Raw genomic sequence first — 141626 nt, 5'->3', positions numbered from 1 at the left:
CGGTCGACCTTCGTTCTGGTTATTGGCAGATAGGTGTTGACGCAATGGACTGGCAGAAAACAGTGTTTGCCACATCTGATGGAGCTTACCAATCCAAGCTCATGCCGTTTGGACTGTGCAGTGCCCCAGTCACATTAGAGCGAACGATGGACTCTATACTCCATGGCTTCAAATGGTCTACATGGCTGTGTCATATTGACACGTGTACTTGTTCCTCTTTATAGAGCAACATGTTTCACCGCCTAACAAATGTTATCCCACAGCGCAGGACGTGCCTGCATGTATCGGAAGTTTCTCGAATGTTATCGATGCTTCCATCCGCTGTCTGTGACCGAACCTTGTGTAATCTGATTGCATGTCTGCGCGACGCGAATAATGTAGATCTTTGTGGAAGGCACGCGGTTCCCAGCGATTACTCTGGAACATTCGACGACTGATGTATAAAAGCCGACGCGCCTGACCCGCTGATCAAATGTTCGACGATCGCCGAGTGTGTTCGCCGCGATCGTTGTTCTTTGAGTGTAGCCTGCTTTTATGGGCGCAAGTTCGCCCAATAAGACGCTAGCTTCTACAATCACAGTTTTGCTGCCTTCTTTACAGTCACTACTACGTGACAAAATTGTCGATGTCACTGTGTTCTCACGTACGTTCTACATACACCTTCATAGCCTTGCCGCTGTCCTTGTCCTTCGCCGGGCTGGATTGCAGTTTAATTCTTCCAAGTGTTTTTCTAGACACCGACAAATTACCATCCTTGGCATCTCGTGGACGCTACGGGAGTACATTCCGACCCGGAAAAAATTCGAGCTGTGACCGACTTCTTTTTCCCAAGGTCTTCCAAAGGTGTTCTGAGCTTCGTGGGACTCTGTTGAGCCCGCCGCTTTCTCCTAGCTCGCTACCCTCCAGACTATGTCGCCCATCCTGGCACACTTCAATCCATCAGGCCCTACAGAAGTCCGTACTGGTGCCAGTGGTTACGGCATAGGCGCGGTCTTGGTCCGATGTGAACGCGGATAGGACCATGTCATACTTTAGCCAACCGGCTCCTGTCTTCCTCGCACTTCTGTGGGTCGTTGCAGAATTTCACCCACATCTTTTCGGCGAACGTTCACCGTAGTCACTGACCTCCACGCCTATTTGGTTGCTCGCTTCATTAAATGACCCCACAGGCCGACTCACCCTCATGCGCCAGGGTCTGCGCCTACAAGAATAGCCGTACTCGACTATCTACAAGACAGGGCGTTTAAACCATAACCACGATTGTTTAGCTCGCTATCCTGTGGCCGACGCTGACAATTCAGACATGAAACGATCGCATGCATCTTTTCCGTCTCTAGGTTCCTACACATTGGGGACGGCAGCGTCGTCATGCCAACTTGAGTCAACTGACAGAGACGCCTCCGTGCCCGTGTTCACCCCCATGGAGGGCGTCCTATATTGGCGTAATTTCTGCCCTGATGGTCCTGACCTCCTGCTGGTCGCACCAACGCATCTGAGACCTTCAGTCATCCACGCGCTTCACGACGCTCCAACCGCCGGCCACCTTGGTGTGTCTCGCACATGCGACCACCGTTTAAAGACATACGACTGCGTGCGCCGCCGCTTCTATTGGTCTGGCCTTGCCCACTCGTCAGCTCCTGCAAGCTCTGCCAACGGCGTAAAAAACCGTCCATGCTCCCTGCGGCTTATTTGTGACCCATCGACGTTCAAGCTGAGCCCTTCTTCTGTGTCGGCTTGGTGCTTTTCTGTACTTTACCAGCGTTTGCTTCCGGAAACAAGTGGGTTGTTGTCGCCACAGATTACGCGACGCGCTGCGCAATGACACGAGCGCTTCCCACCAGCTCTGTTACAGACGTCGCAGACTTTCTACTCCGTGACGTCATTTTAGTGCATGGTGCCCCACACCAACTACTGACCAACCGAGGCCGTACCTTCCTTTCGAAAGCCATCAACGAAATCCTGCGCTGCTGCTCCAACCACCACAATCTAACGCCAGTCTGCAATCCGAAGACAAACGTGCTTACCGATAGCTTGAACTGGACACTCACCGACATACTTTTCAAGTACGTGTCCGCCAACCACCGTGATTGGGACCTTGCCTTACCATATGTTACATTCGCCTACAATTCTTCCCGGCACGATACTGCTGGTTACTCTCCCTTATATCTTTTGTTTGGATGGGACCCAACTTTGCCGTTAGATACGTTCATTCGTTCAGTTACAACCTCGACCAATGAAGATGCACGCGAAGCTATTGTCCTGGCTGACCATGCACGGCAGCTTGCTCGTAGTCGGATTTTAATTCACAAGAAAACTAAAAGTTCCGTTACGACCAGAGCCACTGCGACGCGCGCTTTGCTTCGGATACCCTCGTCCTTCTTTGGTACCAGCCCCGTCGCATAGGGCTTTACGAAAAGCTTCTGCCTCGATACACGGGATCATGCCGCGTCCTTCGACAAGTTACTGGCATCGCATAGAGACGGCGCTTCTGCCGCCTCGGGGGGTGGGGGGGTGAGGGGGGGGCAGGCGGTTGCTGCGAAACTCTAGACGAAGATAGCGGCCTCTGGATGAAGACAACGTGCCTTGTATTTTTACTTGGAATGGCTTTGATCTTGGTCAGCGCTTGTGATTTCTGTAATAATAGCGTGTTTATGGTCTCCGCGTATTTTATTTCCATGTAACAGTATACCGTGTAGAAGATCAGGTGCTCAGCACGCACACGCACATCCTTTGCTCCTTTCAGATTCAAGGAACGGAGATTCCTCGATCAGTCGCAAAACTCAAACTCTGCTACCACCAAGAAAACGTTGTTGAGGCCTTGATAGAACTTGCAAACTAAGCTGTGCACATGCATAAACATTGTGTGCCGTTTTAACTGCGCTTCTAGTTTTAACGCGACAGCGTTAAGGAGCTCGTGTCGCAGAAAAGCCGTTGGCGTTGGCGGCGTTGGCCGTGAGCGATAAATCCCAGCAGTCACTTCATGAATAAAGAACAACTTGCCAGATGAGCTGGGTGGGAATCGAACCATGGTCTTCGGAGTGTGAGACAGAGACGCTACCACTCAGCCACGATTTCTTTTATGCGAAGCATACTAGCCGCACAACCACACTCTTCCTTGCTGCGCCGCGCGCGGCCGCGTAGCTACCATATGACGTCATAACAGCTGCAAAGCGGACGTTTAAGCTTCGTCTTCAAGAGTGGAACGCGACAGCGTTCCCGTCGGCCCGCCAAGGGGTGTAAGACAATGGGCTACGGCGCAGCGACTACGCGCCCCGCATCGGACGCGGTGAGCGTCGAGCAACGCAGCATTCGGCGCGACAACGAAATGTGCGCCTGAGCAAGCGACGCACGCCTGAGCCTTAGAAACAGCTCGTTTGTAAGGCAACACCACGTTCACTAGAGGCGCTTTTGTACCGCTTTGAAGCATCGAACTCGTGGCTCAGTGGTAACGTCTCCGTCTCACACTCCGGAGACCCTGGTTCGATTCCCACCCAGCCCATCTTGCAAGTTGTTTTATGCGAAGCATATTACTAGAGCTCAACCCAGCTCCTCAGGCGCGGCGGTGTCGCCTTCAATACCACGTGACACCGTGACGTCACGACAGAGGAGAAACGAATATTCAACACCCTCTGAATATTCTTCAGGCCTCTCCTGACCCTCCTTTCCACACGCGCTACGTCACACCATGTGTCCGGCTGCTCGACCGGCATGGCCATTCCATATGGCCATTCCCGCAAGAGACAGCACAAACGCCAATGCCGACGCCATCCCTGTTCCCGCGTTCGCCACGAACGCGCGTGGAGCGCGCGCAAGTGAACTTGAGCGCAGCCGGCGTCTCATCCAGCGTCTAGTTCAGTTCAACGGTCCTAATGCAGTACAAGTGTTTTGTTATGTTAACTTGTGTTTATTTAGACAAATTCTGCAACGTCAGCAGTATCTTTTCCGTGTGGCTGTTCCTTTGTGGCCTGTATACGTGTACTATCGTAGGAATGGAAAGTTCACCCGGAGTTCATCGCTGAATGCCTGCCTTGTTGCGGCGAGTGTAACTTTGTGAAATATGGGCCGGTGCTGTGTTGCCGGGTGCCGTGGAAACTATGACAATGGCCCAAAAGTGCGTGTTTACTAGTTTCCAAGAGACGAAGCACTGAAGAAAGCATGGTTGCGAGCCATTCCACGGAAGGATTTCACACCTACAGCGCATTCGAGGGTAAGGCACTGAAGCTTTGCTTCAGGTAATTTTTTTTTAGTGATGAGCTTTTGCTATTGTATGGACTGTGACTCCAAGAATGGAAAGTACCCTTCGTAGGCAGTGAGAGCATTTTAAATAAAGTACGGATTGGACAGCAGGCATTTATTTCCGCGGATGAGCGCTAGACTGTGCGTACATCTGTACAGGAATAATAACATCTTTACGGACGCTCGAACGAACTTCATTATCACATATTAGCTCGTATACCTAGATTATCGCCCTTAGTATAAATTGCGTCACTTCTGCGCGCTACAATTTTTGTCTGTTTGCGTGGAAAATGTGGAAAATGTCCACGCTCTTAAGATGCTTTTTACTGAGCGTTTTATGCAATAGACAGTTCTGACGAATGGCCTTCCCTCATTTCATTTTCTCACGCAGGTATGTGAACTGCACTTCCACACAGATGACTTCATCATGACGTTGTCTCATCAAGATGAACAGACAGGAAGAACAATAGAGGTGAAGCGTGATAGACTGCAGTTGAAGAAGGATGTTGTGCCTTCTCTGTTCCCAAACTGTCCAAAATATTTTTCCTCAACGCCAGCACGCAGTGAATCGCCAGACACCAAAAAAGCAAGAAGCGAAAATGCTGCGCTGCAGGTGGCTATGAGAAGATCCCTTGAATCTAATGAACTAGAACACAAAAGAAACAAAATTTCATCATACGAAGAACTGAAAGCTAAGCTGTCTGGGATTTGCAACACCACGTTTTGGACTATTTCTGTCGATGAAAAGCGCGTTATGTTTCTTCTCATTGAGAACAATCCTTCACCTAATGTGAAATGCGCCTTGCTAGTTCTCCCAGATCTATCACTTTCCGTTTTCCTGAACGGAGTGAAGCTTCAGTCGCTTCCTTGGGGTAGCACAGTGCCAATTCAAGTATGTGACACCTCCAGTCTGTCCTTGTTGCTAGAGGAGATCGAGAAACACTTCCATGAGAAACACTTCCACTTCCATGGAGTGACGAAAGAGTCGAAGGAAACTAAAGTATTGCACTTAGTCAGTTCACTTCTTGCAGACGTCATTGAGGACAGTGATACGCCGAAAGAACACTCTGCTTTGTTGAAATTTCTGGGTGAGCAGATAACACTTCTTCTTGCGAAGCAGCGTGTGTATAGTCCAGAACTATTGGTATTCGCAAGTATTATGAATTCAATTTCTCCTCATGCTTATCACTTCACAAGAGCTGCATCAAGAATTATCTTGCCCCATCCTTCCACACTCCGGCGTGTTTGCTCAAATTACAAAGCTGACCCTCTTCTAGAGCAAAAGCAAACGCACTACCTTTCCTACATTCGAGAACGAGTGAAGTCAATGCAAGACCATGAAAAGACCGTCACCCTGATGATTGATGAGATCCACATAAAACCGTACTTTGACTACAAAGGGGGCACAATAGTAGGATCATCGGTTAATTCCACAGAACCCGCCACAACAGCTCATGTGTTCATGATACAGTCGCTCCTTTCTGCAAATAAGGATGTCATTCACATACTGCCTGTGAGCAAAATGAGCGCAGAAAGTTTGCACGAGCATGCCGAAAACATAATCTTAAATGTTGAGAAAATGGGCCTTAAAGTTATCGCTGTAGTAACAGACAACAATGCTCTGAACCGCAAGATGATGTCCTTATTTGCTGCAAGCCCTCAACTGAGCATTGTTTATCCCCATCCAGCAGACAACGCTCGTCCTCTCTTCTACGTTGTAGATCCTGTGCATCTGCTGAAGTGCGTCCGGAACAATTGGATCAACCAAAAAAATCACGGAACATGTCTCTATTTCCCTGAAATGGACTTAAATGGAACAATGCCTGAAGGGCCTCCTCGTATGAAAGCTGCTTCTTTTGCAGCTGTGCGGCAGCTTTATTCTGCAGAGAAATCATCGCTTGTGAAGGCTGGCTATAGATTGAACGCAAAAGCCGTGAATCCCACCTCTTTGGAGCGCCAAAATGTGAAACTCGTCCTGGATCTCATGAATGAGTTCGTGTCAAATGCACTTAGAACGCATGGTTCCGCATTGAAGATTGCTCAAGCTGAGTCGACCGCTCTTTTCATTGACATTATCCTCACATGGTGGCGAACAGTCAACGTTAAAGACCCTTGCAAAGGCCACAGGCTTAGGGACAGCATGCAATATCCTGTAACGTCTGTTGGCGACACACAGTTAACTTTCCTGAGTGCAGTTGTCGACTGGCTGGACGCTTGAATACGAATTGGCGCCAGCAGTGGCTCGCTGACGAAAGAGACGCACAGTGCTTTGCGACTGACGTGCTATTGCCTGGTTGAACTCTCGCGGTACTGTTTGGAGGAACTTCACTTTAAGTACGTCTTGTTGGGAAAGTTTCAGACGGACGCGCTAGAAGACCGGTTTGGCCGTTACCGCCAACTAGCAGGAGCACAGTACTATATTTCGGTGCGTCAACTCTACGAATGTGAGAAAAAGCTTCGTCTTCAAAAACTTTTGACATTTCCACGCGATGAAACAGAGTGTGAAGGTATCAGTGAAGAACTTGTAGGATGCAACTTTTCCGTGGCTGTCAGTGACGACGATATTGCACGTGCCCACTCCGATATGGATGCCATTGTTTACATTACAGGATACGCTGCTCATGCTGCTTTAAAGAAGCTTTCATGCTCCATTTGCTTCAGTACACTGGTTATTCAAAACCGTGAGATTGAAGCGGAAAACACAGCCATGATAGTTAACCTATCGAGAGGAGGGCTGAAATTTCCGCAGCCATGCACAGTGCATATGGTACTGATGACTAAATTAGTTGCAGAGAAATTGTCTTTCGGAGCCAACGCGAAAGATTTTCTGTCCTGTGGTAATCAGCGTGGTGTTGTGAGTTCGCAGACGATTTCTCTCCTGGAAGAACCAGACATTGAGACATGCGAGAATGGTCATAGTGCACAAACTCTCTTGCGTTTGGTAGTTCGTGTTGCAACCAATGTAGTTTTAAGCAACTTTTGCAAAGTAAGAAATGACACTATACAAGACAATGCGCAGCAGAAGGCGGCAGCCCGCAAAGCAGCAACGCTGAAGAAAAAGTGGATGCAATAAAAGTGGATGCAAGTTCTTTCTAACGCAATAAAAATACTTTTGCGAACACTTCACTGCTGGCGTCTCATGGTTTCTTATTACAGTGGTTTGACTAGCTACACAATGCTTCCCTTGTGCACGCGAAGACAACTTATATGGCGTGCCGTAATAGTATTTTGCCCCCATTAACACACATGGTTGAACTCTGACAGCTCAACGTTCCTTTGAGTGCACGCCATTATATCTGAATGTGAAATATTAACAGCGAAGCAGAAGACTTTTTATAAACTTCCAGAATGCTCAATATAGTATCGTCGCAGAGTATGTGAAAATGTTTAAAATAATAAGGGAAAAAGCTTGATTAGGAGCTCAAAGCGGGAATATTTTTCAGTATATAAGGTGTCCTGTAATAATGAAAGCAATTATAGATAAAGCAGATAAAAACCAGTATTAGGCATGCACAAACTACACCGCTTCATTTTTTTTTGCGCTAACCACGAAAGAAAAATGAACAAATCACTCTATCAGACAGTTTGGAACATCTTGGCAGCTAAGCGCGGCAGTACCCTAACTGCAGTGCAAACGGGCGCAACTCTGAGATAGCGAAGCGCAGCGCCGGCACGGTCACTTGGCGTGACGTCATGCGACCAGTGGAGAGGCCTTGAAGAATATTCAGAGGGTGTTGCTCCAACTCGCGCCGTCGCTCGCGGCGTCGCGGCGGTATATAAACATCTGCGCTTGCCTCTGCTAGACACTCACGAGGTGAGATGCCTCCTGAAGACAGAGCTGCTCGTTGGAATGAGAAGCGAAGGTTGCGGCGTGCTACAGAGACTGTTTCTAGGTGGCTTTGCTACGGCGCAGCGACTACGCGCCCCGCATCGGACGCGGTGAGCGTCGAGCAACGCAGCGTTCGGCGCGACAACGAAATGTGCGCCTGAGCAAGCGCCGCACGCCTGAGCCGACGCCGACGACACCGGCTTTTCTGCGACATGAACTCCTTAACACTGTCGCGTTAAAATAAAGGCTAGTATGCTTCGCATCCTGGGCTTAACCTTAGCTAAGCCACAGCCATTTTTTATTCATGAAGTGCCTGCTGGGATTTATCGCTCACGGCCGATGCCGCAGACGCCGACACCGACGCCGACGACACCGGCTTTTCTGCGACACGAGCTCCTTAACGCTGTCGCGTTAAAATAAAGGCTAGTATGCTTCGCATCCTGGCCTTAACCTTAGCTAAGCCACAGCCATTCTTTTCTTTATAAACTCAGCCGCGAATTCGATGCTTCAAAGCGGTACAAAAGCGCCATGCGGTGTTGCCTTAGAAACGAGCTGTTTCTAAGGCTCAGGCATGCGTCGCTTGCCCAGAGGCACATTTCGTTGCCGCGCCGAACGCGTCGTTGCTCGACGCTCACCGCGTCCGATGCGGGGCGCGTAGTCGCTGCGCCGTAGCCCATTGTCTTACACCCCTTGGCGGGTCGACGGGAACGCTGTCGCGTTCCACTCTTGAAGGCGAAGCTTAAGCGTCCTCCAATTTTTAACTGCTTTCTCTAGTTTTAATTTCTTTATGTGTTTAACCGCAGACACTACTGCATAGGCTTCTGCAGTAAAGATGCTTGTAGAGGGTTCAGTACACCTGCTTCAGAGAAAGAGGGACCAAGACATGCCAACATTCGATTTTGGTGCATCGGTGTAGAATTCGAAGCAGTACTTCGATTGGAGTTCATGAAAATGCATTCGAATTTCGAGCTCTGGTGAGTATTTTGTAACTCTTAGAAACGATATATCATCTCTATATCCCTATATATCACCATATATCAGCTGCTTCGCTGGAGGCATTCAGCGGAGTTCGAAGAGTGGGAAATCCATTTGCATGCTAAGCTTCCTCACATGGAGTGAAAAAGACTGTCTCACAGAGGGTCGATTATGGAAAAGTGCAGTGCATGTCCGAATCGTTAATAGTTTCACAACACGGATGTTCAAGATTAGAGTGAACTTTAAGGAAATATGTAAAGCTGATGTGTGATCGCTGCAGATGGAGGGACCACTCATTCGATTCTACATAAAAGCTTTCTATGGGGCTAGTTCTGAAGGCGCCTGTAGCCAGACGGATACCCAGATGGTGGACAGGATCCAGCACCTTTAGTGCGCTCGGGGCGGCAGAGTTGTATACTGCGGCACTATATATAGTATAACCGGGATTGAATGAGGTTCTTGTAAATATTCATTATACACTGCCTGTCGCTACCCCTTGTTGTATGAAATAGTATTTTCAATAAGTTCAATGTTTTTAAACATTTCTCTGTGATATTGTGTGTGGCATAAAGGTAAGCTTAGAGTCAAGTATTATATCTAGAAATTTTTCCTCTTTGTTGACAGGTATTTGTTCACATAGTTTTATACACGGGTCTGGATCCAGGCCTCTCTTTCTTGAAAAGAGAACACAAGAACTTTTGTGGAGGTTGACTGTAAAACCATTTTCGTCTGCCCACTTAGATATCTTGTTCAAACCCTGCTGTGTGTCTCGCGCACTGCAAGATTACAGGATTTGAAACCTATTTGTATTTCGTCTACGTATACGGAATAACATATAGCTGGTGGTAATGAAGCGCGGAGCATATCCAGCTTTTCTGGACACGTACCAACTAGCGCCCCAAGCGTCCCCGGCGCGAAGCTAGCTCGTTTTCAATGGAACGAGTGGGTTTTTCGCGAATAACAAAAGCTACAGGTCGATTATTGAGGTGACAGACATGTACTAGAAGACAATCCACACGAGCCTAATGCAGTTATCACTCTCTGGCAAGCTACAATTTTGTTCCCAGAGTGGTTAAACATTCAGCAATGGAAGTCTATGGAAACGACGAAAATGTGTACTCGGTTTTCGAGAGAAGGATGGTAGCTGTGATAAAACTACGACGTCTATCGTAAAAGTCGCTGCAGCGTATGTAGACAAGAGGCTCAGCTTTTGATTGATGCCTTTCTCGACTCTCTACACATGGCGTAACACTGTTGCCAGAAGCTATTTTTGACACAGTTGTGCAAGTTCACGTGGTATATATAAAAACCTGAGTGTACCACTTGTGCAAACGTTGGAAGCCGTGGTCGAATCGTTTAATCGATCGCACCTATCGTTCCGCGTCCTGCTGGCAGCGGTTCGATGTCCTTCTGCGTAATTCTTTTTTTTTTAACGCGACATAGGGCTGAGTTCGACAGCCTTCCACCAGATGGCCGAAACACAAAACTCAAGGTTTCGTTTCAGTTTTGGTTATTTAAGGAGGGCTCTTCAAAATTATATTTTCTATCTTTACTTTTTAAAACGTAGGAATGGGTTAGCTATTCGTTAAGTCATCGCTTTTGTTATCAGATTTGTTCCTTGGACAGCATAACTACAAGCATGCGCATATCTTTGTGTTGCGTTAAAGAATACTATCGTGCCTTGTAGCATGGATATACTCAAGAATTCTGGACATTGCACCTTCACCATTCTGTTGAACTTCACGGCAATGCACATGCGTAACTGAATGGGCAAAATTTTGAACAAATTTATTTCGATTTAATAGCCGAGTATCAACAAATTTCAACTGTCTGCGCCAAGAGGGTAGCTTTTTGTAACAACATATGCATTTATGGCACTTGGAACATTGGTGGTGCGTTAAAGCAATGTTTTGGTCTGGGATGGGTGATTATGTCACACGACAGGAGTAAATGGCCTTGCACCCTCTCAGAAGACGGCACATTGACTTGAAAATGCACAAAATTTAAACCGTAAAGTGATTTATTACATCTGGAGTTTTGAATAGTAATTGCAGAGCGAGTGTCATTCAGTCCGTTTGCACGCGTATGTTTTTGTGAGACAAAAGGGAAGGAGAGGGAGTGTATATGGACCCGCCGTGGTTGCTCAGTGGCTATGGTGTTGGGCTGCTGAGCGCGAGGTCGCGGGATCGAATCCCGGCCGCGGCGGCCGCATTTCGATGGGGGCGAAATGCGAGAACACCCGTGTACTTACATTTAGGTGCACGTTAAAGAACCCCAGGTGGTCAAAATATCCGGAGTCCTCCACTACGGCGTGCCTCATAATCAGAAAGTGGTTTTGGCACGTAAAACCCCATAATTTATAATATAGTGTATATGGCTGTGCACACCTTGAGCGTGGGTGCGTGTGTACTTGCGTGTGCGTGCGTGTTTGTGTCTTGGTATTTGAATATCTGTGCGTGTATGCGTGTGTGAGCATACGCGTGCTTGTGTGTGTGCACTTCCATGTGCGTGCGTGCGTGCGTACATTTTTGTGCGTGGGTGCATGCGTGGGTGCGTGTAAATGTTAATGCGGGCGAGCATGTGTCGTATCTCTCTGTGTGTGTATTTGTGTGAGTGTGTGCGAACGTGTGTGCGTGCGTACATTTTTCTGCGTGTGTGAATCCGTGGGCGCGTGTGAATGTGAATGCGGGCGAGCATCTGTCTTACCTCGGTGTGTGTGCACACATGCACAGAAAGGCTGCGTATGTGTGCCCCTTAATGGCGAACTGTACCTCCACCGCGGGTTGGCCCGCGGCATTGTAATATCTTCGGGATCGGCCCACGTATGGGAAGTTCTTGACGCCTGCGTCACCTCTGCCATGGGTCGGTCCGGCATCTTCGGGATTTTGTTCCACACGCGGACATGATAGTGGGGAAAGTAGCCCTTAATAGGACGCTTTAGCTCGGGCCCAACTCTGACGCGGCCTATTCAAATACACGCAAAACGCGAAAACGTAATCTGAGATAATCCCTTCACGGATTTTAATGACATTTGTTGCATTTTAGAGTGACAGTTAAATTGTAGTGGCTGTTGGCAGCGGAATTTCGATTTAGGGCCTGAATTTTATTATAAATATTTTCAAATATTCAAAAGTTCGAGAAAGATAGAAGCACGAAGTTTAGAAATTAATAATCCCGCATCAAGAAAGGTATCTCGGTTCTGTAAACGGCATCCATTAGATCGTTCAAAGCGGACAAATTTGACACTTCCGAATTTCTGAAAATTCTTTTACCAAAATTCAGGCCCTAAATAGAAATTCCGCTTCCAATAAAATAACTAGCATTTACCTTTCTTTCTCGAATCCAACAAATTTCACTAAGATCGGTCAAGGAGTTATGTCAGAAAATCGTTTCTGCGTTCTACATCTGTTTGAATAGGCCGCGTCGGAGTTGGGCCCGAGCTAAAACTTCCTCTTACCGGCTTCGCTGTATAAAAAAAAGAATAAAAAAAGTCTCAGCCGTCAGTATCGCCGCCCCAGATTTTGTCACGATGGCACCGTCACAATCGGCAAGGTTTCGTGAGCCGCTACCAAGCTTTTCCCCTTCGTTGTCTTCATTCCCTCGTCGGAAGCGCATTGCCTTGACGGCAGCGACGCGGTAAATCTGCACCATCATTGCGTCATGCATTGCTTCTGCTACCAAGCAAGCTTTCGGCGGCACACGTTCTCCGCTATATTGACACTAGAACTGCTAAAACTGTAAACTACTTGCCTTCGAAAAAACAGCGTGCATTACAATGGAAAGCGGACTGGCCACAAGGAACATGGTCACGGGGCCATACTATTGATGACAGCATCACAAAAGGCTAAGTGCGGTCAGGTTGACTTTACAGGTTTGTAAGGATTGACTGACGGGCTAGTTGCTTCATTATCACAAAAAGGACACGCTTCAAGTTGATAGCGCAGTGTGTGTGGTTCCTCCTTTGTGTGCCGTCTTTAAGTGCTGTTCTTTCTGTGACTTTACAGATGTTCTTTTTCTGCGTCAGTTATGCCTCCAAAGAGCGTTTACTTGGAAAATTTTTGTTCGCATGGCTCTTACAGAGGCATGTTTAAGCGAAATTTCTTCTCTCGGCTGGATAATCTCGAACATGGGCTCCAAACTCCTCATTTTATTTAGCCACATAAGATCAATTACTTAAAATCTAATTAACGTACCTTTGTTCATGACGCACACAACTTCTCAACTTACTCTGCATCCAGAGGTTACCACTCTGAACACTCGTATGATAAAATGGTGTCACCAATACTTGTATTGATTTAATAGTTTTGTTTGTTGCAGTTCAAAGCAGTCGGCATATTCGTGGTGCTGTAGGCTTCTTATCAAGTAAGTGTGAAAGCTTGGACAGGTTATCTGGCACAAATCAACTTCGTGAGCTTAAGCACATGTGCCCAACCGTGCACTTCTGCCTTTATAACCGATTCTCCTACATTATACAAGAAGCACTTGAGCGCTACCGTACATCGCACAAAGTGTGCGAAAGCATTGTGTGCGAATACTGGCGTACATTCTCCATCACATTTGAAGACCCGAGATTGCGCTGCAATGTACGGACATTACAATCACGGAAGAAGAACGCCTATAGCTGTGGTCTCTTCATTTTCCTGTGTCTCGGACGTTTTTCGACATCAGAGGCTGTGCAAAGGGCACAACGTCATCCTCGTGGATGGGGGATAGGAATCCCAACCAAGCGTTTGACCCTGGTCGTCCACCACTGGCTGCATCGAAAACAAGGGACCGCACTGGCCCTTCCACTATCGCCCTTGAATCTTCCGACAGCTCAATGGTTGAAGAAATGGAATCGGACAATAATTTCACACTTGCCGTCAGTCGCCGTTTGAAGAGAAAACTCAGGAGGACATCAACAGACAGTGAATCGTTGCCCGGGCTGGACAGTGGTAAGCAATCATTCACTGTTGCTTACGTCCCAACCACAGCTACCGATGATGTGAAGACCTTGAACGGGTAGAGCTTAACCGAGTGCTTTGAGCGAATTGCTCCAGGCCAAGTCAGCGAGATCAGAATTAACGCACAGAGGAACATCCTCTCGGTTCACGTGAACAACAAGTCAATTCTGGATACGCTAAAGGCTGCCACACTACCAGGAAACATCCCAGTGCGCTCCTTCTTTGCGTATGGAAAAGGAACCTCGACTGGCGTTATCTCTGACGTGGACAAAAAAATCACAGACACTGACCTCGAGAGGCTTTTGAATTCCACCGCACCAATAGTGCAGATTCACGACTTCGGTCAATCCCGGTGTATTAAAATAGTTTGGACTCTGAAACATTACCTGACTACGTAAAAGTTGGCTACGTAACACACCCTGTGCGCCCCTACGTGCCAGAACTGGTGCCAAAATTGGTGTCGGAAGTGTTCCAAAATAGGACACGCAAGCGTAGCTTGCAAGGGCGGCGTAACATGCCAACGGTGTGGAGGGGCCCATCAAAACGATAGCTGTGATGCTACCGCCTAAAATGTCCTAATTACGCTGGTCCACATGAAGCGACATCAAAAGACTGCCAGAAAATCAAGGACGAAATGTCAGTGCTTCGAAAGAAGGTGCGGGACAAAATGTCCTAATTGCGCCGGTCCACATGAAGCGACATCAAAAGACTGCCAGAAAATCAAGGATGAAATGTCAGTGCTTCGAAAGATGGTGCGGGACAACTCCACTCACAGACAGGCTGCTACATCGATAGGCCGCCGCAGACGCCGATCGCGACACAGACGACAGCAAGACAAGAGTATTTCCCGAACAGATGGACCATCAGCCACATGGCAAACTCCTCGCTTGACAAGTTTGCTGCTGTGATCAAGATGCGGGCCCGACGTACCTTCTTCGGCAGCAGCACGTGGAACTCATGCGCAGCATAAAACGACGCTTCCGCTGACCGACTTTGACATTGACTGGCCGTCGCTCCCATACAAACAAATAGGCTTGAATGCGTCGGGTGATGTTTCTGCAAAGGTGGTTGAGAATGATAAAACACCTGATAAGACCTGATAACTACGATGCGTTCACTTTTCTGCGGACTACAGACGCCGGTTGCTGAGACCGCGCTACAGGTTCTAGATGCTGTGGAACCGCTCCTCGCGGCTCTACAATAAGGCATCATGGCGCTATCTTTTGAAAACCAATTACGAATATCTGCAATAATGCAGTGGAATGCCAGAGGCCTATGAGGCCGCCTCGCAGACTTTCGGCCATGGATGTTAAAATCCCAGTTTTCCGTGGCTGTGATATGTGAACTAAACATGGCGTCTTTACTACGCGTATCTGGATATGTGCCACTGTGGTCAAGGAATGACCGTAATTTAAGCAAAGTGCTCACTTTTGTTCGTCGGAATTGTGCCTTCGTAAATACATTCCTGCACACGCTTCCAACGAGTACGTTTGAATAACGCTGAAGTACAAGCGGCGCACATTCTCTGTAATTGGAGGATATATACCCCCAACATCGACCATAGACTGTTCATATTTGCTGTCAATACTGAAAACATGTCCGGGTCCCCACATAGTCATAGGCGACTTTAATGCCCACCATCCCATGTGGGGCTCGAGCTGCTTCGACGAACGCACGCGGTAGAGACTTGGCTGACTTCATGCTTAGTCAAGGCTTGATGGTGATCAATGATGGCTCGCCAACATACCTTCGCGGCTCTTACTACAGCAGTTGTTTTGATATTGCGTTTCTTTCAAAAAGCCTGCTGTCTGCTACACGATGCTGTACTGATCTCGACACCCATGGAAGAGACCATCTACCAACATATATTCAGTTGAAATAGTTGCATCCCCCAGCTCCGCACACTGTGCGTTCTATCGATTGGCCAACATTTCGAGAATCTGTGAACACCGCATGTCAAGCCATCCAAGCACTATCCAATATTGAAGATGTCATCGCGACAACATTACGCGACACAACAAAACACCTCAGCGCACCTTCACCTAGATCACTATTGATGACCAGTACGAGCGACTTCGCGCGATACGGCGTCGAGCAGAACGGAAATACAGAAGGACTAAATCACCATTAGACATCACTGCATCACGCCGGGCTCAGCGTCATGTCCTGCGCCACCTTGACAAGCTTGACAAACAACGTTGGAGATCATTCTGTGGCTCTCTGGATGCGAGAAAACCTCCCTCTAGAATTTGGAAAATTGTACGAAGCCTTCGCTCACCTCCACAACAGCTTCACCCATTCGGCGCTGTGGCCATACGGCAAGGCCGGCGTGAAGTTGAGGTCGCCGATGACTTCTGCAAATGACTTGTGAGCTCCTCTAACGATCTACCAACGCAGTCATGACTGACTTTCCCACCATCTAGTGACCGCCGTCTGGATGCGCCTTTTACTATGCATGAGCTCGACGCTGCGATATCTACTTCCCGCCGGTCAACTTGTCCAGGACCAGACGGAATCGCATACTCCGCGATTTTTCATCTTGGAGTAGAAGCTCGAGAAATTCTCCTGACGCTCTACAACTCTACGTGGGACACAGCAACTGTGCCTAATCACTGGAAGTGCAGTCGTTTTGTGGCTTTGCTAAAACCTGGGAAATACTCACATGATCTCTCACATTATCGGCTAATAGCCTTGGCAACCTGTGTCGGTAAAGTGAATTAGCGGATGGTACTGAGCAGACTGGAATAGCTACTCGAGAAAAGTGGTGGACTTCTTGATTCTATCAATGGATTCAGAAGAGGCCGATCGTCCATTGACGGTGTAATCGACCTAGTATCTTCTGTTCAACAGGAAAAGAGACGCCGTCGTCTGGTATGCGCAATAATTCTGGATATCAAAGGTGCCTACGACGTCATCCACCATTCGATTCTTCGGGTGCTTGAGGATACTGGAGTTGGTGGCCGGATGTATGCGTGGCTGCAGAGTAACCTCAGTGGCCGCACCATTTCCATGTCCACTTTGGATGGCGAGACTGATAGACATGACGTTCGCAGGGGTGTTCCGCAGGGTGATGTCCTTAGCCCAATATTGTTCAATATCGTACTAGTGGGCCTTGCAGACGAGCTACCTCAAACTGCGCGTATCAGTACGTACGCGGATGATATCTGTATCTGGTCATCTGGGGTCACACGTCCACATGTGCGTGCAAGGCTTCAACGTGCGGCTACCATAACGGCGAAGTACTTGCGCCGTAGAGGCCTGCAACTCTCAGCAACTTAGTGTGCAGTCTTGGCGTTCACGCGCAAATCAATGTCACAATACCCAATCGTTGTCAACGGAACGGCGCTCCCTTTAGTCACCCACCACAAATATCCTGGCGTGATTATAGACCGCAGTCTTTCTTAGACCAAACATGTTACTGCGCTTACGGCTAAACTGACCAACTTCATACAGGTTCTTCGTGTAATATCAGGACTGAGATGGGGCCTCTCTGAGCGAAGTTTGCTACAAGTGTACCAGGCACTTTTTGTGGGCTACATACGCTACAGCATGCCTGTGCTATTCAACATGGGGTCATCTTGTATACACACGCTGGAGAGCCTTCAGGCACAAGCACTACGGATATGTCTTAGCTTGCCACGCTGCTCGTCAACTAAGGGCATAATACCGGAAGCACGGGCTTGTCCAATCGACATATACATGTCTTGTGAACCTGTGCGAACCTATCTTCGCTTGCTAACCAGATACTCACACCATCTACTGTCAACACTTCCAAGCACCAACCTTGAATGTGGTTTTTCTAAAGCTATTGCATGTCACGCAAACATTATGCCTGCAAGGTTCCAGGCCACCGACATCCCCGCGACACCTCCATGGACATTGCCAAGACCACTAGTGAAGCTTCAGATACCTGGAATTATGAAGAAATCTCACGTTTCCTCCATTGGCTTGAAACAGCTCACCCTGTCCCATTTATTTACATTATATAGTAGGACTGTACAAGTATATACCGATGGTTCGGTCACGCCATCTGCTACAACGGCCGCATTTGTCATCCCACAACTTGGAATTACTCGACGATTTCGATTGGACCACAAATCGACATCTACGGCTGCGGAACTTGCGGGAATACGGGAGGCTGTCCGTTTTATGAGAACGCAGACACCTCATAAATGGACAATATTGTGCGATGCCAAATCAGCGCTACACGCGCTAAAATGCTTTTTAAAGACAGGACCATACTACCTGCTCGTGCTGGAAATCGTCGAACTTCATCACAGTGTCGAGTTACGCGGCCATGTGATCACCTTTCAATGGATGCCTAGTCATTGTGGTGTTTTTGGCAATGAACTCGCTGACCGTGAGGCAAGATCGGCCTCCTCTTCCTCTGAAGAAGTACGGATTGCCTACTCGCGACCTGACACCAACTCCATGATCAAGGCATTCATGCAGGACCTTACAAAGGCTTACAGAGTCCACTATGACTTCAATACAGACGTCTACGTATGATTGACCCAGAGCGCAAATTCTGTTTGCCCCCGAAGCTTACACGGAGCAAAACATCATTGCTACACAGGATTAGGCTCGGCGTTGCTTTCACCCGTCGCTACGCGCACCTGATTGGCCAATCGAACAGCCCTGATTGTGAACACTGCTAGATGCCTGAAACACTGCAACACGTACTGTGCGACTGCCCAGCATATATGCTCGAGTGAAGGACGTTAGAAAGTTTCCTAGCCAGCGTTCGCAGACAACCACTGTCGGAGAAAGCTATCCTCGGCCCATGGCTTGACACTCCAATTTCAATGCGTGCAACTAAAGCGTTGTTGAAGTTTCTGTAGAACACCAAGCTCGACGAGCGGCTCTAGCAAGACAACTGTCTCATGTACATAAGCACTCACCACTTCTCTTATCATCATCATCCATCCCAATACTTTCACTCCACTTCCCTCTTCCCCAGTGCAAAGTAGCAGACTAGAGCGCACTAGCTCAGGTCGACCTTCTTTCCTCTCACTAAATTCTATTAAAAAAAATTATTGAGTTTTACGTGCCAAAACCACTTTCTGATTATTAGGCACGCCGTAGTTGAGGACTCCGGAGATTTCGACCACCTGGGATTCTTTATCGTGCACCTAAATCTAAGTACACGGGTGTTTTTCGCATTTCGCCTTCATCGAAATGCGGCCCGCCGTGGCCGGGATTCGATCCCGCGACCTCGTGCTCAGCAGCCCAACACCCTAGCCACTGAGCAACCACGGCGGGTTATTGTATTCTATATTCAATCTGATGAACCGATGCCTTGATCCGTAGATCAGATTTAGAGGAAGCATTACATAGCGCGCAGCCATCGTTGTGCTTTGAGTGTCTTTCAGCGTAACCACACCTGATAATGAGTTATATTCGTGACTAACTCTTTTGGAAGTGTTTTGTTCTTCACATCACTACTAGGTGACAGTATATAGGTGGTAGCGTAATGGTTAGCGTGCTCACATCTCACACAAAGCTGCTCAATGAGCAGCTTTGTCGGGGTAAATTTTTCCTTCAGGAAAATAAAACTGATTCTGACTCTGATTCTGAAGTAAAACACTGTCACTGGAAACATGATACAAACAAAATAACGTCATTGTATACATGATAAGAAGGAAGGTCATGTTGGCGCAGAGATGACGTTATTTTTTAGCTGGTTCCAGTCCGCTGTTGTACGCTGGAAGAATGTATACCTGAACGAGTTGCTACGTGAGGAGAAGGGAGGTAGAGTGAAATTCTGCCTTCGCCGCGTAGTGTATCCGGACGAGATGGATACGATTTCTGTTATGCCAATATTGCAATGGCCCTTTATCAGTAGATATAAGAATTTCAGTCACGAAGAACAATTTCTTTATGCCAGAGGAGAAAGATTAGCCCTTTTTAAAAGCTCAGTAACTGAAAGTCTCGTAAATGTGTTAAATAAAAACACATGGCTCTTGTTTGTAGCTGCACTAGTTTGGCTGTGTTAGTTGTTGTAAAATGCTCCCATATTGTTGCAGCGTAATCTAAAATGGGCAGCACAACGAATATGTAAGTCAAGGGGTGAACAGAAGGGGAGGAAAGCTTAAGTGCTCACCTGAGAAAAAAAGTTTAGGCTCGCACTTGCATTGACCGAATTAATATGAGCAGTCCAGTTGGGATCGTTCGAAATCCAAAGCCCTAAATATTTACAATTACTCACTTCAGAGAGAAAAGTGTTAATAATCCTGTAATCAAAGCGTAAATGTTTTAAAATGTTTTATTATCATCAAAACAGTTCTTTCAACGTATAATCAGCATCTTTGATTCTCGATACCAAGGAGCAATTTTCTGAAGGGCACTGTTCAGGAATACTTGGTTTGATTTGGCATTAATTTCGGAGTTTAATAACAGAAAGTTTAATATGAACTGCAATACCTCGTACAATATCAACGATGTATAGGAGGCTCAAAAGTGGCCCTAACACCGAGCATTGAGGTGCTCCAGAATCCACCGTTAAGCTGTTACCAAAGGAAACAAACTGTTTGCTGTGGGTTAGGCCACGCGCTGGTTTCACGGCGGCATCGTTTGTGCTAGATGCAGCCTTTGTGCTTGAATTTGGGCATTGAGCCTTATCGCACATTACCCAACCACAGAGCCTACGTTTATTTTGTTTTATTCTCTATTTTCAGCAAAGACTTTCATGCTCCCCAGTCGCGTCATAAAGTCGAGGAACTCAACGTACTTCGAATTCAGCGCCCGTGTTTCTCATGAGTACCTGAAATAAAAATGAGTACCTGAAATAAAAAAAATGAAAAAAGAAATGAAAAGAAATAATGAAAAGAACCCCCTAACTCGATAGTGGGTTCTAAGGTGCCGTGAACAGTTCCGGAATAATTTTGACCTGCTGGGGTTCGTGCGCTCGACTTCGACTCCCACCAAATTGCGTAGGTTAGAGTGCCTTAACTCTACGTTAATTAACTTCCCCTTATTGACCACCGTAGATCGTGGGTTCGACTCCTACCAAAGATCGTGGGTGCAAGTGCTTTAATTAACTTGACTTTAAAGAACTGTGCTTTAATTTTGAACAAGCGACGTAGGTTCGAGTTCCACCGAACGGTAAAAGGTTCTTTAACCGTGGCGCAGTCACGCCAACGCCGGATTATCCGTCTCAAGAGCCACGTAATGATCTCACATTAAAAAAAATGCGGTGCAAGCCATCCTGCGATGACACTCGTTGTTAATGCGTTTGTATCGAATTACTTCAGCGACAAAAGGCATTGCCACCGTTGGAACGAGTTCAGGCGCTTACTGCAGTGGGACTACTCTATCGCGTTTCCCTATAACAGCTGTTGCTATCTAGCACAAAGGCCGCCGCCCCCAAACCGGCGCGTGGCTTCCGAAGTGCACAAAACTGCTTGTTTTGTGCACTTCGTAACAAGCGTGCACACATGCATACATACCACCTGTAAAGTACATGAAGCAATGCTAACGCATTAAAACAAAAGGGTGCATTTGTTAGTTTGCTGAACCACTACAACAGGCTGCGCTCGAAACATTAGCGTATAAACTTGGCCTGTGTGTTGCTGGCGGGGCTTGGGAGAACCAGCGGTCCAAATTATTTGGTTGTTGCATGTTTCTTTCTCAACAGAGACGTTTGTCGTTTGCGCGGCACCAAACCCTTAACACCTTTTCCCACCCCAAGTCTCTCCTGCCCATATTGATACCACGCACGTTGTTCTGCCGAGATTCGACTCCGCAGCCGGAATCAAAGTGACACCGTGTCGAACAGCCTCCACATTTATCAACTACCTCCAAGGCTAGTTCACCATGCGCCTAATTATGCACTCCGCGCAGAGGCGCGAAGTACAGCGACACGTAATCACGGTTTCACCGGTAGTGGGTTCACAATATACACCGCAAGGTGTTTGAACCCGCCGCCTCCCATATTCGAAGGAAGAAGCGTTCATCGCATCTTGTCACGAAGCTGGTTATCACATCATAGTCCCTGGAGGTATATATATGTGCCTGTCGGTGGTGCCATTGCGTCGTAGGTCGCGACAACTCGGATGTAGTAGTAGAAGTGATCTGTGAGCTTTGCAGGACAACCACTAGAGTTGCGTCTGTACAGTGATTAGAGACATGGGAGCTCCGGAGACAACGTTTTCCAGTTTCAATGCGATTATAATTTTATTGTGATTAGCATCATTAGGGCACTTCAAGCACTTTCCATGTGCTGTCTGTATGTATGGCTGCCCACTTTTCTGTCTGCGTCTCAACCGTTTTCCCGCCAACTTGGATCACTGGATAGCCTATGATGTAGTGGTTCACAGCATCTCGCGGCTGTGTGATATCGGGGAACTGTATTCGATGGCGATCGTCGTTCCAACTTGGACCACGGGAATCTGACATTGCATATGTGCCATGTTTCTGCCAACTTAGGTTACTCAGCGTGTGCTACAACTTATGTGCCACCGTTCAATGAACCTCGTTCATACCAACTTGGATTACTGGGCAAGGGAAACTAGGCACCTGTCACACTTCGATGACCGTGTTGGATGTCACTTTGGGCCGGCGGGTATGTGCAACTGTGTGTGTGCCATGCTGTTAATTTTGGCATTTAGTCCTATCGCACATTACGCGTCCACAAAGACTGCATTTATTTTAGGCTTTATTTTTTTTGTTTTCAGCAGACACTTTCGTGCTCCCCCGTCACGTGATAAAGTCTAGGAACTCAACGCACTTCGAATTCAGCGCTCGTATTTGCTGCCCGAAATCCGCGCTGAGTAGTCACCCGTTTCCGCTATTTTAAAGGAGTATACTGCATAAAATTTCGAAGTCGAGTTAACGTGCGAGATCGATTTATGTGGGCGCACACACATCGTCTGTAAGATATTAACCGCGAATGCAGCTTAGAACATATTTAAAATCAATTTTAAATTTCGTCCTCGCAGCCAACCGCAAAACGCAGCACCTCGCGACATCGACATCAAGAAAGGAATCTAAACCACCGAGAAACCGCTACGTCACGAGTTTGCGCTGCCGTCGGTGCGAAGCATGCGAGCAAGTTGCTCGCCGCTCCGATCTAACAGGTGTCTTCATTGTTCTCCCTGGTCGCGACGCTGACCCTTTTCGCCCCTGAAGAAGACACAAAAATCGGTTTAAATTTGTTTCTGACACGAAATAACTCATCAAGTGACCTTGAAAGTGTGCATGTTTTAAAACGTTGCGCGATATAGTAAATCGTTGGTGTTATTTTTACTCGCAAGCAGTCGGCACCGCCGCCGATGCACTCGTCTCAGCAAAGCGGCTCGGCTGGCTAACGTGTCTTCTCATCGGTATCAGCGGCGTCGGGAAGACTAATTGTATTGTCACTTATGAGTGACATAAATGTGCAGCGTTGACTGTGTTGACGAATATAGATGCTTTATTACCAGCTGCGGACGGGTCGCAAGGGCCTTCGGCCTCGGATCCGACGGCCTGTAAGCTGGGCCTATATACCGTTTACCAGCGATCGCCAGTTCGCTTGGCTTACAATATACCACGGCTTACAACACCGAGCCGGAATCCACCATTGCTGATGCAGATAAGCTGTTACGTAAAGAAACAAACGGTTTTCTTGTGGGTTAGGCACGCCACGGTCCATTCGGTTAGCAGACTATTTCTGAAAAGATTATGCAATTCATCATCATCATCAGCAGCAGCAGCAGAAGCAAGCAAGCAAGCAGGCTGTTTTGTGTCCAGTGCAGTACGAAGGCGACCTCCAATTACCCCTGTCCTGCGCCAACCGATTCCAACTTGCGCCCGCGAATTCCGTAATTTCATCGCTGCACCTAGTTTTCTGTCGTCCTTGATTGCGTTTCTCTTCTCTTGGTACCCATTCTGTAACCCTACTGGTCCAACGATTATCTAACCTGCGCATTACATGACCTGCCCAGCCCCATTTTTCCCCCTTGATGTCAATTAGAATATCGTCTATGTCGTCAATGTCGTCAATGCATATCCCTTCCTGTTTGCTCTCTGATCCACACCGCTCTCTTTCCATATCTTAATGTTATGCCTAGCAATCTTTGTTCCATCGCTCTTTGCGCTGTCCTTAACTTGTTCTCAAGCTTCTTTGTCAGTATCCAAGTCTCTGCCCCATATGTCAGCACTGGTAAAATGCACTGATTGTACACTTTCCTTTTCAATGAGAATGATAAGCTTCTAGTCAGGAGATCGCAATGTCTGCTGTATGCGATCCAACCCATTTTTATTCTTCTGTGAGCTTTCTTCTCGTGATCAGGGTTCCCTGTGATTAATTACCTAGGTATATGTACTCCTTCACAGACACTAGAGGCTGACTGGCGATCCTGAACTCCTGTTCCTTTGCCCGGCTATTTATCATTTTCTTTGTCTTCTGCATATTAATCTTCAATCCCACTCTTACACTCTCTCTGTTGAGGTCCTCAATCACTTGTGGTAACTCCTCTGCATTGTTGCTGAATAGAACAATTTCATCGGCAAAGCGAAAATTGCTGAGATATTCGCCGTCGATCTTTACTCCTAAGCCTTCCCAGTTTAATAGTTTGAATACTCCTTCCAAGCACGCAATGAATAGCATTGGACAGATTGTGTCTCCCTGTGTGACCCCTCTCTTTATGGATGTCTTCCTGCTTTTCTTGTGTGTAATTAAGGTAGCTGTAGAATCTCTGTAGATATTTTCCAAGGTATTTACGTAGGCGCTCTGTACTCCTTGATTACGTAATGCCGCTATGACTGTTGGTATCTCTACTGAATCAAGTACCTTTTCGTATTCTATGAAAGCCATATAGAGAGGCTTATTATTCTCTGCGGATTTCTCGATAACCTGATTAATGACATGGATGGGATTGTAGAGTATCCCTTCCTGAAGCCAGCTTGTTCACTTGGTTGACTGAAGTCCAGTGTTGTCTTTATTCTATTGGAGATTATTTTGGTAAATATTTTATATAATACAGGGAGCAAGCTAATGAGCCGAAAATTTTGCAATTCTTTAACGTCTTCCTTTTTGTGGTTTAGTATAATATTTGCATTCTTCCAGTTTTCTGGGAATAAAGAGCTGCCAGTTTTCCAAGCATTATGTCCCCTCCATCTTTGATTAAATCGACTGTTATTCCATCTTCTTATTCCAACCACCATAGTTGCCAGTTGCTTGTTCCGCAGCCTGCTTCTTCGCCACTTTTGCATTGAAATCGCCCATTACTACAGTATACTGAGTTTGCACTTTTCTCCTCGCTACTTCAACATCTTCATAAAACATATGCAATTTATAGAGTAGTGTTTTGTGAGGAACTTTGCCAGATGATTGTGAAAAATCCACGAACCTAGCGTCAATTTGTGTAGCACTGTTGATTAACGTTGCAAAATCGCGGATTGTTTTTTACAGCTTTTTTACAGTTTGTACGCAAAGGTTCCAAACGCGGTCTGTTGTGGTGGTTCGGCATGTTAACGGCGCCCTTTTGTTTTAATTCGGCAGCATTCTTAGGGTGCTTCATGAACTGGTATGCATGTATGTGTGCACGCTTGTTACTTTGCTTGTTTTGTGCACTTCGGAGGCCACGCCCCGGTTTCGCGGCGGCGGCCTTTGTGCTAGATTCTAACAACTGTTACAGGGTAAGGCGATATAGTAGTCCCGCTGCAGTACCCGCCTGAACTCGTTCCGACGACGGCAACGCCTTTTGGCGCTGAAGTAATTCTATACAAACGCATTACCATCGACATGTTGTGTCGGCGATAGCGCGCCTGATAAGAACACTGCTGTCAGCGCGCATGTGCGCACAAGTGCTTATAATCTGCGCTAACCGCTCATTCCTGATGTGGGCTTATTCCTGATGAGCCCGCAAGCTTCGGGCAATAAACACCGTTTTCCCGTTGGAGCCCTTGCCTGATCCCTCACTGGCAAAGACATTACACATTGCAGGATGGGTTCTACTGCATTTTTTAATGCGAGGTCTTTACGCGGCTCTTGAGGCGGATAATCCGACGTTGGCGTGACTACGCCATGGTCCAAAAAAAGGCTACGAACCTTTTACCTTTCTGTGGATCTCGAACCTGCGTCGTTTGGTGATGATTGAAGCGCAGTTCTTTAAGGGCGAGTTAATTAAAGCACTCGCACCCAGGACCTTCGGTGTTCATAAGGCTAAGTTATTTGAGCCGCAGTTAATTAATGTAGAATTAACGCACTCTAACCCACGCCATTTGGTGGGAGTCGAAGTCGAGGGCAATAACCCCAGCAGGTCAAAATTATTCCCGAACTGTCACCTGTCCCTCATAACCAACTATCGAGTTTGGGGGAATTAACTCCACATTTATCCCTTTTTCCCATGCTGCAAAAAAAGTGCTTTAGTGGAGGTGCTTGGTATCAATCCCTGTACCTCTCGCATGCTAAGCGAGCGCTCTACCTCCTGATGTACACCCCTGATTTTTTAAATGGTTTTTACTTCAGGCACTCATGACTCCTGCGGGAAGCAAGCAGATAAACGAGCTAAGAAGTCTATTCTACATGCACTGCGACAAATACACAGAGCACCGTAGAGTTCCTCTTCATTCTTGAAATGCGCTGCTAATGTCGCGGTAAATCTTCACAAGCAGCACTAATATGGGGCTAACGATAAGTATTTTACCAATACATATCCATCTTGACGAAATTCGATTTATTTGTGTAGATGTTTCATTTGAGCGATGGTATGAATAGAATGAGTTGCTCATGAAATTATGGGTTCGGTATTTCGGTCCAACATGTTTGTCTTCCGCAGGCTATGCATTCCAATGATCATAAACCTATTAAATCGTACGACAGAGAACGCGTGGAATTGCAGAGGTATATTCATCGCTTTTTATTTTCATTTTATGAATACTGCAATCACCATGCGGTGATCTTAGTAGGGTGATGCAAGTCTAAGATATACAATGGTATGTACAGAAAATGCGCAGTTTAATAAGCTGTTATAGTTTCACGTGCCTCAAAAAATGACTGACAACGTTTGATAGGGACAGCTGGCTTCTGAAAAACAACGGCGACGGGACCAGGCAATCGAGCGGGTAGGGGTAGCACGCGGACTTCCTTCTCGGCCTTCCTGTCTCTTCCTTTGCACTGTCCCCATTACTACTGGTGGCATTTCCCCCCCTTCCTCAAAAAAAAAGAATTGGCTCGATGGTCAAGAAGCGGTGTAAAGGAAACAAAAACGTGGCCAAGGCAGATGCTGGCGCAAAGAACACGGTGACCGCCACAGGAAAGACACATATGCAACAGAGGTGAAGCTTGACCTGCAGAGTCTAAAAAAACAGAGGTAACCGCATTAGCTGCACATATGAGCGCAAATATAAAAAAATGCATAAATGAAGACAAAAATAATCGCGAACGCGTAACATATGGCTTCATGCGGACGACGTGAACGATGTGAGGACTAGATGTTCTACGCCGTGTGTGAGCTGCACTGTCCGGAACGACTTCGCAGTGCACGTCACTATTTAGGCGCCGCACTTTGTATGGGCCAAAATACCGGCTGAGCAACGTTTCACTAAAGCCACGGCGTCTAACAGTAGTCCACATCCACAATACCAGCTGAGAAACTATTCACTAAGGCCACAGCGTCGAACAGGAGTCCACATCCATACTTGGTTGCCGGGGTTATAGCATACTTGTTGGTGGCGGATGTTATAACGCCATGCATCTGCGTGCTGCTGATGACCGATGTGAAGCCGCGCAAGCTGGCGAGCTTCCTCATCGCGCTGGGCAAATTCTTCGGAGTCAGTAGTTAGGCGCTCGTCGTCTTGGCATGGCAGCATAGCGTCCAGCATCGTTTGAACTTCGCGGCCGTAAAGGAGACGAAATGGATGTAAAGCGCGCCGTTTCATGTACGGTGTTGTTATACGCGAAGGTCACGTAAGGCAAGATATGATCCCATGTTTTGTGCTGGACGTCGACGTACATTCAGATCATGGCCGTGGTGGTCTTATTTAGGCGTTCCGTAAGTCCGTTGGACTGCGGACGGTAAGCAGTAGTCTTTCGATGCCTAGTGCTGCTCAACTGAAAAGATTCGTCCATGAGCTGTGCTGGGAACGCCATTCTTCGGTCTGTGATTGCAGTGGACGGGGCACCATGATGCAAGACACTATGGTACACGAAGAGCTGCGCTACCTCAGAAGCCGCGGCTTGTGGGAGCGCCTCTGTCTCGGCATAGCGAGTGTAATAGTCAGTCGCGACAATCACCCACTTGTTGCAGTCGGTTGACAAAGGAAAAGGCCCAAGAATGTCCAAGCCGACTTGGTCGAATGGCTTATGAGGTGGTTCCTTGGGTTGCAATAACCCGACGGACTTCATGGGTGACGGCTTTCCCCGCCGACATTCGCGACAGCCTTTAGCGTGCTGGTTGAGGCTTGCCGAAAGCCCGTGCCAATAATACACCGCGCGTACTCTGGCAAGCGTTCGTGAGGAGCCTAAGCGACCAGATGTGGCCAAAATCATGGCAAGTAAAAAGAATGTCATCCCGCAATACTTTTGGAACAACAAGGAGGTAGGCTCGGTTATTTGATCGGGCGTTCTTCTTGTAAAGCACGTTGTCTCGCACACAGAAGGACGTCAGTACGCGACATAGATGGCGTGGGTTGGCTGTTGGTTGGCCCTCTAGGTGGTCGATGATAAGTCGAATTTCAGCGTCGTCAGGCTGCCGTCTTGTAAAATCCGACACAGTAATGGGGCGCAGGAAGCCGTCATCGTCCTCTGACTCTCGACTGACAGATTCGACGGGTGCACTCAGCAGTGTGTCAGCGTCTTCGTGCTTGCGGCCGGGCTTGTAAACGATGGGGATGTCAAATTCCTGTAGCCGTAAGCTCCACCTTGTCAGTCGTCCTGGAGTATCGCGGGTACTTGCCAACCAACGCAGGGCATGTTGGTCAGTCACCACTTTGAAAGAACGGGCGTGGAGATAAGGGCGAAACTTTGTGATCGCCCACACAACCGCGAGACACTCTTTTTCTGTGGTAGCGCCTCGGCATGGGACAGCGAGTGGCTAACGTGAGCTATTACTCTTTCATTGCCGTCTTAACGTTGGACGAGTATTCCGCCTAGACTGATGTTACGGGCGTCAGTATGTATCTCGGTGTCAGCGTCGTCGTCAAAATGTGCCAGCATGGGTGCTCACTGCGTACGTTGTCGTAGTTCAGCAAAAGCAGCCTGTAGCTTATTTCTCGAGGCAAATGGCATGTAACCCCTTGTAAGGCGAGTCAGGGGGTTCCGCTATCTGTGAGAAATATTAAATGAAGCGGCGATAATGCATACAAAAACCTAGGAAACGCCGCACGCCCTTCTTGTCGGCAGGAGGAGGAAAAGCGGTTACCGCGGCAAACTTGTCGGGATCGGGTTGGACTCCTCTAGCGCTTATGACGTGTCCGAAAAACGAGCTCTTCGAGCCAAAGTGGCAATTTTCTGGCTTAGGCGTAATATCATCCACTCAAGTCGCTTCTAGGACGTTCCGCAGGCGATGAAGATGTTGCTCAAATGTTTCAGAAAAGACTATTGCGTCATCGAGATACTCGAGACAAGTCTGCCTCTTCAGTCCAGCGATGACAGTATCCATCATTCGTTGGAACGCAGCTGGAGCTGAACACAAGCCGAAAGGGAGCACTCAAAATTCATAAACGCCGTCGGGAGTCAGAAAGGCAGTTTTCTCGCGGTCTCTTTCGTCTACCTCGATCTGCCAGTATCTGCTTTTCAAATCGAGTGACGAAAAATACTGGGCGCTCCGCAGTCTAACGAATCGTCAATACGTGGCAGTGGGTACACGTCCTTTTTAGTTTCGTTGTTGAGCTTCCGGTAGTTGAGGCATAAGCGTAGTGTTCCGTCTTTCCTTTTGACTAGAACGACCGGAGACGACCACGAGCTCTTGGAATGTTCGATAACGCCGCCTTTAAGCATCTCTTTTACTTGCATACGAATCGCATCGCGTTCTTTCGCCGACACGTGGTAGGGCTGCTGGCGTATCGGGCGTGCGTCGTCGCATGTGATGATGCTGTGCCTTGCTATTGAAGTCTGTCGAGCCTTAGATGAATTTGCAAAATATGCCCATAAGTTAAGCAAGAGCTCGTGCAGTGCTGCCTGGTCGTGTTCCGATAGCTCTGAATTAGCTTAGTTCCCCAGTGACTTCTCAACCATCCCCAGTGATTCTGAGGCAAAACATTCAGCCGCGTTCTCTATTTCGCCGGCAAACACAACCGAAGTAGCGAAGAAAAGGTGTCGATGCTCGTTACTGAAGTTCGTGACAAGCAACTAATAATGGCCATCACTAAGCTGGAGCACATTCCTAGACGCACAAATATCTTGCGTAAGTAAATGTGATAGGTTACTTTCTGCTATCACACGACCTTGATAATTCTGCTATCACTATCACCGCACATAACTTCGAGGAGGACATTGACTTGTGGAGGAAGCGTAACACTTTCGGCGGAAGCACGAAGGGCGTCGTTACGTCGTTGGTCGTTGTACCCTTCGATTGCTCCGTCGGCTGAGAAGGTGACTACACCTCCCCGTTGGTCAATAACAGCGCCGTATTCTTGCAGAAAGTCAACCCCGATAATGACGTCACGGGAGCATTCGCGCAGGACAAGGCAGCTGGCCACGAATTTCGATCCTCGAATCCGAACTCTACTCGTGCATGTTCCCAGTGGAGTAACGACGCGACCACCAGTCGTCCGAATCTGCGATCCATGCCAAGGAGTAATTACTTTCTTCAGAAACATCGCCATCCCGGCGGGGTCTTGGCGATCGTGCTTTCGAATATCGCTGGGGCGGTGGTGAAAACCGCCTTGGCAATGGCGAACGTGCCTGTCGTCCGATAGGTGGTGGCGTGCGCTGTTGAGCCAGATAATGTTCAATATCCTGGGGTCGTTGGTGAGGTCGGGGCGGCGGCGAGTAGGCGGTAAAGTCCCGCAACCCGAGAAGTCAGTATCGACACTGGGGGCCCAAATGACCTGCTTCACCGCAATGAAAACACAGAAGCCGCGCGTCCGGTGTGCGCCAAACATCCCACTTCCTAGGAATCATGCGTCAATCGTCGGCGTAATGCGCTGGCTGCTCCGGCTGAAGAACTACATGAGGAGCGGCAGGCTGAAACGATGGAGGCGTGCGTCGTTCGGCGATGTATTGTACGGATTGGGCTGGTGAAGCTGCCACCGGATGAGCGGCGTGAACAAACAGCGAGGGTGAAGAAGCAGGGAGTCTCAGGACTTCTGCGTAGGTCGCACAGCGGTGTTTAATCAGAGCAGGCGCAGTGTTAGCAAGAGGAAAGCTGGACAGGAGCGCTTGGTGTATTCACTGAACACTTGTGCACTTCTTTTACCACATTGGCAATGGCGTTCACTGTAAGCTGTGACACGCCGTAAATCTTCTGCATTTCTTCCTGGACAGTGCTGCGGATGAGTTCTCGGAGGTTGTCATTGTTGCTTTCAGTCGCTATGGAAATATTGGAAGGGGATGTTGCGTTCACTCGCAGCTCGCAGAAGTTCTCAATACTTACAGCCTCAGTTAAAAATTCGCCGACAGTCTTCGGAGGGCGCCGCAGAAGACCAGCGAAGAGCAGCTCCTTCACTCCTCGCATCATGTGATGCAACTTCTTCTCTGCGGGCATTCCAGGGTCTCCTCGCCTGAAGAGGCGCGTCCTGTCTTCGACGAACGTGGTGACACTTTCATTGGGAAGCTGGACGCGGGCCTGGATCTCCGTTTTGCTCGTTCGCGGCGATCCGCGCTGGCGTAGCTGTCTAGCAGCTGACGGCGAAACTCGGGCCACGACGTCAGTTGCTCCTCACGGTTTTGGAACCACGTACGTGCACCCTCATCCAGGCAAAAATAGACATTTCTAAGTTTAGTGGCGTCGTCCCATTCATTGTACTTGGCCACGCGCTCAAAGTCGGCCATCCAATCTTCGACATCTCCGAACACGTCACCATGGAACGACTTTGGAACCCGTGGGTTCTGAAGTGTGTACCGAGTCGTCATCGCACTATCCATACCCGTTGAGGTGGTTGGAATCGCTGTGTGGTCTTCTGGAGACAGTGCCCTGTTCCTGCGGCAGGCCAGATGGACGGCAGTCTCTATTGGCACTGGGCTGGTCGTTCCGCTCCCAGGAGGGGTCTGCGGCATGAGTGAGAAATAGCCAGCACCTCCACTACTTTTTCACGAGCCTCAAAAAAAGACTGACGGCGTTTAATGGGGATAACTGGCTCCTAAAATACTACGGTGACGGGACCAGGCTTGAGAGCGGGCGGGGGATGATGATGATGATGGCCTCATTATGGCTCATACCCACATTGTGGGATTGGCCAAGAAATGCGTGCAGAAGCGATTACCTATTCTTTTAAAGTGTTACATATTCGATGAAAAAGAAAGAAAGAAACAGAAACCCACAAAAAAAAACAAATTACAAGAGAACAATACGATGTTATTCGTTTTGTTGATTGCACGTAACCGTAAATGGCATCAAACATGTCCCTGTGGCTGAGCTCTTTAACTGGCGCACCGAAAGACAGTACGATTTCTCATGACAACATTAACCCTAATTTATCAAGCGGAAGTTCTACATGTCTTTTTCTTAACAATTTGTATCGCCAACATACAAAAAATAGGGGTCTAGTGATTCTGTTTCTTGGCAGTGTATATACAGATGCGACACCGTCGGACCATTCGTGTGTAAATATAGGTTTAATGGTGGGACACGGCAGCGTAATCTCGTGATCACTACTTCTGATTGTGTTGATGGACACCACTGGATATTAGACGGAAATTTTAGGTGCTGAAATTCTGTCGATGTAATTATTGATTTATTGACCTCTCTATGAATCGAATATTTTCTATATTTAATTGCTGTTATGCGTGCCACTACTGGAAGAACCGACATTATAGGTCCTCTCAGGGATGCCCGCGCTAATGAGTCTGCCATTTCATTTGAGTGTAAGCGACAATGGCGACGTACCCATAATAGCTTTAGAGTATTCAACTGTGAAGGAATTAATGATATAAGCGTCTTCAGAGTTGGCGAATTGAATGAAGCTGTAGGCCAATACAGACCGAACGGGAATCTGTTATAATAGCCACACTTATTGAGTTCGAAGGGAGTTTCCGAAGCGCTAAAATTAATGCTAAAAGTTCGGCTTCAAAAGCGGGTGTCCAATCTGGCATTCTGAAGGAGAATGACCAGCTAAGCGGAAGCGAGAAAATGCCTACGTCCGCCTTTTCGTTGTTCACTCAAGCGTCTGTAGCTATTATGTTATTTGTTTTCACGTGTTCAAGACAATCTTGCAACAGTTTATTTAAAGAAGTAGCTGAATGAAACTTAGAGTTTTGGGTGAAAATGTCATCAAAATCTATCATAATATCCTGATTTGATTCGGTTGATGGAATTACCTGTCGAATGTTCACATTCAGGCTATCTAATTGTTTTTGTACAAATACAATATGTGGATTGTGAAAACGAGGCCAATGAGCAAGAAAGAAGGAATTTGGATCATCAATAAACGCGCATTCAGATAGTCTAAGCGGGAAGCTGTAAAATTTAAGAAATGCTTAAATTGTTAAGGTGCGAAATCTGCAGGGCAATGTTGGAAGGGGCGCTTCTTGATAGATAACACTAATGGCCACAAACCTGGGGAGTCCCAGACACAGGCGTGGGGCCTCACAGTCCAAAAGAACGAGATACTTTATTTGATAAGCAGGGTCGCCTGAGAACAAGACGCACCGAAATTCCAATATGGGGCGCATATACATTTTATAAATCATTAACAGTCAGTCGCTACGTAGTCCATATTGTCGGTCACTAATTCTACGCAGAATACCAAAAGAACGCTGTGCCTTACACGCTACACTTTCTATGTGTGGACTTCAGCTGAGTTTCATATTATATATGATCCCCAAATATTCTAGAGACCTAATCTGTGGAATGGGTTCTTGCTCATAAGCTATAGAAATTGGAATCAGATTGACTGGAAACACTAAAATTGCGATTTTGCTTACATATAATGAAATACAAATTGTCTGAAGCCATACCTCGAGCATACTCATGTGTCGTTGTAATTTTTGGTATAAAGCGTTAATGTCACTGTCAGCAACAAAGAATGCAATGTCATCTGCATACACGTAAATGTGCACATTCTGACAAGTAGGGACGGAACTCATTATTATATTAAATGGTAGTGGGGAAACGACTGCTCCTTGGGGAACACCGCGAGTCTGTCTGAACTAAGACGAAGTACCTCCGTCCTTGAAGCAATAAAATTACCTTGATCGCAAGAATTCTGCCAACCACTCATTAATATAATTTCGGAACTTACGACGTTGCAGAATATCAGTAAAATTCAATGCTCAACGCTGTCATAAGCTGTCGCTGTATCTAATTTCACTAAAGCACAATATTGTCTCTTTTTCCGCGCAAGTTGGATGCCGCTCTTTAAATCAGCATGGGGGCACAATATTGAGGAATTAGCTCTGAAGCCTTTTTGATTTGGACTTAATATTAAGTTATCCGTCATTCAGATAGTAATTCTGCAATGTAGTACCCTCTCTGTGAGCTTGACCACATTAGAAGTCAGAGAAATAGGTCTCATCTTTTCTGTGTTATAACCTACTCCTTGTTTTTTTTTTGGGTATCGGGATTACTTTAGCTACTTTCCAATCATAAGGTATCCAGGATTTGTTTAAGGAATATTTTATAATGTTAAGAAGGTCTCCAGGAGGTAGATCGAATAAAATTTTTATCATGTGAACGGTAATTCCATCAGGACCAGAGGCTTACAAGGGTAAGTTTCGAATCACTTGAGCTAATTCAGGCAATGTAACTACAATAAACACTGATATTGGGGATGATTCTTAGAAATTATACGACATTGATGACGTGCATCTACTCTCCAATCCGTTAGCAATGAGTTCAAGAAGTTTTCTCATTTCATCGGGCGACATATTGACATAATCAATATCAATTGGAGATCGCAGAATTTTCCGTTATCTCATATATCTAAACAACGATTTTTTGTTTTTAGATTTAGAAAGGAAATCTTAGTGTTTGCTATCATAATCTTCTTTAGCTTGAACAAGTGTACGTTTAAATACAGCAGAGGTAAATTTGTAATCAGACCAATTTTTGTAGCGCTGGTTTTAAAGGAGCTGCTTCCAAGCTGCTTGTCGGCGCCGGCGGTCTCGCGTGAGGCCTGTATTCCACCAAGGGCTATAAGATGCTTTCTTTGCAGATGTAAAACTAAATTCAGCGTTTTTGTATGTTCCTTTAATTACAGCCTAAAGTTTCATAGCCTTGGTGTCTTCATGCTCTTCAGAATAGGAAGCCAAATGTACCTTAAGATTGGATTTAAATTTATTATAATCTACAAGTACGCGTACCTGGGAGCATGATGGCATAATCGGGCAAGCAATTTCAAACATTATTGGAAAGTGGTCACTGTTGGTGGCACAGTCCAAGGCTGTCCAGAATGAGCTAGTGAGGGACGAACTTACGAAACTTAAATCCAATGCTCACCGGAACTGCTTACAGATATATGTAGAAATTCTAGAGTTCAGACAAGATAGATTATTATCTATTGTCCAATCCCACAAGCGTTTGCCACATTGGTCAGTTCGAAAGCCCCAGCACGTGTGAGGGGAGTTGAAATCTCCAACAAGAATTTTGTCCTTACACCATGAAGTCACTGCTGAATCCAAACATCGAGTGTTCTGCACACCCGCAGGAAAGTATGAATTTACTAACGAGAAAGGTAGACGCCCTCGTATGGTTATATATGGTTATTGCAAGCACTTTCACGGAACAATAAACATTTAAACAGCATGCTTAACATAATGCTAACGCATGACTTAATTCAGGTCGTTCAGGAGCCCACACGTGTGCAAGGACCTTGCCAATCTTTGCTTGATCTGGTATTTTTGCCCAGAATGTTAAGTGAATATACCGTTGCAGTTGTAGAAGGCATATCTGATGATCTACTTGTCAGTATCGATGTATCCATAGTCTCTTCCACCCCATCTGAAAAACCTGTGAAGCGTTCCTTCAAGGACTACTCACGCGCAAATGATGCAGCCATATTAGAACATATGCAAACATGTCTCACCGACTTTAGCGACAGTGATGTGACAGCACTCTGGCACCGCTTTAAGAACATGTGTAAGTTCTGTATTGATAAATTTGTGCCTGATAAGTACAAACTAGTCCACAAACAAACACCGTGGATGACACGTGATATTATCCATATGACCCGCAAGATAAAAAGGTTAAAGAAAACACGTTTACAACCTGATCGAGTTAAAGAAATGAAAGAAAACCTTGCGCGTGCAGTATGCACCTCGAAGGAACACTATTTCAATATAGTACTACCAAACTTTATTGTTGAACAGCCCGAAAAGTTCTGGAATTACTTGAGCGAAAAAAAGAAGCCAGTAGCACAAATATGCATCGATGGTTCAATCATTACCGATCACAGGGAAATTGCGAGTCACTTCAATTATTATTTTCATAGTGTATTTTCTAACTCTCGCATTAGTTCACCTACAGACAAAACGTTTCACGCATCCGAAGCTAATTTTATTTCATACCCTGGCTTAGTTTCGATGCTAGTTAACTTAAAAACTAAATCTTCTTGCGGTCCTGACAACCTTCCGAACATTTTTTTGAAACGTTATGCTGAAACTATTGCAAGGTTGCTTCTCATTATATTTCATGCTTCGTTGCTTGCTGGAAAATTACCGGATGACTGGAGGGTAGCCAGAGTTGTACCCGTATTCAAGAAGGGCGACTGTTCATTGTTAGAAAATTACCGACCAATATCATTAACATCCTCATGTTGCAAACTAATTGAACATATTATTGCCAATCAGATTAACGAATTTCTAGATAAACATTCGATACTGTCTAATTTTCAACACGGATTTAGAAAAGGCTATTCAACAGTTACACAACTTGTCACCGTAATTCATTCACTCGCCTCATGCCTCGATAAAAATGGTCAAATTGACGCCGTATTTCTTGATTTTAGCAAAGCCTTTGATACAGGTCCACATGACAAATTAATACTAAAACTTAGACATTTTGAGCTCCCTGAAATATTAATCGCATGGATAGCAAACTACCTAACAAATCGCCGCCAGTTCGTGGAAATTAATCAGCAACAGTCTGGCTGTCTTCCGGTCACTTCGGGAGTTCCTTAAGGAAGTGTCCTAGGGCCACTGCTCTTTTTACTCTATATAAATGATATTACTACTTCAATCCATCCCAGCGTGCAAATTAGGTTGTTTGCTGACGACTGTGTGCTTTTTAGGGAAATCACTTCAACTAATGATCAAACAGATTTAAATGCTTCTCTAGCTGGCATTACTGATTGGTGCAAAACATGGGGAATGCGGCTTAACGCTGAAAAGACTGTCTTTCTTCGCTTCACTCGTCAGAAAGCTCCACTAACCTTTAGTTACACATTAGGTTCGTTGGCCTTGCAGGAAGTAACAAAATATGAGTATTTGGGCGTCACAATTACTAACAACTTATCATGGAATTTACACATTGATAATATCTGTTCTTCAGCTTTGCGTAAATTATACTTTTTGCGACATAAACTTAGAAATTCCCCACCTAATGTAAAACTGCTTGCTTATTATTCATTAATTAGACCTAAACTTGAATATGCATGTGTTGTTTGGGACCCGTTTACTAAACAAAATATTAAGTGTCTTGAAAGGGTACAGAAAAAAGCCGTACGATTCATATTACGCTCATTATTACGATTCATATTACGATTCATATTATTCATATTCATATTCATTATTGATATTACGCTCATTATTACGATTCATTACGCTCTAACACAAGAATAAGTGACAGTAGGATCAGCCAAAGATGAAAAATGCCAAGCACTGAGCGATGGTTCTCCAGCTGGCGCGGGATCTTCGACTTTGTCGTCTTCTTCGCCGTTTTGCTGGGCACGCAATGCTGAATGTTCGCTGGCTCAAAACACCAGGTGGCATTATTCCCCCTCCCTATGAAGCATCGACTCGATGCTCAAACACAAGACGTACACGAAAGGTAAGCGCATTAGGTAGGACATAAAAAAAAAGGGGGGGGGAAACGTGCTAGCACACATACGGGCATGCACACGAGGGGAAAAAAATGGGTTCTGTCGGCGGGAGCAAAAAAAGAAAAGAAAAATCACTTCGCAGTTCTTTGGAGGACGACGCGACGACAGCAAAAAACAAGAGTTTGTTTCACCAGTAGACTTAACATCACCGTGCAAAATACGGCTTGAGGCGGACGACATGTACAGTCTATGCGCGTGGTAAACGGCGCTTGGGCGATGATAGGTCTCCGTCTGGAATCACTTCATAGTTCACGTCGCTGACACGCCTTAGTACTGTGTATGGTCCGAAGTACTTGCTCAGGAGTTTCTCGCTGAGGCCCTCGCCGTCTAATGGGGGTCCAAACCCAAACTTGGTCACCAGGCTCATAGGTAACTTGTCGATGGTGAAGATTGTACCTTATGGCATCTGTACACTGCTGCTGTCTTATGTGGACACGGGCCAGTTGACGTGCTTCCTCGGCATGCTGAACGTACTCCTCGACGCCAGGAGCTAACTGGTCGAGCTGATCAATGTCTTCATACGGAATCATGGCGTCTAGCATAGTTTGAACATCTCGACCATAAACGAGGTGAAACGGCGTAAATCGTGTAGTTTCCTGTGTGGCAGTGTTGTACGCAAACGTTACGTACGGCAGGATTTCGTCCCACGTTTTGTGCTGCACATCGACGTACATAGAGAGCATGTCTGCCAGTGTTTTGTTTAGTCTTTCTGTCAAGCCGTTAGTCTGAGGGTGGTATGCAGTGGTCTTTCGATGAGTCGTGTAACTCAACTTCAAGATGTCGTCCAGAAGCTTCGCCGTAAATGCCGTCCCTCGGTCAGTGATGGTGAATGATGGTGCGCCATGCCGAAGCACAATGTGGTGCATAAAGAACTGGGCAACTTCCGATGCTGTCCCGCGTGGTAGTGCCTTCGTCTCAGCGTAACGCGTCAAGTAATCAGTTGCGACAATGATCCACTTATTGCCGGAGGAAGACAAGGGAAATGGTCCAAGAAGGTCCATTCCAACTTGATCAAACGGCGTACGCGGAGGGTCGATGGGTCGTAGAAGGCCTGCAGGCTTGAAGGGTGGTGACTTTCGGCGCTGGCATTCACGGCATCCTTTCACGTAGCGTTTGACGCAAGCAGTCAGGCCAGGCCAGTGGTACATTTGCCGTACCCTGTCCAGAGTCCTTGAGTAACCCAAGTGACCAGATGTCGGCTCGTCGTGGCAGGCTAATAGGATGTCGTCGCGAAGGGCTTGAGGCACTACTAGAAGATGTGGCTTGTCGCCGGCACCTGTGTTTCTTTTGTATAGGATGCCCTCTCGAAGGCAAAATGACGACAACCGTCGCGAAAGTGGGCGAGGAATGGGCGCGATGCCGCCTTCTAAGTGATCAATGATGGGCCTTAACTCAGCGTCCGATCGTTGTTTAGCGAGTAGGTCCGGTCTGCTGAGGGCTCCCAGGAAGGCGCTGTCGTCTTCCTCGTCAGGATTCTGAGATGCAACGGGTGCTCGTGATAGCGTGTCAGCATCTTCATGTTTCCTACCAGACTTGTATACGATGGTGATGTCAAACTCCTGGAGTCGCAGACTCCAACGTGCCAATCGTCCAGAAGGGTCTCGGAGGTTGGTCAACCAGCACAAAGCGTGATGATCGGTCACCACTTTAAATGGCCGCCCGTAGAGATACGGCCTAAACTTTGTAGTAGCCCAAATAACCGCAAGACACTCCTTCTCTGTGGTGTAATAATTTGACTCTGCCCGTGACAGAGTGCGGCTCGCGTAGGCGATAACTCGTTCTGTTCCGTCTTGCCGTTGCACCAGGATAGCTCCGAGACCGATATTGCTGGCGTCAGTGCGTACTTCTGTGTCAGCATCCTCACCAAAATGACCGAGCACGGGAGGAGAAGACAATCGACGTTGTAGCTCCGCAAAGGCAGTCTGTTGTTCATCAGTCTAGAGGAATGGTACGTCGTCACGTGTAAGGCGAAATAGCGGCTCTGCAATCTTCGAAAAATTTTCAATGAAGCGCCGATAGTAGGCACACATGCCCAAAAACCTTCGGACACTTTTCTTGTCGGTTGGAGTGGGGAAAGCAGCTACGGCATCAGTCTTCTCGGGATCGGGCCGAACACATGCCGCGCTCACGACGTGACCAAGGAACTTCAGTTCCTCGTAACCGAAATGGCATTTCTCTGGCTTGAGTGTAAGATCAGCCGATCGAATGGCTTCGAGTACATTCCGAAGCCGTCGAAGGTGCTCGTCAAAAGTCTCCGAAAAGATAACGACATCATCGAGATAGACGAGGCAGCTTTTCCATTTGAGGTCAGCGAGAACTGTATCCATCATTCGCTGGAATGTGGCTGGCGCGGAACAGAGGCCGAAAGGGAGTACTCTAAATTCGTAAAGGCCGTCCGGAGTCACAAACGTAGTTTTCTCACGGTCCCGCTCATCTACTTCAATTTGCCAGTAGCCACTTTTCAGATCGATAGAGGAGAAATACTTCGCGCGCCTCAGTCTATCCAGAGAATTGTCGACACGAGGCAACGGGTACACGTCTTTCTTTGTGACGTTGTTTAGCTTCCGGTAGTCAACACAAAACCGAAGCGTGCCATCTTTCTTTTTAACGAGAACGACTGGCGATGACCAGGGACTGCATGAAGGCTGTATTACGCCGTCTTGAAGCGTTTCCTTCACCTGCGTTTGAATGGCATGTCGTTCGGTCGGGGAAACACGATAAGGCAGTTGCCGTATGGGGGACACGTCGTCATAGGTGATGATACGGTGTTTCGTAATCGACGTTTGACGTATCTTCGACGACCGTGCAAAGCAAGAGTGGAACTGGAGCAACAGCTCACGGAGGTGTTGTTTGTTCTCTTCAGGAAGCGTAGGACTAATGTCGACGTTGCGTATAGATGGTTCAGCATTGTCGATTGCCTCGGAAACAAAACACTCCGTGACGTCAGCGATCGGGTCGGCGTAGGCGATGACAGTACCGGGGAAAAGGTGCCGGTGTTCGTAGCTGAAGTTCGTGACAAGAACCTCACAGTGGCCATCATGGAGATCAATAAGGCTTCTTGCTACGCAAACACCTTGAGAAAGCAGCAGAGAGCGATTGCTTTCTGCGACCGCTTCACCGTGTAAGAGTCTGTCACATGCCACCTGAACCACGACACTTGCACGTGGTGGTAACAGGACAGCGTCGTCGACGACACGAAGAGGTGCTCGAGGGTGGATGGTGTGGGTCGTCGCTGCCGCGCTCTTTGTCGAGAAAGTGACGAGGCGTTGGCGAATGTCGATGATAGCTCCGTGCTCCCGGAGAAAGTCCATGCCGATGATTAGGTCTCGAGAACACTGAGGGAGAATGCTTAAGCTGGCAACAAACGTAGAGCCGCGAATCTGTATTCTTGCCGTGCACATGCCGAGTGGGGTGACGATGTGCCCGCCAGCTGTACGAACTGGCGCTTGATTCCAAGGAGTTGTCACTTTCTTCAGAAGGGTGGCCAGTTTTTCGCTGATTATAGAATAATCCGCTCCAGTGTCCACTAAAGCAGTCAATTCGCGACCGTCGAGGAGTACAGGAATGTCCAAGGAAATTCTTTTTCTGTAATCAGCAGGTACCGTCGTCGTCGATGTATCGTCGGTCCGCGTACGCGTCAGTAGGGGTCCTTGAGCACGTCCAGACTGAGCGGCCTCGCCCCCGAAGGTCGCTGTGGTTAGTTTTCCCGGTGCGGGCTGGGCGACCGACCCCGCACCACACTCGAATACGTACGGCGAGTCGGAGAAAACCGCCGCGGCGAAGAGGAGCGTGACTGGTGTCGAGTTGATGGGGATCCGCACTGCTGGGCAACGTATTGTTCAATTTCAGGAGGACGCTGGCCGAACCTAGGTCGCGGCGAGTTTGCTGAAAATCCGCGTAGTCCGAGCTCTCGATAGGAGCACTGTCGGTAGACGTGCCCAGCTTCGCCACAGTGAAAGCAAAGGGGACGGCGATCAGGTGCCCGCCACACGTCTGATTTCCTTGGGGCCTGTCGGTGGTCCTGGTAATACGAGGCCGCTTGGACGGGCTGTAGCATGGCCGGGCACGCGGTGCGAAGCGGGGAGGGAGGTGGGGCAGGTTGCCTCAAAGCTTGCGCATACGACATACGGGAGCTGTCAGCTCTTAGCGGTCGAGCTTCTGTGTTGAAGGCTGGTTCTTTTAGCGCTTGCTGGACTGCGTCACGGAGAACGCTGGACAAGGAGTTGAGCGTCGGCTGTGAGGGTACCGACAGCTTCTGGAGTTCTTCGCGGATTACGGAACGAATGAGCTCTCGAAAGAAATCGACGTGGCCCCCGAGAGCTCCGAAGTAGTCCGTAGGTGAGGCAGCGTTCACTTGGCGTTCGTATGATGGTGCCCGCTGCCGAAGCGTCTGTTCAATGGTGACGGCCTCGGAAAGAAATTCTGACACTGTTTTGGGAGGACTGCGCACGAGACCGCCGAACAGCTGCTCTTTCACTCCGCGCATCAGGTACCGCACCTTCTTTTCTTCCGGCATGCTGGGGTCGGCTCGGCGAAAGAGACGCGTCATGTCCTCGACATACATTGCGACACCTTCGTTCGGCATTTGTATACGGGACTGAAGATCACGCTCAGCTCGCTCCCGGCGATCAGGGTTCGCGTACGTCTCAGGAATCCGGCGTTTGAATTCTGCCCATGAATTTAGGGCATCTGCACGGTTCTCGTACCAAACACGTGCACCATCGTTAAGGCTGAAATATACGTTTTTCAGTTTCTCTGCGTCATCCCACTTGTTGAACGCGGCAACACGTTCATAGTGGACCAGCCAGTCTTCAACATCCTCATGTATGGCGCCGTGGAAGGGATTTGGCGTTCGCGGATTCAGCAGCGTACAATGAATCGGCGTTGGGCCTTCCATACCTGTTGGCGTGGTCGGAGCTGCCATTTTCTCTGGGAGGAGTCCAAACTCAGGGGCTTGTCCACGGATCCTTCTGCTGGCGCGGTGTACAGGCGTAACCACCGGTACAGGGCTGGAGCTCCTACTGCTCGGAGGGGTGTGGTGCATAGATTAAATTACCCCGCACCTCCACCAGTTTGTCACGCTCTAACACAAGAATAAGTGACAGTAGGATCAGCCAAAGATGAAAAATGCCAAGCACTGAGCGATGGTTCTCCAGCTGGCGCGGGATCTTCGACTTTGTCGTCTTCTTCGCCGTTTTGCTGGGCACGCAATGCTGAGTGTTCGCTGGCTCAAAACACCAGGTGGCAATATATTCTAAATTCTCTCGCTGTGATTCCCCCTCACGAATAATGCGTGATAATGGCATTGAAGTCCTTCAGCAGAGAAGGCAACACTTAATAATTCGATTTCTTACCATGCTTATTAATGGAGACTTATCAATTATTCCGGCATCGTATCTGTTCAGTACAACGTCTAGGCTTACTCGACACCATCATCCCAATTCACTAACACCTTATTTTGCACGGACGGATGTATTCAAGTATTCTTTTTTTCCCCGAACTATAACAGACTGGAATAACGCGTTGTTGCCTGTTTCAATTGATTGACTCATTGTATTACTGTTGTATCTTACCACCTCACTTGATTGAATAATGCATTGTAATATTGTTATGTTTAACCACCCTGCTTGGACCTGTTTTAGGTCTGCAGTATGAAATAAATAAATAAATAAATGTAATGGAAAAATTTTACTTTCGGGAGACATGTTCATGTGAAATCTTTGCCTTAAAGGTAATTCTGTTAGTGATAAAGAAGGCTAAACCTCCGCACTTCGATGGACGGTCCAGTCGGAAAGATCGGTAGCTATTTAATTGAAAAGATTGATGTCCTGAAAGCCATGTTTCTTGCGAAGCAATAATATCCGGGGAGAATTTCTATGATAAGTACAATAAATCTGTTGCTGCAGAGGGAATAGATCGGCAATTCCGATGAAGAATTTTGAGAACTCCTATGGTTGCGAAAGTATGGAATCAGTAATTGCCCTACTTAAAATGCTTTCCTTTAAGAAATCTTCATTTGTAAGGCTGTCTTTGAGATATTTTTTTGTCTTTGACTGAGTTAGAGTCGTAGCTTTTTTTGACAAAGGGGATCTAAATCGTTTTAACAATCGAGGATCCATGTCCACTTCATCTGCGCCCTGTGTGTTATCATTAAGGCCTGTGCATTAGTTCTGGTTGACATCGTCGGATGGGCCTACAATTTCGGCATCTTGGGACGCGAAATTATTTGAGAAGTTGTTTGAGTCAGTTGTTTGAGAAGTTATACAAACAGCTGTTGTTGTTACGAATATATGTGCCATCTGGCTAGTTACAATTTGTGTCAAGGCCTCACAAAGGTTTCCAGTTAGGAGCTCAATAGCTTTTTCCATTGCCCTTTTGACAGCATGAGCAATAGAAAGTGAAAGAGACGCGTCTGTTGATGCCGCTTGGCGGGCTGTGACACCGGCATATCCCTTTGTCCTGGCATGAATTTCAGTTACGGCTTCTCTACGGGAACGTCTTCATTGAACGATTTGCAGGATTTGAATTTCTCGTACCTTTGCTGAGCAATTAGAATAATCAACAGAGTGGGCGTCATTGCAGAGGCAGCACCTTTCTTCCTTGCTTTTGCACTCGCTAGAATTGTGCTCTTCACCACAAATTCGTCATCTGGAAGCAGATCTACGTCCCTTTAAGGTGTTGCCATAACGCCAGCACTTTACACATTAAAAGGGACGAGGAGACAGAGGTTCTACTCTGCAGATTAGAGGCCTGATGGTCGAATTGTCTGATGATCTCTGATGGTCGAATTGTCCCTGCAAATTTCGCTATGACCGACTCAGTACGGATCCTGTTTTTCTCGACCACACTGAAATTACACCCGCCGGTGAAAACATCTGTAATACTTCTGCCGGTGTCATGTTCAGTGTCATGTTCACATCGACGCCGCGGACAAGCCCTTTCACGCAAGCCAAGTGGGGAGGAATAAATGGGCTCACTGGATTGGCAGCAAACAGCGAACACTTTAAAATGTCTTGTACACAGGTATGGTTTGAGGAAAAGCAGAGGATACCTCCTCTGCCAAACTGGTGGACCTCAGTGATCTCTTGCAAATGGGCCGTCGCCGATCGAAATTTGGCCTGAATCACTTTTGGATTCTTCATCCGTATGACTCCGTCATTGGTTGGAAAAAGAGCGACAGGAACTGTTGTGACGCCATTCCACATGTAATTACATGTGGAACGGAGTCATGTAACAATGGAGTTACATGTGACAGATCCACATGTAACTCTTGCGGAGGAATAGAAACGGATCAGGGGAAATCCCTGGCCCTGGTGAAAGAAAGAGCGTTTGCCTGGTCTGATTAGCTAAATTATAATAAGACTAGCAAAACAGTTTACAATCGACAAAAAAAAAACAGCTACTCAATCCTCCGCAAAAACCCTGGGAGGCAAGAAGAGCTCCACTGGGAGTGGCACTGTTCCGCGCCGTTCGCCGTTACGGATTTGGCTTTGGTTCCTCTTCTTAATAGCACGCGCACTTCTTCCTTGTTGGCCTTCCCGTCTCTTCATCTGCACTGTTCCCACTACTACAGCTGGCAATATGAATAAATACAAAGCATACAGGTTGGGCACACACAAGGTTACACCAAAGAAGTAAAACACTGTCACTGGAAACATGATACAAACAAAATAACGCCACTGCAAACATGATAACAAGGAAGGTAATATTGGCGCAGAAATGACATTATCTTTTAACTGGTTCCAGTCCGCTGTTGTATGCGGGAAGAATGAATACCTTAGCGAGTTGATGCGTGAGGAGATGGGATGTAGAGTAAAATTCTGCCTTTGGCGAGTCTATCTGGACGAGATGGATACGATTTCCGTTATGCCAATCTTGCAATGGCCCTTTATTAGTAGATATAAGAATTTCAGTCGCGAACATTTTTTTGTGCCAGTGCGGAAAGCCTAGCCCACTTTAACAGCTCAGTAACTGAAGTTCTCGTAAAAGTTTTATGAATAACAACGCACGGCTCTCCTTTGTAGCTGCTCTAGTTTGGCGTATTAGTTTTTGTTAAAGTTTCCTATATCATTGCAGCGTAATCTAAAATGGGCAGCACAACGGATATCTAAACCAAGGGGCATGGACAGAGGGGGAGGAAGGCTTAAGTGCTCGCCTGAGGAAAAAGAGTCTAGGTTCGCATTTGCAGTGACCGAATTAATTAGTATTCCAATTGAGGTCGTTCGAAATCCGAAGCCCTAAATATTTACAGTTACTAAATTATGAGGGTAAAGAGTTAATAATACTGTAATCAAACTGCAAATGCTTTTTTGTGTTTTATTCTCATGAAAACCATTCTTTCAACATTTACGACCATCTTCGATTCTCCACACCAAGAACCAATTGTCATCAATACTTGATTCGCTTTGGCGTTAATTTCGGAGTTCGAAACACAATCATTGGCAAAAAGTTTAATATGAACTGCAAACCTTGTACAATATCATTGGTATATAGGAGGATGAAAAGTGGCCCTATCACCGAGCTCTGGGGTACTCCAGAATACTGATGCAGATACGCCGTTACTGATGCAGATACGCTGTTAGGAATAGAAACAGACTGTGTTCTGTGGGATAGGCATGCAGCGGTCCATTCAGTTAGCCGATTATTTTTGAAGACATTCTGTAATTTATAGAGTAGTTTTTTGTGAGGAACTTTGTCAGGTGCTTTTGAAAAATTCATGAACATAGCATCAATTTGCGTACCGTTGTTAATTGATGTTGCGGAATGGTTGATTGTTTCTATTAGCTGAGTGCACGTCGAGGATGCCTTTCTAAAACCGTGTTGATGTTTGGTTAAAAAAAGTTATGATTATCGAGAAAATTTAGGATTTGATTATGTATAATCTGTGCGAGTAATTTGCCAGTTGTGGATGGTAATGAAATCGGGCGTTAGTTGTTAATGCTGTTTCTCTTTCCACTTCTATGTAACGGATTCATTCTGGCTGTCACCCAGTCATTCGGTAGTTCACGGTCGCATAATGGTTTGTTAAGTAAAACGTGCAAATACCTAGACACCCACTCGGTATATTTTTGAAGAAACGAATTTGGGTTATTGTCTGGCCTCGGTGACTTTCATACATTCAGTTTGAACAGCATGTTGAAGATCAGTATGTTGAAGATTGTTCCGAGATTATGAGGTCTGGCATACGTGGCAATGAGACATAAAACGATGGCAGCATCATTTTTAGCAAAATAGATTTGAAGTGCTTGTTAAATGAGTTGGATAATAATTCAATATCAGGTACCTGTTCCGCGTAAATTTCTAAGGTCCCAGTACAAGCATCTACGCGAAATAGTTCTCAAAACTTTTCCGGTGATGCTGTAATGAAAGTAGGTACCGATTCCCCGTAGTAACGTGTTTTGTCTATTCCCACCTTATTCTGACAAACCTGAAAATAAATTTTCACTATACGAAGCGTTGGAGCAAGATTTTTCTCTTAAGTCTCTTTCGCCGCCTCCAAAAATTCAGTTTCACCCTGGAAATGCACGCATTCTGCACGCATTCTCACTTTTGGCTTCTTAATGATGTTTAGCACAAAAGGCATACACCTGTTCAATGCTTAAATGAGTTCTTACAGCTAAAACAAGAAGCTACACCCAGACACACGCACTTTCGCTGTCCGACGCGGACGACTGCTCGGTGCGCTTTGCGGGCAGCAAGCACGAGCGCTGAGCTCGAACGGCGTTGAGCTCCTCGAGTTTGTGACGCGACGGGGGAGCACAAAGTTTTCTGCTTAACACAAAGGGAATAAAACATAAACTAAACGTAGGCGCAGCTGATGGAGAATGTGCGCTAGGATTCAATGCCCAAATTAACAGCGCGGTATACACAGAGTTGCACATAGCCGTCTACCCAAAGTGAAATCCAAGAGCGCCATGGAAGCGTGGCAGGTGTCTCGTTCCACGTGCCCAGTAGTCCAAGTTGGCATGAACGATGTTCATTGAACGGCGGCGCGTAAGTTGTAGCACACGCTTGATAACATAAGTTGCCAGAAATACGGCACATGTGCAATATCAGATTCCCGTGATCCAAGTTGGCCCGACGATCACCTTCGAATCCGGTTCCCTGATATCACATCACAGCGCGATGTGTGAACCACTAGATCATAGGCTATCCAGTGATCCAAGTTGGTAGAGACACAGACAGAAAAGCAGGGAGCCATACATAAAGACAACACGTGGAAAGTGCTTGAAGTGCCTTAAAAATGCTAATCACAATAAAATTATAATCGCATTGAAACAGGAACACGTTGTGTCCGGAGCTCCCATGTCTCTAATCACTGTACAGACGCAACTCTAGATGTTGTCCTGCAAAGCTCACAGATCATTTCTACTACTACATCCGAGTTGTCGCAACCTACGACGCAATGACGCCACCGACAGGCATATGTACCTCCAGGGACTATGATGTAATAACCAGCTTTGTGAGAAGATGCGATGAACGCTTCTTCCTTCGAATATGGGAGGTGGCGGGTTCAAACACCTTGCGGTGTATATTGTGAACCCACTACCGGTGAAACCGTGATTACGTGTCGCTGTACTTCGCGCCTCTGCGCGGAGTGCATAATTAGCCGCACGGCGAACTAGCCCTGGAAGTAGTTGATAAAAGTGGAGGCTGTTCGACACGGTGCCACTTTGATTCCGGCTGCGGACTCGAATCTCGGCAGAACAACGTGCGTGGTATCAATATGGGCAGGAGAGACTTGGGGTGGGAACAGGTGTTAAGGGTTTGGTGCCGCACAAACGACACACGTGTCTGTTGAGAAAGAAACATGCAACAACAAAATAATTTGGACCGCTGGTTCTCCCAAGCCCCGCCAGCGACACACAGGCCAAGTTTGTACGCTAACGTATCAAACGCAGCCTGTTGTGGTGCTTCAGCACCCTTTTGCACCCTTTTGCTTTAATGCCCCCGGTATCATTCTTAAGGTGCTTCATGTACTTTACAGTTGGTGTGTATGCATGTGTGCATGCTTGTTACTTTATTTGTTTTGTGCACTTCGGAGGCCACGCATCGGTTTGGAGGCGGCGGCTTTTGTGCTAGATGCCAACAGCTGTGACAGGGAAACACGATGGAGTAGTCCCGCTGCAGTACGCGCCTCATACATAACTCGTTCCGACGATGGCAATGCGTTTTGTCGCTTGACCTTCATCGCAGTATGGGTTGCACTGCATTTTTCTTAATGCGAGGTCACGTGCGTCATGAGGGGGATAATCCGGCGTTTGCGTGACTACGCCATGCTCCAAAAAATTTACGAATCTTTGATCTTTTGGTGGAACTCGAACCTACTACGTTTGGTGTTAATGGAAGCACAGGTAATTAAAGTCGAGATAATTAGAGCACTTGCACCCACGATCTTTGGTGGGGGTTGAACCCACAACCTTCCCTGTTCAAAAATGCGAAGTAAATAAGCATAGTTAATTAAGGCACAAAGATGCATTACTATGCCGAACAAAACTGAATTTCGTTCTGAATAGCCGCAGGCTGCCCGTTACTAAAGGAATAAAAGATGGCTGCCGCCGATCGCTCAGACACTGGCCACTCGCTCCTGCCGGAAAGCATCGGTTTATTTGCGTGTAATTAAAATTTCTGCGTAGCCGTTTAGCGTTTCAGAGCACTTTCGGCACGTTTACGACCTCGTTCTGCCAATTATTCTTTGCTGAGGATCCATTTTATTGTCATTCTTAAGCTTCCGTTGCATGCCGCCACGATTGTCGGCGAGCCACCGCCAGCTAAGTAAAGGAAAGCGGACCAATTGCAGACGCCGGCACAACCCTCTTCATTCGGTTATCGATTTTCAGTGCAATGGCTCGGCCCCATCGAATCCCTGTCCACTTGAGCGTGCTCCTCGCATCTTGTGAGCCAATTAGGTAAGACAAGTCGCTCAGTGGAGGCAATGTTATTTGTTTTTCGAGCAAACAAACGTGACCTCCTATGAACGGGGACAGCGTATGATTGGAGTGTACAGACAACCCTGCGGGTGACAGCCCGATACTTGCGTTGGCGGTTACTCAAATTTGACGTCAGGAGATTAGAATAAAAACTTATTGGAATAGTTTTACGGAATGGGGCCCCTGTTACGAGCGGCGGCGGCTGCACTAGCGGCTGGAGCGGCGATGTTCGGGCAGCGCGGCAGCACCGCTTCCGAACCAATGACGGCCCGCTTCGCCACGTCACCAGTGGACGAGTAGTGCGGGAAAGCCTGCGCATAGAGCGTTGTTTGTTTACTTGCTGCACGTGGTACCGGCAACATGCCAAGATAGTTTTTCAACGAATTGCTAATCAGTGAGCGTTCGAGACGGCCACGGCTGTGGAATATGAAAGAAAACTTCCGCAAATAGAGTAATCCCTTTGGGAAGAAGTAAGAGACGCCTTGGTAAAACATTATCACACCGGTTAGCAAAAACGCCAGTTGTATTGAACTGCGCGATTGTCAGTGTTGTTAATTTTTTTTAATGCTGCAGACTCTTGAACGGCATGACGATGCTTATGTTAAAAGTAATTTTACTCGCCTCTCTGGCGAAATGCTGAAGCTCTTCGGAAACTCGATCTTTGTCGCCGCACAGACTTCGTGCGCTTGCCGTGATTCGCACAGAAGCGTTCTTCGTCGCGCTCCTGCGAGCATGCGTTTGTATTCATTGTCTCGGTTTACGCACTCATCACACGCTCCTTGTTTTTTTTCTTTATTGCGTGCGGTTGTTCTGCGCAGTCGAGTTGTACAAGTACTGTTTTAATTACGCAGGCGTGAGAAAAAGAAAGCTGGCATTCCTTTAGTTAAACGGAAGCTTTAAAAAAAAATTGGGATTTTACGTGCCAAAACCACTTTCTGATTATGAGGCATGAAACGGAAGCTTTAGCTCGGGTGCTCCTATCTAAAGACACGTAAAGGATGCGTGTAAGACTCGTCATGTGGCGCACATAAATCCATCTCCGTCGACACGCTAGCATCCATTATGGCACAGTACCGAGCCGCTCGCGAGTTTGCGCGCCTCATATGCGCATTTTTTTGTTGCAAACACAACCCAAAAGAGAAAAATTAAGTATGATTTAGATACTTATAACGCAAGATATTTATCTATACAATGAAAATTTGAAGAGCAGTGACAAAACAATGTTTGTGCTGGTAGTCTCAAACTGCCGAAACTGGCCGAAAGTCCCGTGTTTTTTTGCCAGCAACATTGATACGAGGTGTGACACAAAAGAAACGAGACTAAGTGTGTAGTTTGGAAAAAGAGTGGAGTTGGCCTCAACTGCTTTGCTGACGTAATCCCACACACCTCCTCTATTCATGCCTCCAGTTTCGACGGAACCGATCACGCCAGTTGGGAGTGTTGCGTCATTGAGTGAACATGTGCAACTGCATTCTGCCGGAAAAATGTCTGATGTAAAAACCGAACAGCGAATCAACATCAAGTTTCTCGTGAAACTTAAGAAATCAGCCGCGGAAACATTTCAAGTAATCACCGAGGCTTATGGAGATGTAACCTTGCCTCGTGCACGTGTGCTTGTTTGGTATAAGCGGTTTCCTGGAGGAAGGGACAGTGTGGAGGATGATGAGCATGCTGGGCGCCCAAGGTCAGCGATTACAGACCAAAACATTGCCAAAGTTCGTGATGTGATGTGATCAGTGGTAACCGAAGATTAAGTGTTTGCGCAGTGGCGGAGTTGGTTCACTTGGATAGGGAAGCTGTTCGACGCATTTTAATGGACGAATTACACATGACGAAGATTCGCGCGAAGGTTGTTCCAAAAGTTCTGTCCACTGACTAAAAACAATGCCGTAAGATGTGTGTGCGGACATGTTAAAACACATTGCAAACGAGCCAAATTTGTTGCAATTTGTTGTAACATGTGATGAGACATCTATCTTTACCTATGACCCAGAAAGTAAGCGCCAGTCAATGCAGTGGAAGTCTCCAGGATTTCCAAGACCCAAAAAAGCATGCATGTCAAAATCAAAATTCAAGGCAATGACAATCGTCTTCTTCGACATTAATGGAATTTTAATGATTGAGTAGGTACCCAGTGGTCAGACTGTTAATCAACACTACTACATTGAAGTACTAAAAAGACTTAGTGAAAAAAATAGGAGAAAAGGTCACAGTTGTGGTGTGATGGACGGCTATTGCACCAGGACAATGCACCTGCACACACGGCCCTATCTGTCAAGCAGTTTCTGACCAGCAAAAATATTACTGTGATAGGGCATCCTCCTTATTCACCTGATTTGGCTCCATGCGACTTTGTTTTACTTCCTAAAGTTAAATATTGCTTAAAGGTAACCCATTTTATCTCGGTTGAAGAGGTTCAGGCAAAAACGGAGAATCTCCTGAAGGGCCTTCCAAAAACCTCGTTCCAGAACTGTTACCAGCAATGGCAGCACCGAATGCAGAAGTGTGTGAATGCTGAAGGGGACTACTTTGAAGGTGATAATTTCACATAGAAATGATTCAGTAAGTACAATAAGTTATTGGACCAGTCTCGTTTCTTTTGTGTCACACCTCGTATTCGCAGCGGCGAAAAACGCGCGGCGGCATTGCATGTTAAACGAAACCTCGCCAAAAACCTTCGCAGCGCCGCACCGCTGTTTGCTCCGTTCGCTCAATCGCTTGCATGTGAAACAGGCTTAACTTATACTGCCTCTATAAGGTGTCTGTAAGGCTACGTGGCGACAAGCTCCAGACTTGTCTGCAAGGAGTGCTACACCGCCGCACGAGGTGTTAAGTAAAACACGTTGTGGGGCTAGTTGGTGCATTGCTTTCAATAGAATAAGCGCCAAAAAGTGACAGCACACAAGAAGAAAAACAGACAGGACAAGGCGCTACTTGCAACTGTTTATTGATTCTCCTCTCCTCATGGCTATATAATCTGGCTATATAATCAGCCACTTGTCATTTCAATAAACAGTTGCAAGTAGCGCCTTGTCCTGTCTGTTTTTCTTATTGTGTGCTGTCACTTTTTGGCGCTTATTCTATTGAAAGAGGTGTTAAGCATGTATTCTTTCTAAGGTCTGAAGGGTCTGCAGCCCCTTCGATCGTTATTTAAAGTAAAAAAAAAATGACAGGTTAGAACTGTCATGTTGGTGTTCCTTTAAGAGCCTGCTATACACAAATCCTATCATCAAATTCTACCGGTGCGTGAGAGCTGGTTCCCACTGAGCGAGTGTTTTAGGTAGGAGATGCATTTAGACGTGGCTTCTTGAGCGGCGCTGAATTCAACGCGGCTGCAGAACTGTGCTTATGGTGAAAAAAAAATCATTTGATATAGTGTACAAACACATTTGCCTTTCACTATTCACCTACGTCATTTTACGGTGCTCACCCATCGCTTTAGCTCTGTGGCTGTGACGTTGCGTTGCCGAGCACGAGGTCATGGGTTCGATCCTGGCCGCGGAAGCTGCATTCCAATGCGGATGGAATGCAAGAATGCTCGTGTAACATGCATTGGGTGTAGATTGAAAGAAGATCAGGTTTTCTCAGCCTGTTATGCGAATTGCACTTCTACATTACCAAAAAGGTCGGGCTTGTCCTTAGAAGAGGTTTGATGTGCTAGAAAAGATACCAAAACAAGTGGCGACGCCGCTTTGAAGTTCGCGCACCAGCTAGCCATGATGCAATGAATTTTGACTGCGTCTGGTTCGGCCTATTTATTTCATTATGACTAATCATCGACTGCATTGTATTCTACAACTGCGGAAGGGTTGACCTTGTTAAGTTTAAGAAAATTTTGCTGAGGTACATTGGCCCAAATACAAAAACTCCATTGAAATACATGACGTTCCGGTGCTTGGTTTTCGGTGCGAAATAAAAAAGAAATGGAACTTTACCCTTCATTTGTCCTTCATGTGATGGTTCTATTACTCGAAATTAACAAAAACACGCGTTTCAAAATGATACTCTATTCATCTAAACTAATATAATGTTTCTCTTTAGTGGTCCCTTTAAAGAACTCCAGGTGATCAAAATTAATCCGCAGTTCCCCTCGCTCAGGCATCGCTGATAACCGCTTCTGCAGTTTCGGGGCACTAAACTCCACAATGTTCAACGATGTTCGCGTAATGTCTTGTCCTAAGAGGAAATGTTACACAGTTACTACTGAAATCACTACTTTGGCAAAGAAGTGTCGTATAAATGCAAAAGTAGCAGGCCTCATTTGAAATCATAGCGCTTATGAAAACAGTGTGAGAGCATATGCATGACTTGGGTGTTTGCTAATACACCGCTTGGAAATTTAGAACTTGTTAGCGCGTCAACCAGTCACGGGAGAGTGTCCGGCGTCACGAGAGACTGCTACAAAAGGCTCGTGATTTGTGGCTAGTTTTCATTCATCACCGTCTGTGCACTGAGAAGTGTGAGGAGCTTTATAGATCTTGAAATGTAGTCCCCAAAGCAAATGACTTAAACAGGTAACTGGGGTGTTGATCCCCTGCTTATTTATACTTCCTAGGTGCTCTTCTGGTTGACCTCCCTGCCTTTCCTGTCTTTGCCTTCTCCCTTTCTAGGGCATATTCTTGTAGCTGTTGGGCAAGCAGTCGGGTTGTCGTTCCTCCAGCCAACGTATTTCCCCTTGTTGTGCTCCTTGAGCCATATATAGAGTGGTTCGAAGTATTCCAACATTGCACTGGCATCCATTTCTTTCGTCCTGCCTTTGGTTAGCATGGCCAAGGCTTCTGGCCATGGTTTGGAGTATCCCAGCTCCATTACATCTCTGCAAGAAAAATGATGCATGTTTAGAGTACTGCTTCTTATTGGTTACTCCAACATGATACACTCGAACCTTCTTATAGCGATGCTGAAGGGGCAGCCAAAGTTACTTCGTTACATCCATTATGGCGCTTTTATCGCACTACCTGCCTAACGAGGTGCACAATTGCAAACGTGGAAATAAGACAACGGCGTTGTGGCCCGCGGAACTGCTACACGGCCACGCATGCGAGGAAATTTGAATAAAATAGGAAAAGAATCTTGGGTGTGTGCAACACGCGGCTTAAAACCTCACGCGACAGCCTTTAGATAGACCATTGTGATTGTATTTTGCGCTCGCCTTCCACTTGGCTCGTCGCGGTCGAGAAGCACGTGGCACACAACATAGCGCTCCGATGTGCAATCGAGGAGGCAAGCGAACTTCGCGGCGCCGGCTTGGCTCGGCCAGCTCGTGGCCTCCGAGATAGCACCGATGCCAGTGTGATCTTTGAGGCCATGCCTAGCTGCTAGCTCATACGGCATGTCGCGTGAGAAGTGAATCCATGGCCTGGGCATGACACCCGAGATTGCGCCCTGATGTCTCTGAGGCCAGGCCCAGCTGCGGCTGCATGCGCGGCGCACTGTAGTGAATGCCCGAATTTCGCGCACCGCTGCGCGTATCCGCGCAGCATGACCCGACTTGCTCGCGACCTTCAAGGTTGCACTGGGGAGATCTCGGATGCCACGTCACGCTATACCTGTCTGCGCGGCGTGTAGAAGTGAATGCTCCAATCTTTCGCACCGCCGCGCGTATTCGCGCAGCGTGGCCAGGCACGCGCGATAGAGAGAGGTCAGTGGAGAAGTGCGATAGTGAGCTGATGCTTATGCGCAAGCACGCGCGTCGATAAAAAACACCACTGCCTCTCAGCGACCTATTCGACGCAGGCTCGCGGGGTTTTGAACTCCCGCGGCGAACGAATGCCGGACCCTGCGGAAAGCGATATAATCGGCGCGCAACGGCTGAGTACTTTTTTTGGTTTCGGAAATAAATGTAGTTCGTTATATCTATTGCCAGGACAATTTCGCTTCGTTGAAACGAGGTTTAAAATACATGGATCTCTATGGGAATTTCAGGGGGAATTTTACTTACGTCATTATGTCCGGTTTCGGTATTAGGAGGCTCGAGGGTACATGCATTTGAGCACGCGAGCTTTAAGTGACTGTCTCCTCCTCCCTTTTTCATTTACTGCTGTGTTACTTTATGCTGCCTTCTTTTTTCTAATATTTGCATAAATCGCATGATCACTCATGATGCATTCACCTTTTGTAACTTGTGGGCCTTTTGCAGAACTCACTCAAGAATTTTTTGGCCCTGTCTTTATGAATCCTGCACTGTAGATCGAACTACTAAGGGCGATAAGCTAATTGATTGATAATAGAGGTCCTTATGTACTTCGTCTCCGTATTGCCCTCTGTGGATTACTGGAGGCATAGCCGGAACAAGCGACTTGTGTGTGGTGATACTCTGTTCATCCAAAGCATGTAGAGTTATCATTGCAATGACCGACTACTTCTACTTATAGTACATTTGATGCATTGTCGATACGACTGCATGGGCTAGAGGGTCTTCTTACAACATGTCCCCCACCCCAGTGTAGGGCCGCAAACCAAAAACTCGCCTCTGGTTAACCTCCATGCCTTTCCTCTCTCTCTCTCTCTCTTACATTTCCCGCGGTCGTGACCAAAAAATAGTTAGCCACATTTGAAAGCAAGAAACTGAGTTGCGTAATCGGAGGTAAAATTGGCTATACAACACATTGCACGTGAAGAAATTAGCACACGAACGATGTTACCGATCTGAGGCAATTCCCCATGGGATGAGCAGAGTGGTACACTTGTGTGACCGTACTATTTGTACAGCACCCACAACATACAGCAGTGCATCGGCTGACGATACTTAGTCCATGAGATATGCAAAATATACATGCAAGCAATGCATGATTCGTCATAAAATGGCCGTGTGTTGCAGAGGCGACGTATGATGAACTTATTCTGTAGAAGGCATCGCAGGTCAAGGGGCACGTCACCATAAAGTACGCAGTGAGTGATAAGTTTCCATGATCCATGACTGCACTACTTGCATAGCGCCGGCAGCATTGTTTGCTAATTATGACGCAGTGAAAATAGGTGTTGGCTTAACGGCATCTACAGCTACATGGTCGCTGTAAACGTATGCGGCTTTCTTCTACGAGAGCACTCAGGAAAACACATTTCTCGCATGCTGTGGTTGCACACAGCATCAGGTTTTATTTCCACTGATGCTGCTACACGGGGGTGTTTGCCTAGCAGCACTAGTGCTAGGTTTGCAGCGGTAGGCTTAAACCGGTCGGTACTATGGCGAAACGGGGAAGCAAGCGATTCTCGTCGTCTTCTCTTTCACGAGCACTATGCCCACTACCCAGTGCCTTCAGTACACTGCCTTCATATATATCATATCCAGTACAACATGAATGACACAAGTAGCGAAAGTTGGGCAAGTTGGTATACACTCATTTTCAGAAAGTTTCAAGCAATGCAACAAGGCGAAGAGAAAGGTTTGAGAAAACAGCCTGGGCAAGATTAATAAAACAGACCTCGTCCGGTCTGTTTTCTCTGCCCCTTGTCTGCGTCCCTTTGTGCTACTTAGAATTTTCTTAAGTATAAAGGACAATGCGTATATGTATACACAAAATGGTGTACTGACTAAGTATAATTAATTGAAAATGTGTTTAGCAATTCTGGCGAGCAGAATTGCCTAAACGGTGCGTGATAGTATATCAGCAGTGACTAGGAAAGGGACTGATTCATAGGCCGGTACAGAGGGGTGTCTGAAGTAAAAGTCTTTGAATAAATGGCTATAAGTATACAGATAAACTAATTCCTATATCTGTGATTTGTCACAGTCCTTCGGTGTTATTGATGTGTAGCTCAGACAAATTGCATTCGCCGAGTTCGGGGGGATCAGGGGAACAGGACACATAAGGCGTCACTCAAATAGGCTTTCTTTTTTGAAAGTAACATCTCCTTTGCCTAAACTCCCGAGGGTTTGGTGTGAGCATGTAAGTACGTAATTTTCTCTTCAAATAGATTAATTATGTCGCAATGAAATGTTGAATGACAAAGTACGACCAGTGAGCTTTCTGTGCTTTGTTCTGCGTAAACAGTATATCACGGCACTAATCATCCACATGTAGTGTTGGCTTATAGGTATCTTCCAATCACACAGACTTCCTATTGCAATAACGCATGATAATAACTTGAAGTTAAATTGAGGACGACGCAACGAGCTCTGGAAAGAAGAATGATCGGTGTAACGTTAAAGGATAAGAAAAAGCAAAAAAATCATGTGGTGTTGCGTGCCAAAACCACTTTCTCATTATAAGGCACGCCAAGAAAAGAGCAGATTGAGTGAGAGAACAAACACGAGTTAAGGATATCTTAGTTGAAATGAAGAAAAAGAAATGGGCATGGGCAGGACATGTAATGAAGAGGGAAGATAACCGATGGTCATTAAGGGTTACGGACTGGATTCCAAGGGAAGGTAAGCGTAGCAGGGGGCGGCAGAAAGTTAGGTGGGCGGATGAGATTAAGAAGTTTGCAGGGACAACATGGCCACAATTAGTACACCACCGGGGTAATTGGAGAAGTATGGGAGAGGCCTTTGCCCTGCAGGGGGCGTAACCAGGCGGATGATGATGATGATAATGATGATGATGATAATCAATGGCTTCTATGATTTTCATACCTTTCTTATATTTCGGCCTGGCAGATCCCTGATAAGTTTGTGTCTCTGTGACAGAGAGGGCATTGAATGACCAAACGTCGCCAGTATGTTAAATATTTCGTCGTTCATGTGCCTCTCGTCAACATCTTCCCTTCAACAAGAATTGTACGTTGCCTTCACACACACACACACACACACACACACACACACACACATATATATATATATATATATATATATATATATATATATATATATATATATATATATATATATATATATATATATATATATATATAGAGAGAGAGAGAGAGAGAGAGAGAGAGAGAGAGAGAGAGACCGTGTACGTGCCATCCGCTACTGCTGCTACCTTCTAACTCAAACAAGCTTTGCTACATTTAAATTCAAACATTACGTTGAATATGTGTGGTTTGTTTATTTCCTACCGCAGGTTGCTCTGTGCTTGGCAAAAAGAATTTGTTGCACATAACAACTTGCCATCGTGCTTTATGTAGTTCTTTATGATATTTAGAGTTTGCTTACTAGACCGCTGAAAGGTAATGTACAAATGAAAGTTCACCGGGAAGGCATGAAGTGGTGCATGGTATGAGTGTCTTTTAACAAATTATTCGCTGCTCAGTCAGAGCCTCGGCGCATGAAGGGGTTAATTCGCTCAATTGCGGGAAAATGAGGGCACATCTTTAACAAAGAGACGCAGCTGATTAAACAGAAAGTCTCAACGGAAAGATGAAAATCAAGTTTCATGGTCTACACTGAAGTTACGAGATGGACTAGATGGGCGAAAGGGTGGTGACGGAGGCGGTGCTCAAAGTCAGTAGTGACGGCGATGCCAGATACCGCCGAAGGTCGAGGTCGCCCACAGGCGAAGAGCAGGAATCCGAAGATGCAGAAATAGGTTCGGTTTTAACTTCGGGAACGTAGGAAGGTAGCACGGTAGAGCTCTCGACGCCGGGCACCAAGGCCAATAGCTTCACCTCTTATCCCGGTTTCACAGATTACACTTCTCTGACGTCGCTCAGCTCCTTCCTTTCCTGCGACAGGAAAGGACGCGGTGACTGCGCCTCTGGAAGCTCCTCCTGTTCCAGTAGGAGGCACGAAACACGTCGGGCCCCGACGGCCAACGACTTGATTCTTGCACCCGGAGCACTGGCGCACACCTTCCTGCCAGCTGACTTTCTTCGCTACTTTTCTGCTTCACCCCTGTCGTGTAGGCTCCTCATTAACTCAGCGCTTCGTGCTTTGGTTGCACGCCTCGTGCTACAGTTGTCGTCATCGTCTTCGAGGGATTTATTCGGAGCGCTCGTACAGCCTCTACAGCGTGTCGTCGCCGTCTGCACTCGTGGCATTCGCGCACTTAAGACATCACAGTACACCTCTTACAAGCCGTAATATGACAATATGTTTTACGCTGCTGCCAATCTGGCCATCGAAGGCGAGTTAGCCCTGAAACTAAGCGTACAAGCTGAAGTAATGGTAACGTCTTGGGAAGTGGCAAAAGCAGAAACAAAAGGAGCACGTTCTAACCAGTTCAAGTTCTTTGAATTTTATTTTTACTACCTATGCCTCCAAACTACATTCAGGCATGGCCCTGGTTTCTTGTAATTTATGTTCATAGTTTGTGTGCAGTAAGTGTCTTTGTCCTGTAGACAATATGCAGTCGTGAGCAATGCGTGAGGAAATGCTGCATGTGTGCCTAAGCAACGGTTATACAAGAACTGTGCATTTTAATCTGAGACGTTGCAATGTGACAAGTAGCTCGGCCATTAACGTTTGGTTTCAAAGAATACTTTTCTGTGTGGAGTCTGTGTTTCGCGACTGTGGCCTCGTGAAGGCGAATTCAGTGTTCCGTTTCATAATTTTCGAGGGCGTAGCATGAAATTTTGTTGCCACTTTAGACAAATCTCGACAATGTATAATGAACATACCCAAATAATTTTCCTGCTTCTTTTGACCTGTAGAAGTCGCACTTGTACAATGGGCCAGTGTGATTGGCTTCTTCACAAAGTGCCTTGTAGAACTGGAACTGCAATACGATGCTTGCAAAGTACCTGCATTGGCGAATGCAAAAAAAAAGTCATGCAGGGTTACTCTCATAACAAGGTGTGTAGATAAAGCTACAATTGAAAGTTGGTGAGTTTATACTAGTTCACGTCATTCATATTTTCTGTTTATTTGTTACCAACTCAATGGGCCAGGTCTCATAGGTGTAACTTATCTATGAACAACCAATGAGACTAAAAAAAGAACAGAAGTTTCTCAAGAGAACTGGAATTGGCCTCCCTGGCTTCTTATTAAACTACTGCTTCTACCCACAATCTCGCACGGAAATTAAGCGGTAATGTTTATTGGTGGGTTATCGGATTATATGAGCAAGGCAGTTATTGTTCAATGCCTGGCAAAGCAACAAGACATTGTGTTCTACACTCAGTTTTTTGAAGCCGTGCAGGAGTACGTTTGTCCAGTCTCTTGGCGAAGCCTCATGCATCATAGTTCACATTGTCATGAATCCTCAGCAGTAACTCAGAAGTGATTAGGTAACTCGTTACCTTCAATACGATGTCAGGTGCATGGGGAACCTTATGATTCTGGTTTATTCGTATTGAAAAAATTTTAATGCTGGGTTTTTACATTATAAACCGTGATTTAATTATAAGGCATCCCTAAGTAGGAGACTGCAGATTTATTTTGACCACCTGGCGTTCTTTAACGTGCACCTAAATCTAATTGCACGTATTTTCGTTGCTGTTTTTCATTTCACCCCCATCGAAATGTGGCCGCTGCGGCCCCGATTGAGCACGCTACCTCAAGCTGCGCAGCATAACTCTGCAGCCACGATGTTACCGTGGCGAGTCAACCATATTCTTGCTACTAGCTTTCGAAAAAAATGAAACTAGTTTTGCTGAGGTTGTTATGTCGTCACAGAAGATGGGAAGCAACCACGGGCGGCCCTTTGAATACCAGGAAATAAGATATCAATGCTGGATGAAGGGTCAAAGTCAACACGGCAACCAACGATACAAATATGCATCTTCTTCTCGATATTTATGCAAAGAAAAATCGTCTTTATCATGTAAAATATCAGGGGATAGTTAATATGTATACGTACATGGAGATCCTGCTTGTGTCATCTCACGGCATATTTTAAACAAAAACCTGCTTTTTGAAGTTGTAACAGCTTGCAACACGCCGTAAGAACCGACTTAAATAGCAAATATGTCCCTCAGCTCTTTTGCTGAAAATGAATTGGAGTACAGGCTGCCAATTATCTTGAATTTAGGACAGTCAAAACTTTTGAGTAAATGTCCCGAGTCCTAACTTCATCGAGTCGGACCAGCCAAATGCCCCAACTTTAGTTTCTTTCTTTACTGGATAACAACCAATAAACCAGATTTTTTTACAATACCTGGCAGTTTGGTTGCATATTCTGCCATTTCGTCTTCTGTTGCATTGTCATAAAGATAAAGGTGGCTTCAGTCTTGTTCTGGCTCTAGTTTTGGTGAATGCTCTAGCCGTCCACGGTACCTCTATCTGTATTATCAGCCGTGTTAGCCAACAACGACCCATTTCTTGTTTTAAATCCCGAGAAGATAGGGTTAAAAGGATTGTGAAACTGCTTCACGTAGCCACTGATAGCTTCTGGCATTGACAGGGTCAGTTGTCACAAACACTCACCTCCCTACCCCCTCCCCCTCCCCCGACCTGCTTCTTCTGTCTCCACTTCATGCACTTGACAGTTGGCAACCCAGTTCGAGCGCACATGGCAGCCACTCCCAAGTATGGACTGAAAGCTTGTTATTTTTTCCATTGAAAATATTGTGTACTGTCAGTGTGCAATATTAACGGGCTTGGGTTCAGCAAAAAAGTACGAATTTACGAACAGTTTCTGGCTTCTGCAAATAAAGCCATATAACACGCTGTTGGTCCCATACGCTAGAAATCACACACAGTCTGGGAATCCCAGTACCAGGCTGCTTGCTTACGTTACGGTGATATTAAAATTATTTCACAGATCTCGTGTCTTCTAAACTTGTGATGCTCCTAGTATATTAGTGGCACTTGAACGATATTGCACTGTGAGGCTGTAACGTCTGGAAGAACGTGCTAGTGTCTGCGGAACATGCGCTGTAATAACGTACGTAGATACAACGTTAAGAAACAGGAAGATAGCTTTGTGCATTAGGAAACGAATGGGGAGGAAATGACGTTGGTAAGGCCTTATAAAGGGAATAACTGCCAGATGAAGAAAAACTGAAAAAAAATTTCGCAAGAAAAGAAACCTTTCTTTATAGCCCTATACGAGCATTTTTTTCTGAAGAAACCCTTGTTTATGATTTTAAGAGGCAAAAGTTGTTGAATATCGTGCATTGTACACCGTGCAATAAGAGGTATATTTTATAGCCTTGTACAAAGAATTTTGATCTCAGGAAACTTGCATAAATATAAACATCATTGAAATAACTTCAATTAAGTACTCATTTTAAAATTGAATGCATATTTTGCAGCTTTAGCTAGTTCAGTTACTTTAAAATTTGGTGAAGTCATCCCTGATTGAATAATTGTGGCTTCAGTATATTGGTTGGATAGTTTAAAGAAGTTGCTTTTAATGTTTGCTATGTAGTTTTTCGGAATTGAACGCAAGCCGAAAGTAGGCTTGCATCCACTTCTTCCGAGAGTTATTTGTGACTATTTTTGTTATTAGCTCTTGGAACATGGCAGGCGCCATGCTATCTTGATCGCAAACAGTGCTGGTATTTTCAATTTCTTACCTAATTTCTTACCTATTTTACGCCACTAGTGGTGCTTAGAAATATTACAGAACAAAAATTACATTTTGCTATCAAATTGTTTCTTTCGCGAGGAAAAAATCTCTACGTTCGTCCACAAAACAATCCACAACTACATGCTGTATGATATGCGGTACGGGAATTAATGCTTGTGTCACAGAGCCACACGTGGTCAAAACATCACAGTAGCTTATATAGATTTAATAAGCCCACAGGTATTGTGCGTTGACTTAGAAGGCACAAATTTTGAAAATAACCTTTTTAGTTGCGAACTTACTGCGCATGTTGTGACGATCGAGCAGCCGCCATACACTTCTTAATTCAAAAATACGTAATTATTTCCACAGCTACACTCGCTATAAATTTCATGCTTGGAGAGTATATAGATTCCGGCTGAATACTATACGATACCATTTTTCAGATTCCATTCTGCTAGAAGTTGTTCTATGTATGTACGGTATGCAATACACCGCGCAGTAAAACGTGTTACCTTATGTATGGCACGTTGGCAGATATGTGGTATTTCGATGGTGGGTCGAAGTCATCCGCGGCTCGTGCAACACCAGGACAAATTCCTTGGTAATTCAGTCTGAAATGTAAGTTTGAAATTTGAAATCGCCCCATATATATTACAGATGCGAGGGATCGGGAAAAATAGCAAACTTTTTTTTAACGCTTTCTCATTTACAGTAAAAGGCAACAAGAAAAAAATTGCTGCCTTCCCTGTATTCGAGAGTATATGCAAGCATGAAATGGCAACTGGCAAAGCTGACTGGTTGAAGATGATACCAGCCACAATCTTTAAATGGTTGTAGTGCGTGTTCGCAATGGCATACCCAATGACACCACACCGCACCGAGCCATAATGTGCACTGGTCCATATGGACGCTGCCCAGCCAGAAGAAGAAAACCGGCCGTAGGTGACACGACAGGATGTGAAAGACGCCAGAGAGACTGAGCGGACTGCCCAGCTAGAACGACAAAAGCGCCTGAAGGAGGCGCCACGCAGCTTGGCGCCATCTCTCGAGGCGACGCAAAGCTCGCGCTGCGGAACTCACGGACCGCTGGTGTTCAAAAGGGCACCGGCATCCCTGTCTCATCACCAAAATGCCAGAAGATGGCAATGATTTGTATGGTGCCCTGTATCTGCCTTTTGAACGTCGCCTGTTGGACATGACAAACAAAATTTCTGTCTACTAGAAGTTACTGATTCAGTGATATCGTGAACAAGAATTAGGATTAAAGTGGAAGCAACATGTTTTGCGACTTGTTTGGGCAGTAACTAGCGTATGTAAGGCGGTCCTTTACGAAGGGTTGAGGGCCAGATACCGCATTTTCTTAATTTATGACTGGTTGCCCGATTGCGGACAGGCCGCCGTTGGAATCTGAACCTGGCAACGTTTAACGCTAGAGCGTTATCTAGTGAGGCGAGTCTAGCAGTGCTATTGGAGGAATTAGAGGGCAGTATATGGGATATAATAGGGCTCAGTTAGTTCGGAGGACGAAAGAAGCATACACAGTGCTGAAAAGCGGGCACGTCCTATGCTACGGGGGTTAGCGGAGAGACGAGAACTAGGAGTCGGATTCCTGATTAATAAGGATATAGCTGGTAACACACAGGAATTCTATAGCATTAACGAGAGGGTGGCAGGTCTTGTTGTGAAACTTAATAAGAGGTACAAATTGAAGGTCGTACAGGTCTACGCCCCGACATCCAATCATGATGACCAGGAAGTCGAAAGCTTCTATGAAGACGTGGAATCGGTCATGGGTAAAGTTAAAACAAAATACACTATACTGATGGGCGACTTCAATGCCAGGGTAGGCAAGAAGCAGGCTGGAGACAAGTCAATGGGGGAATATGGCATAGGCCCTAGGAATAGCAGGGGAGAGTTATTAGTAGAGTTTGCAGAACAGAATAATATGCGGGTAATGAAAACCTTTTTCCGCAAGTGGGATAGCCGAAAGTGGACGTGGAGGAGCGCGAATGGCGAGATTAGAAATAAAATAAACTTTATACTCTGCGCTAACCCTGGCATCATACAAGCTGTAGACGTGCTCGGCAAGGTGCGCTGCAGTGACCATAGGATGGTAAGAACTCGAATTAGGCTAGACCTGAGGAGGGAACAGAAAAAACTGATATATAAGAAGCCGATCAATCTGTTAGCGGTAAGGGGGAAAATAGAGGAATTCCGGATCAAGCTACAGGACAGGTATTCGGCCTTAACTCAGGAAGGTATTGTTACGAATGATGTTTATTTACAGCGTGAAATGAGGTCCGAGATGGAAGCTGCTGGCTAGGCCCAGCCGGCGCAGAGTTCCCCGAGATCACGCGCGCACACTCTACTTCTTCTTTCTCTGCCTCAGTCGCGGGGTGCTGTGACATTTTCCCTGGGGGCAGACGAAGCTCGCTGAGCGAGTTAAAGGGACCTGTGATTGTACTGCTTGAGTCTGGCCACGTGAACAACTTGCGTCGGATGGGAACGCCGATTACTTGCCGTCACTTTAGCGACGACATAGTTCACATCACTCAAGCGGCTCAGTATAACGAATGGTCCCGTGTAAGTGGCGAGAAACTTGCGGTACAATCCCTTTTTGCGAACAGGTGTCCATAACCAAACATTATCACCGGGATTAAAGCTGACGGGGATATGCCGCGCATCAAAGCGAATCTTGCTGTTGCCTTGTGAGGACAACGTCCTAAGATGCGCCAGTCGACGTGCTTCCTCAGCAGGACACAGAGTTTGGGTGATGGAAGGATCTTCTTGACACGATAAAGGTAGAATAGTGTCCAGAAAGGTCCGGGGAACGTGTGCGTACAGCAAAAAGAACGGCGCATATCCAGTAACTTCGTGCTTGGCACTATTGTACGCGTACGTTACAAAAGGTAAGACGGCGTCCCAATTCTTGTGGTCAGCAGCGACATACATTGATAACATGTTGGTAAGGGTTCGATTCGTCCGCTCCGCGAGGCCATTTGTCGGCGAGACCGAACCTAATTATTTCTACGTTGCAATTAAGCATAGTTAACTTCTTTTATGTTTCTAGTTAGTTTAATTCTCTCTGACGGTCATGACCAACAAAAAAATTTAACTAGATCATATTACATGCAAAGGCGATGTCATGGACAAGCTGTATCATAAGTGCAACGAAGACACAGCAAACAGACGGTGACACCATGCGAAATAATGAAGGCGAAAAGGTAGAGCAACTAACCCGCAGTATGTGAGTCAACCATCACCTACACAATAAATATCTCGATAACGCAGGATTTAACTTGATCAAGACCTGCGTTTGTGGCATCTACTTGTGATATTCCACGCATAAATAGTGAGTTCTAACTAATAAAATTTGGTTGATGACAGCTGGTGCTCGCGCTTGTTTTACCCCTTCTGTGTCCGTTGTTTTTTTTGCATGCTGAAATCGTTGGTCGAGGAATCTAGCACAATCTCTCACATTTTTAAAGTAATGTATATAGAGCAAAATTCATTCTGTGAATATTTCTGAGCGGTAAGTGCATATTTCACGCAAGGGCGCAGTTTAACAGGTGACGTAGGTGTGCTCGCCCAGTTTAATACACTGTAACTCTCGGTGGTAGTTTCCTAAATATTTTCTGTTGGTGACTATATATCATGTAAAGCCTGCGTTACGAGACGTGTTAGTTGTAGACAGAGTTATGGATTTGTCGCCTTTCCTTGGTCTCTTGTCGCGTTATGTTTCCTCAATTTTGTAATTTTGCAGGTAATGCGTGCAACATGCATATACCACCTTGTTAAATGCATTTTTTCTAAGCCAGGCACGAGCCACGAGGTGTTCCACTGTGAAGCACGATGCTGCTAGTTTCATTTAAAAAACATATGAGGTTTTACGTGCCAAAAGCACTTTCTGATTATGAGGCACGCCGTAGTGGAGGACTCCGGAAATTTCGACCACCTGGGGTTCTTTAACGTGCACCTAAATCTAGCACCACGGGTGTTTTCGCATTTCGCCTCCATCGAAATGCGGCCGCCGTGGCCGGGATTAGTTTCATTTTGAAGGTTGCGTTTGATGGAAGTAAATGCAAAATATTCATGTACAGAACTTTACGGTGCATGCCGAAGTACCCGTGGCAGTCAAAATTATTTTGGAATCCTTCACTAAGACATCTCTCTTAGCCATGGTGTTGCTTGAAGTTGTTAAATAGCATTACTCAGCCAACAAGCCATGATACTTTCAATTCAATGTCAACTGACACTCACAGCAGGGTCCACCAAGCCTTGTTGTAGTCTTCCGGCTTGTAGTTGCCCTTGAACACGTTCCACCTCCAGAGGTCAAAAACGTAAACCGAGGGGATGAGAGCCACTTTGGCCATGGCAACACTGTGCAGGTAGTTGATGCCCGTTTCTGGAATACAGGATGACAGGGCTGCAGGTTTGTCCTCACCGACTTTCTCACACCACTCTGTTTCCATTTTTTTTTGTAGTCAATATCGTAGATCATTCATTTGTAGTAATCATGGGGCGTAACGCTCCCCGCCCTCTCCGCAGGTCTGGTCGGGGATTATTCAGCACATGAAGCGTACCTTTTTTATAAATATTAGATAGTCGTGCGCAGTCTCGCAGTGGCAGTGCAATGTCTCTTTCTGGTTTTAAAATAATGTCCTCCTAAAGCTTTTCGATGTTTCAGCACTCAGCCAAGATGTGCGATCTGCTTGATCGAACCAATACATACTTAAAGTACCGTGAGACTCTAACATTCGCGAGTTCAAGCAGCTTAAACAGTCCATTATTTTATTGCACAACTTGAGCGCCGGGGTGATGAAACGTGTTAAAAGAGGGCATGTACAAGCACTAGGTGAGCGCTTGTATTTGTAGTTTTTGTTCGTGTTTCATCAACCCAGTGCTCTAGTTTCCCCCACGGTGAAACACCAACTAGCGCAACTGCCCATCCTATTAAACAGCTCCGCTGAGCGCCATATCGAAGCATGTCAGAGGGCTTTGAGTGCGTGTATAAGCACTCACTAGCATGCATGCATGGTTGCTTAAATAAATAAATAAAATAATAAATAAATCAGACCTTAATAATAAATGAATAAATGATTGTTGAAACTACACAAAAGAGAAGAATACAAGCGCATAATTAAGCCTTGTGGCTTGAGTGCGCAGCTGTGTTGTCCCCGAGTTGGTCACACTTGTGGACTAGGAAACCAAGGAGACCAAGTAAACCAGTAAACAGGAGGGAAAAAATGATCTGCAAAAAACAATTACGGCAAGCCGGTACAACTGTGCCATATATGTTATGAAAAACGCTTTACGTACAATTAGACTATATCTTGTAATACAATAATTATTAAACGTACAATGAAACACTCGACGCACGTGAGTGGTGTTTAAATTATTTTTCATTCTTCATCGTGGCCACTAGAAATAGCATCCCAAGCCTGTAGCCAAACTAACCTGTCCATTTTTAAAACACAGCCTGTCAGCCCGTGCATGCAAAATAAACTTGTAAAAGAGCTTAAAATAGCATTTAGGCCTGCTTTGCTTTATTTTCTTCCTTGCACTCTGTACTTAAAAAAAATAACCATACACTTTGTGTGTGTTCTCACCCCTGTGCAAACAGGCGGCGTCATAGAGGTCAAGAGGGAGAGAGAAAGAGAACGGAGGAAAGAAAGGCAGGGAGGTTGACCAGACTGAGTCCAGTTTGCTACCCTGCACGTTGGGAGGGGGAAGGGGGAGTGAAAGAGAGAGAGAAAACATTAGTGCATATCGCACTTTCACATGCACTAAGTTGTTTGCAGGATGTCTACAGTCGGGCACTCAAGTCTGTGGTCTTCAGGTAGTGAAGCGCTGGAATGGCTTTCTGGGCTAATGAACTGTGGAGCACTCGTACTTTTTATAGGCTAACCTATTGCCACCTTGTTCTTGGAATGGAAGCGCAGTTTGCTCATGCAAAGGTTACAAATTTATTGTCAGACGATGCTAATATTTTCAAACTGCTAGACACCTCGACACTTAGCTCCACTAGGTAGTGTGCATGTAACCTTCCAGCATGCATAATCCTGTCCCGTGGGCACGTTGGGAAGATATGTTGACTTGTTACTTGGTATTATTTTTGAGATGATGTTTACTCATGCAATTGTTACAAATTTATGGTAAATCGATGCTGATATTTGCAAACACCTCGACACTTATTTCATCAATTGGAGACTGTGCCAGTAACCTTTCAGCATAATCCTGTCACATGATCTGGTTACGATGATTTGCTAACTTATTGCTACTGGTTATTTATTTTTGAGGTGCTGCTTACTGACGTAAAGGTAGCACATTTCTTTCCAGGTGAGAGTGGCACTCGAGGGGTATCAAGCATCCTGTCATTTCAGTCGGCAACAGGAAAGCATGCCGTCAACTTTCTGTCACAAAAGTGTCTCAAATGAAAAGCCAGGATAACTCGGCTGCGCTTTGTAAGGTCTGAAATTTCGTGTGCCCCTTATTTTCTGAGTGGCTTAGAATAACTCGCCGAGATTTTCATGCAATAGTGAAGTATCAGGACTTCCAGTCACACATCGCGCTTATGAATGACCATGAGGTCATGTCTAGTCATCCATTTATCAAGCTTTGATTCAAGAATGGCAACATAACGTCAGGAGAAATATATATCGGCAGATATTTGTATCAATTACTTTGAAGTGCTTGTGCTCACCATTCTGACCACTATGCAACTGCTGCTTTGTGCAATCGAACCAATAATGCATGCACTGGGCGCTAGCAATGCTGACAGTCTTCTATTGGCCTCGCCTTGCGAGCTGCACTATAGCGTCGATTTAAAAGCAGCCCCTTCATTGTTGGTGCTTTTTAGTGCGCTATTAAGATTTTCTATCCACCAGCGTTACTATTACGTGCAGACACTGTTCTGCAAGAGTCACCAATACGTGAAGCAAATGTGCGAGAAAAAGCAATGCACCAGGAGCAATGGCGAAATCTATTTAAGGCCACCTCACGAATCTAACCAAGCATTACGCGTATGATTTGCTTGCAAGTCCAACAGGTGTGCACTTCGAGCTACGCCTATTATTCCGTTCCTCCCATTGTAAACTCGAGGAAAGGAGTGTAGCAACAAGGTGTTCATTAATGCATTTAAAAAAGTAGCGTCAGTATTTAGTGAACGTGAGCCTCAGGTTGTAGGCCACATGCTTTCGCCAGGATGGCTATCCAGGTCATGTACTAGTGTCGGTTGCAGAAGGCCAGCTCAACCAACCGCAGCAGAGGGAGGACATGTAGTCGAATGCAAGAGCCGCAAACAGTGACGAGGAAAAGTTTGCTGTTGTCGTTTTTAACCACCCCTTTTGCACAACTTAAAGTACCATGACGAGCGGACATCACTGTTGTCTTCTCTGCATATAGGCCGCCTTTATTGCAAGAATACAAAACCACGATAAGCTGCAAAGGTGACATGTAAGAAAGAAGTACAGAAACAAGCTTGTCAAATGCAGTGCATGCATCATCCATCGCATGGAGTAATGGATGAAGCTACATAGGCCAAACAGGCAGATTTGTGTATGATATACTAAGTCAACATGTAACATGGTGAAAAGAAAAAAATTAAGTTATGGGGTTTTACGTGCTAAAACCACATTCTGATTATGAGACACGCCGTAGTGGAGGACTCCGGAAATTTGGACCACCTGGGGTTCTTTAACATGCACCTACACCTAAGTACACGGGTGTTTTCGCATTTCACCCCCATCAAAATGCGGCCGCCGTGACCGGGATTCGATCCCGCGACCTCGTGCTCAGCAGCCTAATACCATAGCCACTGAGCAACCACGGCGGGTAATGGTGAAAAGAATGGCACAACATTGTTTACGCAAAATGGCACAAGATATGATTACTTGAAATGCAGTTTTCATCGCTGTTTTGAAGATGCATCGCATTACCGGCAGAAATGGCTGTGAGTTGACTTGTCTGAATATGAAGGCTGAGTTTATTGCCAGGGCTGATGATGTTTTGGTTAATAAGTCTTCCCTTGCCTTTCCGAATAAACAACTACAATTCTTGCCGCTGGGTTGGGATGAAACTTTAAGTGTGAGCTTTTTCATTTGTTCTTTTTGTTAACTCTAAACAAGTTTACGCTCTTGCACACGTCCTGTTACAGGTAACGCATTAGATATTGAAACGTCTATTTACCCGCTGTGGTTGCCCAGAGGCTATGGTGTTGGGCTGCTGAGCACGAAGCCGCGGAATCGAATTCCGGCCATGGTGGCCGCATTTCGATGGGGGCGAAATGCGAAAACACCCGTGTACTTGGATTTAGGTGCACGATAAAGAACCCCAGGGGGTCGAAATTTCCGGAATGCTCCACTACGGCGTGCCTCATAATGAGAAAAGGGTTTTAGTACGTAAAACCCCATAATTTAAAACGTCTACTTGTTTCTGTTTCTCCGGTGGCCGCTTTTCACCGGCTAGCAAATGTTAAACATTACAGCTCAGCGCAAAGAGCCCCTGCATGATTTGGAACTTACGCGAATGTTATCGGTCATTCTATCTGTTGTTTATGCGCTCGCCGAACCATGTATTATCCCACTGCATGTGCGACACGTGTTTTGTAGTAGTTTCTGGAAACGACGGGGGCACCAGTGATTACACTAGAACCTTCGACGAGTGATGAATAAAAGCCGATGCGCTTGACCCACTGATCGGGTTTAGACGATCACCGAACGTGTTCGCCGCTGTCGTTGTGCTTCGAGTGTAACTTGCTTTTGGGGCCCCAGGTTCGCCCAATAAAAAGTTAATTCAGTTTTGCTGCGGTGTTCATCCCCGTCTCTGCTACGTGACAATATCATTGCGTCGGTGTACATCAAATTAAAAAATAATTATGGGATTTTACGTGCCAAATCCACGATCTGATTATGAGGCACGCCGTAGTGGGGGACTCCGAAAATTGGGACCTTGCACCTAAATCTATGTGCACTGGTGTTTTCACATTTCGCCCCCATCTAAATGCAGCCACGTGACTGGGATTCGATACCGCGACCTCGTGCTTAGCATCCCAACACCACAGCCACTTAGCAACCATGGTGGTTCGTAGTACCTCAAAATTATTAGATCAGATTATTGTTGGAAGTTAGCACATTGTCTGTGCGTTGATGCGGTCTTTCCCATGTGCTTGTCATAATCACACTACCCCAGAATTCCAAAAGTTCCCTGTCCTGCCACTTTCATAGTCCTTGATTTTTTAAACTTGCATATAGAACAATGTATATCTTATTGATTTAAGATTGCGTGGCACTGTCATTAGTGTGGGCCAGCTGACAAATTAATTCATTTGAATCCTTACTTTATTGTTTAAGCCCAAATTTAAGCATATCATGGCGGGCTTTGTGCCATATATAAATGTATTTGCATCGCTAGCGTGCAGTCTTTGTCTTGGCATGAAGCAAACTATTCTTTAACTGCGCAGTCAAACCTTTGCACAGAAGTGTAGGACTGGCAGAGCTTAAAATTCTTTAAAACAGAATAAGACTATACGAAAATATGAAGACACCGTCCTACAGAAAAGCAACTATTTCAAGGCAGTGACTCTGCTTCAATCTGAACACTAAGTACTCAGTTTCTTCCTTCAGTTGCAGTGGTAAATTTTAGCATATCAAAGTTTATTTAATTTGTGGACATTATGCACATTTTATGACCTTGATATAACCATTTTCGTACGTTTGCCTTTTCTAGATTTTTCAAAAAATGTTATCTGCTTCAGCTTTACTCGCATTCCGTAGCCTTATTGCTAATTTTTCTAACATGCCTGTTCTATTTTAGGTCTGTCGTGAATGAAACACGTAGGTATTGATATTAGTACATTTTATCTGTAGGGGGCGAGCGCTTGCGCTAACGCCATCCTATGCACCGTATTGCTGAAGTAGCACTGTGAGCAGCGGCGTCCGTTGGCGTCTCACGTGGCTCCAGCAATGCACCACAGCCAATCGACCCGGGCCCTCTCCTACCTAGGCTTTGCTTTGTCTGTGGAAGCAGGTAATCGGCTTGGTGATATGTGATACGCTATATGATACGCTGACGTTATCCAAAGTGCCATATCGGAGAACTGTCATGGTGACAAGCTGCTTCAGTGACGTCACGTGCAAGCTATATACACATACATTATGATGTGCTTGCATTTAAGTACCTGTTTTATTTCGTTATGCAAAAAAGAGGTGAGGCGTGCAGAGAGGACACAAGAGTAGAGAAGTGGACAACACGAACGCCGACTATCAACTGAAGGGAGCACTGAGGCGAAAAAAAAAGCATACACAGAACTCATCTGCGCAAGCTCGGGAATGCCACGTGTCAGCCGAGTACCTGTGTCGGTCTACGTGGCACATATACTGGCACGTGGCGTTCCTGAGTTTGCGCAGGTGAGTTTTGTATCTTTCTCTTTTTCTCCCCAATGCTGCCTTCAGTTGATAGTCGACGTTCGTGTTGTCCACTTCTCTACTCTTGCGTCCTGTCTGCACGCTTCACCTCTTTTTTGCATAATGAACCCTTACCAACTAGCTCAGCTTTCTGTCGTTCTACGCTGTTTTATTTCACGATTGGTGTTATTTTTCTATTCTGGTGTCTGCACTTTCATGACACAACCTCTACGAAAAACTTCATGATGTAAGCGTTTGCACTGTACCTTCGTCCTCCATTCTGTCTTGCAGCAGGCCAACTGCCTTCAGGTGTTTCAGCGTGGCCACAGAGAGAGCAATAGTATCTCCAATAGCCTCATGGAAACCTAGGTATAGGAGAAAAACTCTTAAGACAATAGTTGTGAATTGCTGCGCTCTACTGCTATGCATAGTTGTATGTTTGCCTCTGGAACTGATACTGAAAGGGCAGCTCTTAAAAGGAGAGCTGGTTTGTCAAGCTAGTAATGAAGGAGATGCGCCTCGTGTTTCTATAGCACCTCGGAGACGACGACGACGACCCGTGCTGTGATTTGCAAGAGAGCTCGGGCTGTTCGCTGCTGCTAGGCTGCTGTTTATCTGCTGCTTCTCACATTTAATAAAACACCATTACAAGCTACATATTTACAATATCGCTTGTTTTACTTAACTAGTTGGAAACAAATGTTCAAAATAGAATATTGAAGTTATTGCGGTTTAAACTAAAGGCATATTGGCAACATATAATTAAGCCAAGGAAATCATGGAGGAAACAATCTGTAGTTTGAATATAATTGTAAACAATGATAAATATTTTCAAGCATCAATAATATGAAAACAAGTGAAATGAAACTGGAGAAAAACAAAGGCGCAGTTGCGTTCGAAAGGAAAAACACCGATTAAAATAGCAAATTATTATCTATATAAATTATAATAGCTTTATCGGCCATATAAACTCGCAAACATTCGCTCACTAACTAATTTAACAATGATATAATGCGTAATGCCGACTGAACGAGGAGATAAAACGAAACAGACACATGGAGACAGCGCTGTTTCTGTGTGTCTCGCTTTCAAAACTATGGAGTGAGGAATCGCAGCATCAGCAGGGATCGGATTGACCTTCGCGCATATCTCATTTCAACGCGAACAAAACGTGGAAAGCAGCGCATGCCAAACTACCGGTGCTACGCGCATTCTGCAAGCATCGCGGATTGCTTTTGAAGAAGAGGCCCGCGCGCGTGCGCAATTCGGCCACGTGGCAGAACCAGGGCCGCACGTTTCAGCTTCGCTGATTAACCGTCTGTACGGGGTGCTGGGAAGGTGATTTGTTTTATTTCATATTTGCAGTCTGTTTCAGAGCCCGTAAAAGATAGCCACGTAAAAGACAACAACAAGGAAATACCTTCATATAGTGTTTCTGAGTACGCCGCGAAATTTTGCCAGTACGACTCATGTCTTTTAAACAGTAGTTAAAATTTTGCAGAATTAAACTTAACAAAATGGTGACACAAGTCGGATTTTGAGAAATAGCCAGAGAAACTCAAGATGGACTGTCAACTGTCTCGTTTGTCTTAGGTGCACCATTCTACTTTTAAAGTTGGGGTAATGTTACGTGAAAGATACGGTGTAATAAAAAATGGCAAATATGGAGTCATCCGAAGCCTGGTAAGCCATAAAATACTTCATAATGAAAGACCTCGTGACATGCACGTCGAAGTTTTTGCGTCTAAAACTCCGCGTAACATCACGGATTGTGAAAGTGTTCGGTAGTCTGTGCGCTACATTGATAAGCATTATTCATAAACAGTTAACGAACCCTATGTATATCGCTTATTTGTTGATTCGTCTTCGCCTAAAACAACAGCACACTGAACGAAGCGGGTTTGATAACTTTTTCTGCGTGGAAGTGGCTCAGGCAAATAAATATTGTTTCAAATCTTCCACGACGTAACGCTGATGTGTTAATGTCGCGGTTTATGTGCAAAACTCAAAAAAGAAATACGCACGGTTTTGATTTGTATCGTTAAATACGAGTATCAATTCCCACCAAGTGCATATAGAGGCTAGAAATAATTTCAGAAATGTAAACAGATTTAGTACTCTTTTTTAGTGTAACGCTACTTACACTCATGTGAAGTTATTTTGAGATGCTGTGCAAAACAATGTACTGCAAAAGCATGGACTGGCAGATATTCTAAGACCTGACATACCTAAAGCAGTGACGACTGGGCCTTAATAATGTATCAGATCGTTGTTGGGATGGTAAAATAATTCCCAAATGTGTGCTCACCAGGATTTGCACCAGCCCTAAAGAAGACCGGCTGCTTGGCATACTTGAGGAAGTACTCAACGTGGCCCATTTCATGGTGCACAATGAACAGATCATCCATCTTCACTTCAGTGCATTGCTTGATCCTGTTGGCAGTCGGCGTCAAATTCAAGAAACCAGCCCTTATCGACAATAGCTCACGAACAAAAAGGACTGCGTGAAGGTCAAGTACCGCAAAATTTCGCTTTGGCTAAAACGGTTGTAAATAATCAGTGTTACTATCAAAGCAATCTTTGCAAATCTACATGGGTAATAATTGTATAGTTTTCTTATTAGGGTATTTGAATATCACCTAAGCAAACGACGAGCCACTTTGTAGTCAGAGTTGAAGTTCTTTATTTCTGCCTTGTAACGGTACAAGCTACAGAGAGCGGAGGCTCTCTTTACAGCTTGACAAAGCCGCAGCCTCCTCTCGCGTGGCAGTGGCTTCAAAACAAGGCTTTTAATACAAAAGTAATTGAAGTGCAATAAGAGCTATACAATAACGAACAAGTAAAAAAAGATATAGTATTTAGACAATATATAGTATAGAAAATACATACAAGAAGGAAACAAATTCATTAAAATAAGGGGTTTTAAGTGCCAAAACCACCTTCTTATTATGAGGCACGCCGTAGTGGAGGACTCGGGAGATTTCAACCAGCTTGGGTTTTTTAACGTGAACGTAAATCTAAGTACGCGGGTGTTTTCGCATTTCGCCCCCATTGAAATGCGGCCGCCGTGGCCGAGATTCGATCCCGCGATCTCGGGAACGCGGCTGCGAGCCGAGCGGAGCGGACACGCTTCACATGGGCTCTGCGCATTTCCTACTTTCTTCACCACCTTACCTCTTTATAGTGCCCGAAATTTCTACCTCGGGCCTTCGTGAACACCCAAGAAACCTCTACGACGACTTCTTTGCCTGTGAGTGTCCCTTGTTTTTGCACAAGCGGCTTACGAAGACCTCCGACGCGACGCCGCCGCACCAAGCCTAACGCCGCCTTGGCGGCGCACGGCGGAGCAGCGAAGCACGTCAGCACATCATATGGCCAACGAAGCTGCCTGCCCAGCCGGCCCCAGCGAGTCACAATCGTTGCCCACGGGGACCACAACCACCACCATGGCCACAGGAAGTGCACGCGGTGAAGCCGGCGCATCCAGCGGTATTTCACATCAAGCGTTCGTGGACGCACCCCCCCCCCCCCCCCGAGGACTACGACTCGATGGACGAGACCCCAGAGCCCGACGCCGCTAACTATGAAACCTTCATCGAACACGGACCCCAGCCGTCAGCCGAAGACGTAGGGCCGAGTGACCCAGCGTGGGAATACGCCATCAGCAAAACCCGGGCGAAGAAGCTCCGTAGAGCGGCCCGCAAACAAGAGAACATCACAGACGCCAACTAACTCGTGTGTGGCCAGACTTTTTTCAACAGCCCCTCGGAGCAAACCCGTAAACAAGGCCCGGCTTGCCGGCCAAGACTCCCTCCTTTGCCTGAAGGAGACATCAAGATCGTCATTCGTCCCACAAGAGGGCTATACCTAAGAGAGTTTCCCAACCACGTCATCGCAGCAGCCGTCACCCACTCCTGCCCACAACCAACCCTCATTGAAGGAAAATACATCATAAGGCCACACCTGGGCTCTAACATTATCGTGGTGAGTGCTCAATATGAAGACGTGGCAGCGACACTCCGTCAGCTTACCCACCTAACGCTCGGCAACAAAATTTATCCAGTGCGGGCCTACGTTCCGTTCTTTCCCCAACTGCTACGTGCGGTCATGTATGGGCTGAACCACCGCAACACATGCGAAACGCTGATGCAAGGCCTTTGGACCCGAGATAGAAGAATCAAGATCCTTGACGCCAGGATTCTGGGGTCCTCAACGACTGCCCTCCTTACGATGGACGACCCGAACCTGCCGAAGCTCGTGTACCACGGCAGTTGCGAGTATCCCTGCTACCAGTACAGGCCTGCACGACAGTTCTGCCAATACTGCATGCAGGCAGGGCACAGACCGGACGTCTGCCCAAATCCAAATTTGTCAATATGCTAGGTTGCGGAATGCCGAGCCCCCCGGAAGGCCACACGTGCCAGCCCAAGTGTGGATTCTGCGAAGGCCCGCACGTCACCAGCAGCAGGGAATGCCATCGACGCCGCAAGCCGGCCCGTTCAAACAAGCCACAAGAGCAGCAGAAGAGACATGTCTCCCACAAATATGCGTAACAAACGAAAAACAGACAATGGTTGTTCAGCTCCGAGGACCAAGACGGGTCCACTCTACATCGCAACGTGGCCGACACCGACACCCAAAGCGCCAGCAGAAAGCGGGCCGCAAGCAAACGACGCTATGAGAGCGCAACGAGGAGTCATGCGCCGAACCAGTCCAAGGCCACGGCCAACACCGTATCGCGGGAGCAGCAACCCCCGCAGCGTCCGATTACACCGCCGCGGCTGACGCAGCAACATGACACGCAGCTAGCGTCGAAGCAGAAGCAAGCCGCCCAGGTGCCGAGAGGCGCCAACCACTCAACGTCGAGCCACAGGTCGCCGCAGCGGGGGCCACGGCCAATGGAGCAAGAGCAGGACGAACGGGTGAGCTGGTCAGAGAGGCTCAAGCAACATACCCCACTAGCTGACCCCAGAGTTCCACAACTCCAAGCCATGATTGCCAAACAAAACAAAGAGCTTGCAGAACAAAGCGCTACAATAGCACGAATGCAAGCACAGCTCGAACAATTCACGCAAAGCCGCAGCACGAACACCCAAAACGAACAAATCCCAGTGCCACAAGCACCGCAGCCTACACAACGGAACGATAACTTTGAGACTACAGTCACATCTGAAGTCATTGAGCTTCTTCACCATAAGATTGGACACGCAGTGCAGATTCACAAAGTCCAGATCGTAGCAGAAATGCATCAGGCCATCCAGGAATCAGAAGAACGGATGATGCAACACATGAAACAACTCATACAGGAGCTCCACTCCCACCAAAACCGTAAAAGGTGCGCCAACACGGAAGCAGGGCCGTCCAAAATGAAGCACTGCACAGACTCTCTCGGTAGCGAGACCGAACGCGAGCACTTCTACATTTGCTTAATATGACGAGACACCCCCGTGCAGCCGTAAACGAAAACCTCGAAATCTGGTAATGGAACTGTAGGGGATACAAACGAAAAGAAGGCCTACTCAAACAGTTCATAGCCAATACACTAATCAAACCGGACGTAATATGCCTGCAAGAGATAGGCGCCGAAAAGACCTCATCCCTATCAGGATATTACACAATCTGTCAACCTCGCATGCCTACGGTGGCCATCTTCGTAGCAAGGAACATTAGAGCCATCGAACATACCTATCCGGACCCGGACATCGAGCACCTCGTTGTTGAGATTGTTCCGAACAAAAGGGGCCGGAAGAGTACATTCATAACGAACATCTATAAACAGCCTAAACCCATGAGGCTAGATTTCACCAACATCATCACAGAAGCCTACAACCTCGCAGAACCAAACCAAATGGTCATCGTAGGCGACTTTAACTCCCCCCACACAGAATGGGGGTACCGTTCAAGTTCGCACAGAGGAGATTCCGTCCTTAATACGCTCACTGTGCTGGACATGCAACTCCTCACCAATCCGCTATACCCAACAAGGGAGGGAAACAGCGTCACCCGCGACACATGCCCCAACCTCACCATAGTAAAAAATGTCAGAGAGGCTACGTGGTCCAACCTGGCGGAGACACTTGGGAGCGACCATTGCATCATAAGCACCTCTATCTCAACTACAAAAATCAGAAGAAATCTTGGCATAGCAAGAATCACTGATTGGACCCAATTCCGTGCACTCACCACAGACAAGTGTCAAAAGATCACATCTAACACAGAATGGACTAACGGTATCTGTAAGGCACACAAAGAGACCACGGAGACTACACAACGTACTCCAGAAACTCCAGAAGTCGACACACACCTCATTCAGCTATGGCAGCAACGTCGTCGGTTGATACGAAGGTGGAAACGGCAAAAACTAAACAGGCAACTACCCCTACGAATCGCAAACATCACGGTAGAGGCGCAAAACTACGCCACTGAATTGGCACACAAACATTGGCACCAGTTCTGTGAATCTCTCAAAGGTACATTAGGAACCTCAAAAACATGGACCGTCTTAAGGAACCTAATTGATCCCCCAAAATCGCAATCCGAAGCAAACAGAACTCTCAAACGCATCGCTCCCACCTTCCCAGGCGACGATGGAGCTTTATTAAAAGCATTACCAGACAAATAAATTGGTGCAACTCGGGCGACTCATCCTCCATGCAAACAGCGGTACGCAGGACGCGCCAACAAAGAGCTGGACGCCCCGATAACCGAATCCGAAGTATACGCAGCCGCAAGAGCCTGCACCAAGAACACCGCAGCCGGCGCTGCCAAAATTACCAACGCCATGATTCGCAACCTCAGCCAGGAGCAAATCGAAAAGTTAACCCAATATATCAACAACTCTCTGTGGCAAAAGAGCATCTTACCACCAGAGTGGAAGCATGCCGAGATCAGTCATACCCAAACCAGGGAAGCGACCAACAATCGATGCCCTGCGACCCATCTCATTAACATCATGTATGGGCAAACTCTATGAAAGAGTAATACAGAAACGCCTCCAAAATTACATTGAAGACAGACAACAACCTCTTTCACCCATCCATGATCGGCTTCAGATCGGGGTTATCCACACTAGACGCCTTCTTACTCATCCGAGAGGAGGTATTGACCAACACACCAAGAGGCGGGGGACATCTAATCATGGCACTCGACCTCAAAGGCGCCTTTGATAACGTATCGCACCAAGCCGTACTCGAGGAGCTATCTAACATCAACTGCGGCGAGCGCATATATGAATACGTCCGAACATTCCTGTCAAACCGAACGGCCACCATAGGCATGGGAGAAACATGATCTGACCCACAGGCTATGCCTAACAAAGGCACACCGCAGGGGTCAATTATAACAACCCTCCTATTTAACATCGCCATGACCAGAGTCGCAAGGGCATTACAGGCCATACCCAACATAGGGTTCACCTTATATGCCGACGACATCACGGTGTGGACAAGGACAGGCTCCCTCGCGGAGCAGGAACACTATCTCCAACAAGCCGCCACTTGTGTTCAAACAACAGCACACCAGTGTGGCTTGAAATGCTCTCAGGAGAAATCCCAAGTAATTCGTATCAAGGGGTACAATTACAAGACCCAAGACCCCAACCACATTAAACTTCAAGGAGAACTCATCCAAGAAGTATCACTCATCCGAATACTCGGCATTTGGCTACAATCTGACCACACGGCCACACACGCCATCAAACTACTCAAAATATCCGCCACACAAGTATCGCGCATGATACGGCGCGTGGCAAGAACCCGTAAAGGCATGAAGGAACAAGTCACCATGAAATTGGTTCAAGCGCTTATCATCAGCCGACTGTCCTACGGCCTTCCATATCTCCCACTCCTTAAAGCAGAACGAACCACAATTGGTGCCATCATTAGAACAGCTGTTAAAAATTCACTAGGCCTCCCACCATATACCGCCAACCACAAGCTTGAAGCTCTGGGAGCGCTTAACACTTTCGACGAAATCCAAGAAGCAGGTCTCCTATCTCAGCGGGAACGCCTACTCAAGACGGAAACGGGTAGACTAATACTTCAGCGAGTCGGCTACCCAGCGGACTTACACGTCATACAATCTACCACTAACATTCCAACAGAAGACAGAGCACGCCTGCACGTAGCTCCCATCCCAAAGAACATGTCGTCCCACTCCTGCGAAGGCAGAAGAACAGCAAGAGTGAACTACATAAGACGGACAATGGGAAGAAGCGGCAGGGCCGTCTACGTAGATGGAGCCTTGTACGGACCTCCCAATGGACATGCAGCGGTAGCAACTGTGGTGGGATCCAATCATCAAAAAATCACAAGTCTAACCATGTCAAACTGCTCCGCCCTGGAAGCAGAAGTGGCTGCGATAGCACTCGCCATACAACACGGGAATGCTATCAACCAATCCCTTCATATTATCACCGACTAGCAGGCGGCTTGTCGGCTCCTCCTAGCAGGAAGAATCCATAAAAGACTGCTCCACCTTGTTCAAAGCAGCCCAGGATCAAACACTCACGTTAAACACCAGATCACTTGGACCCCCGCACACTCTGGGTTGGAAGGGAACGAGATAGGTGACGGTCTAGCTCGAGGTTACACTAGCCGAGAGGATCAAAACAATCTCCCCCGACCACTCACTACTTCAAACTACTTCAACCAATGTCAACAGCTTATAATATTAGGCTCCATCACCAACATCTCATGCGCCAGTTCCTACCACCACCACATAGAAATCTTACTGCGCAGGAAGCCCGCGACTGGAGACAACTCCAGACGGGCACTTTTCCCAACTTGTATAAATAGCACATTCTGTTTCCAGAACGCTACAGACCTACCTGCCCATGGTGCGACGGTCACCCCACCGCCTTCCATGTTACGTGGGGGTGCACGGGGGACAAACCTATACACTTACGAACACTTCAAACGAAGGAGCAGTACGAGGCCTCTCTGTCCAGCTCGGACCTGACAACCCAGCGCAGCCTGGTACAGCAGGCAAGGGCAGCAGCACAGGCCACAGGGGCTCTGAAATCAGTTCTCCATCCGCCGCCCAAGTCTTCGACAACTACGTCTGTCCCTTCGAAATAAATGTTTCTACTACTACTACTACCCGTGATCTCGTGCTCAGCAGCCCCACACCATAGCCAGTGAGAAACCACGGCGAGTCGCAAAAAGGGGAATATAACTTACGTGGTAACGAACATAGCACTTAAAGCACTGTTTGATGCAGTGAAGAGGTCAAAATTTTTATATGCAGTCACATTTAAGAGGGAAGGCGTTCTCTACCTCAATTGATTCGAGGGGTCGGCACTACCAAATTCTCCGCATAATGTGTTTTGTAGATTTCTTCTCGGGCACTCAAATCAACAAGCTAACGTATGTCATTTACGTTTCACCATGTTTCAAGGTTAACCTGGATACTCAAGCGGTATCTGTACAAGTTACGGTTCTTCAGCACGCTACTTTGCAGAAAGAGATCCGCGCTCGGTGAGTCACAGGGGACATTGCGAACATGACGAAGGAATGTCTTCTGCAAAATTTGTATATGCTGAAGAATACTAAATTTCGGCTGTGCCCCGCACTAAATGACAATAGTTTAAATAGGAGTATCAAATGGAATTATAGAAGAGAAAACTTATTGGCCTTGGAAGAACGTTCAGAGCCGACCTACGACCCCAATTATTTCAGCCAGTTCCATTGTGATATTGACATGTGGGCTTGTCTACCTTTTTTGGGTGAAGCCGTTTGACCGTCTTACAAATGTGATCGCTCACCGCGGGACGCGCCTGCATATATCTTAAGTTTCTTGAACGTTATCGATGGTTCTATCCGCTGTCTGTTGTCACCGAACCTTGCTTAATCTGAGCGCATGTATGCGTGACGCCAATGGCGTAGAACTTTCTGGAAGACACGCGGGCACCAGCGATTACTGTGGAACATTCGATGGCTCGTGTACAAAAGCTGGCGCGCTTGACCAGCAGATCAGATTTCGACGATCGCCGCTATCGTTGTGCTTTGAGTGTAGCCTGTTCTTGCGGGCACAGGTTGAACAAATAAAAGTTAATTTCCCCATTCACGGTATTGCTATTGTGTTCCTTACCGTCACTACTACGTGACATCTAGCGGAGGCGCCTTGCGTTCATGTACCTGACGCCCCCACAAAGACGGAACCCAAGCCCGAACGCGGAAGACAACACTAACGTCGCCAAGAACCAGCGAAACAGCTGCAGGCTGCAAGGACTGCCCCCACAGCACGGACTTTTGCCTGAGACGACAAGGCACGTCGTTGCCAAGTCCACATTGTGGGGTTTCTGGCTCTCGCGGCGCTTTTCAGGCTCTCGCGATGGTTGCGTGGAGGCCATTGCGTTGTATTGCCGTGGGGGCTCCGTGTCCCTCTCCTCCTTACCTGGACGGGGTGGCAGCGGGCCATAAAACACTGTCGTTCTGCTGTCATCCCGCCCACGTGAAGGTCAACAGGCTTTCGCCATTGGCTAACATTTTGGCGGGATTCGGGTTCTGCTTGCGTGTACTCCGGGTAAGCGCGCGCAAGACGGGGCCCGGGAGACCATATCGGGGCGTCTGAAAGTGCGTACGTGCTCCTCTCTACCGGCGGCGGCTCCCTTTGTCCGCCGCCGGCCGATGGTGACTTCGGCTCGTCGGGGTCCCGCCCTCGGCGGGCGCGCACGCACTCTTCCGTCGTCTCAGTGTCCTGAGGCAGCGTCTGCCGATCGTGCCCCCATCTGTTCGTCTGTCGTTTCTTTCTATTTCCCTTTTCTCTGCTGTGGGGTGCGCGATGGCAGGCGCTGACCGAAGGATAGGCAGCCTCTTACTGCTGGGTTCTTTGTTCTTTGTTCCTCTCTCTGTCGCGGTGCGTCGTTAGCGGCCACCGGCGACCATTTGGCTATGTTTTCTGTAACTAGCTTCATATTCGGACGTGACGTTAAAACTGATGTTTCTATTGAGTCCCAGCTCAATAAATGTTCTTTGTGACTTCTCGAGAGATTTTCCTAGGGTCTCCCTTGTCGCGTTCGCAGTCTCGCCTTCCCCTAAGCTGTGGGGCCGCAGCTGTGGGGCCATACGCGCGCAGCTGCGCGTCGGCACACGGAGCGGGCTGGAGCAGGCGCGGACGCGCGGTGCCCTGCACGCGTGGCGGCTCAGAGTGCTCGAACCCGCGGTGGTCGTCCGGCGCGCGCGGTATCGGAGCGTGCGCGCCGTGAGCGTCGCGGGTGAAGACCACAACCTCAATGGCAGCCCCAGCATCCCCCATTGTGCTGCAACAGCCCAGGGAGCCACCGAATTTCAGTGGATCATCATTTTAACACCCGGATAACTGGCTGCAAATATATAAAAGGGTCGCTGCATTCAACAAGTGGAACTCTGAGGACAAGCTCCGGCATGTGTACTTCGCGTTAGAAGACGTCGCCAGGACGTGGTTGGAGAACAAAGAATCAGCCCTGACTGCATGGGACCTGTTCCCCAATGGCTTCCTGCAGACGTTCTCTAGAGTCCTGCGCAAAGAACGAGCCCAAGCTTTACTGGATACCGGCATGCAACTGCCTAACGAGAACATCGCGATCTTTACGGAGGAGATGAGTCTCCTCGTCCGACACGCCGAACCATAAATGTAGGAAGAGATAAAATTTCGCTTCCTGATGCGTGGTTTGGAGCAAGAACTTTTCGACAGATCAATGCGCAACCCGCCTAAGACCGTTGCCGAATTTATTTCCGAGGCCACAACTATTGAGATGACGCTCGATATGAGGACAAGGCAATATAACTGCCTACCGCTGAGCACAAATTGTACTACCCAGATGAAGAAAGTTAATACTGCATGGGAAGGCCCGCAAATTCAGACAGCTTGAGGACACCTCATAACGCCGACTAGAATCTGCACGGCAAGAATTACCGTTCATGGCCGGGCTTACCCTGCCACCTTCGTTATCCTCCAACAGTGTTCACGGGACGTCATTCTAGGCATCGACTTCCTGAACCAACATGGCGCAGTCATCGACCTGAAGTCGAAGTCGATAACGCTGTCGGAAGGTGAACCGATACGACCGAAGAGCTCTCGTAGTCCCCACGCCTTGAGTGTGCTCAAAGATCAAGTGAGCATCCCGCCTCGCTCCAGCATTGTTATTTCCCTCGGCACCGAAACACCTGCAGACGTAGAAGGCGTCATAAAGGCCGACCAACGTGTACTGCTCGGCCGTGAAATTTACTTCGCAACAAGGATCACTCGACTGCACGGAGCGAAAGCAGAAGTTATGCTAACCAACTTCAGCCAGGAATGCAAGCACATAACAAGGGCACGATAATCGCATACATCGAGGAAATTGTGGAAACCAGCAATGTGGTTGTCCTGTCGGATTCTACCGCATTTACCCCAGCGACCATGGTTCCCGCACCAGACTTGGACATAAATCCAAGTCTGCCCATAAGTAAGCAGCAACAGCTCAGAAATCTTCTCCGACGATACAAAGACTGCTTTTCGACGTCATCGAGGATTCGACCAACACCGGTTGCGAAGTATTGCATAATAATCGAAGAGTGCGCTTGATTACTCCGCGAGAGCCCTTACCGAGTTTCGGTGCGAGAAAGTGAAGCTATAAGACAAGTTCACGAAATGCTGAGTGACGACATCATCCAGCCGTCGAAAAGCCCGTGAGCATCATCTGTCGTCTTGGTGAAAAAAATGGACGGAACCTTAGGTTTCTGCGTCGATTATCGTCCACTGAACAATATCACTAAGAAAGACGTGTACCCCCACCCTCTCCTCCCACGGATAGACGAAGCGTCGGATCGGCTCCGCAACGCTAAATACTCATCGTCGATGGATATCAAGTCTGCCTTCTGGCAAATAGAAGTCGACAAAAGAGATCGCGAAAAGACCTCCTGCATCACGCCGGACGGCTTCTACGAGTTCGAGGTAATGCCATTCGGATCGTGCTCGGCGCCTGAACGTTTCAGCGCGTCATGGGCATGGTGTTAGCAGGACTGAAGTGCCAGACCTGTCTTGTTTACTCGAATGACGTCGTCGCCTTCACCAGAAATTTCTGCGATCACTTTGGGCAGTTTTCGACAGTACTAGATGTCATCAAGTAATCAGGGCTCATTCTGAAGTCGGAAAAATGCCGCTTCGCTTACGGTGATCCTGGGCCATGTCATCAGCAAATTTAGAGTCCGCCCTTACCCACAGAAGACAGCCGGCATCGCAAAGTTCCAGCAGCCCATCGACAAGAAGGCAGTGCGTAGATTACTTGGCGTATGTGCCTACTACAGGTTCTTTGTAAAGGACATTTCACGCATTGTTGAGCCGCTGACACATCTAGCGAAATGTGATGTCGAGTTCAAGTGGGAAACGCCGCATGTCGACGCATTTCAAGAACTGAAACGATGCATGCAGTCGCCACCGGTATGTGCGCACTTCGACCACGACGCTGATACGGAAATACACACTGACGACAGTAGCTTAAGCCTCGGTGCCGGAAGCTGCGAGAATGCGACATCAGTGTAATCTGCAAGTCCAAATGAAAACACTTTGATGTCGATTGCCTATCACAGGTCCCCATTAACGCGTCGCCGCAAAATGACGAGGATGACGGCGCCTTCCTTGCAATAATAAGCGCGGAACACTTCACTGAACAGCAACGAGCAGACTCGGAGCTGAAAAGCCTCGTCGAGTATATGGAAGGGAACACCGACGTTGTCCCTAGAGCGCCTAATCGAGGATTGTCTTCGTTCTCGCTTCAAAACAAACTCAAAAGAATATCATCAGAAGCCAACAAACAAAGACAGCAAGGATAGCGGAAATTACTTGTAAAAATCGGTCCCCTCGGTTAACTTCCTTTCTTCTCGTTCTGCTAATAAAGAAAAACTGCCACTAGTTCGCGCGAAATACCTTCTTGTTGTTCCCTCAGCGCTGCGTCCAGAAGTACTGCACGCCCTGCATGACGATCCGACCGCTGGACATCTCGGATTCTCCTGGACGCTATCGAGGATACAGGAAAGGTATTAATGGCCGCGCCTGACCGCCGACGTGCCTGTTACGTCAAGACATGCCGAGAGTGTGAGCGACGCAAGACACTACCGACAAAGCCAGCGGGATTCCTACAGCCGGTCCAGCCTCAGTGCCAACCATTTGAGCAGATCGGGATGGATTTGCTGGGACTCTTTCCGGTGTCAAGATCTGGAAATAAGTGGATCGTCGTGGGGACGGACGGACGTGGGGGACGGACCCGTTTCGCTCAAACGAAAGCTCTGCCGAAAGGTAGCGCAGCTGAAGTGGCGAAATTCTTCGTCGAGAACATCCTGCTATGACATGCCGCCCCAGAAGTAATCATCACCGACAGAGAAACGGCCTTTACAGCTTAGCTCACCCAAGCCTTTCTGCAACACGGTCAGACAAGGGACAGGAGGACAACTGCCTACCACCCGCAGACGAATGGTCTTACGGAGCGCCTGAATAAGACCTTTGGCGATGTACTAGCCATGTACGTCGACGTAACGTTCGCTTATAACACGTCGGTGCAAGAAAGAACACAGATCACGCCGTTCAAGCTGGTTTACCTCAGGAACACTACTACACCCTTGACGCCATGTTGCCGCACGTCACCGACGATGAGAACCTTGACGTCGCCACCTATCTCCAGCGTGCCGAAGAATCCCGACATCTCGCTCACCTGCCGATCAAGAACCACCAGAGGACCGACAGCCGACACTACAACCTTCGACAACGCTATGTTGAGTACCAGCCCGGCGACCGTGTTTGGGTTTGGACCCCAATACGCCGACGAGGACTTAGTGAGAAGATATTGCGCTGCTACTTCGGACCCTACAAGATCATCCGGCGCATTGGCGCACTCGACTATGAAGTCGTACCAGACGGCATTTCACTATCACAGAGGCGCCGCTTACGACTTGAAAAAGTCCATGTTGCGTAACTTAAGCCGTTCTACCAGCGCCATTGAACTTTGCGACTTTGCGTAGCTGACCTTTGGACTTTCCTTTTTGGACTGTGTTACCTTGGACTTTGTTTCTTTGATGAGTCTCCTTTGGTGTTTCCCTCTCTTGTTATGCTTGTAGCATCGGGACGATGCTTTTTCAGAGCGGGGTACTGACACGGGGACTTGTTTATCTTTTTCGGGTGAGCGCTTTTCACCGTCTACGAAATGTTATCACTCATCGCGGGACGCGCCTGCATGTATCAGAAGTTTCTGGAATGTTATCGGTGGTCCTATGCGCTGTCTGCTGTCATCGAACCTTGCGTAATCTGATTACATGTATGCGCGACGCGAATGATCAATAACTTTCTAAAAGACACGCGGGCACAAATGATTACTCTGGATCGTTCGATGACTAGTGTGTAAAAGCCGACGGGCTTGACCGGCCGATGAGATTTCGAAGATCGCCGACTGTGTTCGCCGCTATCGTTGTGCTTTAAGTGTTGCCTGTTTTTGTGGGCACAGGTTCGCTCAATGAAAGTTAGTTTCGTCATTCACAGAATTGCTCCTGTGTTCATTACCGTCACTACTACGTGACAATATGGTCCACGTGGTGTTCCCAAGATATACACGAGGAAAAAACTACTCCGATTCATTTCAATTGTTCAACCACATCTATACATCGTGAGCTTAGCTTAATATCGATGGAGGAGGGAACTGGCTTATCTTCAGGGTGGAATATAGGGTGTAGCATGGGTATTTATTTATTCTATTTATTGAAAAATGCAGCCAAAAGCCCTCATTACATGGGGTGGGGGGTGGGGGCGATCATAGGCACTGGTGGTATCATTGGATTCGTGAAGGAGATCAAGATCATTTCCAGCAAAGGTGCTAGTATTATCAGCGTAAACAACAAATTTATCAGTGGAGTTAGTGTTGGAAATATTATGAAGGTACGTATTAAATAATGATGGCCCCAATATACTACCTTCTGGAACGCCAGAAATTGCAAATTTTGGTTCATATATCAGGTTGTCTATGCAAACAGGCTGTTTTCTATGCGATAGATATGATTTGATAAGCACTTGAGTCTGTGCGCGAAAACCACATCTTTCTAAGTTTGTTTAGGACAGTATGACTCAAATTCTAGTAAATGGCCTCTGAGATTGTAAGCAAGCCGCAAGCGCCAAGCGATTTCGCAGGTCTGCCCAGCTGCAGCGCTCTTTCTAAACTTTCCACGTTCTGTGTCATTTAGGCAAGGAGTAAGGGAGGTGTTTTTCTATTTTTATTACTGTTTTTCAGGAGCTTCTATTCTGCAAGTTTCTCGTGGCACATCCATTCATATTTCAAGCGTTAAACGTGGTGGGGAAGCTGCTGTATGCCTACACTATCTCATGCTAGGCGTTTTAGAGGGTACAAGATTGCTTTGCAGTTCTGCTAAAGAAAATAAATTTCTGTCACGTTCGGGAGGTAGGCCGAAAATTTATTGCGCATCTCCGAAAACGTGGCCAGACAAACGTACGTTCGTGTTCAAGTATTAGCAGTTTAGGGGAGCGTTTTCCTGTGCGATCGACGATCACTAAACTTTATTATGCGCCTCCCCCCCCCCCTTCCCCTTCGTTTTCATCTCTGCTCACATCTGTGACACACTTGCCTTACATCCTTGCCGATGTAGAAATCCCAAGCCGAAGGATGGCACACAATCTTTCTGTCTGTCGGCTTTGTCAGCACCGACCGCTCCCAGAATGTTTGAGGCATTGGTGGGAGGCCCATCGAGGTGAAAAACTCCTCAGACATCTTGAACATGTCGAGAACAGTCATGTTCTGCAAAACATAAGTGAACAGTGGATGGTCAACTTTTATGGGGATTTCTTAAAATGAAAACAGAAAACAACACTATTTTGCTTCAAGTTTCTACATTGCTGTTGTTTGAATCAAACTGTGATAGAAAGCTGAATGCTAACAGCGCGCTAAATGTACGACGCCAGTGTTGAACCATTGCACGCGTTTGTAACGCTTTGAAGCTGCGTGTAATTTACACTTTCATATACAAGTGCTTCAAGCGAAAGAAACTGAGTCTAATTATTACAGCATTAGACACGGCTCATTTTGGGCGTCTCGTTTCCATCGTACGTGGTGTTTCGAGCCATAGAAGGCAAATGAATGCCGTCGTTTTGTGCTTAATTGTATGATTAATGATGTCTAACACCACGAAGCTGCACGTGTTCAATTATTTATTTATTTATTTATTTATTTAGCATTACTGTAGGCCTTGGCAGGCCCATACAGGGGTGAGTTCCAGGGGTATTCACAGTTTCGATCACTATACAGAGATCATTTGCCCATCAGTGTAATGTTCCGCAACGCATCAGTCTGGCCAAGTGTCAAAAAAGCACATACAACTTCCGCCTTATGGCACAGGATGAAAAAAAGATTTTAATTTGGTTACAAAATTGGACACAATCGCTGTCATCAACATCGCGTGACAAATAATTCCATAACTCGACGGAAAAGAGAACTTAAATGTATTGCAACCGGTGACGTATGGTCAGGTGTGCTTATCGTGATTTATTCGTTTAGTGTGGTGATGTGGTGGCTGCAGGTACTGATTTTGTTGATATGCACAAACCCATGATAGGGCATGAAAATGAACTTCATGGCGGCAACGCGACGCCGACTGGAAAGTTTGGGAATGCCTGCTTGCTTTCTAAGTGAACTGACGCTTTCGTACCGACAATTCTTTGGGTATATAAATCGTAATGCTCTATTTTGCACCCTTTCCAGCCTATCTGCTAAGTACTGTTGATGAGGGTTCCATACTATGCTACCATACTCTAATATGGGTCTGACTAAGGTTTTGTAGGCGTCCAACTTTACTTCAGCAGGTATCATGGCTAATTTCCTTCGTAAAAATCGTAGTATTCTAAACGCTTTCGCACAAGTATTGTTAATATCCACATTCCATTTCCAATTACGCGTAAGTGTTACTCTTAGATACTTACCGGTGTCTGTTTGTTTGAGCTGGGACCCAGTTAATGTAGTTAAACCTGAGTTGCGGATTTTATGACTGACACTCATACATTTAGTTTTCGATACATGTATTTTCATGCCCCACTTCTCCCACCACGGAGCAACGTTATTTAACGACATGTTCAGTTTCAGTTGATCATCTGGTCCCCGCACAACTGTTTAAATCACGCAATCGTCAGTGAAACGACGTGCGTGATTAAAGGCGCAATGGCCTCCTGATTAAGCGTATCAGCTGGTTGATTATCGTACACCCCTAAATGATAGTACACGAACATTCCTTCATTGCGCACGCATAAAAATACGGCCACCACAACCGGTAATGAAATCCACGACATCGCGCTAGGCAATTCCATAGCCCGTCACCACGTAGTAATCAATCTAGTTTTTTTTTTGTTTAGAATACACATATGGAATTATAAGAACGTTACTCTTGCTGTGATACGGCCGTTGCCGTGGCACAGCTGGTATAGAATTCTGCTGGTTGAGCACACGGTCTCGGGTTCAATTCCCGATAGTAGCGGCCATTCTACACTATTCCGGAACAGCGCTTTAGACGCGGTCGCTAACCCGCATAGCCTCAGTGCTGCTTTGCGACCTTAAATTCTGCGAATCAAACACTATACTCGATCTAATCCAATGCTTTATTATCCGGAAGTGATGGAAAATTAATAATCAAAAGAAAAGACGTGGTGATTACACTTCGAAATCCCTGCACGGCCTCCGTCTGGTGTCCTAAACTTTAACGTCAACAGTTCAGTAACGAAAAAAAAATACTTGTCTTCATTAATAAGCTAGCCCTCTCTCTTGACTAATTATCTGAAATTTCCCTGCATGAAAATGACCACAATATGCGGTAATATTATTAAACCCCCGATATCAGAGCGACGTCGTTGATGCTGTAGTCGGGTCGCAAACCAAAAGTGAATTAGGTTTAGCCTTTTTCTGAGATGTTCTGAGATGATGTGCTTTATGTTCAAACTTGTCCTTTGTCCTGGTGTGCTTTAGGAAAGAATATGCGACAGAAAGTAAGAGAGAGAGAATGAAACCTTTATTTGAAGCATTGACTTGTCAGTCGAGGTGGGAGGGTCCCTTATTCCAGGAACCCTCTGGCTTGGATCGCCCTCCGGGCCTGGGCGACGAGTTCGCGCTAGTCGACCAGGTCCGGCTTGGAGATCGCAGCCTTCCATGTTTCAGCGAAGAGGTTTGGGTCAGCGTCTGCTGCTACTAGTTGTGCCACTGTGATGGTTTCTCAGGTTTTCTTGCATTGCAGTAGGAGGTGCGCCAGGCTGTCAGGCACGTTGCAGTGTGGACAGGTGTAGCTGTATAGCGTCGGGTGGAAATGATGCAGTAAGCTTCCATGGGTAAAGGTATTGCTTTGGAGTCGCCTGTAGTCGGTGCCTTCGTTTTTCGTTAGTTTTGGATCTGGTGGAGGGTATACCTTGCGTCCGAGCCGATAGTGCTGCAGTAGTGCTTGATAAGTTAGGGATATTGTTTCCGTTTCTTCCGCTGATTTGGGTGGGTGGGACATGCCTAGAATCTCGTGCGGGGAAGCCCGGTTGACGCTTGCGCGCGCGGGCCGCGGTGTGTGCCGCTTCATTCCCTTCTAGTCCCTCGTGTCCCGGGACCCACATGATGCAGGTGTAGGGGGGAGGAGTGTCCCCACGTTTCAGTGTGTTGCTCGCTTTTTTGAAGATCCTGCCCTTCATGTAGTTACGTGCCGCTGTTTGAGAAACAGTGAAGACCACTACGGAATCCTCGCTTGTATGGGTGGCGAGTGCTATAGCGGCCTCCTCAGCTGTGTCGGGGCGTTTGGCGAGATTTGTCGCCAACGCGAGTGTCGTACCCCTGTAGTCTGCCACGCTGATGGCGAAGGCATTTCGGTCCGGATACTTGGCTGCGACCACGTAGCGCGCCTGCGGGTCGTGGTTGTGGTTGTGAGCTTGAGTCTCTCGATGTAGTTGATGAGCTGCGCTTCCGCGAGTTCTTCCCAGGTGTTGCGAACTCCCATGCGAAGCAATCGTTCATTGGAGGCGGTTGTCGGCAGTCCTAGGGCGAGCTTCGTGGCCTTTCGTATTCGGAGGTTTAGCTTTTGTTTCTCGCCTGTCTTCAGGCTGAGGTAAGGAGTTCCGTATGTAATGAGGCTGTAAAGGAGGGCTTGGACCAGTTGCAAGGTGTCGTGTTCTTTGAGGTCATTGCGGCGATTTGCCACCCGTTGTATCAGATGAGTAAGCTGTGCCACGGTGTTGTGTAGCCTGGGGAGTGTGGCGGAGGCGGACCCGTCCTTGCGCATATGGACTCCGAGAATTCGAAGTGAGTCGACCTTCGGTATCGGGACTCCCCGAAGAAGGACTTGTGGGTCCGGTGCGTCGTGACTTGGGGGCCGGCCCCGGGTGCGAGCCCCGAGTACTAACAGCTCTGATTTATCCAGGGCACAGTGGAAGCCGCAGGTGTCGAGGTACCGTTCGATGATGTTGATCGCCTCCTGAAGACGGGTATCCTGTTCGCCCGTGCTCGCGCCTCTCGTCCACAGTGCGATATCATCTGCATATAGAGCATGGAATATCCCAGGGACGGTGTCTAGGAGGCGGGGAAGTTTGAGGAGGGCCACGTTGAAGAGGAGTGGCGAGATTACCGAACTTTGAGGCGTACCCCTGTTAGGTAGGTGAAATGTCTTGCTCCGGAGGTTGGCAGTCCCCAGCGTGGCCGTACGGTTGGTGAGGAAAGCGCGCATGTACGCGTATGTTTTGGCACCGCAGCCGATATCTTCTACATTACGGAGAATGGCTTCATGGCTCGCGTTATCAAAGGCGCCCTTTACGTCTAGAGCTAGAATGGACGACTTGCTGTGTTTACTCAAATAGTCAAGAATATCTTCCTTTAGCTGGAAGAGGACGTCCTGCGTGGAGAGCATCTGGCGGAAGCCGAACATGGTTTGTGGATAGCTATCGTTTTCCTCGAGACGTGTGGTGAGCCGCTCGTTCACCATGTGTTCAAGCAGTTTCCCGGCGCAGGAGGTGAGATGGGGCGGAGATTTGCGATGGAGATGGGTTTGTTTGGCTTGGGTACCATAGTTACCTCCGAGTGTTTCCAGGCTGTTGGTAGCTCGCCCTTAATCCAGCAGTCGTTATAGTACAGAAGGAGAGCCGTTAGCGCCCGAAGGGGTAGCTGTCGAAGGTGCTTGTTGGCGACTCTGTCTTTGGCCGGGCTCGTATTACGTGTTAGCCTAGAGAGGGCCGCCTGTAACTCTGCCTGTGTGAAAGGCCGATCTAGCTCTTCTTTCGGAGCTCCTTGGTACTCCCTGGGGGTGGAAAGGTTGGTGGCAGTGGTTTGCGGGTTAGCTGAGCCGTGTAGCTTCATCTGAAGTTCCTGGAGTAGCTGATCCTCTGTGCAGCCATAGTTGTGGATTAGTCGGTGAATTGTATGTCTCTGTTAGGTTTTGGTGTGGGTATCGTCGACTAGGGCTCGAAGTATATGCCAAGTCTTCTTTGTGCTGAGGGTCCCTTGAAGTTGGTCGCGGAAGGATCGCCAGTTCTGATTTGCTAGCTGTTCAGCGTACTCCTGTGCATGCGTGCTTTATAGAGCAATTTGGCGCTGGAGCTTGCGGTTGAGCGTTTGGCGTCGCCATCATTTGAGGAGCGATTGCCGAGCCTCCTCTAAGTGCAGTAGGTGATTATCGATGGCCAGGTTGTCCTCGTTTAGTTGCATCGTCCTGGTGTGGCCGGCAGCCGCTCCTACAATACCGTTCAGCCAAGCTTCAATGTCTTTGATGTCCGAATCCTTGTCAAGCTCATGCCTATATGCTTTCCAGTCAGTGAGCCGTACCTTTCCTGTTTTTTTTTATTTATTTAACATACTGTTAGTCCCACTGGGACTGTTACAGGAGTGGATTTATCAGAAAGATACAGGAATACAGTACAGTACAGTAATAGACCAGTTACACATCAAGCGGGCAACAATACAAACAGCATACAGTACAGTACAGTATACGCCAGTTACACACCGTGTGGGCAACACAATATCAATACAGTCTGAACATGATCGTCAGGTGTGGAATGTTGACAAGACTGACGAGGCTGCGAGCTCAGCGAACTTTTTTAAGGAATCCTGCGCAGTTATAGATTTATCTAGCCCGTTCCATTCTCTTATGGCTCGAGGGAAAAAGGAAAAGTAATATGTGTTGTTAGCACAAGAGTATTCATTAATCGTAAAGTCATGCTTGTGACGTGTTTCTCTAGAACGATTAAAACTAACGTAAGTAGCAGGATCCATGTTAAATGCTTTATGAATTAATTGATAAAGAAACTTGAGTCTATGGAGCATGGCGCGGCTTGATAAGGTGTCTAGGCTTGCGTAGGAAAGCAGCTCTGTGGGAGAATCAGTGCGCGGTGAGATTGTTGTACCTCGATTTGAATTATGTGGTGATCGCTCCCTAACGTGTCCGGGAGTCGGGTCCACGTGGCCTTTCGCACGTCTCGAGTGAACGTGAGATCAGGATTGGTGTCCCTCGACACGCTGTTGCCTACTCGGGTGGGTTGGAGCAGGTCATTCCATAAGGTAAGACCGTGCTGCTGTGCGGCGTCGTGAACCCGTGCCCCTTTCTTGGTGGTATTGCGGTAGCCCCAGGCCGCATGTGGGGCGTTAAAGTCCCCTACTACAACAAGCTGGTTCCCGTTAACGTTCTTGCGAAGGTCCTGGACGAAGTGATCGTAGTGGAGTAGCTGCTTCCGCGGCGTGGTGTAAAGATTGGCCAGGTATAGGCTCTGTTGATTCTTGCGAGTCGGCAACACCTCCACTATGGTGTGTTCGATTTCAGTACCTTCAATTTCGTGAGGCTGTGCGGTTAGTGTCTTCTTGACAAGAATTGCGGTGCGGGCAGTGTGTGTCATAGTGTTGTAGCCGGGGAGCTTTATTTTCTTGGTGTTGGATTCCTGTAGCGCGATTATGTCTGGATTGTTTGCTTTGAGATATTCTGGCAGGTTGGCCGAGCGGGGTCTATAGGATCTGCAATTCCAGTGCCAAATGCGGAGGGTGGGAAGCGGCTCGGTATGTCTACGTTTGGGAGCCGCCATGTCGGTGGTTGTCCTTTACCTGGAGTAGGTGGTTTGGTGTTGTCGAGCTAGAATCCTCCGCGGATTTCAGTCGTGCTGTCTTTCGTCCTTTGCGTTTGCTTCCTAACTGCTCCGCCAGATGTTCATCAGTCACGAAATTCTTGTAAGCATAGGTCATGAAGTTGTGTTGTTGTGCCATGAAGCCATCCAGTTTGGCGTCGAGTGTGGTGACCGTACGGGCTAGTGGCTCTACCTTTTCCATGATTTTAGTTACCCCTGAGGGTTTCCTCGAAGACTTGAAGGCGTCGTTCAACAAGGTCGGGAATCTTCGCTTCATGAGCTTGCAACCGTTCGTCTACCCGCTTCATTATTCTGGCTTCTACCTGTTTTAGTATGCTTTCTTCTACTCTCTTCGCTACTCTTTCCTCTAGTTCTGTCGTGTTGCACTCGGCTACCGGTTGTTGTTGTATCGTCCTCTGTAGATCCTGTACTTTATGTTCGAGAGATCGTATCGTCGCTGTCTCACCCGAACTGCTCGGGTTGCGTGAGGAGTTCGAGGCACTGCTTCCATTCGCCGCGGCGACGTAATTCGCCTAACGGAGCGAGACCGTGGCTGAGAGCGGGATGTGGAGCGCGATCTTAGGATAAAGTGAGAGCGTCTCCAGCCAGGTCTTTGTCGAGGCGAGAGCCCCCGTGAGCTGTCCGAGATGGTAACCAGAGCGGGGAAGTCTTCAGTGCTCGAGCTCCAGTGATTCTCTCGGGCGCGAGCGTTGTCAAGCTGCTGTCTTCTTACTTGATAGGGGGGCGGGTTGTTACAGAGTTTCTTCTCACACTCCTTGCCTGCCGTTTCGTGGTCTCCGCCGCAAATCTTGCACTTCGGGTGACAATCGTGTTCTTCCGTGACCCCATCGCGCCCGCATGTGCAGCAGAAGTTGGCTCTCGGCTGAGGACAGATATCCTGTCGGCGCCCGATGGCGCCGCAGGTTCTGCAGTATTGGACGGATTTTCTGTGGGGCTTGCATCTGTAGTCACCACTCTGGTACGTAACGCAATAAGGGACGTGCTGTCCGTCGAAGGTGATAACCGCGGCTGTTGAAGATCCTAGCATGCGCGCGCCGAGAACCGTGTATCTTGAGTCCACTCGAAGGCCGGCAGCAATCTCCGCGGGACTGGTACCCGGTTCGAGGCCGTATATCACTGCGCGGCACACATCGTCTGGGTGTCGAATGTGGGAATTTACTTGATAGACGGTTCCGCCGAGTTGTATGGTGTTGATATGCTGCAATTTGGAAGCTCATTCCATACTTGCCGTGCTCGCGATGATCACATTCTCCAGTTTCTGCACTTGTACTCGGAGGTTATCGTGAAAGCCTTGCTGGGCCAAGCCACTGGATCTTCCGATGGCATGTGTCACGGCGATGAGAGTGTGCTTAGAGAGGTCAAGTCCTGCTCGAGGGCGGAAGACGATTTTGAAGTCGTCAATAGGGAAGGGTCGCATCCTCAGAATGCGTTGACGCTGCGGCAGTGCTTGTGCTTGAGGTTTGGGGTCTGGTTTCAGGACTTCCATGGCACTTTCCTCGGCAGATTTATTGTCTTCTTTTGCTGATCTGCCTTTATGACCAACTTGTAGCCGCTAGATGTGGGCTTTACCCGTCGTTATGCCGCTGTTCGCGTCATGTCCACTGTGGTATGGTATCGGAGTTAGCCCCGGTCACTTTCATTCGCGCCGTTGTCGGCTCTCCTTGTAAAGCGTTCGCCATCTGTGTTTCCAGAAAAGCGTGCGCGCTTCGCCTCAGATGCTGGTTCTGCGTGATTCACTCCTACTGTGAGAGCGCCGTGCGCGTGCACCGCGGGCCTGCACTCGCCAGCTGCTGGTCTCCCGCTCGTGCCATGGGTGCCCCAGCGTTAGGGTTATCTTGGAGCGCACGGTCACAAAATGTTCAGGGTTCGATTATTCGAGTAAAGGTCTACTCACTGTGTCATGGCTGGTGTCAAACGATGCTTTGGAACTTCAGGAATCCGAGGTTACGAAATTCGCTGAGTTTCCAAGCAATGTTCCACTCAAGATAGCGAGAAAAGCAGGAGCCCATGTGAGGTGCGACTGTGCTCCTCGGCCCTCTGGCGGTTTTTGCGACAGAAAGTAACAATATCTTTTTTTCATTGGCTTTTAAAAGGACTGGACGTAATGGGCGTGGATTGCAATTTCTTATTCCTTAAGAGAATGCTATAAAGGTAGACCGTTACTATGTGATCAGGCACACGTAAATACGACGGGCGGAAACGGACTTTCTTGATGGAGTCCTTCTCAATTGCATTGCTGTGCTCACCCGCTAGTTGGTTGTAGCGGAACGTTTTACAAGTTAGTAAGTAGCCAAGCCAATATCACTGCCAAATGTCTTACAGGTTAGTCTTGTAGACAAGGAATCTCCTCGTAATTTTGATTTCTTCTTGAGACAAACATACTTTCTCCATAAGGGTGAGGCAATGAACGCGGTAGCAATACTGTTACGTAGGAAGACGCCCACGAAAAGCTATATACAAGTATGTTTACAAGGCAATACGGCGCACTTGACCAAGACGCAACAGCCCACGCTAGCCTCTAATCGTCACCTTCACCCTGCTCGCCTCTTTGTCATCGCAAATACTGTTCCGTAGCACTACCGCCGGCGGCCAAAGCGCCGTCCCGAAGCGACTAAATGCCGGACTCGGAAGCAGTGTAGTAGACCTTGAGACTACTGACGTGCACAACATCACTAGGTGCCAGAGTAGAGGACGAGGTTGAACGCACAGGAGCAATTTTGTATGTCGCAGGCGTCAGCTGGCGCAGCACGCGGTAGGGCCCTGTATATTGTTAAAGCAGCTTCTCTGAAAGTCCGACGTGAGGAGAGGGCGACCACACGAGCACGAGCGCACCAGGCGAAAACTGTACGTCATGGTGGCGGGTGTTGTGCTGACGCTGCTGAGTGGTTTGCAAGGCCGTCAGTCGAGCACGGGCAAGCTGGCGTGCATGGTCCGCGAGGGCGATGGCGTCGCGCGCATACTCGCTTGTTGAGATCGCAGCAGGAGGAAGTGCCGTGTCAAGAGGCAAGGTTGGTTCGCGACCGTACAATAGACAAAATGGAGAAAATCCGGCGGTGTCGTGCCGGGAACAATTGTACGCAAATGTGATGTAAGGAACGGCAATGTCCCAGTCGTGGTGGTCCTTGGAAACGTACTTGAACAGCATATCGGTAAGAGTACGGTTTAACCGCTCTGTCAGGCCACTAGTTTGAGGATGGTATGAGGTAGTCAGCTTGTGTTGAGTGGAGCAGGAACGCACAATGTTGGCGATAACTTTCGAGAGGAAGTTACGACCACGGTCAGTTAGCAGCTGTCGCGGGGTGCCATGAAGTAAGATAATGTCACTTAAGAGAAAGTCCGCGACGTCAGTGGCGCAACTGGTAGGGAGAGCCCGTATGATAGCGTATCGGGAGGCGTAATCAGTTGCGACGGCTACCCATTTCCCAGAGAATGACGTGGGAAAGGGACCGAGGAGGTCTAATCCGACACGAAAGAACAGTTCCACAGGGACGGTGATCGGCTGGAGGTGACCGGCAGGTAGCACCTGAGGTGCTTTCCGACGCTGACAAGGATCACAGGCAGCTAGCGTCGGACGGAGCGAACAAGACCAGGCCAATAGAAGCGGTGGCGGACGCGGTCGTACGTGCGGGTTAACCCAAGATGTCCTGCAGTGGATGCGTCATGCATCTCAAAGAGCAGTCTGTCGTAGATGTTTTGGCACGACAAGAAGAAGATCAGATCTGTCAGGGAGGAAGTTCCGTCGGTACAGAATGCCGCGCTGGAGGGCATATCGGCGAACGGATGCGTCAGTAGGTGTAGAGCGCAGAGGTTCGATGAGTACTCGCAGCGATAGGTCTCGGTACTGCTCATCGGCGATGTTAGCGAAGGCAGACACAGAGAAAATGCCGTTGGCGGTACTACTGTCGGCGTCATCAGGCTCGTCTACCGCGTAGCGAGACAGGCAGTCAGCGCCCTTGTGTAGTCGGCCACATTTGTAGGCGACAGAGGACGAATATTCGTGGAGGCTTGGAGGTGCCAAGAATACGAATATTCTTGGCACCTCCAAGCCTCCATGAATATTCGTACTCTGAGAGAATACGAATATTCTTGGCACTTCGATGCGTTGAGCTGCAGACCGGCTCGCCGACAAACGTCCAGGACTGATGAGAGGCGTTCGAGGTGTGTAGCGAACGTTGGGGAGAATACTATAACGTCGTCCAAGTAGCACAGGCACGTGGACCATTTGAAACCGTAAAGAAGGGAGTCCATCATGCGTTCAAAAATGGCAGGAGCGTTACATAGGCCGAACGGCATCACTTTGAATTGATAAAGACCGTCGGGTGTTACAAAGGCAGTCTTCTCGCGGTCGAGATCGTCCACGGCAATCTGCCAGTTGCCGGACCGAAGTTCAATAGAGGAGAAATAGCGAACACCATGGATGCAGTCAAGGACGTCATCAATCCGAGGTAGGGGATACACGTCCTTTTTGGTAACCCTGTTAAGGTGCCGATAATCCACGCAAAAGCGCCATGATCCATCCTTCTTTTTTACCAGTACAACAGGTGACGCCCATGGACTACATGACGGTTCAGTAATGCGCTTGGCAAGCATTTTGTGAACTTCGGCGTGAATAACTTGCCGCTCAGCGGGTGATACTCGATACGGGCGGCGATGAATAAGAGGGGCGTCGCCGGTATTAATGCGATGTTTAACAGCTGTAGTTTGGGCCAAAGGACGTTTTAAAGTAAAAAAATATCGTGGTAGGCAAACAGAACGCGGTAGAGCTCACGAGCGTGCTCGGACGGCATAGTCGGGTGCAATCATTTTCTGTAAGTCGGCGACAGTACAAGTTGCCGACTGCAATGGTAGAGGAGGATCGACTGAATTGTCGTCTACTGCAATAGATGCTACTGAGTGATTCTCCAATGAGCAAAGCTGGGCGATAGACATCCCGCGTGGCCGCACTTGTGTCGTCAAGCCAAAATTGGCCATTGGCAGGCAGAGGCCGTAATAGACAAAACTGCATGAGGTACTGTGATCCCGTGTGTAAGAAGGACGTCTTGCATAAGAGCCGTGATGTGGTGACCGTCAGGGACTGGTGGGGATGACACGAAGTGAACGTAAGTCAGTGCCAAGCGAACGAAGTCGACGGAACTGAGGCGACTGGGGTGTGGTTCAGCGGGATCCAGAACAAGCAGGTCAAGGTGGAGAGCACTGGCGGAACAATCGATGAGAGCAGAATGTGCGGAGAGGAAGTCTAAGCCGAGGATGATGTCGTGGGGAAAGTGGGCGATGACTGTGAATAACACGATTGTGGAGCGATCGGCGAAGGAGACACGGGCGGCACACATACCAATTACGGGGGCTGTTCCGCCATCGGCGACACGGACAACAGGCGTGGTGGCCGGCGGGATTATTTTCCTCAGCCGGTTACGAAGGTCAGCGCTCATTACCGACAAATGCGCCCCAGTGTCTATAACAGCAGATACAGAAACACCATCTACTTGCACGTGAAGAATTGGTTCAGATGAGTGGGCACGTCAGTAGAGGATTTGGCGGCGTAGGGAGCAATGCAGCGTCACCTCGAGGCGCTGCATCGTCTAGTTTTCTGGCTGAGAGCGGCGTCTGAAGGGATTCGGCGAATAGGAGCGACGGGGCTGGGGGGGACGAGATTGTCGTCGTTGGGGCGAAGGCGAACGAGAATAGGGGCGGTTCGGCGCAGGAGAACCTGTGGCGGCATTATCGGAGCGGGCAGCTTAGGGACAAGAAGGGCCACCTGAGGGGCGAGAGTAGGCAGTATAAAAGACCGGTTCGGGGAACTCCAGTGACTGCGACAGTGCCGAGAAATGTGCCCGATTCGATGGCAGTGAAAACGAATGGGCTTGTCGTCAGCAGTGCGCCATTCAGATGGGTCGCGGAAACGTGGTGGGTAATAAGATGCTGGACGGGGCGGAATCGAAGAAGCCGGGTGGGTACCAGGCCGATAGGCCGAGCAGATGGGGTGAAGACCCATGTTTGGGAACTCCTGGCGGACAACTGCCTGGATCAGGGAAACCGTGACTGCGGGTGCATTTGAGGGGCTGGAGTCGAAGGCAGCCGAATAGGCGGCCTCGACCTCATGCCGGACAATTCTGGTAACATCGCCAGTGTTGTTGGGACGAGGAGCGTCGGCAGAGGAAGATGTCGCTGGGGTGTTGGGCAGGCGGGCAAACTGCTGGTCGATACGTCAGCTTTTAGCGAGTTCCAGGCGGCGGCACTCTTTTATAAGTGCATGTACCGTCGCCACGTTGTTAAAAACGAGCAAGTTGAAGGCGTGATCGGCAATGCCTTTGAGGATGTGGGACACCTTGTCGGACTCAATCATGTGTGCGTCAGCTTTGCGGCACAGAGCCAAGACGTCCTGAATTTACGTGACGTAGGGCTCTGTTGACGTCTGCACACGACCGGAAAGCGCCTTCTGCGCGGCAAGTTGGTGACCGTAGGGGTTGCCGAACAAGTCCCGGAGCTTTTGCTTAAGTGAATCCCAACTGGTGGGCTCATCTTCGTGCGTTCGAAGCCAAACTCGAGGTGTGCCACCGAGGTAAAAGACTAAGTTGGCGAGCATAATAGTAGGGTCCCACCGGTTATTGCGGCTGACGTGTTCGTACAGGCTGATGCAGTCCGAGGTCTTCCCCATCTTTGCCCGAGAATACGCCAGGATCACGGGGAGTGGGGAGAGTGATGTAGGTCGTCGAAGTGGCAGCAGGTGTCGGAGCCGGCGGAGTCGAGTTGTCGCCGCGGGGAGCCATGAAGGAAGGCTCGACGTACCGTCCACTTCGAAGCTCCGTGACGAGGTACAGGGAACGTCCACCTCCACCAGATATGTGACGTAGGAAGACGCCGACGAAAAGCTATACTCAAGTATATTTACAAGGCAATACACCACACTTGGCCAAGAGGCAACAGCCCGCGCTAGCCTCTAATCGTCGTCGTCGTCTTCACCCTGCTCGCCTCTTTGTCATCACAAATACTGTTCCGTAGCAATATGTTGGAATATTACACGAATAGTAAGACTCGTAGCTGCAGTGGCAGCACAAATTGAAGTAAACGTAAGCTAAGTAGAAACAGGCTGTTGTGTTAGTGGTCCTCTGAATTCTGTCATCGGACAATTTAATTTATGCTTCTTAATTAATGCCAGCGTCTTAGCGACTTCACCACCACTTTTCCTCAACGGGTATGTTTCAAAACACTGTACTGGACCGATCCTGGGGGTAGCGCACAGCCGCGCAAATAAAGTTGCATCATTTTCAGGTTTGAGCTCTGTTATTGTTTCGCACTTTCAAAAAAAAGGCATGCACTGTCAGTGTTTTCTTTCATGACATTTGTTTGCGCACTTCCGATCTAAAATCTCTTCGGAATATATGGTCAAGAATTTAAGAACTGGTAGGGGCAACATTAGCGATAAAGTGGTGCGGCAATATAACCCGCATATACCGCATGTCTTATACCGCATGTCTTATTGCATGGCATAGCATATAGCATACATATGCCTAATTATATACAGAACCTCACGGCGACGCCAATGATGATGGCAGACATTTTTTTGGAGTGTCGATATAATTGTTATCGCGATAAAACGACGAAATAAATTCCGGCAGACGCCATTTCCCACTGACTGTCGACGTTAATGCGAGTGTCATTCAAGCACTGGAGCCACATACCAAATGGCTGAAGACACCTTTATTTGGAATCTGTAGTGGCCCTTCATAAATTTATATTGCTGTGGCTATATGCGACACAGACTATTTCTAAAGTAGGCCCGCTTTGCTATGACACTAACTCGCTAGGTTCGGCCACGAGCATAACGGTGACGACAATGTAATGGAAAAGAAGGAATGATGTAGACGGAACGACGAATGTGGTATGACGGACGATGGCATGACGAGAATGGGAGGACGATTGGGAAATGAGGAAGGTCGAAAACGAAGATAAGAGTGACAACAACGGCATGAGGAGAATGGGGTGACGAGGACTGTATGACGACGGCAGCCCAACAAGTATTGGACGAAGCTGGAATGATGACGATGCAACAATTACGACGGCATCATGACCACTGTATGACAACTGCATGACGACGACTGTATGGCGGCGATTGATTGACGACAGCATGATCACGATGGAATGATGAGGGTGGAATGACGTCTATGAAACAACAAAGATGGTGTGATGACGGTGGCATGACGACAATAGGATGACGAGGACTGTGACCATAACGGTACGACGACGATGGTGTGACGAGATTCGGAGGACGAAGTGGGATTGACGACAATGCAACGATCACGATGGCATCACGACCAAGTGCACACCTAGTAGCCCACATTACGCTACTGGACAACGTGGTTCACTGGTTCAGAATAAAAGATAGATAGATAGATAGATAGATAGATAGATAGATAGATAGATAGATAGATAGATAGATAGATAGATAGATAGATAGATAGATAGATAGATAGATAGATAGATAGATAGATAGATAGATAGATAGATAGATAGATAGATAGATAGATAGATAGATAGATAGATAGATAGATAGATAGATAGATAGATAGATAGATAGATAGATAGATAGATAGATAGATAGATAGATAGATAGATAGATAGATAGATAGATAGATAGATAGATAGATAGATAGATAGATAGATAGATAGATAGATAGATAGATAGATAGATAGATAGATAGATAGATAGATAGATAGATAGATAGATAGATAGATAGATAGATAGATAGATAGATAGATAGATAGATAGATAGATAGATAGATAGATAGATAGATAGATAGATAGATAGATAGATAGATAGATAGATAGATAGATAGATCGCCTGAAGTTAGCAAAGAATACTCAATGAATTTAAACACTGTAAACGTCTCAAACTATGTTCGTGGATGAGGCACGGAGCCGTACACGAATGTTTTAGTAGTTTGGGCTGTTACAAGAGGAGAAATGAGCGTTAAATACCACCCTAATTTCGCAGACCTGCAACCAGCCATACACACGAAATTCTTGAACAAAAAACAAAAAACCAACAAGTCATCGTACACAATTTGCAAGATTGCTGATGACACGAGTTGGAGCTCTTGTGAGGTGATTTTGAGACTGGAAGCAGGCACGAAACGCATTGCCATGCTGTTTGTTCCCCGCCTGCTCGCATAGAGGAAAAAACCTCTTATGTTGCGTTGAACCCCTTTCAGATTTTCCTTTGAACATCATCACTTGTGAGAAAAGCTGGTCTAATGGGTATGATCCCGAAGCCAAGCAAGTTTTAAGGCCACTTGAAGACTCTTTGCCGAGGCCGCAAAAAACGTGACAAGTGCGGTCATGTGAAAACATTGGTCATCGTTTCTGACTTTCCTCGTTCTTTTTTTTCCTGAGCGTTTATGTAATTGGATAGCGGGAATTTTCTGTTCACGAACAAAGTGGGCTCAGAATGACATGACTTGTGGGGCAAATGGTGTGGTAGCGCGCGTGGGTACTAAGTCACGTGGCTCTTTTCATATTTGGCGCGTTACCAGTAAAGTGGAAGAAATAATTATGCCCTACCTAGTGCGCTGAAAACGACTAAATTTATTGTTTTAGCACGCAATAAGAGCTTTCATACTGGAAGTAAAGCCCTCAATTCAAAAGTTAAGTAGTTCAGTAACTAAAATTCTGCAATTACACAGGCAATCAGGTAATTAGTGCACAGGAGTATCCTGGGCGGGAAAGGGGACTGATATGACCGGATTTCGTAGGTCTCACAATCGCACATTGTACCAGTTTTGGCTAGCATAAGCTTGCGCAGTACTTGCCCTTTCTTTCATGGCACCTGTGATGTCAACTGCCGGTTTGTTCGGATATGGTCGGCTCATTTTGGTTACCGCAATCCAATCTTGCGAGTGGAGGTGACCTGCGCAAAGAACATGCAGCGGGTTGTTATTTACCGAAGCCGCGAGTTTCACAATGCATATAATTTTCATCTGTGGCGAATACGTTCCTAAAATGTAGCCTCTATGAATAAAGAAACGAAGAAGTCTATGCTTAGTGTTATAAGCTATTGACATGTTGCCAGCTGTTACTTAGGGATTCCCAGCGCTGTGTTCCAATTAACCAAAAAGCACTAGCAATTCGGATGTAATCGCTTAACTTTTTTGTTTAGGATATATATGGCTGTTTCAAAACACGCGTCACTTAAATATAGGTAACAAGAAGAATGTGTGATGGCGTCATCGAAGTCTTAGGGCACCTTTACCACAATGATACTCATGAATATGAGTCGAATGTCATTAAAAGTGCCCACATGGAACCTTCTAGCTGATCTTCTATCATCATCAGCAACAGCAGCATACAGGTTGATATCTTTAAGTCTACAGAAGAGGCCAAAGCCTTTCCCAGTGATCTTAATTGCTCCGATCCATTCGTACAATGTTCCTCATCTCATCACACTACGTAATGTTCTGACATCGTCGACCTTCACATTCCTTCACTTAAGGGACCAGTGCTTATGGGCTATACGCATTACGTGACCTGATCAGCACCATTTCTTTCCCCCAATCCGAACTAGCATATCCACTGGAGCATACTTCTCTCGTAAGTAAACATTGTGAAGTTTTGCGAATGTCTGATGGAATCTGAGGGAATGCGTATCCGAGACTCTTGAGAAACAGTTCTGTAAGGCAGAGATGCGCTAGTTGAGATTAGGCAAACACATGCTCCAGCACAATACACACATCGGTTATGCTGCGCTGCGGGTAATGGATATAATTTTTAATGACAATGACAACGAAACTACTAGCTCACGGCAATGCAGAATTTTGATTACCCTTCTACGGTGTCGAACACAGCAAGTAAATCTGCACATGAGTAGGTGTGAGATCGCCCCATGCAAACCTTTGTACGTCATGTGGGGATAAAGAATCACTGAAGCATTTTCTCCTGCCATGCCAAAAATACGTATGACTCCGACAGCAAGACCCACTTAGAGCAACCTCTATCGCGTATTGGTCTTCCTCTCTCGGAGCTTTATATTTCATCTCTAGGTGCGAGCGCCTTTGGTCAAGCGCGGAAGGAAGTTTGTCAGATTGAAGTGAATTTTGAAGTTTTAGTTTATTCACACACAAAACGTAAATACATAAATCTACTATACAGAGGAGCATTGCATTGTTACCGACAACGGGACCCTCGTTGTGCACGAGTACGTCACTGCTAGAGGAAGAGTGACATGTTAAGCACTTTTTCATCGCTATTAACATACGATTTAATTTTTTGTAATCCAGCGGCTTCGTCAAAATTGCCGTGATCACTTTTCAAATGCATTTTTTTAGAATTATAATCATTATTATTAAAATATCGAAAGTGCAAACCACTAAGTTAAAGGGAAGCAAGGCCTTATGTTTCCATTGCAAACCTTGGCCAACCCCCTTCTTGAGTACGCACCATATTTTGAAGGCGACAACGAGTACCACATGATTCATCCTTAACTACCCCATTCTCGGCCAATTTCCCAGAGTGGGCATGTGGCACTAACACCCGCGCTCTACATCAACACCTGCATCGTCGCCGATCTCCCGTAGTAGGTGCAGCCATTCCATTAGGAACCAAATCGAAACCAGAGTGATGGCTCCACTCCGAGACTCTTTGGTAGGCCCATGCCTCTTGGCCCCACTGCGTTGTCGGAGAGCTGCCCCAGAAGCGGCCGCCATACTTTTTCTTAACGCTCATTCATGGGCCAGTGGTGGAACTCGTCTCATGTGTCTGGACGCTTATTATTTTGTAGCATTCACAGGTCTGTGTTCTTGGAGGATGGAAGTAGTTTGGTCTCTCCCACAATGTGTGCGTGTTGGAGGAGCAGGCGTTCCGCACTGTCTACAGGTTGGTAAGGAAGCTTTAGTACCCGCTTGTGTAATGCATGCATAGCGTTGTTTAAAAATTAAATCCTGGAGTTTTACGTGCCAAATACCGCGATGCGATTGCGAAGCATGCCGTTCTGTGTGACACCGGGTTAATTTTGAACACCTAGGGTGACCTTATCGAACGTATATTGGGATATATGTTCGGGCTGACCATGGGTTCCTCCGTTGAATGCGTGTATAGTATAGTGTGCACAGAATAAGAGTGGACGCGAACTTCCGGGACCTCGGAGTATGCAGCCTACAAGCCATTTCTTGCATGCACCGTGTTCCGGCCGTACCGAGCAGGTGTGCCGGGATAGGTCCGTCTTCCAAAATCTTGTCCGGGCCGTAGATGGCACGTAACTTGCTGCGCACGTACGCGTGCAGCTCCTGGTAGAGCGGCAGCAGCTGCTCCCACAGCTTGGCCATGTTCCTCTCGAAGCCGTCGTACTCGTACACGTCCTGCCAGAGACCGCTCGCGTCCTTGAAGCCTGCGGCAAAATGGAAAATTCGAAGGCATAGCGTGACTTCGGAGTCTTTCCGCTCGGGCAGGCGTTTTCATATTGTGAGATATGGCAGGAGGGAGAGTGAGCAGGCAGGGCGAGAAACCGTACGAAATTATAAATTAGAACAGCTGCTCATCGGGGCCAAAAAAAAAGAAGTGTATTGTATGAAATCGGCAAGAAAATGTCTGAGCTCATTCCATTCATTTATTCTCGCGAGAAAGAAAATACAACAAGCGCGGGTTTCATCCAATTACACAATTACTTGCATTTGCGCAATGATGCAAATTTCTGATCGTGCATTACCAACTGAAAGTTTCATTTGGTAGTGCACATTGATGCACGAATGCTACTAAATGAAACTTAGAATTGCGGTCGATAGCGTTTGCGGATCCGTGCAGTGTTTTATGCACCTATTACGAAGAATGTGCATCGGCACTATCTGGCCAAGTTAGCTAGCTTATCTCACCGTTCAGCCTGGCCGCTTCGTTCATGAGCTTGACGTAGCGCAGGTACCTCTCCTTCATAGGCTTCCCCGCAACCTTCCGCCACTCGTTCCATACGTGCTGAAGCTCGTAGTAATTCCGGGAGTCCTTGAGGATGTTTTTGATCTCTGATTGCAGATGCGCATGAAAAATACGCACTGTCATCACTTACAACACCAGACGTAGTAGCAATGAGCACAAATGAATTGTAACCTTGTCTCTCAACATGCAAGCTACATATTGTGTGAGTTTCACTGCCGTACCTGGTTCTAAAGACAAGTTGCATTCCTCTGACGTGTTAGTTTTTCGGAGAAAAGGACATATCTTTCCCGAAGCGTGGTTTTGTAGCATTTCCGCAACTATGTTCAGGAGCTGCAAAGAAAGCAAAATCAAGCAGAATTTGTTTTACTCGGAAACAGGGCCCTCGGAATTCTTGGCACATAGAGCCCATTTGAAGTGTTTAACGTTTTTCTCATCGCAAGAGAGAGTGCTCATTTGGAGTGCTTTTGTGATGGATCGTTTTATTTCTTGTCAATCGTCACTTTTCAGCCTTATATTTTCCCAGAAACCGATAGCTGTGAGAGAGCTGATTTCTCGGGATGTCTCAGAAAAACATGATTACTTGAACAAGATAATGCGTTGTGCGTGTGTTTGATAGGTGATTTGAGCGATATTTCATGTGTTCTCAAATTTCTCTCGTGCGATCTGGCGGTGGTGGTAATGCAGCAAAGCGGGCGTTAGCATGGCATACTTAGCGGGCAGTTGCTCCGCCTGAGCCTCTTATGAGTTGACATCAGTGGTGTGTGTCACCAGGTGTCGATGAGCCCCGTGTAACGCAGGAAGGCAGTCAGCAGTGCTTGCACACTCTTCCTGGTTGGCGCAGACCCTCTGTGGAAAATGATGTCTTCAAATGCACTGCGCATACGACCACTCTATTGGAGGCTGTCGACCATCGCTTTTAATTCTGTCTCTAACTGCGGCCATAGAGTGGACTTTGCGCTTTCCCCGCTCGTCGCCTTCTGTGTTTATATCGGCGACATTGAACGTTTCATTTCGCGCAGTCTGAATCTTTCGTGCAAATATTTATTGATGTATATCGAATCCACTTGATGTGTCAAAGCCACTTGATGTAAAGCCATCTGAGCGCTCCTCCTATGCGATTTGTATTTTTGTTTCGTCTTTCTAGGTGTTGTAAGTAGGTTTCACAAAGGAACGAATTGATTTCGACCAGTTGGAATTCCTTATCGCGCACGCAATCCACGGTGCACGGGCACTTTTTTTTCAGTCTTTCTACGTGTGAATGCCCCAATATGTAGATAGTGTACACATCAGCGTGAGCAGAAGTGAGGGAACGTATTCTCAATAGCCCTAACTTGTTAGTATTCCACTTGTCCACGAATTGCAATCTACGATTCGGCAAGAGCGACAAGCACTTGTGGTAAACGGCGACAATATAGTCTGGCCAAGTTTTCTCTTTTGATATTTCTATACATGCGTGAACCGTTGAGAAATCTAATAAAAGAAGCTTAGTATTGAATTTTAATAGTGCACGATGTTTCTTGCAGATGAATTTCACAGTCAGTAATTTGCGTATCGAAAAGCTATAAATCAATGTGGCCGAATCTGTGTGAATTGGTGAACAAATAATTTAATAAAGCTGCTCACCAATTCTTTTGCGTAATCGGAATTTAGTTCCATTGAAGCACGTGCAATTAATAAAAGAACGTATCACAGTAAGTGTAAGAAACAAGAGCGTTTCCTTCGGGAATTAGAAAAGAGCAGGTTTCGTTACCTCATTTTGCTTGTCATCGCTCAACATGGCAGTTCCCAGAACTGACAATTTTTCGAAAATTCTTCGCGTCACCGGATCCTCGAACTTTGTCCATTTGTACTTGGTGACATTTTTCCAGACTTCCTTCTCCAGTTTTTTCATCTCCAGTCTCGCCTTCACCTAAGGAAGGAATACAAATAACGCGGTAAATGTAATGAGAATGCGCGCTCGTGCACGTTCACGTGTAGAAATACGCAATTTGGTCTACTTCAGCACGCGCGAATGCTCTGATTCGTAGCATTTGGGACATACCATTAGTAAAGAACCAGAGATTGAGCACAAGCAATAATAGAGCGACTGCGCAAGGGAATCGTGCATTCGCAGACATTCAAGGCATCTTGCTTTCACTTTCGTCGCACGGTCGCCATGGGACACCAGTGCGATCTTGACTCCAGAATTGGAAGTTTTCGCGATGGCGCCAGTGGTGGCTTTCTTTATTTAAGCTGCAATAGCGCAGGCTACTACGCTGCCCAAGCAGGTGAGGTCGCACAAAGAACATTTCCAAGCCCTTTTCAAACAATGAGACTTTATCGCATTCCGCAGCAATAGCCTTTGAAAATGTTTTGTCCTGGCAACATACGAACGTACAAGCATGCTACGATTTAGGCCTGACGACCTTTTTATGGAGCAGGGAAATATTTATTCCGTTCCAGACCTGTCTTAGAATGACATAGCAGGTAGAAGATTTTAAGTTGTGCTATCGGCCGCCGTACTTGCTATGGGTGGAGCTTGAGTGGCCGCAGCATGCCGGAAACTGACGATGTAGTTCGGTAATTCGATGAAATTTACCTAGCTTCAGGACGATGTATGCGCCCAATCGTCGCGATATCTTCAGAATAACACGGATCCCACACGACAGCAGTGTACTCAAGAACTTGGCCAACAAGGGTGAACAAGGAACTGGGTGAACAAAGCTTAACATATGAAGGAGAGGTTATCTGCTTCCGCCGCAAAAAGCACAGTTTCATATAGGCCTTCATGCACGTGTTATTGATATGCAAATCCCACGTAAGTTTATTGGTAATTGATATGCCCAAATAGGTTACATAAGACACTGGCTTGATTTGCTGTGTAATGACGACAGATCTTTTTAGTAGGTATAGCTCTGGACATGGTCTTAGCAAAATTAATCTGCATTCTCTTACGTTCGAAATAATCCGCGAGTTTACAAATATTACTATTTATTAGCACTCAGGACGCACTGTTGCTAACAAAAGAGTAGGGAATACAATCATCAGCGAACAACTTCACCTTTACACAATCATCAATAGCGGTAGCAATGTCATTTATATACATAAATAAGAGTAATGGTCCCAATTACGGTCCCAATAAAGCACCTGTAATTTATTAGACCATATTCTTTCGATTTCAACAAATTCCGTATAATTATTCAAGGTTGCTTGAACCAAATTAACGAATGTGTCAGAGAGCCCCACTTCCCCCATTCTGGCAGTGAACAAATTATGCGGAATATGATCGACTGCTCTAGATGAAAAATTGGCGTCTATCTGAAGCTGCTCGTCGAATGAGCAGGAAAAGTCATGAATGGTACATAATAACCACATCATATGAAGCCAGCAATGACACCAAGGATGTCATAGTGGAAATTACTTGTACTTACTTATTGAATCAAAAATAATGGCAAATTATAGGAAACAAAAGTGGATGAAAAAACAACTGGCCACAGGTGGCATACTAACCCACCCCTTCGCATTACGCGTGCGATGCTCTTACAAACTGGGCTACCACGGCGCTGTTTTCCCAACCACTTTCTGGAGTATTTATGTTAGCAGCTAGAACTAACCATGGGAGTGTTAGACTGTAATTGGTAAGCACAAGCAATTTCCCCTATGTTGTTCTTGGTGTCCTTGTTTGTTGGTTTTTTATGATATGATTAATAAAAATCGTCAGTTCCCTTTTTCCTAGTTCATTACATTACGAGGATCTCAAATTCGGCAACATTCGGCCTTCAGGTAGCATGTGTTGGTTTATTCAGTAGTTTCCGTCACCCAAACAGATCAGGTACTCGTTGCGCCTGCGGCAGAAAGCATGCTCCACATCCGCGGCCAAGGTTTGTGAGCGGTGGAGCTGGCTAACACTCCCAGGGTTAGTTCTAGTCGTAAAACATAAAGACCTCCAAAAATAGATGGGGTAACGGTGATGCGGTAGCTGAACTGGTTAGAGCACGGCACGCGCAAAGCAAAGGCGTGGGTTTTTATCCTACCTGCGCCCAGTTGTTTTTTCATCCACTTTCATTTTCATTAATTTATCGTTTCTTTAATTCAATTAATAAGTACATGCAATTTCCCCTATGTTGTCCTTGGTGTCTGTTTGTTGACTACTTATGGTATGATTAATAAAAATTAGGCCCCTCGGTTCCCTTTCTTTTTAGATATTAACTGTGCTATTTTGAAAACATTTTTTTTGGGGGGGGGGAATCCATGCTGACAAGACCGAAAATGTTCTCGGGCTAAAGGTAATTAAGTACGTCCCCCCATCCTCAGTTCGGTGTAAGGAATGCGCATGAGTGGTGCCACCTACAGACAAATACATACCCCCGGTTATGCTTAAAACGTGCCACCCACCCCACTGCATACGTGGGCGGAAGTCCGTGGTGCAGAGGCCCGTCATCTCTAGCCCACATTACGTGGGAATACAAGCTCAGGCAACCAAAAATTAATACGACCTGCATTCCGGCGCAAAAATTCGTAACGGATCAGTGGGAGACCTCGCTCGCCACCGAAGGGGAGGAGGCCCAAGAGTCACTCGTCGACCAAGCACGGGGGGCTGCTGAGGCCAGCGGAGCCCAGGACTAGGGGCCCCAGCCACCTGTTTCATACTGTCACGTAGTAGTGACGTTGAAGAACACAGCAGCAATACTGTGACCGACAAAACTAACTTTTATTGGGCGAACCTGTGCCCACAAAACAGGCTACACTTATAGCACAACAATAGCGGCGAACACGGTCGGCGATCGTCGAAATCTGATCAGCGGGCCAAGCGCGTCGGCTTTTATACAGCAGCCGTCGAATGTTCCAGACTAATCGTTGGGACCCGCGTGCCTTCCAGAAAGTTCTACACCATTTGCGTCACGTGATGAAATCTGATAACACATGGTTCGGCGGCAACAGACAGCCGGATAGAAGCATCGATAACTTTCCAGAAACTTCGGATGCATGCAGGCGCGTCCCGCGGTGTACGATAACATTAGTTAGGCGGCGAAACGTGGTCGCCCGATAAAGATAAGTACACGTGTCGTTACCCCTCTTAATAAGCATCGATCCGATGCTGCAAACAAACGAAAGCAGTAAAAAGAGAAGCACTCGTAGCAAAGAAAACAAAATAAGGAACTTCGTCGGCGTCCATAAAAGGGTTTAAGGCGCACCACGTGGACCACTTCAGATCATGAGCGGCGCCGCTGTGAACACGAAATGCCGTCTGGCAAAACCTCATAGTCCAGTGCGCCAATACGTCGGATGACCTTGTAGGGTCCGAAATTGCGCCGTAGTAGTTTCTCACTGAGTCCTCGTCGGCGTATCGCGGGGTCCATACCCAAACACGGTCGCCGGGCTGGTACTCGACGAAGCGTCGTCGGAGGTTGTAGCGTCGGCTGTCGGTCCTCTCCTGGTTCTTGATCCGCAGGCGGGCGAGCTGTGGGGCTTCATGGGCGCGCTGGAGATAGGTAGCGACGTCAAGGTTCTCCTCATCAGTGACGTGCGGCAGCATGGCGTCGAGCGTCGTCGTCGGGTTCCTGCCATAGACCAGCTTGAACGGCGTGATCTGTGTTGTTTCTTGCACCGCCGTGTTGTAAACGAATGCTACGTACGGCAGGACGGCATCCCAGGTCTTGTGTTCGACGTCGACGTACGTCGCTAGCATGTCGGCGAGGGTCTTATTCAGCCGCTCCGTAAGGCCATTCGTCTGCGGGTGGTAGGCCGTTGTCCTCCTGTGCCTTGTATGACTGTTTTTCAGAATGGCTTGGGTGAGCTCCGCTGTAAAGGCCGTTCCTCTGTCGGTTATGAGGGATTCTGGGGCGCCATGTCGCAGCAGGATGTTTTCGACAAAGAATTTCGCCACTTCGGTGGCGCTACCTTCCGGCAGTGCTTTAGTTTTAACGAAGCGGGTGAGGTAGTCCGTCGCCACGATGATCCACTTATTTCCGGTTGTCGACGTCGGAAAGGGTCCCAGCAAGTCCATCCCGATCTGCTGGAATGGTCGGCAAGGAGGCTCGATTGGCTGTAGTAATCCGGCTGGACTTTTCGGCGGTGTCTTGCGTCGCTGACAGTCTCGGCATGTTCTGACATAACGGGCGACGTCGGCGGTGAGGCGCGGCCAATAATACTTTTCTTGTATCCCCGATAGTGTCCGGGGAAATCCGAGGTGTCCATCGGTTGGATCGTCATGTAGGGCGTGCAATACTTCTGGACGAAGTCCTGACGGGACAACTAGAAGGTAGTTGGCGCGGACTGGTGAGAAGTTCTTCACGAGTATATTGTTTTTAAGCGTGAAGGAAGATAATCCGCGCTTAAATGCCCTGGGGACAACGTCGGCGTGCCCTTCCAAATATTCGACGAGGCCTTTTAGCTCCGGGGCTGCCCGTTGCTGTTCAGCGAAGTCTTCCGCGCTTATCATTCCAAGGAAGGCGTCGTCATTCTCGTCATCTTACGGCGGTGGGTCAAGGGGGGCGCGTGATAGGCAATCGGCATTGGAGTGTTTTCTTCCGGACTTGTAGGTTACAGTGATGTCGTATTTTTGTAGTCTGAGGCTCCACCGCGCCAGTCGTCCTGAAGGATCCTTTATATTCGCTAGCCAACGCAACGCATGATGGTCACCGACGACTTTGAATGGCCTGCCATAAATATAAGGGCGAAATTTAGCTGTAGCCCAAACGATGGCGAGGCATTCCTTTTCGGTCGTAGAATAGTTGCCTTCCGCTTTTGATAGCGACCGGCTAGCGTAAGCTATCACCTGTTCGACTACGTTTCTCCTCTGGACTAGAACGGCACCAAGGTCTAGGCTACTGCCGTCAGTATGGATTTCTGTATCGGCGTACTCGTCGAAGTGCGCAAGTACCGGCGGCGACTGCATGCGTCGTATGAGTTCTTCAAATGCGTCGGCCTGCGGCGTTTCCCACTTGAACTCAACATCACACTTAGTTAGACGTGTCAACGGCTCGGCGATGCGTGAAAAGTCCTTGACAAAGCGCCTGTAGTAGGCACACATGCAAGGAATCTGCGCACTGTCTTCTTGTCGATGGGTTGCGGGAACTGTGCGATGGCAGCTGTCTTTTGCGGGTCTGGACGGACACCAGATTTGCTGATTACGTGACCTAGGGATAGAAGCTCATCGTAAGCGAAGCGGCATTTCTCCGGCCTCAGAGTAAGCCCTGACGACTTGATGGCCTCTAGTACTGTCGCTAGCCGCCTGAGGTGATCGTCGAAATTTCGGGCGAAGACGACGGTGTCATCCAAGTAAACGAGACAGGTATGCCACTTCAATCCTGCTAACACCGTGTCCATGACGCGCTGGAACGTTGCAGGCGCCGAGCACAGTCCGAATGGCATAACCTTGAACTCGTAAAAGCCGTCTGGAGTGATGAAAGCCGTCTTTTCGCGATCTCTTTTGTCGACTTCTATTTGCCAATAGCCAGACTTGAGGTCCATCGACGAGAAGTATTTAGCGTTGCAGAGCCGATCCAATGCGTCGTCTATTCGTGGGAGGGGGTATGCGTCCTTTTTCGTGATCTTGTTCAGACGACGATAATCGACGCAGAAACGCAGGGTTCCGTCCTTTTTCTTTACCAGGACAACAGGGGATGCCCACGGGCTTTTCGACGGCTGGATGATGTCGTCGCGCAGCATTTCGTCGGCTTGTTCCCTTATATCTACACGTTCTCTCGGCGAAAGTCGGTAAGGGCTCTGGCGGAGTGGTCGAGCGCACTCCTCGGTGATTATGCGATGCTTGGCGACTGGTGTTTGTCGAATCGTCGATGACGTCGAAAAGCAGCCTTTGTATCGTCGGAGCAGACTTCTGAGCTGCTGTTGCTTAATCACGGGGAGACTTGGATTATTGTCGTAGGTTGGTTCGGGAACCATGGTCGTTGGGGTAGATGCGGCGGAATCCGAGAGGACAAACGCATTACCGGCTTCCAGAATGTCCTCGATGCACGCGATCGTCGTGCCCTTGTTGATGTGCTTGAACTCCTGGCTGAAGTTTGTGAGCAACACTACAGTTTTCCCTCCATGCAGTCGAGCGATCCCTCTTGCGACGCAAATTTCACGGTCTAGCAGTAGACGTTGGTCGCCTTCGATGACGCCTTCTACGTCAGCGGGTGCTTCGGTGCCGACCGAAATAACAATGCTGGAACGAGGCGGGATGCTCACTTGATCTTCGAGCACACTCAAGGCGTGGTGACTACGAGGGCTCTCCGGCAGTATCGCTTTATCTTCCGCCAGCGTTACTGACTTTGACTTCAGGTCGATGATTGCGCCGTGTTGGTTCAGGAAGTCCATACCGAGAATGACGTCTCGTGAGCACTGTTGGAGGATAACGAAGGTGGCAGGGTAAGTCCTGTCATGAATGGTTATTCTTGCCGTGCAGATTCCAGTCGACGTGATGAGGTGTCCTCCAGCTGTCCGAATTTGTGGGCCCTCTCATGCAGTCTTAACCTTCTTCAACTGGGCGGCGATGTGTGCACTCATGACGGAGTAATCGGCCCCTGTGTCCACTAAGGCGGTAACTGCGTGGCCGTCGAGGAGCACGTCGAGGTCGGTGGTTCTTTGTCTGGCGTTGCAGTTAGGCCTTGGCGTCGGATCACGGCTGTGTCGTGTTGAACTGAAGCTGCAGCGTCGCGTCGTCAAGTCGTCTTTCGTCGGTGTAGGCTTGGCTTCCTGACTTCGTCGGGACGGCGGCGTGTCGTTATTATGTCGTCGAGATGGTCTCTTCGTCCTCTTCGTCGGCGGTGGAAGATCTTCGTCAGTTCGACGAACAGCAACCGCACCTCCATCGGTTGCTGCTTTTAGTTTTCCGGATATGGGCTCGCAGAGCGGCCTCGTGCTGTGCCGGTGTATGGTCGGTGCTGCGGGGACAGGTAGCGGCCTGGTGACGGCGAACGGGACGGCCGTCCAGAGTTCCACCGAGTGGCGGCTAGGTAATCGGCGATATCACGTGGGCGCTCCCCAAGCTGTGGACGCTGCGCGTTGACAGCGAACCCTCTTAGTCCCATCTCCCGGTATGGCATCGGCGATACACATGGCCGGCTTCTCCGCAGTGATAGCAGAGCGGGCGGTGGTCGGGGGCTCGCCAAATATCCGTCTTCCTCGCGTAGGTGCGCTGGGCGACGTAGGTGCGCTGGGCGGCGGACGACGGAATTGCGGCGTCACAGGGCCCTGGCGCGGTCGCGGAGGGGGGCCTTGACGGCGTGCGACGGCGGCGTAGGTCATCGCGTCTGGCTGGGGCTGCGGTAATTGAGGTTGTACCTCAGGGACCCCAAGTGATCGCTGAACCTCATCTTTCACGATGTCGGCGATCGAGGCCACTTGAGGCTGCGACGAAGGCAGGACCTTGCGCAGTTCTTCGCGCACAATGGCCCTGATGGTCTCTTGAAGGTCTTCGGAACCCAGTCCTTGTATGGCGTACAACGGCGTGAGCCCCTGGTGGTTATATTGCCGGGTGCGCATCTCCAGAGTTTTCTCGATCGTTGATGCCTCTGCAGGAAACTCAGCTACAGTCTTCGGTGGGTTACGAGTAAGTCCGGCGAAAAGTTCTTGCTTGAAGGAAGTGGACTTTTTTCTCCTCCGACATTTCCAGGTCGGCGTGCCGGAAAAAACGGGCTATCTCCTACGTGAAGATAGCGATCGTCTCGCTTGGCAGCTGCACTCTGGTCTCTAGCAGAGCTTGGGCTCGCTCTTTTCGCGCGATGCTCGTAAATGTTTGCAAGGAGCCGCTTCGGAACAGGTCCCACGTCGTTGAGGTGGATTCTCGAACCAGGTCCTGGCGGTGTCTTCCAATGCGAAATACACATGTCGCAGCTTGTCGTCGCTATCCCAACTGTAAACGTAGAGACCCTCTCATACGTCTCCAGCCAGCTTTGCTGGTCCTCAAGTGTGGAACCGCGGAACGTCGGTGGTTCCCTGGGCTGCTGCAGCACGAGGGGGGACGCTGGGGATGCCATTGGGGTTGCCTTGGCCACAATCTTCTTGGTGTTCTCAGGCAGAAGTCCGTGTTCCGGGGGAAGCTGCTGTGGCCGGCGGCTTGTTCGATGTTCCGGGACGACGTTGCTGTTGTCTGCGGTCGGGGCTTGAATTACGGCTTGTCGGGGGCGTCCGGTACATGAACGTAAAGCTCCTCCACCAGATGTCACGTAGTAGTGACGTTCAAGAACACAGTAGCAATACTGTGAGCGACATAACTAACTTTTATTCGGCGAACCTGGGGCCACAAAACAGGCTACACTTATAGCACAACGATAGCGGTGAACACGGTCGGCGATCATCGAAATCTGATCAGCGGGCCGAGTGCGTCGGCTTTTATACAGCAGTCCTCGAATGTTCCAGACTAATCGTTGGGACCCCCGTCCCTTGCACCAAGTTCTACACCATTCGCGTCATGCGATGAAATCTGATAGCACAAGGTTCGGCGACAAGAGACAGCCGGATAGAAGCATCGATAACTTTCCAGAAACTTCGGATGCATGCAGGTGCGTCCCGCAAGTCGAGGAGGCATCTCTGTAAGGGAATGTCAAGTCAGTGTCTTTGGGATGTGCAATCCGAGACACTGAACGAGACACTGAACGGCGTAGGTGCAGCAGGCCTTCAGCACTACCCATACGTGGGCCGATCCCGAAGATAGTGTAAAACCAGGCCGACCCGCGGTGGAGTTGAAGCAGGCGTTAAGCAGTACCCATACGTGGGCCGATCCCGAAAATAGTGCAATGCCGTTCCAAACCGCGGCGGAGGTTCAGGAGGCTTTAAGCACTCCCCATACGTGGGCCGATATCGAAGACAGTACAATACCGGGACGACCCGCGGCGAAGGTGCAAAGTGCCATTAAGGGGCCCATATACATAGCTTCGCTGGTCATCCTTTTTCACATAGTGGAAGTGCACTGAGTTTTTTTTGTCACTTTTCATCTGGCCCTTCTAACCTGTATAACAATCCAGAAATGAGTGAGCCCATCTTGCAGCATTAGTTACCATCGTTGATCACATTGCATATTCGACATACCCCACATCTGAAGCATGGTACAGCGTACAGTAGTGTGTAATTTCAGTGTAGTAACAGTGGTAAATTGTGTAACAGTCTTAGTTACAATCTTCCACTAGATCCCGTTCGCGATATCACCCATGACACACTTTGTTAAGATGTATAGCGTGTCTTGGGAGTTATAGTAGTTGCAACTAATGTTATTACACTGTTTCGGTGTGCACTAGGACACCACACTCCACTGTAATGTTGTACACCCTGCCGCAGGATGTCATGGTTGGGGTTAAAGCCTCATGATGCAGTGCCTGTATCATGGAGCTCTAAACCCAACCGTGGCATTCTGCGCCATGATGTGCAAGATTACTGCGGTAACCCATCAGCTTGACGAGACTTGACGAGACTAATCTAACAATGTAGTGAGTGCAGTCCACAATTAGAGTGTAACGGCATTATCTTTATTCCCACCAAGATCCCCTTACCGACATCCGCCTTATTTCAACTTTGACATCCTTCCAGAAAATCTAAATCACCGGGCGCAGAAGTGCCCGAGCACGGCTAAAATACTCACGCTGTTGTTCTTGTTGTACTCCGTGAGGTTGTTGGCGTAGTTCCAAACAGCGTTGGTTACTCTGTTATTCATTTGGGTAACGAGATAGTTTGCGTAGCAGGCGTACATCTGGGCCACATCTTCGTCCTCGTTGTCGCCTTCCACAGGTTGCCTGGCAGCTCCGTGGGCCTCGGTCATAACCGCTGCGAGGATCATTCCCACGAGCCACGGCCACATCAATCGATGCGGTGGAGCCATCTCTCACAGGAACTCAGTGGACTCGGCGGCTGTGATTCCTCCTGTCCGAAAAACGAAGCAGCGCATGCCCACTTTTTTAGCCCATCAAGCCCGTATCTTCTGGTCGGCTGTCTGGAAGACAGATCGACCTTCAACCGATTCCTCCCTGGTTCCGAGGTCGGCCTCTCTTTCACGTTCCCTGAAAGTAATGGTTTGAGAACCCCTCATCTTGTCAGGATTAAGCATGCTGGAGGAACGTCTTAAAAACTTCATGTGGCGAATCGGTTGAAAGTTCAGTGTGAAGTCAGAAAACCGCCTTTCTCAATGCAAGGCGAGAACGCGGAGTTTAAGCCCACTGTGCGCATCTGAAAGCTGCCATCCGGAGTACAGTGGCAAACGACCTATTGTTCAGGATAACAAAAGATGTGCCGGCGCAAAACATTCTACGAGCAGGTACGCTTTCGCAGTTCCACGTAGCCCGTGCGTAGAAAGGAAGCGTTGAACTTAGGACAGATGTGTCTAAGCCTATGCTAAAAAGGGGATAGCAAGCAGTGCGGGACACCGTGATAAACACCCGACCAGTCAGGATAGAAGGTGTGCTGAAGGTAATCCAATAGGAGAGGTTGCGCCACTCGTGCGTAAATTACGGAAGGACGCATAGTCATCCCTCTCCCATTCCTATGACGGCATTAGCACGTTGGTTATGCTGCGCCAAACTAGGCGGAGCCTTCTTGAAGAACTATCGAATATATGCGTAGCATTTCATGCGCATCTCTCTTCTCGTGCTCCTCACGCATGTGTAAATAAATAAAGCATGCTACCAGCAGCATAACCCCCACACACACCTCATTATCACGCATCAGGCATTCCGCACCACGCCCACCGTCATATAATATGCTACCCATATCCCTGACAGATGCCATTCAGGAAAGTTCCGCTTGATATCTTTTTTAACCTATCCTTATTGGTAGGCGTTTTCACTATTTCTTTCGTTCAACATGCTTCCGTTTCCTGGACGCAGAGCGTAGGTGCCAAGGAATGAAAGAAAGAGAACGAGTACTCTGCAGGCCGATAGGAATGAGAAGTTATCCGTCGATTGAGCCGGTGCGCGGTTGTCCAGAAGAAATTAAAAAGTTGGTGATGGTCGGATAGCAGCTGTGTGCAACATGACGTGGTTCTGGGAGGCTGCTTGTCTATGCGGAGCAGTAGCCAGGGAAGAAAGGACTCGCATACTCTGCTTGTGCGAGTACAAATGGACGGAGTATAATTTTTCGTTTACTAGTTTTATCCTTGCATGCACTGCCTAGGAACCGTATCTACACTCTGCGGCTGCGGTCAATAACTTCCTTGACGGACGAGCTCAAGAAACAAGGACGCTGAAATCGACGACGCAGCTGTGGCCCAATGAGTGCGGCGGCCGGCTCAGCTGCAGGAGGTGCGTGGTTCGAACCTCACTGCCGCTTACCCACCGGTTTATGCAACTGGTGCAAAGCAGCCGCCTGGTGTCTTGCCTTTCCGGTGCGCGTTGCTTGGACCGTATTTTCACACAAATCAATGAGTTTGTAGTGCATGAGCTAAAACAAACGAAAGACCCCGGCTAACTTTTGAAAAATCAGTGCTCCTAATTCTAGAACTGAGCATGTGTTGGTGGGCTAGTTGGTTAAGCATGATTACAAAGACGGCACCGAATAAAACAACACACGAAGAAGGGAAACACGAGACAGCACGTAGGCGCACTAACAACTGAGTGTTTTATTTCTTGACATAGTAATATATAGCTGCTGTCAAGGTTCAAAGCAACAAGAAATAAACAGGACAGTCATCTGCATCGCACAAGGAAGCGAAGATACAGAATAACATTTTAAGAGTCACTCTCAAGATATGCCAGTTCCTTTGTCGAAAGCGAAACTGAGACTTCACCGATACATTCAAGACCGCGCTTTTTTATCTCAAGCGCTTCCAATATCTCCCTTGTGAGTTGATGGTCAGCTCTGTACAGAACACGGTTCTATCGAAATCTGGGATGCACTTGTGAGCCTTACAATGGGCACTTATATGACCGGAGAGCTCGTTTTCCATCTTATATCTGTGCTCATGTAATCTGTCATTCAGACAGATTACACGAGCATTACAGATCTGCCCGTTTGGCCTACATATGATGAACCGCACGACAAGGGGACCGAATAAACTATTTTCTGTACACATCTGACATGTTTCTGCCCATGTTTTTTTGCGCACACCTGTTTGTTTTCCCGATTTCCTGCGTTCACTTTGGCACACATCAAACCAAGACGTTTCGGAGCGGAAACTATAACACGAACACCAGATCGTGTACCTACTTTTTTGAGATTGTGCGATATGCCGTGAACATATGGCAGATATGCCGTGAACATAATGGCAAATAGAGTCGAGAAAAAATTGAGCCTTGATGTATTCTTCACGGCAAATACTCATAAATATAACTCTCCCTTCCGCGTCATAGTCTCAGAAAATGGGTCATGGCAAAAACAGGTCTCCTTGTTTCTCCAGCAAAATTTGAATAGACTACCCATCGACGACCCGTTTCGCGTGAAGAATTCGGAAAGCGTCGCAAAATACATGGCACAGAATGAGAACAAATTGCTATCCGCCTTCTCTGTTGACATAAAAGACTTGTATTACTCAATACCACAAAATGATTTGATGAAAAGCGTCAATGACTGCATCGATAAATTTGGAGCAATTGCGTTCCAGAATGCCTCTGGCATAGCAGTAGGTTCCTTTTTGGAACTGCTGCCCGTTTACCTGAAGTCCACGCACATAAAATGGAACGACGACGTCTTTCTACAGAAAGAGGGTGTCTGTATAGGTTCGTGCATCACCCCTGTTTTAAGCGACATCTTTTTAGCTTCAAAAGACAACCTGTTAAAGCAGTGCATATCGGGGACAAATGTTATGCAGATCTTTAGATTTGTCGATGATTTTTTAGTGTTCGTAGGTTGTGACAGTCCAGAATTGGAGACCCAGTCATCCTTAGTATTGACAGAGTTTAAAACAGCCTTGCATCCTCTAACCATGAGCTTCCGGCTGATAACTGTTTAAGATTTTTAGATTTAGAGTTACCTTTTTCATCGTGTCATGTGTGCTGGCAGTTCAAGCCAAGAGCTAGCAAACCTCTTCTCTCCTACCATTCAGCTCATTCAAAAGTAATAAAACGAGGCATCATTCAATCATGTTTAACCAACGCACTTAACAAGTCATGCGTGCATCGGCTGCAAAGCACTTTTCATTGTCAGGTCAGCCGCCTCAATGGGGCAAGTTATCCTCACCATGTGATCGTATCTGTTGCGGAAAAAATGCTCAAACAGCTCAAGCAACCTAGCGCTGTAAACCAGCTGGGGTCGAGCAGGCCCTTCTGAAACCAGGTTTACCATTATTCCATATGTTCACGGCATATCGTACAATCTCAAAAAAGTAGGTACACGATCTGGTGTTCGTGTTATATTTTCCGCTCCGAAACGTCTTGGTTTGATGTGTGCCAAAGTGAACGCAGGAAATCGAGAAAACAAACAGGTGTGCGCAAAAAAAACATGGGCAGAAACATGTCAGATGTGTACAGAAAGTAGTTTATTCGGTCCCCTTGTCGTGCGGTTCATCATATGTAGGCCAAACGGGCAGATGTCTGAATGACAGATTACATGAGCATAGATATAAGATGGAAAACGAGCTCTCCGGTCATATATGTGCGCATTGTAAGGCTCACAAGTGCATCCCAGATTTCGATAGAACCACTGTTCTGTACAGAGCTGACCATCAACTCACAAGGGAGATATTGGAAGCGCTTGAGATAAAAAAGCGCGGTCTTGAATGTATCAGTGAAGCCTCAGTTTCGCTTTCGACAAAGGAACTGGCATATCTTGAGAGTGACTCTTAAAATGTTATTCTGTATCTTCGCTTCTCTGTGTGATGCAGATGACTGCCTTGCTTATTTCTTGTTGATTTGATCCTTGACAGGAGCAATATATTACTATGTCAAGAAATAAAACACTCAGTTGTTAGTGCGCCTACGTGCTGTCTCGTGTTTCCCTTCTTCGTGTGTTGTTTTATTCGGGGCCGTCTTTGCAATCAATAATTCTAGAAGTCAGGCTGGAAATCGCCTCTCAGTCCGCGTCAACTCCCCCGTCCCTGTGTCATGCATTCATCTGCTAAGAAGAAATACCAACACACCCATTCCAAGCTTTTAAAATGTTTTCATTTGACCAAGCTGTTTTGCCACGCTTAAATTATTCCTTGCTGCCCTGACGAATACAAGACCCCTTGTGGAAACGTTTGCTTAATGCGACAGTCCTCGTTCGGCAACTCCTCATCGTTTCCAGTTTCTATTGTCATTCGAGCTTTTGCCTTGCCACGTGCTCGATTATATTTTAATTGCTTTCAGCTACTTACCAGGACATCATCATCATCATCATCGTTTTTTATCCAGGACGAAGGTCGCTCCCGAAATCACCAATGAACCCTGCCTCTCGTCGGCAGACACTCGGCAACTTTCCTTATATATCGTCCTACAACGTAATCGACTGCTGTCCTCGATTGAATTTTTCTTCCTTTCGCACATCTGCTTTACGCATTACGTGACACGCCATAAACTCGTTCCTTTTATTCTGAACTACGATGTCAGATACATTCGTTTGACTCTCTCGCCTGTTATTCTCCGTTCCCGCACTCCTCCATAGTCTTCAGAACACTTTCGCGCAGGCTGCTGACGTGTACCGCATCAATGCGGCATGTGCAGTTATATTTGGTCTTGTGATTTGAACAAGGGCTTTGAACAAACGTGCAGTGGATGTTGTTCTAGTATACTGACTGTTCGTGGCGCAAACAAATACTGGCCGACAACGGAAAGATTGTGGCTCCCTGCCTGACACCGTTCATTATCGATATTTTTACCCTCATTTTGTGGCTGAGTATAGTAGCTTTAGAGAATTCCTGTGGGTATTGGCGGCGAGCTCGACCACTGCAAAAGCTAGCGCCACCGTCGGGGTGAAGTAGCATGAGGGATCATGTGGACGCAGCGGCCACGTCGGCTGCTTCGGAAGCGCCGAAGCGAGCTGATAACGGAAGCTTAAAGTCTCGCCTGCGCTGCGGTTCTGATTAAGTAGTGAGGCTTTACCGCCTTGGGTGTCTGCTTGACAACATTTGCAAGTACCATAATAGGTAGTGGCTGCCTTTGGAGGCGTGCAGCATGGTAGGCGACTGCTCGGTGCCGCAGTGCCGGACGCACGCAAAGGATCCCGGTGTTAGCCTTATTCACACGTAGCCACAGGGCAAGGAGCTGCGTGAAATTTGGGTGGCGAAAATTAGAACCGGCGGACAGCCAGCGGCTACAACTCGGGTATGCAGCAAGCACAGAAGCGAGGAATATTTCTGCTACAGCGCCGGGACTGCGCGATGTTCGGTAAGTAGCATAAAACGCGCACTGAGACGCTCGCCTGCACCCGCTGCCCTGCTAATGTCATGACGGTTTGGTCTATGAACTTGGTTATGCTAGATACTGGCGAGTTCACTGGAACGGAAAGAAAGCGCTAAGACGCACAATATAAAAAGGCACGGCATATATATGGTCACGTTTGTGCTATGAATTAATGCATTGGATTACGAAAATCAAGCAGAGGAATATCGCACGCCGAGAAGACCGATAGACATACAGTGCGACGCAACTTGAGAAATAATATTGAACTGGCGAAGAATTTAGAAGACAAAAAAAAAAAAAGATTTAACGGTCGCGACGACATATCACACTCGCCGTAGCTAGGCGTCGAAATCTCTATAACGGAATTATTTTTGAACAGTTCTGATAGCGGTCACGCAACAAAGATTGCTAGTGTACTGTCAAATGTTCATATTGTTACAGGCTGATCCAGTCATCGACGTCTTCCCCATCTGTGCCCCAGAATACGCCAGGAACACGGGGAGCGGGGAGAGTGATGTAGGTCGTCGAGGTGGCAGCAGGTGTCGGAGCCGGCGGAGGCGGGTTGTCGTCGCCGGGAGCCTTGAAGGAAGGCTCGACGTACCGTCCACTGCGAAGCTCCGTGACGAGGTACAGGGAACGTCCACCTCCACCAGATATGTTACGGAGGAAGACGCAGACAAAAAGCTATGTACAAGTATATTTACAATAAAATACGCTGCGCTTGGCCAAGAGGCAACAGCCCGCGCTAGCTCCTAATTGTCGTCGTCGTCTTCTTACTGCTCAGCTCTTCGCCATTGGAAATGCTATCCCGTAGCAATATGCTGCGGCCTAAAGCTCGCGGCATGGTGCGAAAACGCGCTCACACTGCATGCAGACGCGCAGTCGGTCGCTGCGAAACCGTGCGATCGCTGGATTGAGGCTCCATTCTGTTATGCCCCATTTGGTGATACAGACAGCCCACTATAAGAACATATTTCACATGGTGTTTTTATTGGTGTTTTTATTGAGCGCCGTAAGCGAAACCTATGAGGAGCGCGCCGCGTGATCCCTCGTACTACGCATGTGAGGTGCTTCCGACAGATGGCGACTGCATAACCCCTCGCTGCCAATACTGTGACATGTTCCCATGCACCTCCTGCACGCCTTGACGACGTGATACCTGCGCACATGCTGGTGTTTCCGTTCATTCGAATGCCTTGCCGTAATCGGTCGAAAAAGAAATATGCGTAAGCTCTGCGGGTATGTCGATAACGGGGCTAATGATGCGAATGGAAATCTCTTGCTGAACGCACTTCCTGAAAAGCAGCGGTTTTGCTCGGAATGCATTGCAGCCGTGTCGGTCCTGATTCGACTCGAAATCGCCACAGCGAATATCTTATACAGCAGGCTAGAGGGCGCAAGCTAATAATGCTGTAACTTTATCCACCCTTTGACATCACTTCCCTCAGTAATTAATATTTTCTTAGCGTTCTTCCGTGTACCTGATGCACTTGACGTGGTGACACAGTGCATCATTAATCATCTAGGTCAGCGAGGTCATCGTTAAGCGTGAGGCTTGCATGGTACTTTGGTACAATATTCCGACCGTCTTCAGTAAGTTCCTTCTTTTGCTGAATCATCAGCTGCTTTCGCCCTGTAGATAGCTTGCGTATAGCTCGATTAGGTTTCTCCTAGCTACGCATGTGACATCTGCGCGAATATGTTGGTTGTTCTAGCTACTGAGGGGCTGATAATCGGTGTGTTAATCTTACTATCTTAACGAGGCTGCTGATTACATCGCTGTGCGCATTTATCTCCCACATGCCGTTCCTGCAAATGCCTAGTCTTCTCTTAGGTGTTCTCGTGCTTCATAATTAATGGTGCGTTCAATCTTTTAACGTGAGAGCGTTAAGGGCCCCGTGTCACAGAAAATCCGGTGTCGGCGTACGACGTCATTGTCGGCGTTAGAGTCCCGTTAGCGAAACTTGCCGTATATGTTTAGGTATGTGTATGTGCCCCGCTTTGCTACATGACGTGCGGTACATGGGGGTTGCGTTGCCACACCATTCTGTCGATGAAGTTGCTCATACCTTTTCTCACGTTCTTGACAAAGTTGTTCCGCGGAATTTTGAAAATGACAGCCCACAAACGAATGTCATGAAACAAAACACCTACAGCGCATGCCTTTCTATGTTAAATCTTCTCAGAGTGTAATTCTATAAGTGCGAAAAAATAGCAGAAACCTGAAAATTAGGTAACTATTTTGTCGCGGCTGTGCACTATCTCCGGGTTCGGCCCACGCAAGAGGGCGCGTTTCTACAAAAAAGCTCGCCTTCGTGCATAGCTTTCGCCGCCAGCGTTTCCCGGTAAACATTACGGTTGCATAAGCACCAGTTGCCGGGAAGCCTGAGAAGCAGTCAGAGATATTTGAATGCTATAGCGTTCCGCTGTTATTGGCGTAGCTTTTAAACGTTCTCCTTTTTTTTGTGTGTGTGCTACTGACTTGCCACTTCGTTTTAAGTTGTTCATCATGTCGTAGAGTTAAACAAGTCATGCCCAGTGTCTGCAGCTCGAAATACCATTGCTGTGCCATTTCTTTATTGCTAGGTTTCTTCATTGCTTGCCAAAGCTCGCTAGTTTCCAGTGTAGTTATCTGACACCATCATTCATTTGAAGGCCTTGCGACTATCTTGGTAAATTTTTTGTGCATTAAGTTTATACCAATGCCTTTCTAGTCTAAAAGTGTGTATTTTATTGATAGCTGGAGTCGAAGTTTCTGCAATATTTTCCTGGTCTTTAATCTGTTGACCTGCTCCCTCATGAAATACTATACCCGCAAACAATAAAAAAAGTAAAAAAGTGGGAGAAAAGGCAAGGAAGAAATAGAAAGAAATATAATCACTCTTTGCGGCTGCATGTAGACTGAAACGGACATGTACAAACCGCGTTTGCGGAAACCAACATGCATGGCTTCTGCGAACTCCTGGCCTGGCTATGTGCATATCGGATGCAAATAACTTCGCACATTTTTTTTAGAACATCGTGGCCCACAACGTGCTTGAACGGGGCCTGCTCAAGTGCAAGCATTTCTGCCACAAGGACGCTTTTTTCTCGAGGTATCGCGTAGGATTCCCTTTCGCGGGAACCCTTATACATTTATGCGCTCACTGCAGCCTCTCCATCTGGCTTTCTCGCTCTCTGATAGCCAACAATTTGTCGTTCCAGAGTTCCACAGGCAATCCCCCCCCTCCCCCACTTCTTTTTTCAGGTTATAAAATAGATATGGCTCCTACGGGGGAGCACTTGCTTCAATTTCCCTATTCCGATGAGTCCGCAAATTATAAATGAATGTTTGCTAATTAGAGATTAGTTGTCATTTTATTTCATAAAGGCTATCCTTAAATATTACTTAAGGACTTCGCAGAAACACCCTATATACGCTGTCAAGCGCATGTTAGAAATGGTTTTAGGCGCATAAACTAAGACACGGACAACAGAATAAAAGACACGGATACGACACATGTCCGTTTCTTGTTTCATACGCCTAAAACCATTTCTAAAAGCGATCTACCAAATAGCCAGTCAGCAGACGTTACTAAACTGTCAAGCTCATGTTTCCCTTGACAAACACAATTTGTTTCTTTGACTCTTCGTGGCATTTTTAAAGCGGATATCTCTGTTTTGGCTCCTTCGCCAGTTTCCGTTGTCGCGAATGGACGCGTCGGTCACCGAGCTCTCTGAGACGAACGTATTGTCGCGCTATAGTGGTGATGGTGTTGGTGAATCGTAGCAACAGGCGGGTTTAGCCTGGCGGTCAAGGCCGGCAATTGCTCTGCTCGAGCGTCTCGCACAATACCGCTGAAGGGTTTCACCATATGTCCATCAAACCAGTCTCTCTTATGAATTCGATGAGTAGAAGTGAAGTTTCTTTGCGGGCTATAACTGATCCCTCGGGAAATATAAGGTGTTGCAGGCACGCATGCAGAAGGTCCTTGTTTTGCAGATTCTTCAGGAGAGTGTCTCTTCCACCTTGGAATTGCTGGCAGGACCACAAAAAGTACTCAATGTCTCCTGTATTGCTGCATGCCGTACAGTTCGGAGAATTGGTTCGCCCCGTTTTAAATAACCAGGCCGGTGTATTAGCAGATCCTGTCACTATTCGATATAGAAGTGAGGCTTTCTCTCGGTGCAATCGCTTGGTTACGCAGGGCATATGCGGTGGAACCCAAAGTGACGCAAAGTGATTTCGAATATACTTTGTGGCGCCTGAAAGTTCAGACACTGTGGTCGCTGGTGGTGCTGTGGCACGTTTCTTCCTCATGGTCCATGCTAATTACACGGGTAACACGCGTAATACACGTTTCAAAGCCATTTACTTCTAAACCTATTCGTTAAAAAATTTAATTAAGTTATGGCGTTTTACGTGCCAAAACCACGATCTGGTAATGAGGCACGCCGTAGTGGAGCACTCCGGAAATTTGGACCAACTGGGCCTCCTTAACACGCACCTAACGTGCACGAGTGTTCTCGCATTTTGCCCCCGTCGAAATCTATTTGTCGCTGCTATCACTGTTTCCATGACACTCAGCGGCCACAGTAAACGTTACGGTAGACTTATTACAGTAATATTGTACATTCGAGAAACAACTGGACGCATACATGTACTGAATGATCTTCAGACAGCAATCGTTATAATCGTGACCATTTGCTAATCCTCGGACTTGCAACAGTTCCAAGATTTGCACATCCAAATATTCAATAATATACATTATAGCATCCAACTCTCTTTTCTTTCTTTCTTTATAGAACTATTTCGCGCATTCTTTGAGAATGCGCCACGCGAATGCATTTCCCAGCCTAATGCGTGGTTGCAGATATCAAACGCAAATTAAAGGTACTGACCGCAGGCTCCATTTAAATACGCACTTACTACGTGGTTCCCTACCGCAATCGACTCTTCATTACAGTCAGTTTAATTAGACGTTTAATTACACTAACTATGCGCACCTTCCTGAAATCTGCCACGTGGGAATAGCACATCGCCGAAGACAATATTACCTCCCTGTTCCGACTGCGAGCCGTCGAATAAGAAAGTCGAGAATCTCCGACGAAACAGGTGCCACGGCTGAGAACAACAGCTTACCTTTTTTTCGAAAGCAAGCGTGACTTCACGGCCGCTGTAGTCAGAGTCGCGAAACAAAAATACAAAACGCGCGCGATCTCTTCCTCCCTATAGTGCGCCGGCTGTCCGTTAACAAAACTTAAAGGAGGGTAAAAAAAAAAACATACTACATGTTGAGAAACTCCTCCTCCTCCTCCTCGGCGTGTAGGTGACCCGTCGCCAATAGCTTGACCGCATCACAATTGTTTATCGGCACCGCGTGCTAGCGCGTACGTGCATCGCATGCAACATACGCTCGTGGCCGCCCGGTTTCGATCTTTATTGCGACGACGCGTCCTCAGCCGGCCGTCGCCACAAGGCACCGCCAAGATCTCCGCTATCCCGCGACACAACCCTTTCCGGTGACCGACGAGCGCGGCCGCCGTTTTGAGATCAATAAAAGATTCCGTCGTTTGAGAGGAAGCTTTAACTAGAGAGAGAGACAAAAGGGAAGGAAAGACAGGGAGGTTAGCCAGTGTAAATACCGGCTGGCTACTTTGCGCTGGGGAAAGGGGTAAAGGGAATAAAAGGAGAAGGAAGAGAGAAAAAAACAAGAGAAATGCCCACAGTAACGCGATGTTACGCGCAACAATAGTCAAAGGCGGTCGCACAATTCACATGTCCTTAAGAACTTGAGCAAAGCCCTTAAGGCCTTGAGTGCCGAAACCCGTCTGGACCAGTGTCCTAGAACCTTCTCTTCTGTGAAGGGGCGATTGTCCAGTTATTCTAGCGCGGTCACGAGCACTTTTCTTTCTACATTGTAACGTGGACAGTCATAGAGGAGGTGTGCGATCGTCTCTTCGCAGCCGCAGGTGTCGCAAGCAGGGCTGTCGGCCATTCCGATGCGGAAGGAATTGGAGTTCGTGAATGTCACGCCGAGCCATAGGCGGCACAGAAGTGTTGCTTCCGCTCGTGGCAACCCTGGTGGAAGACGGAGTTGCAAACTTGGATCCAATCTGTGAAGACGTGTGTTCGTGAATTCATTTGTGTTCCACAGAGTTAGCGTAAGCTCGCGTGCGATGTAGCGAAGACTTGTGGCTGCATCGGTTCTAGACAGCGGTATGATATAATCTGGGCAGCATCATGGGCCGACCGGGCAGCGTGATCCGCACTGTCATTTCCCGAAATTCTGCAGTGACCCGGTATCCACTGGTAGATGATGTTGTGTCCCTTGTCGATTGGGTAATGGTGGAGTAGTCGGATGTCTGCGACTAATTGCACATTTGGTCCGTGGTTGAAAGGGGACAGCAGACACTGGAGAGCTGCCTTTGAATCTACAAAAGATGGTCCATGAATGTGGTGATTTGGGACCAATAAACCCTAGAGCAGCACGGATGGATAGCTGCGCGTTCTGCAGCCGTCGATGATGTAACGTGAGACGTCTTGAATTTAATAGTGACAGACTGAGCGGGAAGAACCACTGCTCCAGCTGAACTTTAGAGGAGACAGAACCGTCCGTGTAAACGTGGGTGCGTTCGTTGTGTTTTTAATGTAGGAATGAAAGAACGCTTTATTGGAGGGCGAAAGATGATATCTCCGTTTTCGTTTTGATGCCGGGAATAACAAGAAGGGCCTGAAGTGGACGCAGGCACTACGGCGGTAGAGATGGTCGTGCTGCAGGTGTGAGGTTTGACGGTAAACTTCCGTGGCTGGCGGCAATAATTCTGCTAAACGCTGAACGAGGTCGATCGGCAGGAAGGGAGGCGAGATGATGCGATGGAAGTCAGGCGAAGTGCTTGATGTGCACTCTTAAGAAGTCGACATGAATATACGTATTCATAGTGTGGTCATGCGCGATGGCCATTGTTGCTGCCGTTGATGCGCACTTGGGAAGGCCAAGACAAATTCGCAGAGCTTGAGCTTGTACAGACTGGAGGGCTCGGAGGTTGATCTTACCGGTCCTACCTAGTACAGGTAAGCTGTAGCGTAGGAGACCGAGGAACAGTGCGTTATACAGTTGGAGCATTGCACTCACAGACGCACCCCATGACAGTCCTGCAAGAAATCTGAGCACGTCTGTTATCATCACTAGTTTCCTTTTTAGGTAATGTACGTGAAGACTCCAGGAGAGGTCTCGATCTATTATCACTCCTAGAAAACGGTGTGTCTTCTCGTAGGCAATAGGCTGTCCATTAATTCTAACAACGTATTGTCTTATTGCTTTGCGCGTGAAAGCGACCATAGAGCACTTCTGGGAGGGCACCTCCAAACCTCGTGCTCGAAGATAGCTGGATGTTAGTGCGGCCGCTTTTTGCAGTCTGGCGCGCACCTGTGGACGCATCGCTCCTGATGACCAAATGCATATATCGTCTGCATATATCGACCCATGGACGGATTGTGGAAGGGTGTGAACTAGGTCGATGAGCACGAGGTTAAATAGAGTGGGGCTCAATACTCCGCCTTTTGGTACTCCATGGTAGGCGTTGTGTTGTGATGATGCGCCAACCTCTGTTTGCACAAAGAATGACCTGCCCGTCAAGTAGCTGAATATCCATCGAAACACAAGTCCACATAGGCCGACATCGCCCAAGGTGTCCAGGATGGCGCAATGTGTTACGTTGTCATAAGCGCATTTAACGTCCAGGAACATCGCCGCTGACAGTTCCCTTAGGCTTTTTTTCGTGTTGAACAGACGAAACAAGATCTATGACGTTGTCTACTGAAGAGCGTCCGCGTCGGAAGCCTGCCATAGCGTCAGGGTATGCCTTGTAGTGTTCTAGATACCACTCTAGACGTGTCAGCAACAGCATCTCCATCAATTTTCTTAGACAACTGGCCAGAGCGATGGGATGATGAGACGCCACATCTAGGGGTGATTTACCTGGTTTCAGCAGAGGCACAAGGCGGCTGGACTTCCATGCAGCTGGAACCACTCCTTCCCGCCATGAATTGTTTTACACCTCTAGAAGAGCATGCCGGGCTGTTTGACCGAGGTTGCCAAGAGCTGCGTAAGTCAACCCGTCAGTTCCAGGCGATGAGGAACGTCTACACGCTGCCAACGCAGCTTGTAACTCCTCGATGGAAAACAGATTGTCCATACGAGAATCCCGTGTGATTGAAACGTCAAGGGGGTCATGTACGGGGAACGAGGATGGTAGACAAGCAACCCTTAAACAGAAATCCACCTCTACGTCGATCTCTCGGCGACCGTGACAGAGAGCCAGGCATTTGAAGGGGTGGGGTTGCTGTGGTGATGTTCGAAAACCGCGCACCGTTCTCCATATATGTAATAGGGGTTTATGTTGATCAAGGGAATCACAAAAAGTCTTCCATCTTAGAGACTGCAGGGAGTTGATCCGACGCTGGATCTTCTTCTGTATGCGTCTCGACTCCCTTAGGTCGTAGATGGACTTGGTGCGCCTGTACCTTCGTTCCGCGCGACGGCGAATCGCTCGAAGCCGCTCTAATTCTGCTTCAAATTCAGAAAATTTAGGAATAGGCCTAAAAACTCTTGTGGCTTCTCGAGCTGCGTCGTTAATGAGCTCCTCGATGTTGCCAGGTGGACATTGTTGGATCTTTTGGCGATTCTCCATTAGCAACGTGTATTTAGGCCAGTCGATGCGTTGAAGAACTGCGGTAGAGTGTGACTTGCGTATGCCATCAATTTTAACGTACGCTGGAACGTGGTCACTACCATGTGTTTCGTTGTCCGGAAACCATTTCATACTGGCACTGAGGCATCTTGAAACAAAAGTTAAGTCTAGGCATCTACTGTATGTCAATCCCCGCAGAAAAGTGGGACTAGTATGCCATCATTTAGGAAGCAGAGTTCATGGTCCGACGCGAAGGAAAGTACAGGTCTTCCTCGACAATCCATCTTCAAGCTTCCCTATAGCGGATGATGCGCATTCAAATCGCCGGTAAGAATTCATGGTCCAGGTGTCCCTGTTAAAATTGTACTTAGTCTTTTGTTGTCAAATCGACTCGAAGGTGAGATGTAGGCACTTACCAGCGTGAGTGAAAAGTTCTTGCATTTTATAGTCAAACATACGTACTGATTGTCGTCATCAGGTGTCACTGGGTCTAAAAGATAAGTGAAACTGCATCTGACGTAGATGATGACTTTGCTGCGGTCGGTACAGGTGGCAGACATGAAACCTCCATATCCCGATAGGCGGATGGCGCTCTCAATATTTGGCTCACAAATGACAATTTTTGGAAACTTGTGCTTGAAAACAAACGGACGAAAGTCAGAAATGCGGGATTTAAGGCCTCTGGCATTCTACTGGAAGATGAGCGCTTCCTTGACTTCTTTAAGGAAGAAGTGCTGAGGAGCAGCCATGGTGCTTCTCAAGACCGGACAGTACCGGATTCAGAGCATTCAGTATTTCAAGTGCACCTCGAGCCGCCGGAGTGTCTATGGCAGTCAGTAATACTCGTAGCGTGTTCATAAGGGCCCGTATTATGGTGACGACTTTTTTGTCGTCGTCTGGGCTGCTGCCAGAAGGTGAAGCATAATTCGGCGAGCGTGCAACATCTTGCTGCTCCGCTGGTTGCTCTAGCCTTGGCAACGACGGCCACTCCTGGCATGAGGCAATGTTATTGGTGACTTCCTGCTTAGGAACCTCGTTGCTAGTATTGCTAGTTGTCTGTGGAAGTTTGTGGACAGTCAGTGGACGCGGTGCATCCTTAGCAATAGCAGTGGGTTTACTAGATCTCCGGCGATGTGAACGCCGACGTCGCACTTTAGCGGCAGCCTGCCTGTGTGACGAACCAACTCTGACCATTTGCCTTAAGACTTTAAGCTCATTTTTCACACGTGGGCAATTCTTTTAAGATGAATTGTGAGAGCCTTGACAATTAGCGCACTTTTGGCTTTCTGCACGACATGCATCGGAGCTGTGCGAGCCAGAGCATCGTGAGCACACGGCACCATTTGTGCAAACCGCACTTACGTGCCCCATCTTTTGACACTTCCGGCACTGAAGCGGCCTTGGAACAAAAGGCCGTACTACGTCTCGGAAGTGCCCGACCATGACCTGTGACGGTAGGCTGTCTCCTTTAAATCTTAGCTTCACACATTGCGAATTCCCCAGGCGACGGGCTTGCAATGTGGCAATTCCCTCTGTCGCTGGCTTAATGAGTATATGCAGGTCAGCATCGCTTATGGAATCGTCGACGTCATACACCACCCCGGCTGTAGAGTCACGATCGTCTTGTTTGTAGCAGCGTACGTTGACGCTATCCAGCACCTTAACGTTACTCAGAACGTCTAGTGCGCTGTGGTTTGTGACATCTATGGCGAGAATGTTCTTTCGGGCGTTGATCCTTACATCTTTGATCTGACCCGGAACAAGCGCCTCGAGCGATACAGATGTAGCTTGGTGGTTGAGCCGGTTTAGATTGTCGCTAGCAGCCACAGGCACGAATAAAATTGTGTGGTCCGATGACTTTCGTCTCGGGACCACAGTTGTCTTACTTGTGGAAGGAGATGTCCTGACGAGTCATCTTTTTGTTTTGCGCTTTACTACGGGCACGAACGGGCACGAAGTCACTGTCATCCGAGGTTTCATCACTGGTTGTTGAATAGATCACAGTGTACTCGCTGTCGGTGTCACTCGGGCGACTAGACCGCTTTCTCGGAGGGGCCGCTGTTGACGTGGAAAGACCCGGCACCCCTCCAGGTGACCCCACGTCCATCGCCGTAGTTAACGGAGCGGCGTCTCCCACAAAGTAGCTTGAAATTAGCAGAGACAGAAAAGCAGCGTTCCACACAACATACTCTTTAACTAGAGAGCTCCTATCTAAGTGAATGGGAAAACGGACAAGTCGTTGTTCCCTGGAAGCATTGCAGTGATTTTGATTATGTTTGCTGCATTTAAAGGGATAAAGTTGATATCTAGTGACTGTGGCAACAAAGCTTTGAGGTGGTCAGATTTTTTTTTTTGAGAGAAATTGTTGAGAATTGCTAAAGTTCAAGAAGCCGAACTATCAAGTTTACAATATTGTAACTCATCAATGAAAAAAGCTGCCGTAATCCTTTTAACTGCGCTTAATAATATGTCGAAGCTAAATAACATTGAGATACTGTACACCGATTTCAAATACACCATTAATTTGTGAATAGAAATATTGCAACACCTTCGTGGGCATTCTAACAATGTAAAGTAAGCTACAAATTGATCTGCCAAAATTGTCCGCTTTATATGTTCTAACGAATTCATTTTACATAAATGCGATATCTTTTTTTGTTGCAGTTGTGCGAATTTGTAAATTACGGGCTTCGATTTTTTCTAAGCTTAACAATATTCGAGAACTTTTTAATGCATTAACGCTCTACATCAAAATTTTGCTTGCTGCAGTCGCTAAAATTTAACTTTCGTTCAAAACTGCACTTGATCTCGTTCAAATCGGTCCAGCTGTCGTCTCGTGAAAGGCACTTCAGCGTTTTACATGCACCGTGTTTACTCCGATAGATTGCGCACAAATTTACGTGTGTCGACCCCTATATGTATTGAACTCGCTGAGAAAAAGAAAGACAAGAATATTTGAATATAGGTCGACCAATATCGTTTCACGGAAACGAAAAGCATTGAACACCGCACCCTTCTATTTACCATAAGCTCGGCTACTAAGTCTAGTTTGTCGATGCCACCAGCTGCATTCTCGCCGGAACTGCCGAAGAAGTGGTCCTCGTTGAATGCTCTGCTGGCGTTCCCGGTACCACAAACAACGTCGTCCTCGACGCCATCGAGCGCTTTCGATACGCAGCCAGACGGGGATAATCTCCAGGTTGGCTTTCTACGGCGGGCGCGACGGAGGAACTACGCTAGCTCGGTGCTTTTTGCTAGCTTTGTTCACGACTAGACGTCGACATTCTCTGGTCACGAATGTAGGGGAATACCTGATTTTTGGCTAGCAATTTCGAAAAAAAAAAGGAAAACCTACCTACACGAATAAGTACGATATTCGAATAGGCGATGTCGGGGTTGGTCACGAGCTAAATCAAGGCTTCTTATTAACGTCCCAAATTGTTGGGACGCGGTAAGCCGTGAAACATGAAGATTATGATGACGCTGCCTATGGGGAAGCTCAGAATTAATTTCGACCAGCTGAACTTCTATGGCGTGCACACAAAGCACGATACTCGAGCGTTTGTGCATTTCGCCTGTGTTGAAATGCGACCGCCGCGTCCGAAAATTGTGTCGGAACGGGACGATAAAGCGTGCACGCATTTATTCGCAGTGTTTTACTGCTTGAGCGGGAACACGCAGACTGGCTGTGTTAAAAGAGCAAACGAGTCTCTGTTACAGAAGAACTTAAGTTTGGCCTAGTTGTTGTTTACTGCATATCATAATGACCGCAAATAAAGACGGGTACAGTGAAAGGAAACACTCGCGTCGTTTTTTATGCTCTCTTCCGCTGTCCCTGTCTTTATTTGCGGTCAACATGATATGGATTCTCTGTTAGACAACGAATTCGAGGGATGGCCGATCTGGCGCGCTTTTCTGGTCTTTTTTTCTCTGGCTGTACCCATAACAGTCCGTCTCTGCTTACTTGATTTGATGGACAGTGGTACGTTCTGTTGACGTATTAGCAGTGGTCTAAAATAAGTTTACCGGCAAACCGCATACAAGCTCTTCCAAAGCGTCCATCAGACAAGTTCGCCTTGTTCTCGGCGGAATTATAAGACTGAAGTAACACTTGAAGAAAGGGACCAGAGGAATCAATCACAATGCGAGGTATTGTTCGCCGGGATAGCGTATGGAACAAGAGGACTAACCTGCACATCCTTCTACAAAAGTTTCCGAAGCCCCGCAGAACCTCGGACAATCCGCGTTCCTAACAGGCTTCTTTCCGTAGAGAAAATGCTTGCAGAATGCTTACCATAGACAAATCCCATCGTTTCCGGTGCACCACTCAAGTTAAGTGCGCGCGACTAAGCATTGAAGTACTTGATAATTGTCGCATATTCCTCATTCTGGTAACTTTTGTGGATTGATTGATTGATGAATTTGCTCTCTAACGATTTAAAGCAACACAGAGACTATGAAATACGGCGGAACCTCCAGATTGATTTTGACCAGCAGGCGTTCTTGGTAATAAGCACCAAATCCCGGCACGTGAGCGTTTTTCGCATCTCGCACCCAGAGGAATGTGACATCCACGGATGGTAATCGAACACGCAACCTATTTTCTAGCAGGAGGATCCCCATGTAGTCACGCAGCCACCGCTGCCGCAGGCATGGTCTTAATCATGTCATATGGACGTACAGTTAGGAGGATGTGTTGCGGATCACCAATACGTCGGTAAGAACCCCGTAAAATTTCTTGGCGTGCAAAGAAATCACAGGTGCAAGTGACAGGTGGATAGCGAACTTCGCACAATACTCACCGAGGAGGACGCACTTCAAACACCTCACCTCACAGAGAATTGCGGACTTCGCTTGAAGGCGTTCGGGGCAGAGCCAGTCGTTGTTAGGTGACGCTGGCATGGGCTAGCGTTCTCGCCGAGAAACTCAAGCAGCGCCGGCGATTGGCACGCCCGCCAATTGATGCGTTGGTCACGTCCCGCTGAAATCGCAGATGTTGCGCACGGCGCACGGGGAAACGAAGGCATCGTGAATGAAGCGACGGTGGAGTTCATTGCTGGCTGCAGTGCAAGTATCCGGTGGCTCAGCCAACCTGAGCTCTTTCTGAGCTGCGAGAATTTGACGGTGTCCATTTCGAACCGAAGGAGCCCTTGAGCATTCTGTGCTCGGAGCGTGCAGTCTTCTACTGTATATTACCAAGAACATAGATCTGGTGAGTGAGTGAGTGAGTGAGTGAGTGAGTGAGTGAGTGAGTGAGTGAGTGAGTGAGTGAGTGAGTGAGTGAGTGAGTGAGTGAGTGAGTGAGTGAGTTGGAGGAAACTGGAAATGTTGGAAACTACTGCCCCGCAGGCTGCTCCACGAAAAGTAAATTGTCCAACAATCAAGGGGATGAGATCACGAGGTGCTATGCCAAACTAGTTCCGGAAATAAAGCACACTTTGTAAGCGTGCCTAAATAGTAAATATAGGAACAAGAAACAGCAACAAAATGGCATATTCTCCAATTAAACACAACTGAATCAAACGATACAAAATAAATGTATAAATAAATAAATGAATAAATCTGCGGATCCCATGCGCTGTGGAAATCGGTTTAAGCGCACCTTTCATTGGTATTTGTGAAGCACGCTGTTCCTGGTTAACGACAATTTACAAGTAGAGATTACACAACCCAGTTGGACACACTTTCACTGGGAGCAACCTCGCTCACCGTAAACATGTTGCGCTCGACCATGCACATGTCATGCCGGACGACGATGGACACGACCACGATGGCACGAAGATGACTGTTGACGACGCTCAAATGATCACTTCCACTAGAGAAAGAGAAAGACATGCCAAGTGTTAAGAAATTGTGGCCGAAACGGCCGAAGATAATTGTCAATCTCAGCGATAGCTTTGTTCAGTAACCTGCTGCATATCCCTATGCCATTATGAAATCTGAATTTGAAT

The 141626-nt window shown here is 47.4% G+C and overlaps 1 protein-coding gene across 2 annotated transcripts; it reads right to left on the bottom strand.

Annotated features, from left to right (window-relative positions):
- Positions 1–54479: 54479 nt before the first annotated feature.
- On the bottom strand, positions 54480–140675 carry LOC139059060 (angiotensin-converting enzyme-like). 2 transcript variants are annotated; one of them, XM_070536896.1, is made up of 14 exons: positions 140478–140675; positions 121338–121615; positions 111528–111686; positions 109999–110107; positions 109720–109863; positions 109047–109238; positions 106669–106766; positions 90357–90526; positions 76082–76206; positions 74040–74138; positions 67631–67775; positions 63883–63981; positions 60534–60656; positions 54480–54849 (listed from the first exon to the last, which is right to left on the bottom strand). In XM_070536896.1, the coding sequence occupies exons 2-14, from the start codon at positions 121572–121574 to the stop codon at positions 54585–54587; spliced, it is 1965 nt and encodes a 654-aa protein (XP_070392997.1). In that variant the 5' UTR covers positions 121575–121615; positions 140478–140675; the 3' UTR covers positions 54480–54584. The 2 variants fall into 2 exon arrangements, with proteins under 2 accessions (XP_070392997.1, XP_070392998.1); XM_070536897.1 differs by having other exon boundaries at positions 140506–140675.
- Positions 140676–141626: the final 951 nt, after the last annotated feature.

Source organism: Dermacentor albipictus, chromosome 4 (assembly GCF_038994185.2).
Source record: "Dermacentor albipictus isolate Rhodes 1998 colony chromosome 4, USDA_Dalb.pri_finalv2, whole genome shotgun sequence".
Classification (NCBI taxonomy): Eukaryota; Metazoa; Arthropoda; class Arachnida; order Ixodida; family Ixodidae; genus Dermacentor; species Dermacentor albipictus.
This window is presented reverse-complemented; position numbering and strand designations above follow the sequence as displayed.

What these genes read in the sequence shown, in the direction of transcription:
- LOC139059060 (XM_070536896.1), bottom strand. Translation starts at nt 121,574, where the DNA reads ATGGCTCCACCGCATCGATTGATGTGGCCGTGGCTCGTGGGAATGATC. An exon ending in AGTACAACAAGAACAACAGC is followed by an intron (nt 111,687 to 121,337) that starts GTGAGTATTTTA and finishes TTCCTTCCTTAG; the next exon opens with GTGAAGGCGAGACTGGAGAT. An exon ending in CAACTTGTCTTTAGAACCAG is followed by an intron (nt 109,864 to 109,998) that starts GTACGGCAGTGA and finishes ATCTGCAATCAG; the next exon opens with AGATCAAAAACATCCTCAAG.